At 37.4% G+C, this 118,430-nt stretch overlaps 7 protein-coding genes across 7 annotated transcripts; 3 read left to right on the top strand and 4 right to left on the bottom strand.

Annotated features, from left to right (window-relative positions):
• The first annotated feature begins 16,629 nt into the window (after positions 1-16,629).
• Positions 16,630-19,354, top strand: LOC115924559 (probable GPI-anchored adhesin-like protein PGA55). Its single transcript, XM_030986980.1, has 2 exons — positions 16,630-16,799; positions 17,931-19,354. The coding sequence occupies exons 1-2, from the start codon at positions 16,709-16,711 to the stop codon at positions 18,917-18,919; spliced, it is 1,080 nt and encodes a 359-aa protein (XP_030842840.1). The 5' UTR covers positions 16,630-16,708; the 3' UTR covers positions 18,920-19,354.
• Positions 19,355-32,368: 13,014 nt separating this feature from the next.
• Positions 32,369-38,723, bottom strand: LOC585022 (beta-1,3-galactosyltransferase 6). The gene is made up of 2 exons (XM_030986979.1): positions 38,670-38,723; positions 32,369-34,140 (listed from the first exon to the last, which is right to left on the bottom strand). Exon 2 carries the CDS (start codon positions 34,105-34,107, stop codon positions 33,121-33,123), a length of 987 nt encoding a protein of 328 aa, XP_030842839.1. The 5' UTR covers positions 34,108-34,140; positions 38,670-38,723; the 3' UTR covers positions 32,369-33,120.
• A 6,016-nt stretch (positions 38,724-44,739) lies between these two features.
• Positions 44,740-46,714, bottom strand: LOC115924557 (beta-1,3-galactosyltransferase 6-like). Its single transcript, XM_030986977.1, has 2 exons — positions 46,618-46,714; positions 44,740-45,924 (listed from the first exon to the last, which is right to left on the bottom strand). The coding sequence occupies exon 2, from the start codon at positions 45,913-45,915 to the stop codon at positions 44,908-44,910; it is 1,008 nt and encodes a 335-aa protein (XP_030842837.1). The 5' UTR covers positions 45,916-45,924; positions 46,618-46,714; the 3' UTR covers positions 44,740-44,907.
• A 109-nt stretch (positions 46,715-46,823) lies between these two features.
• Positions 46,824-57,013, top strand: LOC115924558 (ubiquitin-conjugating enzyme E2 J2-like). The gene is made up of 6 exons (XM_030986978.1): positions 46,824-46,919; positions 47,682-48,264; positions 49,749-49,892; positions 50,513-50,651; positions 53,704-53,784; positions 55,780-57,013. The coding sequence occupies exons 2-6, from the start codon at positions 48,146-48,148 to the stop codon at positions 56,017-56,019; spliced, it is 723 nt and encodes a 240-aa protein (XP_030842838.1). The 5' UTR covers positions 46,824-46,919; positions 47,682-48,145; the 3' UTR covers positions 56,020-57,013.
• Positions 57,014-63,142: 6,129 nt separating this feature from the next.
• LOC115924556 (39S ribosomal protein L20, mitochondrial-like) lies at positions 63,143-67,368 on the bottom strand. Its single transcript, XM_030986976.1, has 5 exons — positions 67,210-67,368; positions 66,754-66,864; positions 64,903-64,980; positions 64,345-64,410; positions 63,143-63,612 (listed from the first exon to the last, which is right to left on the bottom strand). Exons 1-5 carry the CDS (start codon positions 67,294-67,296, stop codon positions 63,451-63,453), a joined length of 504 nt encoding a protein of 167 aa, XP_030842836.1. The 5' UTR covers positions 67,297-67,368; the 3' UTR covers positions 63,143-63,450.
• Positions 67,369-71,324: 3,956 nt separating this feature from the next.
• On the bottom strand, positions 71,325-75,889 carry LOC593151 (zinc finger protein 729). The gene has a single exon (XM_011668744.2). The coding sequence runs from the start codon at positions 75,589-75,591 to the stop codon at positions 71,896-71,898; it is 3,696 nt and encodes a 1,231-aa protein (XP_011667046.2). The 5' UTR covers positions 75,592-75,889; the 3' UTR covers positions 71,325-71,895.
• An 8,237-nt stretch (positions 75,890-84,126) lies between these two features.
• On the top strand, positions 84,127-118,214 carry LOC583402 (forkhead-associated domain-containing protein 1). The gene is given in 27 exon segments (XM_030987443.1): positions 84,127-84,285; positions 85,035-85,238; positions 85,816-86,185; positions 87,102-87,223; positions 88,056-88,304; positions 89,532-89,882; positions 93,845-93,949; positions 94,607-94,714; positions 95,618-95,863; positions 96,762-96,960; positions 98,148-98,336; positions 99,264-99,391; positions 100,213-100,302; positions 104,901-105,142; positions 106,137-106,259; positions 106,937-107,043; positions 107,729-107,888; positions 108,199-108,331; positions 109,173-109,311; positions 110,342-110,580; positions 111,142-111,220; positions 111,223-111,413; positions 112,274-112,387; positions 113,508-113,591; positions 115,554-115,625; positions 116,147-116,212; positions 116,997-118,214. Coding segments are annotated over 27 exon segments (4,218 nt in total). The 5' UTR covers positions 84,127-84,189; the 3' UTR covers positions 117,009-118,214.
• Positions 118,215-118,430: the final 216 nt, after the last annotated feature.

Here is a 118,430-nt window from a genome sequence, read left to right as displayed (position 1 = left end):
TATTTTATTTGACTTCATGCGGATAGGGTGAATACAAAACAAACATTTGACTATCGATTGAAACAGAATGAAAAACATGGTATTAACTATTATGTAAACAAAGAAAATGTATATAATTTGATATGTGGTGTGTGTTTCGTAGAGCAATAGATATTCACCTGTGGTCAATATTGATTTGCAGACATGATACAGTAAATACCAAACAAAATATACTGGTAGAAAAAGTGAACCCTCTTCCCCCTAAATCCAAGTTCATAGCTAATTTGATTTTTACACATCATAATTTGATTACTAGTCTGTTTTGAGGCAATTTTTCTTTTCCTCAGATGTCTCATTGATCTTATTATTATATTATGAAGAACAGGGATGATTAATAAGTAATAATAAATCGCCTTTAAAGGGAAATCCAACCTTGATGGCAAACTTGTCTAGAATAAAGCCGAAAAATCAGAGAAGCTTACTGATGAAAGTTTTAATGAAATCGGACAAAAAATTAGAAAGTTACGAATTCTTGAAAGATGCAATTACTATAGGTATAGGCTCTTCAAATTGGCTGAATTGATAATGTCTATGTGATGTAGTGGCATAACACTTTCCCATTTGCTCCAATACACAAAAAGACTAAAATTTCAACTTTTCATAAATGTATGACTCGCGATGGTCTTTTCTTTTTATAGGACCAGTAATAGTGTACTATCCATGATATATCTTGAGCAGTGCCCCGAGGGTGAAGGCACTTGGAAGAAAAACAGAAATAAGTGATATTTTGTACGCGACAAATGGGAGAGCAATCCGTCCCTACGTCACAATCCACTGACAAAATTGCCAATTTGAGATTCGCACAACTGTAGTGATCTCATATTTCAAACACTCATAACTTTCTTAATATTTGTCCGATTTATTTCAAACGGTCACCATTCTGTTTCTCTGATTGTTACGCTTTCATTCAAATGAACTTATTAGAAGGGTTGGGTTGCCCTTTAAGGCTGGCAATGACAAAAGACACACAATTTGGTCTGGACATAGTTTGAGTAGCCTTTCCTGTAACTTCTTTGCCTGAAGTGAGGTATTCTGCATATTTTTGAAATGTCAGTTCTCCTTGAAGTAGGGCTAGGTGTTCTAGTTCCGAGGAAGGTGGGGGATCTGATAAGGGTGTCCACGCCTGCCAGCTGATTTCTAGCTTTCTGATCCAGTCATAACTTTGATTTACCTGATGAGAACTGATACCTATCATACCATAGGACTCTTGCGTGTTCCTCATTTATCTGTCTGCTTTCTCTCTTTCTCTCTGCTTCTCTCTTCCTTTTGCTTTGTCTCTCTCTCTTTCTTTGTCTCTCTCTCTCTCTCTCTTTCTTTCTCTTTCTCTCTCTCTCTTTTTCTTTCTCTCTGTTTTTGTCATTCTTTTACTCTTTGTCTCCCTGGTTCTCTCTTTCTCTCTCTCTCTCTCTCTCTACTTCTCTCTTCCCTTCTCTTTGTCCCTCTCTCTTGTTCTCTCTTCCCTTCTTTTTTTTTTCTCTCTCTCTCTCTCTCTCTGGTTCTATCTTTGCTTGTCGAGATCTGTCTCTCTGGTTCTCTCTTTCCTTTTCTTTCTTTTTCTCTCTCTCTCTGGTTCTCTCTTCCCTTTTCTTTCTTTTTTCTCTCTCTCTCTGGTTCTCTCTTTCTTTCTTTTTGTCTGTCTCTCTGGTTCTCTCTTCCCTCTTTCTCTTTGTCCCACTGTTTTCCTCTGTCTCTCTTTCTTTGTGTCTGTCTCTCTCTATAATACCTCTCATGTTCAGTTCCATAGGACTTGTGCCTGATTTATCTGTCTGCTTTTCTGTTCCCCTCTCTTACTTTCCTCATCCCTCTCTTTTTTTATGCCTCCGCCACCGAAGGTGGTGCCGGAGGCATCATGTTTTCGGGTTGTCCGTCCGTACGTCCGTACGTCCGTACGTCCGTCCGTACGTCCGTACGTCCGTCCCGTTTGACCGTTATCACAATATCTCAAGAACCATTTAAGATTTAAACTTAAGACTTGGGAATAGTATTTATCACCATAGGAAGACGATCTGATTAGATTTTGGAGTACGTAGGTCAAAGGTCACAGGTCACAGAGGTCAACTTATGAAATTCCTTGTATTGAGTTTGTTAGCGCGATATCTCAAGAACCACTGGAGATTTAAACTTCAAACTTAGTGATAGTGTGTATCACTATAGGAAAACAATCTGATTACATTTTGGAGCACGTAGGTCAAAGGTCAAGGGTCATAGAGGTCAACTTATGAAATTCCATACATTGAGATTGTTATCATGATATCTCAAGAACCACTGGAGATGTAAAAACTTCAAACTTAAGGATAGTATGTATCACCATAGGAAGACGATCTGATCAGATTTTGGAGCACGTAGGTCAAAGGTCAAGGGTCACAGAGGTCAACTTATGAAATTCCATACATTGAGATTGTTATCATAATATCTCAAGAACCACTGGAGATTTAAACTTCAAACTTAATGATAGTGTGTATCACCATAGGAAGACAATCTGATTAGATTTTGGAGCACGTAGGTCAAAGGTCAAGGGTCACAGAGGTCAACTTATGAAATTCCATACATTGAGATCGTTATCGCGATATCTCAAGAACCACTGGAGAATTTTCACTTCAAACTTAATGATAGTATGTATCACCATATCATAATATCTCAAGAACCACTGGAGATTTAAACTCCAAACTTGTTTAAATTGCTCTATGGCGGAGGCATCATTTTCGACTGCGCGCAGTCAAAATTCCATCTAGTTTGTCCATGATATCCCTTCATATTCTTTAACACATGAGATGTTTCTCCAATATTCTGCTGTGGTTTTGGAGGAGTTTTACCATATCGGGTGTGGATGAGGCACTGAAGGTATTTGATTTTGTACATGACAGAGATTTGTCTGTTTGATCTCGTAATGTGACCCTTCAGACACAACAATCAACAAATGTTCTGTAGAGATACAGTATTTGGAAACATGAGTGTATCTCTGCAACAGTCCCGTTTCTGTTTGCCTTTCCTTTGCAAACAGGCGGTATTTCTGTCGAATATTTGACATTGTTTGAAGAAAACGATAAGTGATGAAGATTCATGAGATGATCTCAGGTCTAGACGGTTGCCAGACTGACATGTGTACACACTGCAGCTTCTTGGGAACATTAATAATGACATGGTTCTGGCAGTTTATAATTTCTGTGGCCATGAAATTCAACCAGAACTGTTGTGACTCACTTTTGAGTGTTAGATAGAAATACAAACAAACATTTCATAGCATCAGTAGTAATGTTCTGAATCTATAAAGTAAACCTCATACTACATCTGCATTGCCTTTATGGATTTTACCTATGTTATTTCCCAAGTCAATGGATTGAGAAGAGATTTTCAATTCACAAAAGACACAAGTTTGCACATGTTTTGTAGATAATTGTCACATTTGAATTTCCTCTTCCATCAATTGTATCAAAAAGGAAAATCATATGAACATTTAGAGCATAGATAACTAGAAGCCTAACACTAGCATTCTTATTTTTCTCACATTCCGGCGTTTCATCAGAAGTTGCCAAGCAACAAATGGTAAACACACAAAAAAAAAAATCAAAGCCCCACCTCTCGAGTAAGGTTCTTTTAAACCCCAGGCTAAAACTTCATAGATTTTTGCAGTATAAATGCTCGCTTGCAAAACATCCATGAATTTTTCCAATCTTTGGTCACTTGACTCTATGTGCTGCAGCAACTAGTCGCACACGCATGTAACTAGTGCTGTAGCCGAACCGCCGAACCGAACTGAAGTTCGCCGAACATGGCACTTCCGAACCGAACCGAACCGAACCGAACGCAAAGGCCTGGTTCGGATGTTCAGCAGAAAATTTTTCGTAAGCTAATAAACTTGTCATTTTGTACCTAATTTTCATGACATGATTGCTTATTTTATATTTACTTTTTTCCCAAATTCTGACCACGGAACGTCGCGATTGCAAGCAATAAACAAGAATATATGTGCGTGATCAAAACAATTTCAGCTCAAACCCATTTAACAAAAAAAAATCAATGTTTAAATTGTAACAATATCGGACAAATTTTACAATATAAATAATGAAATAAATATATATTATAGTATGGTATTTATTCATTCAGGAAAATAAGGGATTTTATATTTTTCCTATTAAAAATAAAAACTTATAAAAAACAGTTATTGTAGTAATGTAGTACTTTTCTTCACAAATAATTACGTTTAGAGCAGTTTTTTGATGTGAAATTTGTGCTGGTCGGAAGCACTGTTTTTCAGCAGGAGTGGGCAGAAGTCCTTCGTGCAGGTCGGGCCAGGCTGGCCGGCCCGCCCAGCGGCGACTGCCATGGCTATAACGAACCCGAACCCCGAACCGAACCAAGTTCGGGTGAAAAATTGCCGAACTCTGCCGAACCGAACCGAACACGAACATAGCGTCTGACTTACAGCACTACATGTAACTCACACAACAACAAAAAAATTCAAACATCAACGGTTTCTCATAGGTTTTCTAGTAGTGTAAATAGCAGTCCAAAAACCAATGCTTTTTCAAAAAATGTTTTTGGGGTTGTGTAAATGGGGTTAATATCATGTTATATACAGGCATGCACAACTTTTCAGGTTCCAATATTTGTTGTGTTTACCCACAGACCTGGTACTATGGTTTGCCCCCAGTGCTTTTGGGTCACAAAACTATCAAAGAGGTTAAAAAGTAGTGAATTCATTTATACCATGTGCAGTCAATTCTACACAATTGATTTGTTTGCATTTGAGCGATCACAAATCTATATTTGGTGGGTGAAGTGTCCTGATATCGAAAGTAGGTGCTAAATATTGCCTTGTTCTGGCTTTCGTTTTCATGAGTACTGTAAGTACTATACCCTTTTCTAACACAGAAGCACAGGTCTAGGAGGATCTGTAAACATTATTCCTGGTATACTGGAAGTCAAAATAAATGCTGCCCATTATATTGATAGGAGTACTCTCACAGTTTTTAAGAAGAAATATAACAAGTTGTGCTGTATTATAGCAGTGTGAAATTAGCACCCATGTTTGTTGTTGTGGGTTGTTATTGTTGTTGTTCTTTTTTTTTGGGGGGGGGGGAGTGGTGGGTGCAGCCAAATATTGTCCCCAATGTAGAACCATCTAGATGCATTATATAATCCTAGACTAGGATTCCTAGTGCACTTAGTAGTAGTCATAGGAGCATAGATAGAGTCATTAAAAGTAGGTGTGTGAACAGAATCGGCATGAATTATCATGCACATCTCATGGCTGTTATGATGGGCGCATACATGTAGCTGCGCCATAGCAGTATCAGGTGCATGACCACTCAAGACTCTCACTAGGCCTGTTCTCATCAGCTTGAGTTTGCCAAATAACCTTCTATTTTAACTGTCCTGATCGCAAATTTACCAGTTAATTAGCGTCTTCATCAGCCCGCAGTTGCAATTAGTGAGATATTTGGTAGAGAAAATATCCCAAGATATCTTGGGCTAGTTTGCAAAATATCCCGCCATTTGTCTGATGCGTCTTCACCACCCCGAAGACTTGCACTGAGCAAAATATCTTTTGCTAATTTCTCAAGTTCGAGTTTCAAGTTCGAGGTCGAGTCTCGAGCTAATGAAGACGGGATTTGTAACTTCAGGATTATTTCCCAAATCAGAAATAGCGGTCAAAGGTCACATGATTTGAAAGTTTCCGAAATGGTTGTCATGAAGAAGCATTTGGAGCCCTGCAAACATCATGTCAATCTATGGGTAGGCAGTTCAGTTTAGACCTTCGCGATGGGGACAACTTCTTATTCACGTACGCAAGTGCGCATTTCAGCTCCCTATACGAATCCACATACATCAGGGTGAGCGCGCTTTCGGCCACACTTTCGTGAGCTTTCGTGGTTCTGCCGAAAAAAAACACTCGGTTTATTTCGGATTTCCCCGCCTTCTGATTGGTTAAAACAATAAAATATGACGTCATTTCTCTTCGACAATTATCGATGCACATCGGAAGTGAGTTGTACGTTGAATAGCCATCGTAGTAGATGGTTTTGCTCAAATCTGCCGACAATGTGATGAAATTCAGATGGAAGGAGTTTTTCAACTAACTTACAACTCCGTAATTAACAAAATTAAACATCTTACCTTCTTTCCTGAAAATTTCATATAATGATGATGAGTAGATCTTATGGTAGATATGATAATATGATTGCAGTTTTTGAAAATTGCACGAACTGATTTTGACGATGCGACGCGTGATGCGTGTACATAGTGTGTACGTGAATGAAACAGCTGTGTGAGTGACGGCGAGACCATTTCGTAGTCTTAGAATTCAGACCCGTTTGTGACTTGATTGACTTGTTCTTTCAATTTTTGTTCATTGTATGTCGTATTTTATTGATAATTGTGATATTTATTTTAATATTTGGAATAAATATTGTAATAGTCTAACATGAATTGGTTATATTTTGGGGTAAAGTAACAATATTTTTTCGAAAAAAACTGTTCATTTACTGCAAGATTGCTGCAAGTATAGACTACATAGACGATTTGTCACCTCATCCTTTTGTGTGTGTGTGTGTGTGTGTGTGCGTGCGTGTGTGAGAGAGAGAGAGAGAGAGAGAGAGACTAGGAGAGAAAGACCGAGAGAGAAAGACCGAGAAAGAAAGAAAGAAATAGAGAGAGAAAGAGAGAAAAAAAAGAAACAGAGAAAAAAAGAAACAGAGAAAAAAAGAAACAGAGAGAGAGAGAGAGAGGGAGAAAGTGTGCGTGTGTGTGTGTGTGTGAGAGAGAGAGAGAGAGAGAGAAAGAAAGAAATAAATAAATAGACAAGATCATTTGGTAAAAGTTTAGATTCAAAGGGTTTTTATTTACCTTTTATAACAATATGATGACAAAAACATGGAAATTTGCATAAATTTGCATAAATTTGCATATTTTATTACGGTTCTGTTTAAAGATATTAAATTTCATATTTGCCAAACATCACTGAATATATTTGCCAAATTTCAGCGAGTTTGGTCATCGCATTGAAGAGATATGACTATTATGAGGCTTAACAGATCACAAACTTCTGAAAACAATGGTGCCACTGCTTAAACACAGGTTTAATTGACTTCAATACAATTATAATAGGTTAGACCTTTTGATCTTTTGTCCTCATCAATATGGTTCTGAAAATTATTTTAAAAATCCGTATCTCTGGAACCGTTGGTCCAAATTGAACAAATCAAAGTGCATTGTGTAAATAAAAATGTGATCTTTAAAATGATATTGAAATCACCCCCTATCTCCTACAAAAAAAAAATCACCTGAACTGCCTACTATGGGCATGTGCAGTAACAGTTAATCTCTCTCCCCTACTTTCTGAAATCTGAATGGCTGCTTATAAAAATACATTCTCCTTCTGCAGAGTTTGTCAACGCATTTTTTGTGTTTAACTTTATGTACTATTTTAGTGAGCATAATCGTAGATCAGAATCTGGCCGATCTTATGGTAACAAATTCTCCAATCACCTGATCTCCCCTACGTAAACTGCACATCTACGGCTTGCAGAAGGCAGAAGAAGAGATCACTTCATTGCAAGCTCGTCAGCGTGCTCGCCGATGGGTTAGACGAGTTAGCTGACGAGCTCGCCAGTGAACTCGTTCGTTCCAAATATGCAAATTAGCTGCGAGCATGCCCGCGAGCTCGCCAATTTGGGGAGAAACAAGCTTGAGGCGAGCTTTTTCGGCAAACTCGTCACTGGCTGATAAGCTCATTGGCGAGCTCGGCAAGCTCGTTTGCTCCAAATATGCGTATTATTATTATTATTATTACAAAATCGGCTGGATTGTGGCCGGGCATATATGGAAGCATTGGATTATAGTAAATGAAAGTGTTATGAGATTCTCTCTCTCTCTCTTTATATCCTTTTCCCCATGTGCCAAGAACTTGAAGCAGGAAAGGGACATGAAATTAATTTTTGAGTAGGAGATGATATTTCCTGCTCTCTATTTCTCCATCTTTCAATCTTCTGCAATGACGTCTTTAATGACCCCATTCACACGTTACTCGGTGAAACGCTGTGCACAGAATTATAAAAATAATTTTACACATCGACGAATGGCACTTTAGAGGGGGGAGGAGGAGGTTTTTAAAAAGAAATCAGTACTGAGTAGGTTATAATGGCCACTAGTTGTACTCACTTATGTATACAAATATTTGATCATATTGAAAAGGTATACGGTAATGTTAATAATATATGTTACATGCGTAGAATACAGAATTGTGAGACACACGGTGCCTGTAAGTTTTGGTTCAATATCAGGGTATCAAAGATACAGCTCACGATCTGGATTAGACTGAGATCAAGATCAAGATTAAGAAAAAAGAGCTCAAGATCAAGATAGAAAATGTTCAAAATCAAGATCAAGGTCAGGTCTGTACATGTTTTTTAAAAATCGTATGGTATCCCTGAAAATGTATACTCGTACAATTATGTTTTTTCGATAAAGTGGAAACAAATAAAATAGAAATTTAAAACTTGAAACATTATCCATAGTCCATGTTTCTACTAAATGATAGTAAATGGTGTATATTGCTGACCTTGAGTAAAAGTATTGAGAACAATAGTCCTCGGATCAAGATTAAGATCAAATCATGAGCTTCAAGACTGCACTTCGCTGATTTCAAGACAGATCTTGACGAGGTGATTGATCCGGAGATACTCAACACGATACTTAAGTCATTTTCTTGTGCCACAATTCTTTTTTAAGGCAGAAGAGTGCATGATATGTGAACTGAACCTAAACAGGTTGTTGAAAATTCCTTCAGGATAGCATCGGGAAGTCTCCGTTTTATGATACTATCAGTGATGATGCACTCCCGCACACGTGCACATATTATCTATTAGGTTTGGCTTGAAACAGAATATGTCATGACAGAAGTGTTTAGTTGATAAAAGGATGTCCCCAATTGGTTGTTGTTTTGAAAGTTTGTTGTAATGATCATCAAGCAAGTATAATTATTTACATGTGGGAAAGTGATAAACATTTGGAAAAGAGTTCTATATACAGTGGTGTAATATTTATCCTAAAGAAATTGTATCCGCCTTGAAGGGCTGGTAGTGTATAATGGCTCGACCATGATGGAATCATATTTTGAAGGGGGAAAAATGGTTTTGCAATAGTTGTTGATAACAAATTGTGCAGTATATACAGTATATGAATGTATTGGGTTGCTAACACCAGCAAAGTGTGGAAAAACTTGATGGACCTTGCTAGAAATGTCATTCACTGAAAAGCAGCAGTACACATAACAAGATTGCAATTACCGTATTTGCCGGCGTAAAGGCCGCAGTATTTTTGGAAGAGAAAATATCAAAAAGTCGGGGTGCTGCCTTTGCGGTGAAAGAGTAAAAAAAAATTAAAAACCTGAGTCAAAACCAGCACAGATTGCACATATTGGACTACGAACGGTACAATAACTATACCACTATGATACAGGACATTTCCACACATCTTACCAACAATTTTATCTTGCATTGTTGACATGAAGACGAAAATAACTTCCTAAAATAACATTTGCCGATATATCTTGATCTAAGTTCGTGCCAATGCATTGCAAAAGAAAAGGAAGGGACCGTTTAACGGAGCTGCCGCGAAGCATCCATCCAAAGTCGCCATTTTGTTTATCCATTTCATGTAATTTCGCATTACACCGTACATTGTGGTAGGGGTATATCGGACACCAAATCTGCATGCGATCAATTGTGTTTTACGAGAAAATTATGATTATTTTGTTTTGCCGTTTTTTTTCCCCTTTTTTTTCCTCTTTGAAATGTCAAAGTTGGGGTGCGGCCTATGCGGCAAATACGGTACTTTAAAAAAATAGACCCAAGGCCAAATAACAAAAATAAAGTGTTTCTGCTAATTACTTAGCAATTAATTTTCGATACAAAGTATTTTAGTCGATGTTCTTAACATATTAAAGAAATTTTGATTGAGTTAGTTTGAGTTAGTGACAATCTTTAATTTATGTCAATACCTCAAGTTCTGAACTCTATCTTTGACTGAATATGTTTTGCCAAACCTAGGATGCGTTTATTGACCAAATTTTTGCCCAGAATCAGGTTTCTCAAACGTCTTTCAGGCAAATTTTGAAGGTGATAAACGCAAAGCCTTTTTTAAACGTCTTTAGATATGGGCATATCTAAAGACGCAAAAAGGTGTGTTTTGAATGTGACATACAGCCAGAATCACGTTTCTGAGAGACGATAAACGCAAAGCTATTTTGAACCCCACATACAAATCGGACCTTCCCAGGTTAATTTCCGTTCGGAGGCTAGTGCGCTCCATGTGCTGTGTACAAGCAAGTGTGTGTAGTTGACCTCCGAGAAACTGTCTGCTTACCGGGTCAAACGGCTCAAAGCAGCTGCGCAGAGACAAGGCCTTTATTTTTAATCGTGAAGAGACGATAAACGCGACATCCCGCAAATTACTTTCGTATAGTGGGGTTCGATATGATAGACCCGATAAACGCACCCCGATAAACGCACCCCTAGTATCACAATTATCAGTTTTGGGCTTGCCCTTGTAATAAATTCTTATTTAAACATGAACTGCTTGCAAATTGCCTGGATTTATCTCCTGCAAAATCAATTTTTAATCCCTTGCTCATCCAAAATACATTTGGCATGTTGCTATTGGTTCCTAGTCTAGAAGCGCAGACTCTTGTCATTCTGAAAAATACATGGTTACCTGAGTCATCCTGTTCGACAATGTTTAAGTGGACTGCACTACTTGTAGCTACTTGCGCCTATATAGCAAACAATGCTAAATGGTACCTGTTGGTCCCCCTTCATCTCCTTTTTCTTATGTTAATTGAGAGCTGATTTGATGGATAACCACTTGTCAGTGACTATGCAGGGAGGTTTAATCCCTGCTGGCCAAACTAGTGCAGACAGTCTTTAATTGGTTTTCCATTATACAGCTTAGGTTAAAAGAGGGCTTACTTTGAATCATCGGGTCAACGTGTCCGGTCGGGTGGTCGCGTTACACAACTAGTGCTGTAGTCAAACGTTTAACCGTCCGGTATCCGACCGCCCATGGCGGATTCCGTTTTCAATTGGACGGTTTCGTTATCCCGTTTTTTTTTTTTTTTTTTTTATTAATTTTTTTTTTTTTTATATATTTTTTTTTTTTTTTTTTTTTTTTTTTTTAAAGTTTCGATTTATGCCCCTCCGCCTGGCACTATGCCTGGCAATGTCTGGCAATGTCTCCCAGCTCAGTAATCGGTGTGATGACTTACCACTTGGAAACTAGAACAACACTCCAATTTGTCTGTCATCTTGGTTTGAAAGTAATCTTTGTAATAGATCTCAATATATATTCATCCAAGTTAAACACATGGTGTACCACAAGGTTCTATCCTAGGTCCTCTACTCTTTTTAATTTACTTTAATGATCTTACACATTATTCTAAAACGACATTGTTACTATTATTTCTATTATTTGTGACAAGTTCACAAGCACAAATCGGCACCTTCAGTTAAATCACCTTCCTGCTTTTTCACACGGCCAAAAAAAAAAAAAAAAATGATTTTTTTTTTTTTTTTTTTTTTTTTTTTTTTTTTTAAATAAATCGTTTAACCGAAAACCGTCCGGTTTTGACAGGCGGTTAAACGGAATTGGAGATATCCGTGATGTTACAGCACTATACACAACCTTTCGGATGGCGGACGATGATGCCACCTTTGGATGATTTGCCGAAGGTTTTTTTTACAAACATTACCCTCGAAATTTCATGGATAAAGGGGCACGTTTTCTTAATAGGTTGGGTAATGCCACCCGACCCGTTGGATGACCAGGGGGGTGTTTCACAAAGATCCCAAGTTGAACTTATCTCTAAGTTGGACTTAAAATTTATGGGAAGCCATTAGCATCCTTGAAAATATTTTGTAATTTTTTTTTAGAAGGCATAAAATGTTGATTCAAATCATTCATATTTTCTATTATCATGGGAGATTTCATGTTCTTGATGTGGAATTGATGAAAAGTCTAAAATACTCCAATTTTTGCTTTTGAATATATTTCATTTTAAGGCTCCAATGGCTGTCCATACTTTTTAAGTCCAACTTAGTGTTAAGTTCTACTTAGGATCTTTGTGAAACACTCCCCTGATGATTTGAAGTAAGCCACTAAAAGGGGAGATCACTTTATCATTGTATGTTGTGTCCTAGCAGTAATAATAATAATAATAATGGTATGTTCTTTTATAGCGCATTTCAGGACTGCAGGCCCTCTCAAAGCGCTTTACAGATAAACATGTATATTATTAACCGGTACCCCGGTCATCGGATTCAGGCTTAACTGTACACAATGTATGCACATTCTCCACTCCCTGGCGAGCATTCCAGCCAGGCGTCATTTTTACAAGCGCCCACTTGCTCATAATACCGGGTACCCATTTAATACCTGGGCGGAGAGTGGCATTTCGTAGATCAATGTCTTGCCAAAGGACATTAGTGCCGCGGGGGACTTGAACCGTGGACCCTGTGATCCACAGTCCGGTGACACATCTACTCGACCATGACACCTCTACCTTACACTAGTTTCAATGACACTTTTTTGGGGCTGAATTCCATCAAATATACAGGGTTAGGGTATCACTTGAGTTTTACAAAAGTTTTAGGGTTTGGATTTGGTATTTGTGTTTGATCCATAGTTGACGCTAGGTGTTTGCCAAGGGTAGGATATTGATCGCACAGTAATTTGGGTCATGTGTCATAGAACCTTCCTGTCTTGTCAAGGTCTTTGTCGTTGCTATGGTAACAACTCATTCGTTTGTGAGCCATAAAAATGCATTTGTGTACTTAAAGCCCCACTGCACTGCTTATAGCTACTTGCGCCCTCTATGTAGCATACAATGACTAATCGGTGACCATTGGTCCCCCATGATCGTCTTTTTCTTATGTTAATTGAGAGCTGATTTGATGAGATAACTACCTGTCAGAGACCATGCAGGGAGGTCTAATCCCTCCTGGCCAAACTAGTGCAGTGGGGCTTTAAAACACAGAGTTAATGCCCCTACAGATGAACTGTAGTTACTTTTAGAAGGAATTAATTTATTGGAAATGAAATAACAGAACTCGGTTCTGTGGGAGGAAAGGATTATTTTATGGTTACCACCATTGAAGGTTTTATATGAAGGTTTGATTTGTGACTGACCATTGTTTGTTATTTACAGTGTTTGTTTGTAGCTGTAAGTGGGGCTTGACACTAGCAAGTGCCGGGACACATGGGTGCCAAAAATCTTGGTCCAAAGTCCAAACCTCCCAAATTTCAATTTTGTTTACGGTATATATTTTTTTTTTACACAGAGCTCATACATGTACATACAGATTCTAAAAATCTGAAATCATACTCTTCTCCAAAATAAGTTAGTATTGAGACCTGTTGTAAGCAACTTGTTTCCCTAGCTTACTGTAATATCCTTGCTAAATCTCAATTTGGTGTGGAGTATCACGTACAAGGCACCATAACTTATGAATGGGACTACTGGAACAGTTGGAATTTCCCTCTGGGGGTAAATTAGTGGAAACTGGTGCTTAGTGGTTAGGCTTGATAGATAATGAGCTAAATGGAGATGACGTGCAGATGGACATTGACAGATAATTTTAGTCACCATCTTCAGCTAGCTTGAAGAAATATAAAGTATAAAGGGTTTATATGCTTGCAACCATCACACCTTTTGGTTTATTGTTAAGTTGGTGTGAAGATACACACATATAAAACACCATAACTGATGGATGTGATTGTGCAGATGAGGGAACTCCCTAAGTTAGGGGGAGATGGGGGAATCAGTTCTCTTGGCAGTCAAGCATGAAGAGAAGGAGCTACCGGTATTAAAAATAATCGCATATAAAACACTGTAATTTGTGGATAGTAATGTGCAGAAAGGGGAACTCCCTTTTGGGAAAGGTGGTGAAAATCAGTGCTTTTGTAGGTCGAGCATAAAACAAATCAACAACGACAGAGTATTGTAGTCACCATATTAGTTAGAACTTAGAAGCATAAAAAGAGTTTATGCCTGCAAAAAACAATTTGCTTGAATTTGTTGTCCTCAAGTTGGTGTGTACAAAACACCACCGTAGCTAAATGAATGGGACTAATTGCTGAGGGGGAGAAAGTAGTCCCTCGTGGGGTATAAAAATGGATGTAAAAAGCAGTGCTTTGTTGGCAGCATTCAGTTTCAGTTTCAGTTTCAGTTTCAGTTTCAGCATTAAACGGTAAGGAACTGTAAATACTTGATGAATCAACAACAATATTCATTTGCAATTGCCAACTGGGGACAGCTTTAGCTTGAAGCATTCTGACAAGAAAAGTATTCCCCATAATGCCTTTGGGGTTTATCGTTTGCACTAAAGTCTAAACATAGATAGGCCTACAAGTGGTGTGAAGATCATTACATACTAGACACCATGATGTATGAATGGGACTACAGCAAAGAGAAGGACTCCCTCTTGGGGTTAGGTTGTGGAAGTCGGTCATTTGTGGACGACTTTGATGAATAGAAGGGAGTTTTGCCTGCAGTCAAAGTATGAGGGGGGGGGAATTTCAAATAGCATTTTTGGGGGCCTGCTTTGTTGATTTTTTTCTTCTTCATGCTTTTACAAATTTGAGAATCAAACATTTCTCCTGTCCAAATAATGTTTTGGACTATTTTTAGGGTGACAATTGATGACAACTGTGAAATGTTCAATTGTTTGGATAACTATGTGTTTTGTATTTTGATCTCAGTCCTCAGCAGGAAATCAAATATTTCCTGTTCAGGATGCATAGAAATAACACCTGACCGTCAGCTGGGTATTTATTTAATGTGCATCATATGTCTGAAAAAACACAATATTTTACAAATGTATTTGCATGAGTGACTAATGACATTGAAAAAAATGAGCTCTTTGGTAGAGCTTATGTTTACTGGCAAAATGGCTGATGTGAATGTGCCTTGGGAGTAAATTACAGTGAATGAAATTTTTCTTTGAAGTATGAAATTGTAGGTACCTGTACGTCCATTGTGTTGCAAATTATAATGCCAAGTTTTGTATCATTGGCAAAGGCACATCTGCAAACGAACAAACCAATAAGCATAAAACAAACAAGCACCAAACAGAACAAACAAAAGCAGAAACAAATTTAGACAAATTATTAATTACATTGTGCATCTACACTGTACCTCTAAAATATTATTCAATGAAACTTGTCCTGACCTATTTCCAACTAGTCTATAAACAGATATAGAAAAAATTATAATCAATTTCTAAAATTAGCTGCAATTACAAGCAGAAATTGTTGATTTTTCTCACATTCCAGTGTTTCGTTGGTAGTTGCTAAACAGTTGCTAAGCAACTATCGAGACAAAAAACCAAAGTAAAAAAAATTCACCTCTGGAGTGTGTTTATTTCAAACGCCTGCTGAAATTTCTCAGATTTTTTCCAGTGTAAATGAGAACTTCCGTATGATGCCAGTATTTTGTCGCACAACTCTCTCGCTTCTGCGCGATTGCACGCAGAGTAGCGACAAGTTGGTTTGCGCATTTCTCACAAAAAAATTGTTATGAGCAAACACCATCAGGGGCTTGTCAGAAGTGTAAATGGCAGTCCCCCAAAATCATGATTTTTCAAAATGATGTTGGGCTGAGAAAATTGGCCAATGGTGAATGTAGATTTTGCCGTACATTGGTAATGGATTAAGCTTCTGTAACCCTAAGGTTGTTGGCTTTCACTCTGGTCTTTGGCCTCTTCTAGTACCAGTGAAAGTTTCACCTAGATCGACGATGACAGGGTGAACTTTGGGTGTTTTTGTTGACCATGTCGCTACTACGAACAATCACTTTCTATTTTAGTTCCTCTCCTACAGTTCCTGTTTCTATTTATAGCACAGTGGCACAGTTTCATTATTTTTTGTCCATTTAAAGTTTTTTACAATGCCATGTCATGACAGGGTAACTGTTGATAGTGAAGTTCTTGTGACTACACATTGAACTTTTCAAGGAACAAGATACATTACATTTACATTCAAACCTGTCTTTAATGACCACCTCTCTATAATTTAGGCCATCTGTCTAATGTCTATAATGGCCATGTGTTTTATCTCCAGAGAGAGAGAGAGAGAGAGAAATATGTATTGTAGAACCTGTCTAGAAAGGCCAACTGTCTACAGTGGCCCTTTTTAACATTTTCCTTGGATGATCTTAATAGACAGGTTTGAAGTAAAGAAGAAGAAAAAAAATAGATAAAAAAATCCTTGAAAATATGATAAAATGCTTCTTTTTTTGAAGTAAAGAAAAAAAAATTGACCTTCTGTACGTAATTATGTGGAATAAGTGCAAGTGTATTGTTATTGGAGGCAAAAATAATTAATCTTACTTGTGAAATATTAATTTGTGCCCCCCCCCAAAAAAAAAAAAAAACTAAGAAAAAAAGACTGAACGAATGAATGAATGAAAATGGAAATGAAATAAAATAATAATAAAATAAATAAACAAATCATAATAATCATACAAAGGCTCAATTTTTGTGCTGAGATAACACACACGTATGTTTGCATGTCAACATTTAAGACTGTAACCAAACATTTCTCAATATATTTTCTTGCATTCTTTCTTTCATTTCTGCAGGAGAAGACGTATCATAACTACAACGAGATTCGCTTCATGCCCAATCGGTTCAAAGAATACCTGCTGTCTCAAGAGATCGGCTTTGCAAGCTGTGAAGTCATCGGTACTCCCATCAACAAGTCTAAAGGTTTGGAGTAGAATACAATAGCCAGTTTGAAGTGACTCTGTAACATTGCCTCAGATTCTGAAACTAAAGCCTGGATTTAGCTCATGCTGCAATCATAATTATAAACCTTTAGGTCAGTCAGGAACCCCATGAGTTTTACAACCCAATCTGATTATTAAGATATTTATGACTGGAAATCAAAATTAATTTGATTTTTTCTCACGGTTTTTATTACACTACAGTCTATTGGGGGAAAGGAGTATGGTAAAACCGGTCACTCAAGGATTTTTTTACTTGTTTGAGATACTTCATGATCATTATGAAGCGCAATTTTGTTAGGGCTTCAATATTACACCATATCACAGACACTGATAACAAGTAGGGCCATGCATCTCAGATTTAACATTGTTAAACGATGCCTTTAACATCTTTTATGCCATTTATTTTTATGTTTTAGGTATTTATACAGGGAAATACATTTTCACAAGTAATGGTCCTTCTGTAATTGGCAATCATTTTATGATTCACAAAATTCATCAAAGATTTTATCACTTTATTTTCAAGGATTTCAATCTGAGTTTTGAGATTCCACTTTGACAAACATTGACCGAAATCCGTCAGAACTTTACTCTGAATCTTGCCTAGGTACAGTGCAGTAGATGCATGTCTTCGTGTCTTGAATCTGTGAGAACCTACGAAATACAATCAAGATCACACAAGTTTCGTGAGTACTACTCATGGTGAAAAGCGTTAGCGTCAATATGTACGTCGCGTATTGGACAACATAATGTGCTGTTGTTGCCAAAAGACCTTGCGTTGATTCATCTTTTATTCCCTTTGAATTATGAATTCACCTTAAAGTTGCTCAAGCGTGGATATGTAGAGGGCAGCACATGGCCGTACGCACGGGAGCGTAATACCCATTGGCTCAGTGTTATGAAGTGATCGTTGTTGCCTACTTCACGAATGACTATATACCCAGGCATGAACATTTTTAATATATTTTACATCAAGTTCATGTGGCTAATCTCATTTATCTACAGTCTTTAAGATCCCATCTCAAATGTGTTCTGATCTGTGATAATTTAGTTTCTTAAGATTCCCAGAACTCAATGTTAACTTTATCACTTGTCCTCTTCCATTGTCCTGCAGGTTTTAGACGACCCATGATGATGTTCACCAAGCTCCAGAGCAGCAGTCGTCCAGTCAGCAGAAGACCTTCCACAGAGAGACCGCCTGCAACCGTGACCTCGTCCATTCCTGTGGCTAGTCCCCAACCCCTGATGCAACCAGCTGCAAGCTCTTCTACCACCGCGACACCCAGTGTTGGAGATCAGGCGAGGTCGAAAGTAAAGGACAAACTCCTTGCAGACACCATTCCTACGGCCGCTTCTCAACCCTTGATGAAGCCAGAGGTTAGCTCTTCTGCTGCGGAGACTTCAGGGTTTGGTAAGAAGGTGAGGTCGAAAGTAAAGGAAGAACCCCCTGTAGGAACCATTCCAACAGTCACCACTCAACCCTTGATGAAGTCAGAGGTAAGCTCTTCAGGTATTGGAAAGAAGGCGAAGTCAAATGTAAAGGAAGAACCCTCTGTTCCTGCAGCCGCTCCTCGACCCTTGATGAAGCCGGAGGTAAGCTCTTCTTCTTCTGCAGCAGAGACTTCAGGTATTGTAAAGAAGGTGACGTCGAAAGTGAAGGAAGAACCCTCTGTAGAAACCATTCCTTCAGCAGCTCCTCAATCCTTGATCAAGCCAGTGGTTACCTCTTCTGCTGCTGCAGAGACTCCAGGTATGGGAAAAGAGGTGAGTTCCAGAGTGATGCGGGAGCCAAAAGCGGAACCCATGGCAGATAAGGAGGAGAAGGAGGGGGTAGCTGTTGAGGTGATGGACGCTGCAGAGATCCCGGAGGAAGCAGAAAAGGAAGGTGTTGCCATGACAATCAAGCATGAGGATAACAAGGTTACTGATGACACTACGAGTGATGCAGTTGCTATGGCAACTGTTAAGATTGAAGCAGAGAAGATGGAGGAGAAAGGATCATCATCATCAACCACAACATCATCATCTAGGAAAGACGTGGAAACAAAGAAAGATGACGAGGAGGGCCATAGAAATAAAAAGGATTCTGGGGGTACCACTTAAAAAGTTTTCCAGAAAGAATTTCACAAGACAATCACTCTGAAAGCGGATAGTACAAAAATGACATATCTTACTGTACCTGCACTTTTCTGCATTAAAAAAAAGTTTGCAATTAACAACGGAAATGGATTTGTTTATGATTGAGCGTTCACAATTTTTCCCCCTCTCAAACACCAACTCGTAATAGAAAGTGAGATGAAGCAATTTCTAGCTTGAATTGTCAAATCTTTAAAAAGGTTGTATTTGTTTGTCTTGCCTGTTAAGTGTGAAGAAATTTATCATGGGTTCACATATTCTCAAGGAACTGTTTATGAAATATAGAGAAAAAGAATAAAAACATTTACAGGGGGGGCAGTTTGAGTTGGAAATATCTCTTTTGGCGGTGTGATGACAGAAGTAGTGAAATAGTTTACAAAAAGTCATGCGTCTAGGCTCATATACATGTATCATGTAAGATAAGTACTCACAGAGGTATTAAAGTAAAAATAGAAACAAACATTTTCTGGCTAGATGTGGTCACTTCTGTTTTTAATACATGTAGTTTGGACGTTGATTTCTCATGATCCCCAAACAAAACAATGCCAGGAGGAAAACAACATTTGTCATTGATCTAAGATTGGCACTTTTGCGTCAAACATTTGGAACAATTACAAGAAAGAGGAATCACTCTAATGTTATCTTTCCAGACTCCTTTTTGGTAGCTCGTAGATAGGAAAAATGGAGGAAACAAATCTAACCAATGGACTATATTGTCCTTCCCTTTGCATCTAATTAGATCAAGACTTTAGTTTTAACGCTAGACGTCACGGCACATCCTTGAAGCTTTTCTGCTAGTGTTGATGTGACCACGGTCGTAGTCTTTGCTTTCAGACCTTTTATCACCAGGGCCCCATATCACAAAACTTGTCATCAGTGACAAATGACAGTTTTTTGTTATAAGCTAGTGAAATCCTTGCTTCTGATTGGTTATCAGCAGATTTGTCTCTGATTTTTGTCATTTGTCATTGAAAAAAGGCTTTGTGAAACGTGTCCCAGAAGCAACAGTGGATCAGGTTTATGCAAAGACTGAATTCATTCCTCTAAGGGTAATGTAGCACTTTCATGCATCAAGGTTACTCTTGTTATCTAAAAGAGGAAAAAGAATTTCAATAACATCTTGATTACTTCTGGATTTGCATATTTAAAGCCTGTCTGTACTAGTTTGAACAGGAGGGGTTAGACCACCCAGGGTGGTCACTGACAGGTGGTTATCTCGTCAACTCGGCTCTCAATGAACATAAGAAAAAGGGGACCATGGGGGATCAACAGGTACTGCTAAGGCATTGCAAGTAGCTAGAAGTAGTGCAGTCCTGCTTTAAAGGCTGGTACATTTTATTTTCATCCTGCAGACTTTAATGAGATAAATAGCTCGGCATGATTTACAGGTTGAATGAAACATGACATGAATTGACTTCTTGCAGGAGTTTTTTGTCACAGAGCTAAGGCTGCAGTATTTTGTTTGGTTTTGGCAAATCACTGGATTGAGGGGGGGGGGGGGGGGTTCTTATTAAGTCCATAGTAAATGTTGGATCGCCATAAAGAATTGATATACAAACCCCAGCCGAGATTGTTACAGGTGGTTTATTTTTTCACTCTTTTGATAGGATAGCATTTAGAATTTTTCGAGGCTTGAATCTCAGACTAGCAGAGTAAGAGAGATCATTTGTCAGACAACTTAATGATTGGCCAATTGGGAGATGTAATGATGAGAATAATTGACTCTCACTCCCTCCATGTGCAAGGTGTGGTTACGGACCAGTGTGCTGTTTCTACATAGTCCTGTAATCATCAGCTAGAGTTTGCCAAATAACCCGCTATTTTAACTATCCCGATCGCAAATTAGCCAGTTAATTTGCGTCCTCATCAGCCTGCAGTTGCAATTAGCGGGATATTTGGTCAAGAAAATATCCAGAGGATTCTTGGTCTTTTTTCCAAAATATCCTGCTATTTGGGAAATAGCGGGCTAATTTGTGCCCGTCTAAACTAGCTTGTGATGAGCGTATTGGTCTGGTGAAGACGCAATTTTGAGCTTCGGGATAATATCCCGAGTCTGAAATTAGCGGGTTATTTGTCAAACTCGAGCTGATGAAAACAGGCCTATTGTGGACTTGTTTGATTACAGCATTGTTGCATTTTTATGTGTTCAGACAACCAGTGTGTCTGTACTAGTGGAGGTCTGGACATCAGACTAGCAACATGAATGTTACTGCATGATCCCGTGATATCATTTCACTTTTTTCACAATTTCTCCCCCCCCCCCCCCCCCCCCACTTTTGTTTAAAACAAAAACTTCTTGTTCAATATTAAGTGATAAAGATCTGATCCATGTGACTTTACTCGATCAGGAAGATTAAGTCATCGTCAATCGTTGACTTGAAATCAGATGGCAAATTAGCAAAAGGATTACAATGCCTGACTGTGCACACCATGCAATGCTCAATGGAAGGTCTGAGATACAGACTTGTAAAACATGTTGACTGCTCAGACCAATAATGATCTTGATTTTTACATGAGATTAAGTTTGTCACATATTAATAAAAATCCCTTGTTTTACCAGGGACCTGCCACAACCACTGATTGATAAATACTTCAAAGACTTATCTCCACCTTAGCTGGTTTAGATCTAATTTCTCTCCGTCATTTTTCGTACATTTTGTCTGCTCCTTCGTTGTCTGCACCAAGATGCAGATTGGCGATATGCTAGTCTGCACTCTCAGACTCTAATTTGGTACTTAACGTGAATGACCACATGTCTACAAAGACCACATTTTGTGTTTCCCTTCAAAATGTTTCTCATTGAAACATGTACGAAAGGCACCTGTACTTAAAGACCACCTGCCTATAAAGACCAGTTTTCGTGTCTCCCTTGGGTGGTCTTTATAGACAGCTTTCACTGTACATAGTCTGGAGCCAAGCCTAACTTCTGTCAGTCTCTGGTTCCTTGTCGGGAGCAGCAACAGTACAAGGACTATAGACTACAGCCTCTCTATAGTCTCCAAGCTCAGACCCTCTGTTATGCATTACAACTGACACAGGTTTGTCCCTTAAAGCCTGTCTGCACTAGTTTGGCCAGAAGGGATTAGACCTCCCTGTATGGTCACTGGACAGGTGGTTATCTCATCAAATCAGCTCTCAAAAACATAAGAATAAGGGGATCATGGTGGACCAATGGGTACCGCTTAGGCATTATTTGCTATATACCGTAAATCTCCGTGTATAAGGCGCACTTTTTTGCCGCCGAAAAAATTTGAAAGTCGGGGGTGCGCCTTATACACAGGTACAGAAAAAAAAAGTTTTTTTTTTTTTTTTTTTTTTTTTTTTTTTTTTTTTTTTTTTTTTTTTTTTTTTTTTTTTTTTTTTTTAGTTTCGATTTATGGCGCTATGCCTGGCAATGTCTCCCAGCTCAGTAATCAGTGTGTTGACTCACCACTCGGAAAGTACAACAACACTCAAATTTGTCTATCATCTTGGTTTGAAAGTAATCTTTCTAATAGATCTCAATATGTAGTTTATAATAATAATTCCTCAAATATTTTTTTGTATAGCAAATGGTGTTCCACAAGGTGCACCATTGGTACCATATGTACTCTTTTGTTTTTAATTTACATTAATGATCTTACACACTCTTCTAAAAACGACATTGTTACTATTATTTGTGACAAGTTCACAAGCACAAATCAGCGCCTTCAACTGCACCTCGATGTAAAATGAAGGTCCTTCCCCCCGTGGGTTTTCGGCAACAAAACAACAACCAAAAAAAAAAAAAACTATTTTTTTTTTTTTTTTTTTTTTTTTTTTTTTTTCCTTCCCCAAAATAGGGGTGCGCCTTATACACAGGTGCGCCTTATACACGGAGATTTACGGTAGAGGGCGCAAGTAGTGCAGACAGGCTTTAAAACTAGCAGTCTACAGTTCTCTTAGAGACAACGATCAGGATACTTATGCGGCGTCAAGATTAGGAACTAGACTAGCGCGGCCGGCGGAGTTCATTGTCTGACAATGCTTTGGGTTTTAGTGTGCCACCTCTTAGTTTCCTGTCTGGACCCATGGGAGCTGTGAGCAATAGAGTGTAATGCCCTATTCACATGTGCAGTAGGAGCCAACATCTTTGTGTATGTATGGGACAAGAGTAAATTTTCTGGTTGATAAATGAAAGATCATTGTCTTTATGCTCATGGGAGTTGTTACTAAGCAATAGGCTGGGTAATGAAAACAAGAGTGTAATGCCCTGTTCACATGTACTGTAGGAGCCAGCATCTTTGTTTATGTATGGGACTAGTAAAGCTTGCTGGTTTTTGATAATAAAGCATGTATGTACCAGAGGAATCTTGCCCAATTCAATCCGTCTAAATTTTTGAGGTGCAAAACATTTGTAAGATTCTGTGAACAAGTACACTGCCTCCTCATAAACACAATTGTTTTGACCTGTCTTAATGCCAACAAAACAAAGATCCCTTTTCCCCATGTGCTTTGCCAACAAAGGAAATACAGTCAATCAGTGGGGGAAAGACCTTGAACCCAGAAAGGAGAATGGTGCCAAAAGGTTTGCTTTGACATTTGGACATATAACAATATCTGTACAGGAGATATATGTGTAAAAACTGATTAAGAGATAGAGAGAGAGATAATGGATTTGTTATTTGCTAATTTTTTTGCTGTTATTAATATGAGGAAGCAGTATGGGCCATCTCTCACAGTTAGCAGGAATTCTATTTTCAAAAAGTCCAGGTACTCTTAGACAGTAAACATACAGCGCATTACTGCAGGAGATCTGGAAAATGATTGGTATGGTGTCCCCAAAAATGCACCCAGAAAACAAATGCTGATGGAATTTAACCAATCTGTTTCCCTAGAGGCGCAGAAGCGGAGTTTAGCGGATTTTAGCAGGTTTGTCAAATGTCTGAAAATTGGGCAATGCGTGCAGCAATGCATCATGTCACGTGACCTATTAAACGCTGAAGTACGGATCCGTATCTACAAAATTAGAAGGAGAGCGTATTCAATGAAATTCACCTCTGGAGACAGGTACCCATACCCTATTCTGTAACGTACCGTTATCATCCGATTATCTTTAGCCGCTCCTGACACTGCCAGAGACTGAAAAGTCTAGGCTCTGCTCAAGGTTTTAGGAAATGTGGTAAAGTGTCAAATTAGACTACTTGCTCACAGAGTAGTAGGGGCAGGGGCTTCAGGGGCAGGGGTGACTCCACCACCTTGACAGTCATCACGATCGTTGCAATACAAGTCAGAACCAGGAATTGATAATGCACTTGATGGAGCTCGAAGAGATGTGGAAATGGTATGAAAAAGTCTCCTTATCCCAAACTTTTAATTTCTTTCCTTATTTCCCAAGACTTTTCTAAGAATTCTGTAATATAAGCCCTTAAGATGTATTCTCGAGGTTGAGAGTGCAAAAGTGTTCTAGTATGTGCCATGTTGTCATAGAGTGAGAGCCAGAAAGGCGCTAAGCTGCTAACTCTTAAGAAGTGCCATTAATTATAAGTTTGGTAATGGAAACCTACTGATGTATTGTCGCGGTTGAGAGTGCCAAAGAGTTCTAGAATGTGTCATGTTGTCATTGAGTGAGAGCCAGGAAGGCGTTAACTCTATGAAGTGCCATTACTTCAACCCTTCTGCCACTCAACACAAAGATATGGTCAGAGGGAGTATAGTACTTATTGGATGTCAGTAATGCAGCTTCCTATTTCAAGACCCTGTTTCACAACAGTTTCTATAGTAACATGTTAGTGATGAAAAGTTGTATGAAACAGGGCCTGGGAGTTTAAACCTTGTTATCCATGTTTCCATTTTCCTTGAATTTCAGGTTCCCTACTTATTTTTCTATTTTTAAATATTTTTTTTAGGATACTATATTTAGAAGTGACCATCTTCTTTTAAGACCAGAAAATGTTTGTTTTCCGTGATAGCTACTAGCTAGATTTGGGATGTTTCAGGAATAAGTTAAAGTTAAAGTAGATACGGTATATATTATTGTTAAACCAGAAACTGCAGCAACATGAAACTGTCACGGACAAGCAACTTCTAAGATCCTATCTGCACATGGGCAGATATTAAGGTCATTTGTACAAAACAGTAAAACCCACCAAAACGACTGCTGGATACGTGTTCCTGAAAATTGTGTAACCATCATTCATATATGCACCGGAGGTGAATTCTCTGATACACAGGTGGAAGTATTCTCTTTCAGGAAGGCACACTAAAGGTATTCATAAAGCACCTCCATCACTTTGGCAGGGATTATTCTGAAGTGCACAAAGTGGAACATCTCCATGTTTAACAGATCCGTGGATATCTGGGGGTCAATTGTACAAGTGCTAGCTCTGAAGTGGCTTATTGTAAAGATGTCCATTTTTCCACAGCGTGAAACTATTGCTTTTGGTGTCATTCAATTAACTCACGGCATTAAAACTATTTTGAATTTTGAATCTGAACCACTCGTGAAATTTGCAAACATTTTATGCACACGCTAGTTTCGGGTTGTACTGTAGATGAGAAGAATCAATTTCATTGGTTGAGGTTGCTGAGTTTATAGGTTTATATCGAAGTAAGATTTTTTTAAATAGTTTTATTCAACAAAGGATTAATTCATTACTTAATCACTTTATCATTTGTGAAAAGAATAATTAAATCAATAGGATTTACAGTGAGACTCTCGACTAAACTTTTATGCCCAAAACAGTATGCTGCGAAACTCAAACTCACATTAAATCATGTCTAATTTGACATGAATGAGTTCACATATTAATATGTTGTCTACCTCTCTTCTAGAGTTGTACTAAAGGCTTGTTCAGACTTCAGATACAGTGAGGTAAACCACGGCAAAAAAAATACTGCCAGATATTTTAACATGTAGAATGACTGGTAACTGTGCGCAACAAAGGAAGTGCTTGCATTCACTGAGATCTTTGTTGTTAGATTAAGAAATTTGAAGTGTTTTACACTTTACTTCATCTTAAACGCTGCGGTTTTGAACGAGCCTTTGATCTGTGATGTGTTTCTTTGTGAAAAAAAGGGTTTACTCACTTTACTGCTATTGGTATGTCATCAAGAAAACTACAGAGGGCAGGCTTTAATATTCAGCCTTGGGTCATGTTAGGCTTCAACATTACTGAAGATGCCAGACATAATTCTGTTTGATTTAATCTTGTGTTACAATAAGCCTTTTATCTGTGATCTGTTCATTTGTGAAATGTGCCGCACGTGGGTATAGAAGAGTTGACTCACTTGAATCAGGAAGCTGTAATGAATGGAGATACCGTCTCGAAAGAATTTTCTGAGGGAAAATTATTCAAGATTAACCTGGCTTAACAAAAAGAAATGTAACCCTCTCCAGCCATCATTTCCATCAACAGCTGTCCATATCAATGCACAGTCCCTCTCTGGCATTCCAAATAGTACGAAATGTTACGCAACGCCATCTGTTTCCCTAAGTTCTCTATTCACTCGTTTGCAAAAATATGCAAGCATCGGGCTTTGAAGCCATGCGTGGCACCGACAAATTAAGTCATGTTCATGGAAGATGTATTTAGCTATAACATATAAAATGCAGAATTCACAACATTATGACCAATGCAACTTTCTATTAGTCATCAAATGCGTCTTCCGTTCTCGGATAGCTCTACTGAAGACATGGCCATTTTAACCAGCGAAATCGACCAAGGAAATCATGAGTTAGAGCGAATGAAAGATTTTCATAATCATGATTTTCTCATCTAATTATTGACATTTTCCGAAAATTTCCGAAATTTGTACATAGCTAGGAAGGTAGTCCAAAGGTTTATCTTCCTAAAGAACTAAATGAAATTGTGTTGTATGTTTGCGCATTTATTGATTTAGGGCTAGAAGTTGTCAAGTTAGCACCACTATTCACCCAAAGTACGGGCCGGCAAAGCAAAAGCCGCCGTGCTCGCTGGGCTGGGCTGTGTGTGGAAAGGGAGGACTTAGTGCTACTAGGGAGCTGTAAGGTTTTGGAGGGGGATTAAGGGGATTACGGTAGGGGAAACAAAAGACGCGCGGTGCCACGGATGACTTCAAAGGGGCCTCTTGGACGGGATCTCCATTCATTACAGCTTCCTGCTTGAATGCTATTGGCATGCCATCAAGAAAACTACAGAGGGCAGGCTTCATTATTCAGACTTGGGTCACGTCAGGCTTCAACATAACTGAAGATGCCAGACATAATTCTGTTGGGTTTAATCTTGTGTTAGAATAAGCAGTGTTATTGCTGCTGGAAAAGAAGTATCACATCCTTGTTTTAGTTGTATTGAAAAAAATTAAACACTGAGGGGTATGAAATAAATTTTGTCACCTGGGGTTCAAAATATAATTACTGATTTGAATTGAGAAAGGAGATGGGCCATTTTTTTTCTTAAACTGTAGTAGTAGTACTACATGAATACAAAATATGTGATATTTTGATAAATTTTCTTTCAGTACATGTAAATTGTTCCATTTGTGAGAAGAAAAGAAGCGCTCAGATCAAACGCCCTGTTTAAACCAAGCGTTGTAGTTATCTAAATCCAGTGTAAAGAAAAGTGGCATGACCCTCCGATGCTGGTGACGCCATGTGACTTGTGACAGCAACTCGTAAAATGATTTAGTTTGAAAAACATTGATAGTCAGTTAAGATTGTAGAATGTAAGTAGAAGGAGTCGTAGTAGTTGACTTCATTTGAATTGTATAAGCTATCAAACCATTGCTGGCTAAGCTTTCACAACTGTATTGATGGGGCTATGCTGGTGTCTTGCACTATGTGAACATGGGAATTTTACCCTCTCTTTTATTTCACTTCAGTTTTTATTAGAACGACTACAGGCCCAAGTTATCTCACGCACAGATCTTGAAAGGTTAATGTGCATAGAGGTTGGCTCTGTCATCCATGGGACTTGCATTTAAATGTCCTATCCGTGGGACGATGAACTTTGGAGAGGAAAAGGCAAGACATTTGAATGGTTCCAATTTATCAAAAGAATACAATTTTGAAATTTGAATTTAAGATAATCAAGCCAATATATTTATTTGATTGCAGGAGCAGATAAATTATATATAAATATTCTTTGCAGATGAAATTGATTCAATGATTTGTTGACATATAATGTTGATGGACATCAACTTTGCTGGAGCATACAGTTTTAATCACAATCACTTTGAAAAAATTATCATGAATTTAAACATATTTTGTTGAAAAAGAAACAAAGCCTGTTTAATAATCACATCTAAGTGAAAGGAATTGCTCATTCATTTCTCTTAAAAGTCTCTGTGTACGTTATTCATTATTTCATAAAGGTGTTTTTGTTTCCCCATTAGATTTACAGGTTGATATCATTCAAAGTATATAATAATGTGTTGTTACTAAATGTTCAGAAATATTTCCATCACACGCAGGCTCATGGACCGAACAAAGACAAAAACAAAGTAAAAATGAACAAATATCTAGAAAGTAAATATTTACCTATATTTTTACTCCTAAAGATTAGGATTTGAAACCAATTGTGCTTTATTTCTTGTTACTGTACTATCGAGGACCATTTTTTATAGTGGAGAAAAAAAATTATCAGCAATAATGCTGTTATGAAAATATTGAGCTTTCATATGTTTAAACTATTTCATATGAAGAGATTTTTGCTGGAAAATTTATGATTGTCGTTGTACTATGAGCTGCCAAATACGTGACCAAAATAAAGTTTATGCAACTATTCACGTTGAAAGTATGGAAATATTTCTGAGAAATATGAGTATATCTTTTGTTGTTTGTACAGTATGAAAAGTAAAAAGAATGTGACATTTTCTGAAGCCAAATTTCAAAGTGAAAGAGTACTTGATACTTTTGAAATGCACAAACTGAAAGTATGAAATATTTGTGGTCGAGTCATCCATGGTATTTTTTTTCTTTTGCAAAAGAAGTATTATCAGCATTTTCATCATTCCACCCCAAAAGTATGTGTATTTTGAAAAGAACAAAAGGATGTTTGTTTTTAAAGAGTTTTTAAGTTTCATTAAGCAAGGCGATTGATGATTTTGAGAGAAGGATAACAACCCTACAACGGTGTCAATGAATAAATTAATTATAAAGAAAAGAAGAGAAAAATATGAAGTATCAAGCACTTGCTTTATTTGGCGATCACAATTCTTGTCCAATTGTGAAATTAATGATGTGTACTAAATTACAATCCTGGTTATTATGATTGTTTTGCTAAGATGTAACAACAAATTATTGACAGCTTTTTTTCCTTTTTTTGCATCACAGGCAAATGACATAAAAAAGGTGCTAAGTATTTAATGTGCAGACTTTTCAGTCACTAGTATGCCCATTTGTCTACACAAATAAATGTTTGTCTACCTCCCTCTATTGTCGTTAACCAAATTTCTTTGAGAGATCAGACTGATATCAAGAAAGAAACCCCACTGAAATTTCGGAAAGAAAATTAATCTTGACTTTGTAATACTGCGATACCGTGATATTTGGTCAGTCATTAATTTTGATACATGTATCTAATAAAACTATAAAGTACTCTGTCATTGTGTAATTCTATCTGAAACCAAAAGACTGGTATCACTTTTATATAATTCTAGTATAATTTTGATATTGGGCTATTCTGTTTGAGGAATTTGATTCAAGATTCAGTATTTTGGCCAGTTTGATAAATGATGATTATGTGAATTTGTTTGATATTTTTCTTCACTTTTTACTGAAATTGAATTCCTAATTGAATGGTGGATATGGTGTAACTGTAAGTGCTTTTGTTGTCCCCACTCCTTCTTTGGCATTGAGAAGTTATTTTGCAATAAAAAACACCAGGACTCTACACCGTTGTATTTGTTTAATTTGATTTCTGTGAAATTGATATTCATCACTCATTCTGTGTGGACAATGAAAGTGTTTGATGATTGTTTTACCCGGCAGTGAACGAAGCATGTGCATGCTTGGAAGTACGGTAAGCAACCAGGGAACCAATGGCTTTAAAGAAAAGGTTGAGTTCTGGGGAGAGGTAATAAATGATTTGTGAGCGTTATCATTGTTATTTTGATATGCAAGTGTGGTAGAACAGCAGAGAAGAAATGTTCCCTGAAAAGCTTGGCTCTTCAAATATCTTAATATTATAAATATGGCATGTAACAGTATACAAATCAGGACAGATTTTTATGCCACATGTTTGTGTAGTCCCATATACATCTGTCTGCATGAAGTGCTTGATACTTTTACCAAGACTGGGCCAAATTTCCTATCATTTTGATGACTCCAGAACCTTGCACTACACACCAATACTTATATGCTAGATGATCAACTCTTTCTGATCAATTCCACAACGTGTCTTTCACAATGCAATCAGAACTCAATTTTATCTTTAACTCTTCTCCTAGGAACTTGATAATGAGGATTAATGCCTTACCACATGGCACAAGCATATCAACTGGGTTTTGAACCTGAGACCTCCCAGTTAAGAGATCACTGCTCTACCACTGAGCCATCCCTCCCCGTAGAAATGTTTTAAAATATTAACACGACTTTCAAGGGCATCGGGTTACATTCTAGAGAATAGCAGTTCTGCTTTTTAGGACAATAATACTTCAGAAAAATGATCTTACTGACAAAAATAGATTTGCAAACATGATTATACACTGATTGGTCATAATTTTATTCACAAATTCTACATCTTACAAAAATATTGATTTGTTAGTTGATAAATTTATGTACATTAAAACAAAATCATATACTCAAGAAAGATACAACTAAATAGGAACACACATCAAAGTTAATTAAATTCAGGATTATGTATTAAGCTTTTCAGGTATTTTACAATTGGGCTGTTGTAAGAATACAATTCATATTTTTGCACCCCCCCCCACCCCCCCCCCCCCCCTGCCAGATAATATTGGATACGCCAGTCATGCCCCTGCTCTAAAATTGCCCCTGTAGGCTCTGATGAAGTGCCCTCGTTCATCAGTGTCAAAAAGATGAGGGTGCCTGCATTGGTCAAGAATAGGATTGTGGATAATATTTATTTGAATAAATCTGTTCAGCTCAGAGCCTTAAATCTCATAGCTTTTAAAGCCCTTCTGTACTAGTTTGGTTAGGAGGGATTAGACCGCCCAGGTGGTGACTGATAGGTGGCTATCTCATCAACTCGGCTCTCAATTAACATAAGAAAAATAGGATCATGGGGGACCAATGGTCACCGATTGGGCATTGTTTCGATATAGAGGGAGCAAGTAGCTACAAGTAGTACAGTGGGGCTTTTAAAGCTGAAACATTGCATTTAAATGTACATGTATAATTGTATATACAGGAATTCAGCTGTACAACTAGTAAAATCATCTGACTTTATACGTCTACGTGTACCAATATGACACACACACACTCATCAGTTATATTTCATTATCATAAAAACAAAGTATACTGATTAAAGATGCTATCATTTTTCAATATACATTTCTTAGACTACATGTCATTACACGAATCAGTTCACACAGCAAAGTAGCATAATGACCAAAACAAAGTAATTTTTGTTTAAATATCTCAAAATATGAAATCTGGTTACGAAAACACTATCAACTTTCTAAGATTTGCTAAACAAAGTTTTCTATTGATAATTTGGCATTGATTGGCATTGATTGACATTCAAAATCAAGGTCTTTATAAACATGTGCGATTTACATTTTTACACACTAGGTACTTCGAAAAGGATTACAGTTTAAAAAAAGATATGATGCATGTTTAGATGCTCATTTAAGCCTATGAAACATAAATCATAGGTCGCCAAGTTAGTTTAAGAAATTCATTTTCTGTCTTAATATAGCGTTTATGAAATTATGTTCACAACAGACAAGCACAACATTATTTCAACATTTTAACGGACAAGAATTGGCTGGACAAGATAGAATTGCACCTTTTTTGGGCAAGATGACTAAATTTCTTAAATACATAACATCGTCTCATTCAGCTGCCACTCCAAGAGAGAGAACTACTACCTAGCTAAGTCACTGAATTTCATCAAATTCATCCAAATTTGCTCTAGATGTTCATAATTAACTGAAGTGGTTATGATTATGAAATAAACTATGCAGTGAAATTGATATAGAGTTGTTGCATAATAATAAGGCAAGACATCAATTTAATTTTACTTATTAATGATTTAATTCATCCATGTTTTATTTTACCTTGTTTTATTTTTGTTATGCATTTTATATTGTAAACTGACTTGTTTAGTCTTCGGACTTTTTAATCAGTACTTGAATAAAACCAAATATCTATCTATCTATCTATCTATCCATAATTATGTATTTCATTAACATAAAAACACAAAACTGAATAGCATACAAACATATTTGTATTTCGTTATTCTTTAAACATTCATTGCAGTTCTGCTTTTGTTTATTGTAAAGTTTTTTTTTATTATTAAAGATCTGTAAAACATGACAATTCATCCATCAGGCTGTGAACATCAACATATGTTTTTGATAAACCTTGAAATGAAATTACAAAATAAAAAAATCTTTGGATTTCATCATAAAAAAAGTACATGTAACAATATTGTAGTACTTGATTGCATTAGTTATTACATTTGTTAGGCAAGAATCTAATAAGCAAGTTTTGTGTTGCTAATGTTATATTCCTCATTGTAGGAAGATTATTATTATGTAAATCTGAGTACCCTGGGAAGAGAATATTTCTGGAGCGCCTATCACAGTAGCTCGGCTTAATGGCGGGGTAACAATAGTACAGTGCTTAGAAACATTAGTATAAACTGTAAAGCGATATAGAAACGATTCTCTTCACATCATCATTAGTAAAACTATTGACAAATTGTGCATATATTGACTTTTGTTGAATGGCAATGAACGGATACAGAATGAAGGATCTAATTTCACAATAATATAAAATACCCTGGTTCATGCGAGGTCAGTCTAATAAAATATTCTTCCTTGCACATGTTTTATTTCTTGTCAATTTCATTTGCTGCACACCTTTTTACTCTAATGTGAATTATTAAATGTTGAATTTGGAAGCTCAGTTTTGTTTAACTGATGATAGATGAAGTGCCTAATTTCACAATAGTCACTCCCATACACCCTGTTTCATGCAAGTTCGGTCAATGTGAAATACATGTACATCCTTGAAGTAATTCTATCATTTGAAATGTCAATCAAGGAACACCCTGTACCCTTTCACAGCACTCCGTGGGCGGTTTGTTCCAGTTGTAAACGTAAGATTGCCGAAGCTGCTCTTCCTTTTGGCACATTTTACCGGTCTTCTGCAAGTGGCTCCATTTCTCCTTGAGCTCCTGGCTTGTCTGTTTGTGCGAGATGAGGTACACGTTGCGACAGCCTCGCGACTTGTACTCCGTATCAAAGCGAGGATCATGCTCCCTGTCGACATCGACTGCAGCTAGCCACGAACCCAGCGATATGTCTTCTGCATTGTACTTTTTGAGCATCTTGGCGTTGATGGCAACATAGTGGATCAAATCGCTGGATAAGATGTAGCCACCACCGATGGCAAATGGGAGATAGTGGTCACAGAGGAGCCAGTCGTTCTCGGCGTACTTTCCACGGGTATGTGCGTGCTGGCGTCCATCAAAGAATCCCCAGTAAAGCCTCTCATGGTTTTTGCTGCGAAGCTCCCGGGACAGAGCATCCAACCTTACCAGGGAGTCGTCGTCGACCTTCAGCACAAAGTTGGTGTCCACGTGCCTGTCGACCCAGACGAAGGAATCTATAAGCTTCTGGGTGTTTGACAGTAGGTTCTCCTGGAGGGATGTCAGGAGAAGGAGATCATGGTGCTGAGCACTCTCCTTCTCCAACTGCTTCTTCTCCTCTCCGGATAGTCCGTGCGTCCCGATCACGAACTTGATGATGATGTCTTTCGTCCTCTTCGTCATCCACGTCTCACGGATGGTGTACCGTCTCGCGTCCAGTTGAGGTCCAGACATGATAAGGACAACGAGGAATGCGGTGTGGTCACGCTTGACCGACTTGAGCCCCTCGTTGGTGATGCGGCTGTTGTCCGGCTGAGGACACTCCGGTGCAGGACCGGGAGTACACTTGGACATGTAGAACATGACTCCAGCAAAAGACAGGAGAGGGACGACGAGCAGAAGCGTCAGAGCTTGAGACTTTGCCTTCCGTGCCATGGTCGGGTAGATTCTGACAAAAGGGTCCTTGCTCTGTGAGAATATGCAAAGAGGAAAAAGCTTTTAGTTTAATGACATTGAAATTTTTGCTCCTGCCATTGAACCATTAGTAACAAACATACAATGAAAGTATGTTAAAGACAAAGACCAGTTATGGTCATGCGATTGCATTGTGAAAGAAACGTTGTGGAATTGATCAGAAAATGTTGATCATCTAGCATATAAGTACTGTATAGGTGTGTACTGCAAGGTTCTAGAATCATCAAAATGATAAGAAATTTGGCACAGTCTTGGTAAAGTTACAAGCACTGTACACAGAAAGACTACATGACACGTGCACGATATCTATTAGGTCCAAATAGATATAATAATTTACCAAATATATCAATTAGTAGGCGGTTTCTCAGCAAAATTTGTATCACATATCGTCCTTGTTTTCACGAAGTGACGGTAGTGAGGAAAATCGTAACGCAAAGTGAATGCAATTTTTTTCACTACCGCCACTTCGTGAAAACAGCGACGATATTATTAAAAAACATATTCTTTCACATGATTGGTAATAAAAGCTTCCATTTCATTTTTTGAGAGGCAGGCATTTCTACAACTGATCTTTACCTTTAAGGCAAAATGAAGGCTTTCCTAAATGGGCTTCACCAAAGGAAAGAAATCAAACCAAGAAAATATGAGAGTGATGATGAGAGTGATAGTGAGAGTGATGAGAGTGATGATGAGAATAATTAAAGAGAGAGGATGAGAGTGAGATGAGAGTGAGGATGGGATGAGAGTGAGATGAGAGTGAGAATGATATTGATGATGAGAGTGATGATATTGATGATGAGAGTGAGATGAGTTTGAGGATGAGAGTGGGATGAGCGTGAGGATGAGAGTGAGATGAGAGTGATGATGAGAGTGAGATGAGAGTGAGGATGAGAGTAAGATAAAGTGAGGATGTGAGTGAAGATGAGAGTGAGGATGTGAGTGAAGATGAGAGTGAGGATGAGAGTGAGATGATAGTGAGGATGAGAGTGAGATGATAGTGAGGATGTGAGTGAAGATGAGAGTGAGATGAGAGTGAGGATGTGAGGATGAGAGTGATGATGAGAGTGAGATGAGAGTGAGATGAGAGTGAGGATGAGAGTGAGGATGTGAGGATGAGAGTGATGATGAGAGTGAGATGAGAGTGAGATGAGAGTGAGGATGAGAGTGAGGATGAGAGTGAGGATGAGAGTGAAGATGAGAGTGAGGATGTGAGTGAAGATGAGAGTGAGGATGAGAGTGAGATGAGAGTGAGGATGTGAGTGAAGATGAGAGTGAGGATGAGAGTGAGGATGAGAGTGAGGATGAGAGTGAGATGAGTTTGATGATGAGAGTAAGATGAGAGTGAGGATGAGAGTGAGGATGTGAGTGAAGATGAGAGTGAGATGAGAGTGAGGATGTGAGTGAGGATGAGAGTGATGGTGAGAGTGAGATGAGTTTGATGATGAGAGTGAGGTGAGAGTGAGGATAAGAGTGAGACAAGTTTGATGATGAGAGTGAGATGAGAGTGAGGATGAGAGTGAGATGAGAGTGAGATGAGAGTGAGGATGAGAGTGAGGATGAGAGTGAGGATGAGAGTGATGGTGAGAGTGAGATGAGTTTGATGATGAGAGTGAGGTGAGAGTGAGGATAAGAGTGAGACAAGTTTGATGATGAGAGTGATGATGAGAGTGATCTTTACCTTTAAGGCAAAATGAAGGCTTTCCTAAATGGGCTTCACCAAAGGAAAGAAATCAAACCAAGAAAATATGAGAGTGATGATGAGAGTGATAGTGAGAGTGATGAGAGTGATGATGAGAATAATTAAAGAGAGAGGATGAGAGTGAGATGAGAGTGAGGATGGGATGAGAGTGAGATGAGAGTGAGAATGATATTGATGATGAGAGTGATGATATTGATGATGAGAGTGAGATGAGTTTGAGGATGAGAGTGGGATGAGCGTGAGGATGAGAGTGAGATGAGAGTGATGATGAGAGTGAGATGAGAGTGAGGATGAGAGTAAGATAAAGTGAGGATGTGAGTGAAGATGAGAGTGAGGATGTGAGTGAAGATGAGAGTGAGGATGAGAGTGAGATGATAGTGAGGATGAGAGTGAGATGATAGTGAGGATGTGAGTGAAGATGAGAGTGAGATGAGAGTGAGGATGTGAGGATGAGAGTGATGATGAGAGTGAGATGAGAGTGAGATGAGAGTGAGGATGAGAGTGAGGATGTGAGGATGAGAGTGATGATGAGAGTGAGATGAGAGTGAGATGAGAGTGAGGATGAGAGTGAGGATGAGAGTGAGGATGAGAGTGAAGATGAGCGTGAGGATGTGAGTGAAGATGAGAGTGAGGATGAGAGTGAGATGAGAGTGAGGATGTGAGTGAAGATGAGAGTGAGGATGAGAGTGAGGATGAGAGTGAGGATGAGAGTGAGATGAGTTTGATGATGAGAGTAAGATGAGAGTGAGGATGAGAGTGAGGATGTGAGTGAAGATGAGAGTGAGATGAGAGTGAGGATGTGAGTGAGGATGAGAGTGATGGTGAGAGTGAGATGAGTTTGATGATGAGAGTGAGGTGAGAGTGAGGATAAGAGTGAGACAAGTTTGATGATGAGAGTGAGATGAGAGTGAGGATGAGAGTGAGATGAGAGTGAGATGAGAGTGAGGATGAGAGTGAGGATGAGAGTGAGGATGAGAGTGATGGTGAGAGTGAGATGAGTTTGATGATGAGAGTGAGGTGAGAGTGAGGATAAGAGTGAGACAAGTTTGATGATGAGAGTGATGATGAGAGTGAGGATGAGAGTGAGATGAGAGTGAGATGAGAGTGAGGATGAGAGTGAGGATGAGAGTGAGGATGAGAGTGAGGATGAGAGTGAGATGATAGTGAGGATGAGAGTGAGGATAAGAGTGAGACAAGTTTGATGATGAGAGTGAGGATGAGAGTGAGGATGAGAGTGAGGATGAGAGTGAGATGAGAGTGAGGATGAGAGTGAGGATGTGAGTGAAGATGAAAGTGAGGATGAGAGTGAGATGATAGTGAGGATGAGAGTGAGATGATAGTGAGGATGTGAGTGAAGATGAGAGTGAGATGAGAGTGAGGATGTGAGGATGAGAATGATGATGAGAGTGAGATGAGAGTGAGATGAGAGTGAGGATGAGAGTGAGGATGAGAGTGAGGATGAGAGTGAAGATGAGAGTGAGGATGTGAGTGAAGATGAGAGTGAGGATGAGAGTGAGATGAAAGTGAGGATGTGAGTGAAGATGAGAGTGAGGATGAGAGTGAGGATGAGAGTGAGGATGAGAGTGAGATGAGTTTGATGATGAGAGTAAGATGAGAGTGAGGATGAGAGTGAGGATGAGAGTGAGATGAGAGTGAGATGAGAGTGAGGATGAGAGTGAGATGAGAGTGAGATGAGAGTGAGGATGAGAGTGAGGATGAGAGTGAGGATGAGAGTGAGGATGAGAGTGAGGATGAGAGTGAGGATGTGAGTGAAGATGAGAGTGATGATGAGAGTGATGATGAGAGTGATGATGAGAGTGAGGATAACAGTGAGATGAGTTTGATGATGAGAGTGAAGATGAGAGTGATGGTGAGAATGATGAGTATGAGGATGAGAGTGATGAGAATAATCATGAGTGTCAATAGTTTTATACATGTATTACATTCAAGAAAATGTTAGTGCTCTCAAGAATAAAAATGACACTTTTCCGTAACATCTTTTGTAATCATATATATATATATACTAACATAAACAATAACAATATCCAACATAATGAATTGGAAGATACAGAAAAAATGATGTATTGTCAATATTTGTGTCGCCTTTCGTGATCAAGAAAACTTCTGAAGCTACAATGGCCATTGTTTGCATCAGGATTCTCGGGCTGGTGGAATGGGGGCTGGGGCACTAGCCAAAATTTCTAACAAGCAAGACAAATTTATATATAAAAGAAGAAAAAAACAAGGCAAAAGGCAAAGGAGAAAAGAAAGGTTATCAACAAAATGTATTGGAGCCAGCTTTATGTTGACTAAAACTGGGGGATCAACTATTGTTGATAATATAAAGTACCGGTATGCTAGATTGTGATTTTCATGATTTGGGGGGGGGGGGGGGGGTGGGGCTGAGTCCCCAGGCCCATGCAGGCCCCTGGCTCCACTACTGATCATTGATTGTATATTGTTAGTGATTTTAAACCATATCATTCAACCAGCACATGCACCATTTCAATTCTTACAAGAGAATGCACCAATGCCATATGTTCACTCTGTAATAAGAACTATCTGCCAATCGGAATGGATGACAGCTATGCATGCTTGACTGAACTATTTCAGTCAGGAGCAAAATTTATAAAGACTTTCATGCCAATATTATCAAGCTGCAATATTTACCCAGCTCACTGCACACGTGCTGGTTTGATCTCCAACATAAACGTCCCCGATCATCCTAAATTCACTAGATTACATTTTGCCGACCATCTTTCAGTTGTAGTATATACCACCATCTCTCTCTCTCTACCAATACACACACAAATCTCCTGCTTACGTGGCACGGCTGTGCAGATTGTCCGGAGGGGATGCAAAAGTCAAAACCGAACTTCTGAACTTCACAAATCCATCGGAAGTTTATCAGACAAAGATGTCATACTTTCAAACATTACGAGGTTAAATACTCAATGTACAGTCTTTCAATCCCATGCTACTTTCAGCTGGGAAAGAGTTATTAATGTGTTAGTTCAAAGTGATGAAAGAAGAGAAAAGTATCTAACCTTAGCGATCCTGCGACTTCGCGACTCCAGCGTATACAAGTTCTACCACGACACGTACGTAAAAATAAGTACCAGGGCCAGAGTCTCCCTCCTTTAGTGATGCGGCGTGTTGAGAGAAAGTTTGTAACGTCTTTGATGAGGATGCCAGAAACTAGCTCTAGTTATTGCTATTTAATTTCGAGGAAAATTATGTATTACGATTGGTATCCTGAGTATGTAAACGAGTTTGTTTGACGGCTCAATATCCAAAGCTAACAACACCACTGCACTGGTCGCAGTTAGCTGATCATTCAAATCGGATGTAGGGACAGTCAACTACAAGTATTGAAACTTACCGACCAAGCGATTTCCTCTCGTCACCAAATTGAGACTACGCAAGGTCAGCGGGCAAAGAGCTCATGTTTGGAACGATTTCCAGGTTCTAGCTCAGAGGTCAATAAAAAGCCACTGGAAGGTGATGAGGCAGAGTCAGGATTTTAGGGAAAAGGGGTGGGGGTATAATGGTGAATGTGGAAAGTGATGACTGGTAACCATGGCTACAAAAAGGCACGCAGTGAGGGAATTACGAGAGGGTGCATGTGCCCTATTTCACATTACACATGACGGAATTATAAATCGGAGCTCTTATTCCAAACATATTGTGGCGCGCCTTTTACTTTTCTTATTTTATGGTCGTCTTTTAACAAAAAACTTAATGAATAGATTCCCAAATTTAGAGCAGAATTATATGGCACCATATATTTCTGTTTAAATGATCCCACTGATTGTATGCCTCTTTATAGCTTGGTTACTTTGATGAGGGCATGAGCGGTCAGTTCTTTCACTTGTATTTGTAGAATACCACGACTGAAACTTTTTGGTCGACATATTCCCCAAGCCAAACTTCTTTAAAAAGGTTTTATCTTTCAATATTTCCGAAGCATATTTTCTAGAATTGAAATTATTAACATGGTCACCTTGAAAATCTTATTCGTCCACAATATAGTTATTGTTTACGGGTAGGCATGTAGGGGTGAAATTTTAACACAAACATAAAGAATTAAGAATCTGCTTATAGAGAATCAGGAGAACCCCAATCGACATTTCCTCTCGATGCATGCTGGCTTTCAACAAATGGAATGTTGCTGAGGGGAGGGGTGCAATGAGGGAGGAAAGGATGGAGGAATGGAGGGAGGGAGAGTGTGTGTGAGACAGAGAGAGAGAGAGACAGAGACAGAGCGCAAGAGAGAACACAAGGAGGGGGGAGGGGGGGGGGGCAATGAAGACCAAAATAAAAGTGAAAAGTATTTAAAACATAAATTGTATATGTTCTAAATATATATTTGTTCTTAATATACTCGTGATACAAAAATGACTTTTGCCACTCAGTGCAAATTGGACTGAAGACTGGAAGAATATATAAAACAAACAAAAACAAAGCAACAAAAGAAAGATACGAAGATTGTTAAAGTTTTATCAGGTGTTGAAAGAAACGAGAGGAAAGAAGGGGATGTCTTGGTCTTATGCTCATGATAATTACGTTTCTCATTTCACGATTGCTTCATTCTTCACCCAATGAATACCTCTCCCATTCTGTCTCCATCTCCCTTTCTCTATTACTCTCGAGGTGTGTCCACTGTCCAGGATTTTAGTAAAGAAAAAGTAAAGGGTGGGGGTCCAATTTCCTTACTGACAAAAAAAGATAATAGATTTACAGGTGTTCAAAACTAATCGAAAAAAGAAAAGAAAAGAAAAGAAGGGAAAAAAGGAATCTTTCCTTAAGATCCCATCTCTCTTCTCTCTCTCTCTCTCTTCTCTCTCTCTCTCTCTCTCTCTCTCTCTCTCTCCTCTCTCTGTCAATTTTTCCATATAACGTCAACTTTTAAAGTCTTTATTTTTCCCCACTTTTTGTGCTGTTTTACTTTGGATTTCAAATGGACAAATAAAAGTGTGGTTTTAGAATAATCTCTTTGGTGCTAATAATCATTGTAGCTGCTTCGGAATGGTTTTTCAATATTTGCCTCAAAGGGAGACAGTAAGTGCTTTTGAATATTATTCCAATAAAAAAACGAAGTTACTATATAGTCACTTTGCTGCTTTTCAATTCAAAATCAAGTTCATTCATTATTTATCAATTGACTTTGGCAATTTCTTTGGAATCAGCGATTGCACATTAATTTTCTGATTGCATTAGATTACTACCAATACAAAACATATTTTGGTTTGCTCTTTATTGTATTGTCTTTACATCTCAGACTCTCTCTCTCTCTCTCTCTCTCTTTCTCTGAATATATTCATTTCTATTGCCTAAAAACAGTTGAACACAAGTTCAGATTGAGAAAAAGAGTTGCAAAATATGAATTATGTTTATTAAAGCAGCATTTTGAAATTAATGTAAAATCCATCAAGTTTAATACCTTCATAGTATTCTTTTATTTTGTATCTTAAACTGCACAAAGATAGAAATACAATTTATTAAGTACTAGTACATCAAGTATAGTCTGTTTGTAACCAGAAGGGCTTTAACTTTTGAATTGAATTAGATTGATTTAATCATGGTAAAACTCACATCCCCCTAAAAAGACTGCTTTTCAGCAAGTCCGTGTAAAAAGCATAAAACAGATCATATCGACACCAAATTGAATGTAAATACAGTGTGTACATCGGGAAACCTTTAGATGACATACATACATGTATATAAAACAAAATTAAATCAAAAAGCTGGTGCACCAAATAAAAATAACAAGCATTAAAGATATATGATATTAAATGTTTCATATGAATAAATTACGACAAACACAATTGAAGTAAAAAGCTCGCATATTAAATGAAAACAACAGACATAGAAATATGATATAATTAATATACTATTTGTTAGGTGTAGGTGTATATGAGTTAATGCCCTTCAGGCTCCAAACAGATGGTATGATGATGACACTGACTGGGCAAGTAGAATGATGACTAACAAGCAAAACCACAATAATGTATGAAATAAGGTTCATAAGGTTCATATTTATTGTCCATTTAACAATGGAAATCTGTGGTGTTACATGGTATTGCGATACACATAATGTATATAACATATATATTCATACAAAAGTCAGTAAAATAATCTTTGAGTTGACAGAAGCAGATTGCAGCCATATAAAAAATGTATTTGAGTGTGGTCTTTGAAGGCTTGCATCAATCAAATACATGAATTTATGTCTGGATGACATGTTCATTTGTAAAAATTTGGTTTGGGATCACAAGGCTCACAAATACCAAATTTATTCAGTCCACACTGGTATGATTAAAGGGCAATCCAACCCTTTAACTAAGTTTATTTGTATGACAGCAGAAATATAAGATTAAACCGTATGGCAAAAGTTTGAAATAAATCAGATCAATAATAAGAATTTATGAATGTTCAAAATATGAGATCAATAATGTCCATGCAAATTTCAAACTGGCAGTTTGGTCAGTGGATTGTGACATAGTTGCAGATAACTCTCCTGTTCCTCATGTACACAGTTATTACTCATTTATGTTTGTTTCTCTCTAAAGTGCCTTCTCCCTTGGGGCACTACTCAAAATATGTTATGGATAAGATATTTATGAGCATTGGTCCTCTAAAGAGAAAATAATCCTCAGTCATGAATTTTAGAAGAAAAACAACATTTTTGTTTTTTTTGTTTTGTTAGTGGTGGTCATTTTGTGTGTTGGAAAAAATGAGAAAGTGGTTCCCCACTACATAACTTTCTCATTTTTTGTCTGATTATATTCAAACTTTCACCAGTCTACTGTGATTTTTCTGCTTTCCTCACAATACTGATGCATTATACATAGGTGAACATTAACAGTATAAATAATAATGATTGATAACAGAAAATACTGTAACTCTGAATTTTAACATGTACCATTTGCAAGACATGACTCTGGATCACTGTTTCACTGATAGGCAGGATGGGAGAGCATTATTCACATGAATCCGGGCGTACTCGGACTCGGCCCGCTGCAAATATGGGCCAAGTTATCCCCGCATACCCTAACTTTAACCCTAACCCTAATGCTAAACCCTAACCGTAACCCTAAAACTGAACCCTAAAACCAAACCCTAAACCCTAACCCTAAACCCTAACCCTAAAAGATTTCAAAAAAATTAAATCATGCCGGGACAACTCGGGCCACGTATTTGCAACGGGTCCAATCACATTACAGTTGAAAGATTTACAAGTTGTTGCTGTTGATCTTACACAGGAATAATACAATGTCCCGCCATGGCACTAATATCCTTTGGCAAGACATTAATCTACATTTGCCATACTCCACCCAAGTGAGGTAAATGGGTACCCGGAAGAAATTCCTTGAATGCTTGAGCTTCTTTTCAAAGTACATGTAGCTCCACTAGCTCCGCTAAAGCCGGGGTAATGATAAGATTGCAGGGCCCTCAGGGAGAACAGTATGTATGCTGATGAGGCTACCCTGGGTAAACAAGACGTATTATTATTATTATTATTATTATTATTAATATTAATACAACAACATAAAGAGACAAATTTTTTATTATATTTCTTTACCCATCTGATATCATATTTTAAGAAGATAGAAACAATTTTAAAATAGCAAGAAAGCCCAATGTTAATAACAGAAAAAGCAGCAAAGCTACACATAAATGCACATTTACAAATATACCCCTGGCCTGCAATACTACAAATTGCATCAGAGAATAGATTCAACATTAAATGAATTAGTTTTAAACCCTGTTTAGGCTCTAGGATGTCCAAAATGGGCAAACACATAGTGACTGTTGAACTATTCATCAAATGACGGTAACCAACATTGTTGGTCCACTGGCACTGACGATGAATAGGAAAAGTAATATAATCATTAAACTAGATGGAATTTCGACTGCGCGCAGTCGAAAATGATGCCTCCGTCATAGAGCAATTTTACAAACCAAAACAGAAGAAATTTTTTAAATTCAAGTTCAATTGTAGTCCATTAACAGGTTCTCAGAATATCGTGATTACAAGCAATTTCTCATATACATATATGACCCTTTGATCTTTGACCTCATGACCCTAAAATCTACTCAGTTCATTGGCTCTGCAAGATGTCCTGAGTTAAATAGTAATCCATATGTCAGTTCTGATGAGAATGCGTTCACAAGCTATTTTTGCATACATAATGAGCCCATGACCTTTGACCTTTGACCTTATGAACCAAGAATCTACTCAGTTTATTAGCTCTGTAAGATACATAAATGAAGTTTGGCAGGAATCCATCAATCTGTTCTAATGATTATATGATCACAAGCTATTTTTTGCATACATAATGTGCCCTGTGACCTTTGACCTCGTGACCCCAAAATCTAATCAGTTCATCAGCTCTGCAAGTAACATACATGACCAAAGTTTGGCAGGAATCCATCAATCGGTTCTTGAGATAACGCGATCACGAGCTGTTTTTGCATACATAATGAGCCCTGTGACCTTTGACCTTTGACCTTGTGACCCCAAAATCTAATCAGTTCATCGGCTCTGCAAGATAAATACATGACCAAAGTTTGGCAGGAATCCATCAATCGGTTCTTCAGATAACGCGATCACGAGCCGTTTTTGCATACATAATGAGCCCTGTGACCTTTGACCTTTGACCTTGTGACCACAAAATCTAATCAGTTCATTGGCTCTGCAAGATACATACATGACCAAAGTTTGGCAGGAATCCATCAATCGGTTCTTCAGATAACGCGATCACGAGAACGGGACGTACGTACGTACAGACGTACGTACGGACGGACAACCCGAAAACATAATGCCTCCGGCTACTTCGTAACGGAGGCATAAAAACAAATCCTTGGAATTTGTAGGTTACATCGAGAAATTATTATTAATTTGGACTAAGTTATGGCATGCATAGGATCAGTAAATGCTTAATGTACAATGTATAAACTGCACAAAAAGAGAAGAATAAAAAGTGATATACTGGTAGCACCAAATTTTGGAAGAAGTCAAACTAGATGTAGAATTTGTTAAGATCCTTGAAAATTTATCATGGTATACCATTTTTTCTTATGCAACATTCTGTTGGTGGCTTTTGCCAATCATAAATATAAGAAGGTCTCGTCTGAAGTTCCTGAGAGCACAGATGCCCTGTGTCTTTATAATGCTTCCATTTCTGTCTCATATCGTCTGGCGTCTGTTTATGCGTGATCAGGTAGGTGTTTGAACAGCCCCTCGACAGATATTCGGTGTCAAAGCGTGTGTCGTGTTGACGATTAACTTCCACTGCCGCCAGCCAAGATCCGAGCGATACGTCCTCGCCGTTGTATTTCTTGAGGTACTTTGCGTTCAAGCTGACGAAGTGCACTAGATCTGCGGAGAGGACGTAGCCACCGCCTTTAGCGTAGGGAAGGTAGCGGTCGCACAACACCCAGTCTGCCTCTGCATACTTGCCAGTCTTGTGTACCCGGGCACGTCCATCAAAGAACCCCCAGAAGAGTTTCTCTTGGCTCTTCTGCGGCAGCTCCTTCGTCAAGGCGTCAAGTCTAACAAAGGAATCATCGTCTACTTTCAGCACAAACTTATAACTCACATTGTGATCCAGCCATACAAACATATCAATCAACTTTTGAGTTAAAGCGAGGAAACTGTCTTCAAGGTCTGGCAAGAATAGGAGATCATTATACTCTTTCTGTTCTCTCTCTAAGGCTTCCAGATGCTCCGCTGGCAAGTTGGCAGTGCCAATTGCAAACTTTACGATCATGTCGCTTGTTCGTAATGTCAGCCACGTGTCGCGTAAAACTTGACGTCCTGCTAAGAGTTTCGGTCCGGACATGACCAGTATGACTAAAAATGCTGAAAGTGGTTTTTCGCCCCCACTGTCGTCCAACGTCCTTAATTGATTTTGGTTCGAGCTCTCCCGCGGGCAGGGTTTTCTGGGGGAGTCTTCAGTTACATTGCATGATGAAAGGAGTAGAACAAATCCGCAGAAAGAGAATATTGGGATGCATAAGAGAAAGCGGGTGAGAAACCACTGGAATGTACGTGACATCCTCATCTTGAGCACCTGAAAATAAAACGTGACATTAGGACAGCACGTTGGTACAGAATGAATAATGATGGAAATGTTATTTCCAGTGGTGGTTGAATAACTTAATCTAGACCCTAGATCTAAAGACATGAAGAAAAAACTTGTAGATCTAAATTTAATTGTTAAAACAGAAAACCCAAACACAAGCACGACAAGCAGGGTGGGGCGACACGGAAGTGTTGTTGTTATGTTTCATGAGAATAAAGCCAAATCAATGACTTAAAGACACATCATTGTTTTATATGGAATTGAATTAATTGGCCACTTTGAGATAAAGGTCGTGAACAATTTAACAATGCAATGTTTCTGCATAGCTACACAGGTCCTCTTTTCGTACATGTGACATGGATGAATAACGGATTTGATAATGAGAATTATTACTAAAGAGTATGAGTACAAGAAGATAGACCTGGAAGCTCGACTGCTGTCTCAGCATTCTTCCAGTATTTGCGGTAAAGGTAAAGGTATATGGATGGATGCAGTGATCAAATTCATTAGCATCCACTCTGGCACTGTCTGTACTGCTGCACTGTCCACTGTGGAAAAATGGAAGTCGGAGACTGAATTCGGGCTTCAAAATTACATCTAGACCTACTAAGTACTTTAATTTGTAGGGTTCATTGGTCTGAATTTCGGCCATCAGCCAGGCATTGATCTACACATACTTACTTTGTTAACATTCTGCTATTTCGAAGATAAAAAGTCATCCGTGGAGTCGAGATGCATCAGCTAGCAGCTGTAATGTTGGGTTGTGTTGGTTGAATGGGCCAGTCTCTCTACAGCCGTTCTCATATTTTAAAACTAGCAACAATACACTAATTGCACGGAGAAAAGGCCACTGCATAGATGGAACGGCTGGTAGGTACCTTATATAGCCATTAACGTTACGTTGGAGCTTTAAAGTCTAAACGTACGCTGCGCCTACTAGTACTACGAACGCCTATTGAGTGAGAGATCGACAAAGTAAAAAGGTATTTTCCAGCATTAGATACATATTCAGTCATTAATTATTATAAGGTTATAATGAGTTTATATGGAGTTTACGATATTGATAATTGTGGTATGAAAATTTTCGCAGTTGGTGTGAGTTTTCAGTGTCAATTTTTGCGGGCTGTTCCGCAAGCTGCATGCTGTGACTTTTGTGTGCATCCAGATATCTGATAGGCCTATCGCAATTTGCATTGACATGTCTCTTGCGACATGAACAGTTGTGTTGCTGTGATGTTAAGTGTTGACTTTCAACATGTTTAATAGAGAATCTGCATGAATTGTAGCCATGTGATGTAGGATATACTGGTAAGAGCTAACTATGTTGTTGTTGTTAGGTTTTATGGCGTTTTCCACCGTTGTTGGATGATTTTCGCCAGGAAATGTGAGACTGAGAGTGAGAGGGCGTAGTTTCTGGTCTTCTCTTCATATTTTTGCTCTGTTGGCATGTAGAAATTTACGTATTGAGCGCTGTACATTTAGAATTTGCGCTCCCATTGGCCGATCTGCTTGAGTGGCTTCAAATTTAAGTGAGAGGGGGCCTACTTTTTAGTGTGTGTGTGTGTATTAGATTAGAATATATTGTAGGCTAAAGTCAAGGATGAAGTAAAATGTTGTAGATGGTCATGGTCTAGACTAATTGTGTTAAAAGTCATTGAAAGGGAGACAGAATATCTGACCCTTAAAAAAACAACATATAAATCGACATTGTTGTATAACTGTCCTTTTTTTGTTTTTTTCATCAGATCAAGTGATGTAAAACACGAGAGAGAGTGAGAGGTAGGGCTAGCTAGGACGACTCCATCCATGTTGGAAGCTTGGAACTGTTTGAGTTTGTGAAAGAAGATCTGTTCACACCAGTGATCCACCAACACACATACACTCTGATCTGACTGATGCAGAATGCCCAGCTCGAGATACTGTCCTGACCTTATGAACACAAAGCTTTTCCTGTATTTCAGTGGACCCAAGAAGTAATAAGTGTTCGGACCTGTGTCAAGACACTCCAATAACTTATCTTCGAAACTCTTTGAAGCCCCTGGAAACAGAAACTGGACTGAAAACAAAAAGAGCTTTCAGTACATGTACATGTAGCCAATTGATTGAATATTGGAAGTGGAAGAAGTAAGCTACACTTTACAAATCAGCAGTTCGATTGCCAATTTGACTGGACCTTACTGATCAAGAGACTCACACTTTGGAACACAAGATGAGCAAAAGAGTGAACACGACGGCTTCGGCAAGGCTAAAGCAGGACTACATGAGACTCAAGAAAGATCCGGTTCCTTACGTTACAGCTGAGCCTTTGCCATCAAATATCCTGGAATGGTAAAATTAAATATTCTCTTCTTTCTTCTCTGTCGTCTCTTTTCCTTTTCTTTTTTCATTAGCTTGTGATTCTGTTCAAGCTTCTTTCTCTTTGTTCCTCTCTTTGAAAGTCTGTAGATTTGTAGTACTAAATGAAGTTTACACTTTTGTCTCTTTTTCTAATTGTCCTATTTCTAATTGAAATATGATTTGTAATCTACACATGTACATTACGTACAAACTCTTGAACGGATAATTTCAGGGCAAGTACCTGGATGGTTCATACTTTATTGTCATATTCTTTTCAAATAGGGAGAGGGAGAGATTGCAGAACATCACATTTTGTGTATGAATCTATGTGTCTTGTTATGGTGAAACTTTTTTCCTTAAAGGGGAAGTCCACCCTGAAATTAAGTTAGTTTTAATAGGAGTAGAAAAATGAGAGAAACAAGTCAGTGAAAGTTTGAGCAAATTCTGATTAAAAATAAGGAAGTTAGGATTTTTGAAGTTGTGATCAATCAAACACAAATTGGCAACTCTATGACGTATCATGCGAGCTCAACTTCCATTTGCTCAGTACTAAAAAAATCTAAAATTTTCATTTTCCCTCAAGAAAAATTTCAACCATACATGCACCCTAAATATAATAATTGCAAATATGTTTCTATACTCCCCCTGCAAGGAACAAATATATATTCCGTCATCAATAACGAAGAAAACATGATTTTATGGAATATTATGCACAAAGCAAATGAAGGAGAGCTCATATAATACGTCACAGAGTTGCCAATTTGTATTTGATTGATCACAACTTCAATAATTCATAACTTTCTTATTTTCATTCAGAATTTGCTCAAACTTTCACTCACCTGATTTTCTTATTATTCTGCCTCTATCGAAACAAACTTATTTTGGGGGTGGACTTTCCCTTTAATACCAAAAGAGGAACTGAAATAGGATATTTATCACACATTATAATTACACTAATTCCACAAGAATGCTGATTTGATTCTAAAGAAAATCTCATTCTTAGAGTTATACTGAAAGTGCTACATGTATTACCAGTGTGGTACAAAAAAAGGTATTAAAGTTGTAACAGCGACTGGGTCAAATTTTTGTTGTACACATTTGAAAAGTAACTACAGGTATATCTCCATTCTCAACTAATATCATTTATGGAATATTAGTCATCAAATTGGTGTGACGATGCCTAAAAATATGGGTCAGATTGTACCAGAGTGCATCTAAGATCCTTAGAGCCCTTCATCAAGCCCAGGAAGGCTTTCACAAAGCCTTTTTTCAATGACAAGTGACAAAATTCAGTGACAAATCTGCTGATAACCAATCAGAAGCAAGGATTTCAGTAGCTTATAACAAAATATGTCATTTGTCACTGATGACAAGTTTTGTGAAACGCCCCCCTGTTCATACTCCTTCCATTATCTAATTTTACATGATTGAATATTTGTTTGTAAATCACTCTTGCTATTACTTTTAATTTACAGGCATTATGTTGTACGAGGCCCCAAGGAAACTCCTTACGAGGGAGGACTATACCATGGAAAGCTGGTGTTTCCCAGGGAATTCCCCTTCAAACCTCCTAGCATTTACATGACCACACCCAATGGAAGGTTCAAGACAAATACAAGGTAATTCCAATTAAAGATAATCTTGAATTCTTGTAAAACATAAAATAATTTTTAACTCGATGATCTAACAAAACTTATTCATTTATAAAGACAAATAGTAATAGGCTCTCATGGGAAATTTAACACCATTTAATTGTTCACCCAATAACAGATGGTGTCAATCATTATGATTAGCCTTCAGTTTTATGACCAATAGGCCTTCTCGGCATTTTCTACCCATCCTCTCATACGGTAAAGTCATCATCTTACATTTTCCTCACCTGAAGACTCTCAGAGACTATATAGGATAATTCTTGACAGAATAACGGTTTTACTGCGTGCGAGAATTGTACGCCCATTAATGGTATTTCCACCAAGACCTTCTGCACATGAAAACTGAAAACAAAATTGGCTTTAGTGCTTATGTAAATTAAATTGATTCTTAATAATCAATGAGGCCAGCTGTGAGAAACTAGTATAATAAAAGACCAAATAGGTTTATCACATAATTACTATAGATGATAAATGTGTATTAGAAATGGGTATCAGTGCCTATGTAAAATTGTAAATTAAATGGACCTTACTGTATATACCGGTAATGCAATTATAACACTCTATTTTCTACATTTTTCTTTTTCCAGGTTATGTCTGTCTATTAGTGATTTTCATCCTGACACTTGGAATCCAGCCTGGTCTGTATCCACCATCCTAACCGGTTTACTCAGCTTCATGGTCGAGAAGAACCCGACATGGGGCAGCATAGAAACAACAGACTTTGTTGTAAGTCAAATAAACTGCCTCATATAATTTTTCTAACAAGATTGTGGATGAAAAAGAAGGAACAAATGTTGTCCATAATAATTTATTTTTTTTAAATAATTAAAAAAAAGTTTTTGTTGTTGTTTGTTTTGTTTTTCAACCGAGAGAAGCCTCATCTGCACCAATGCTGTTTTTCCTGAAGGCCCTGCAATTACTATTAACCCAGTAATTGCTGGGACCCATTTAACACCTGGGTGGAGAGTGGCAAATGTGGATTAATGTCTTGCCAAACGATGTTGGGCTGGGATTCGAACCCTCATCCCTTGGATTGAGAGTCAATTGAATGATCCGCTATACCCCATAAAATTGTTTGTTCAAGATAATCAAATGCAAATTTACTTCATCATTGTGTTTTGTGACTGGAAAGCCATACAAGTGAGAATTCCTACAAAAAGCTTTTTTCTTCTTCATATAATGTTGATGTATAGTGTATTTATTGACCATTTCACCCTGAAAGCTCAGGCACAGCATCTACATGCACTGAACTGAACGATGATAATGTTCAGTGTACATGTGTAAGTTTAATCTATCTAGCTAGTAAGGTATCCTCTTCCAGCTCAGAGGTAGATTGCAACAATTTGTCCACACATCGAGTTCTCTGATATTCTAGTATACTCTTGCAGTGTCATTCCACTCCATGTCTTAATATTCTCCAGGGCCCCCGTCTTTCGAAGAGTCGATATCAATAACAACTATGTACATAAGAGATAGGAGACTTTAAACTTGCGATTGATTTGGATCAATCGCAATTCTTTGTATTAAGACAGGGCCCAGATCTCCATCTTTGTCTAATCGGGTTCACTGTATTTCAAAGGGTGCAAATATTGTCTTTTAGGCTATGTACCGTAACTCTAAAGCTAGAGTTAATTAATTTACGAAGAAAAGAAATTTGCATGTCTGCCATCCATCCATCAGTATTTTTTTTCCTTCAATTTCACTTTAGTTCATGTAACTATTGAATATAGACTCTGTAAGGAAAATTACTGCTGAAGGGCTTGCAACTGACTCTAATAATTTCATTTGTCACAGGACCCTATATAAGGCTAACATAATGTATCAACCTAAAGCAGACAATAGTAAACATAACATATTCTGTAATGCTATTATCATGTCAATGTTTTTTATATGGATTAAGTACCTTCAAGGTCAATTGATTATCCTTGATACAGATAGAGTCTATCAAGCAATTAACTGCTTATATGAGGCCGGTTTACTTTACTTGTGTGGCCTTTAGATGTATACTCTTCAACACTTAAAGCATATTGATTGCAAGAAGTCATCACTTCCTGTAACTTTTTGAATCACCCTAAATCTCCTTGATATACTAATACAGACTGTACATTTTTTATGTTAATTGTAAGATAGCAGTACAACATAAGTGAGTCTTGCATTAATCTTCAGGGATTTCATGGTAATAAGAAAATAGTTTGTCAATGTGAAAAAGTCGTAACAGATCTCTCTAAATCACATAATTTATTGTTCTCTCATCGCCAAAATAAAATGTGACAATGCATTAAATCTGGTAATTTATTGTAAATATCCACAAAATTCTTTTACAATTATTTTGTCTACATCAGAGACTCTGCACCCTTGTCATATAATCAGTTGCGATAGATTCAGATCGTTCATAACTTGATATCAATCGCAGCTCTGTACTAAAGAGATACATGTAGGAGTTTCTTAGTTAAAGATAAACTTGAGTTCTGGTAAAAAAAAGAAAATGAATTCTCACAGAATCTAACGAAACTTACACTGAATGTTCAAGATTACAAATAAATGTCATGTGCCAAAAAAATTTGGAAGAAAATGTATACTGGCTGAGTAATGAGCATAGAAAGATAAGGAAATCAGGGTAGTACTAGCCCCGACACCATGTGTGTTGTCCCATATACATCTTTCTGTGTAAGTGATTGTTACTTTACCAAGACTCTGCCAAATTTATGATGATTTTAATGACTCCAGAACCTTGCATTACACACCATTACTTACATGCTATATGATCAACTTTTCTGATCCATTCCACACCTTTTCTTTCACAATGCAATCGCATTACCAGAACTCAAGTTTATCTTTAAGTTTGATTGATTGGAGGACTTGCAATCAACATGGATCAATCACAGCTTTTTGTAAGACAGGGCCCTGGATTATGCTTCCATACCTGCCAACTGTTCCATTTTCATCAGAATATTCTGATTCTCTGAATTTTTAGGACCTAAATTTTTATGCCTCCGTTACGAAGTAGCCGGAGGCATTATGTTTTCGGGTTGTCCGTCCGTCCGTCTGTATTCCTGCCAAAATTAGGTCATGTATGTTACTTGCAGAGCCAATGAACTGAGTAGATTCTTGGTTCATAAGGTCAAAGGTCAAAGATCATGGGCTCATTATGTATGCAAAAATAGCTTGTGAACGCATTCTCATTAGAACTGACAGATGGATTACTATTTAACTCAGGACATCTTGCAGAGCCAATGAACTGAGTAGATTTTAGGGTCATGAGGTCAAAGATCAAAGGGTCATATATGTATATGAGAAATTGCTTGTAATCACGATATTCTGAGAACCTGTCAATGGATTACTATTGAACTTGAATTCGAAAAATTTCTTCTGTTTTGGTTTGTAAAATTGCTCTATGACGGAGGCATCATTTTCGACTGCACGCAGTCGAATTCCATCTAGTTGTTCTTAAAGTGAAATTTGGCTTGTTTTACCATGAGCTGCGATTTGAGAGTTTGCGTATTGCGTGGGTTGAATGGCTGCACAATCGCTGTTTTGTACAGATTTACCCCATATTGCCAGTTACACATCCGCTGGATACATGGCCATGGTAAGGCCGTGCGATCGCCTGTTAAGGGTACAGATTTCTTGTTTTCAATTGTTGGCAGGTATGTGCTTCTGCTGTAACAGCCTTCTAATTGGCCTGACATTCCTGGACTGAAAGTATGTAGGTACTATATGAAGATTATTTTCTCGTCCCCATATTCATAATTTGTTCATTTTTCTTTGTCATTCACAGAAAAGGCAATTTGCACATGATAGCGGAGCCTTCAATATAAAAAATTCAACATTTTTAGAGCTCTTCCCAGACACTGCAAAAGTAAGTACAAATAATATCCTCTCTCCTAATGTAACCCCTTCTCAAAATGTATTCAATATAAATACAAGTTATATTGCAAAGGGCATTTATACCCTATTTTTAAGGAAAAGACTTCTTACTGATAAAGAAACAATATTAATTAGAATTGTTTCAAGGAATCTCTTTCACTATAACATTTGTTTGTGGAAATGTAATCGTTATTAAGAATAGGCTCATTGATTTGCTATTACCTTGAATTTGTATCATGTATTCATGTTAATTACTCTTTAAATTCCATTACCAAATTTTGTATATACCCTGTATAGCATGATTTGTTTTAAAGGCTATCTGCACTAGTTTGGCCAGGAGGGATTAGACCTCCCTGCCTGGTCACTGGCAGGTGGTTATCTCATCATATAAGCTCTTAATTAACACAAGAATGAGGGGACCATGGGGATCAACGGGTACTGCTTAGGCATTGTTGGCTGTATACACAAATACACTTTGGGCGACCTTCCACGCAAGCCGCCGTAAGTGGCGCTACAGTTGGGGGGCAGCTGGGGGGCTTCTGGATAGCACCTGAATGGGAAAGTTGAATGAGCGAGAGCTCGTTCGTACTTAGGCCCGCATCTACTGGCGGTGTGGTGAGAGTGCCTCCGTACCGTAAGATCGAACTCACAACTCTGCTCCAGCTAGCTAAAATTCCTTGAATTATTTATATTCTAACTCTAAATCATTCCGTCTCTCACTCTCTTCAATTCAATAAAATCATCTGCATGTTAACATACACGATAATGAATATGTGGGGCACCGTTACAACGGCGTCTCCCAAACTTATTGCCGAAAACGCACGCAAAACTCGCCAATGACGGACATCATCTACCCATTCATCCATCGTAAATGAAATAAATTTAGACAAAATGAAGTTGAAATGTCCGAAAGCGGCAAGGAATAATAAGTGGTTTGTCTGTGAGAAAGCAATGATCGTTGCATGCAAGATGAAAGCGCAAGCTGATAGAAGCCCCCCAGCGTGTAATGATAAACGTAGAGGGCTCACATCCATGAAAATTCGCCCGTATCGGTGTATAGAGGGTGCAAGTAACTAGAAGTAGTGCAGTCCCGCTTTAAACAGAGGGTTAAAGTCATTCATGGTATTCAGCAGGTTGGGGTCTATGATGAAGAATCAATAAAATATATAGGGACAGAAAATTGTAAGCCTAGCAACTTTTTTATGAGCATGAGCCAACTGAACCTCCAAAATAAAGAGAAAAAAAAATAAGAAAGCAAGTTTGTCTTTAGGTACCCTAAATGAAAATCATCTTGCCTGAGACATTCTAATATGTTTTTAAAGTATTCTTAGAGAGGTTTTATGTACAATCCAACCATTTTACTAGAAAATGTTGATATAACCGTGAAATCCAAAATTGGTCTATAAAACTTGATATCTATTCTCAACTTTTGCTGGAGATCCAGTTTAGATGTCATAAACTATTCTGCATTTTTAGTTAGATTTTTCTGCCCAATTATGTACCGGTATATTGTCGTTTTCAGGTGAGTGTTAAATAAACTAGTTTATTACCATGAAAGTAGTATGAATTTTAAACTTAAAGAGAAGGTTGAGTTCTGGGAAGAGGTGAAAAATAATTTGTGAGCGTTATAATTGTATTATGCAAGTGTGGAAGAACATCAGATAAAAAATGTTCCCTGAAAAATATGGCTCTTCAAATGCCTTAATATTCTATATCTGGCATGTAACATCATAACAATCAGGACAGATTTTTCTTGTAGTCCCATATACATCTTTCTGTGTACGGTGCTTGTTACTTTACCAAGACTGGGCCAAATTTCTTATAATTTTGAAGATTCCAGCACCTTGCAGTACACACAAATACTTATATGCTATGATCAACCTTTTCTGATCGATTCCACAATGTTAATTTCACAATGCAATCGCATAACCGGAATACAACTTCTTTATCAACTCAACTTTATCAACAAATCTATCCTTCTTTGCAGGAAATAAGGCAGAGAATAAAGAAAGAAGAAGAGGATCTCAAACAGCGTTCCGAATCCAACGCCAACAGGTCCCCGGACCACAGTCAGATGAGGACAAGGACGAATAACTTTAACGCCCCTGCGGAACGACCCGCTGGGATCGTCGGTAGCACCATGGCCAACGTGCTTGTCATCGTGGGCTTTGCGGCGTTTGCGTGGACAGTCAAATATGTACTGCGTAGCATAGCCAATACAGACTGATAGGGAGCATGGACTTTGGCAACAGACATTTAATTTGTAAGCGTCGGCGGCAAAGCTGGTGGAATTTTGAGAGGGGGTATTTGTAATGAGGGTAGCATTTCACAAACCTGTCCTAGGTACAAGGTCCCTGACATCCCACTGAAATGTGTGTATTAAAATTAGGACACGTTTCAATGGGATATCTGTGAACTTGTACGAGTGACGGTCTCATGAAGAAAAGGTTGAGGTAATGGTTAACGTCCTGTAGCAAGACATCAGTCTACATTTGCCACACTTGACCCAGGTGAATTAAAAGGGTACCAGTAGGAGGTAATTCCTTGAATGTTACAGCCAGGAAAAGTAATCTACAGGTCATTAGAAGCCGAGAGACATTGATGAATATGTGTGAAATGTGAAGATAATTACAAGAAGTGAACATAATTACTATGAATCATTATTTTCATGGTAAGTATTCCCGGTATTTGGTGTAATAGATCATACTTGCTACAGACAGTCATGGTTGTTGTGGTAACCGTGGAGGAGTCGTCTCGTAATTGGGAGGTCATTGGTGCGCTCATGCCCTTTGGTAAGGCATTAATCTGTATTACTGAGTCCCTCAGAGAGGACCTAAAGCCATCGGTCCATTTGTTACTTACATACAAGCATACACATACTTTCTTAGCAGTTAGGTAGAATAAACCATCAAAGCATCATAGACCTACTTGGATTCATAAAAATTAAAAGGGAATCTGAATGATGTTAGGCTAGTATTTAATATGAAGTGAATCCTCTTCCAGAAAGTGCCATGCAGATGATCTGACACTTGCATTTTTTCCATCTTTTCTTACTTCATTTGGTCTGGCAACATTTGCTGAGCTGACAGTTGGTCTGGGCTTTATTTCTTCTTTTATTTTGGGTTAGGGTTAGGTTTCAGGTTAGGTGTAGTGTTTGGTGCGGGTTAAAGTTGGTGTAAGGAATAGTTAGCCGAGCAATGATAGCCAGAGCATGTGTCGTAGAATAGTCGTGCAAAGGCCTACAGTAAACAACTAAATTATTCATACCCTTACCAATTTTTTGTTTTTAAGTATGTGGAAAATTGATTTGTTCCGATTTATATTTCTTGAGAATATGACATATTGAAGCTAACATCTACATGTATTCACCAAAGGCCCCAATTAAACCAGTCTGCCTTTTATTCTTGAGTTTAAAAAAAAGAAAAAGTTGAAAAATATCAAATTACAAGGGGTGTGAATAATTTAGTTGTTAATTGTACATGTAGTGAGGTACTGTCCTCAAATCACATTTTACAAAGCCTCATATTTTTTACAGCGAAAAATTAAATCTCTGAGGGGTGCAGTAAAGTGTGTGAAGTGGAGCTATTTACTTGTTAAAAGAGGAACGGAGTGGCTTTTACCATTTGGGTTCTTTTTAAGGTACATTCCTCTGCTTGTATAACGAGTCGATCATGTAATATCACCTCTATCTGTAAAACTATGTCACATGTGTCGGTTTACCAACATCTAGCCTTTGTTATGCCATGTTCACGCTCTCTCGCCCGTGGTGCATTGCATTCCTAGTGCATTCATGTCTTGTAATAATGATACCCGTTTCTTTAATATAAAACGCTTTACCAGGAAGTGGCCGAAGCGCTTACAGTATTATTATTATTACCCAGGGCCCTGTCTTACAAAGATTTGCGATTGATCCGAATCAGTCGCAAGTTTGCACTCTCCTCTTATGTACCGGTACAGTTGCGATTGATATCAATCGCAAATAACTTGCAACTCTTTATAAGAGCATGTATGTACCCTCACATACAGTGCATCACAATGTTGGTGTCGTCTCTCAATCTCTATGCCATTACGGTGTTCACCAATGTACCTGTTGTATTTTCGTTGTCTCCTCCAGTATGTCATGCATGACTGATTCTACTGCAGTGTAGTGTTTGTAGTGTGGCCACCACCGTGCTAGTCTTCGTGTGTTACGTATCGAGGGTTCAGTGACACAAAGACGTAACTCCATATTTCCCCAAATGAGTATTTGATATCATAATGTTCAGAAAAATGTGGGCTTTCCAGGAAACACAAAGACTTAAATCCACCCAACACCCCATTGAAGTCAATGGCTGGTGAAACATAAACGTAACTCCTTAATAAGGCCCAAGTGCTCAGTGACACATACTTTTTCTCAAAATGGCCAAAATAGAGTTACGTCTTTGTGTCACTGACCCTTCGATATAGGCTAATTTGGAGACATCTCATTTTTCTCATTTATGTCACTGGCACCTGGCATCCTCGTCAATGGACACTTTACGGATGATTACCATCGTAACCAAAATTGCCTGTATTGTCAAATTTGCCGAGTGAGTGAACTTTCATGCTGAACAATAATTACCAACCTCCATCCAATACAGGTAAACTGTAAAAATGAAATCCTCCAAAATTTCATCAGCTTTGATATTTGTACTGTAAATAGATAAAAAGATTATATATATGTAGTAATTATAGTTATGTTAAATGATTAATGAGACAATTATTTATACAAGTCATTGCCATTTCTTTATACTAAACACTTATAAAGGATGTTCTGTTCCCATGTCTCCTGTGTATATCACAATAGGGATCCTCTCCCCCAAATGTGGTTTTCAGGTATGTGGTATATGCAGTAATTCATTTATTGATTTGCTGCTGCTATGTCGGGTAATAATATGATTGCAGGGCCCTCAGGGAGAACGGTATTGATACCAATGAGGCTACCCTGGGTAAAAATTATAATTATTATTTTTAATGCTGTGGGGCTTTTTTTTAATGCACACCAGCATCTATGAAGCCAGTCGCACACAATGACCATAAGGTATGTTTTGTTAACATCGTCTTGATATTACTGGATCGTGTCATCTGTTGTTAGCCAAAAGGGCTTAACCCTTTATTGAATAATACAAGTTAAATAGTCGATGCCTTTCTGCCTTTGAACGGACGATGTAACAAGTGATTGAAATATTCAGTTTATGGTACAGCCCATACTTCTGCTGCTAATTAAACTGACCGTGAGTAAAATGGATTTTTACACACAGACCAACCAGTCAACGTGCATAGAAGGGAGATGAGCCTCATGGAAGAAATAAACAGTTTTGACTCGTACCTACACTATATTATTGTCTATCCTTTAGTTCACTGTACTGTTACATCCTTGCACCAAATTGGGTTATAAAATGGGTTTTACAGATAAAGTGCCTTTGGAAATTTGCGATAAAAAAATAAATAGACTTTGCTAGCAGGTAGACTAGACTTCAGAGTTTCAATTTAGATTTAAACTTGTGAACTTGCACTAATAAGTAGTTAATAAATGTCTCTACTCAATTTTTTAAAGTCTTTAAGTAAACTGCATTAATTTCTCACATCAGCACTAATATTGTCATATTTTGCTACTTGTTTGGGATGCCATATAATTGAAGTAGAATCTAATTTAAAGCTCATATTTTGTATTCTGTAAACTAGACACTGAAGGAAGGTTTACTTTTATATGTTAAAGATTAATGTAGTATCTGTATTTTGTATTGATGACATTCAATCTTAAATCTGAACATTGTTTAATTGGTGATATATTTTATTCAGACCGTAATTGTAGTTTGAAACCTTTATGATTGAAACCAGAGCTTTGTTAACATCCAGTGGCAGATCTGGGGGGGGGGGGGCCGCCCTTCCCCCCCCCCCTCCCCCCCCCCCCTGGAATTTTTTTTTGTAAAAACTTGTAAATTTAATCTTTTTTGGGAATTGGCCCCCCCCCCCCTGGCACTCAAGGGGGGGGGTGCAAATTTTTGAGGGCCAAAAAATACACAAATTTGCTCACTACCACCCCCCCCCCCCCCCCCCCCCCCCCCCCCTACACTGAGGACATTTTCGGCCGGCGTGATTTTTAAATTTTCGGGAGCAAAAAAAAAAAAAAAATTGGGCCCCCACCCCTAAGATTTCCTGGATCCTCGCCTGTTAACATCCACTGGTGTTTACCAGAAGCACAATGCACCATAATATGAAGGGAAAAAAATGATTACCGGTAATGGAAATTTTGAATATTAAATAATTTGTGTGTATCAACAGTCTGAAATCAATATATTTTAGATATAGATAGGGGTAATAATATGTTTGCAGAATAGTATTAACACTGACAAGGCTACCCCGGGAAGAAAAAAACAAACATATTAAACAATTATTAGTAAATAGTAATATTGTACGGTACTTGTAATTTCTTGGAAGCTAAAGTTGCAAATTTGTGATGAAAATTTACAGGAATTAGAAATTGTGAAAATCTTGAAACATTCCTGAGAATATAAGAAATCATTTCATGAGACTCTGAATCCGGTTTAAAATAATACTTTATGCTATCAGCAGCGGAAATATTGATTTATTGAACTTTGGAAAAAAAATAATCTGCCAACCTGATGTTTTTTTGTAGACATTGGGATGTTCAGAGACTCGATTTCCTCCACAATTAATAATGTACAATTCATTCATTGTGGAAATGAAACTGGTCTACCGTAACCCTTTTATCACAATAGGTGAACAGATAGAGGCCGTCATAATATCCCTTCATGTATGTTTAAAAAAGAAGCTTATTTGATTACACTTTTTGCTAACAATCTTTTCAAATAATCTCCAGTATATGACTTTAAAAATGATTTATGTTTTACCTAAATTTGTTAAGCTTAAGTATTAGTGCTATGTCACATTAAGGGTCAGTGGCACAGCCCCCGGGCAGACACAGGGAGGGACACTTGCATTGTGATGACTTTTCCTTCCACTTTGGAGGGGGGGGGGGGGGGGTGCCCTCGCCCACCCCCCCCCCCCCCTCGCCCCCATTCCTGAGTATTTTTACTATCTCTTAAGACCATTGCCACCCCCTATGATTTTACCTATGTTATCCCACTGATATTGCTGCTAATTCACTTATAATTAAGACTATGTTTCAGTTTATAAATCATGCTTATCTAGTATACAATCACTACGACACATATTTTTGCTTTACCAGTATTTTATTCTAATTCTCTTTTTAAAAAAACACCATTTATCAATAGTTTGCATGCTTGCCTTCTAATAATCATTAATTATTTTTTTCACTTCAAATTTGATGATGTACATGTATTCCCATAAAATATGAACAATTTTATACCTATGTATGTGGAGTATTAATATTTCATCTGTTCAGAGCCCTAGAAGGGCTTAAACATTCTTCTGGTTTTCTACAGTTTTGTAGTCTACATGTAGTCCCACTGTACTGATTTTCATGTCGGCAGTAGATGCATGCGATGTTGCATGTGCACTCCATATTTGCCGAAAGTACTCGACCGTGAAAAGCGGGCTCTTGTCCGCGTATATCAATCACTTTATAGAATATGTGTAAATAAAAGGTAATGATATAAGTGATCCTTTTTATAGTGTTTGATGTGTTCTGTTTTATTTCTAGCAATCGTACAAGATGTCTTGTATTTTATTTTTAAAGAAAGACGTACTTCTATAAACACTTGCCTACAATCTTTCACTTTCTATCCAGTCGTACTTGGATCTTTTTCATCGCTCCCAAACTTCCTACATGTGCATATTCTGTAAATCTTGTTTTGTACCTCCCCTTTTTTCCCCTTTCCTGTCGATTACCGTAACTGTTTCATACCTTGGTTACACTGGCCAACTCCCATGTCTCTATCCCCTCTTCCTTGCATTCCTTTCCTTCTCTCTTTCTCCATTTCCCTATCCTGCCTTTTTAGCTGTCTCCCAATGTCTGTCTTTCTTCCTCTCCTACATTCTCCTTCTTTCATCTCTTTCTCTCTCTCTCTCTCTTTCCATTTACCTCTCCCTCTCTCTGTCTTTCTCAGAAATCCTGATGATAGTTTAGGTCTCTTCATCTTGGACGTATGTATCTCTTTGAAACATATTTCAATTAAAGACACCCACTCAAAATTCATGTAACATTACCATGTTATTCATATATTGTCCTGTAAAGTCAAGAGATTGAAATGAAAAATAAAATGCAATAAAATTCAAATCATAAACAGAATACACTGTTACACCAAGTATACACAGTTATAATATGAATTTACTGATACACGTAGCTTTACATGATGCACCTTTCAAAGAGAAAATTTACATCGAAGGATAATATTCTATGTCCAAAACATTAGAATAGGATTGAAAGTTTGAAACCACATCCTTGATATAATAGTATAGTATTAATGACTGCTTTGAGAGAAATAGTTGTTTTATTACGCTCAAGGGAAGGTTAGAATTGTGCTATTACCCGAGGCGTGCCGAGGGGAATAGCCCAATTCTAACCTTCCCGAGAGCGTATAAAAACAACTATTTCTCGAATATTAAAGCAGTCATTAATACTTTTATATGCCGAAAAAAAATAGACTAAAAAATAAAAAATAAAAAATACTTTTTTTTTTTTGTCGAAGATGAGATTCGAACTCTTGCGTACAAAAGGTGATGTATCTAAAGTCAGCGCCTCAGACCTCTCGGCCATCGCGCGATGTTTACATGCTTGGCAGCTTTATACAATATATACATTAGATGGATTGAAACCGGCTTCGCGTGTGATGAATGCTTCGCAAAAGCTCCATATACGGACTCTTCTTTTACTTTTGCAATGCATATTGGCACGAACTTAGATCAAGATCTATCGGCAGATGTTGTTTTTTTGTTTTTGGAAGTTTATTTTCGTCTTCATGTCAACAATGCAAGATAAAATTGTCGGTAAGATCGATCGAGATTCAATTGTATTGAAATTACCGACCAATCCTTCGCACACATACGGTATCCTCCATCGCTCAAACCATTTTTTAACATGTAAACCTATGGGGTAACCATGGAGGCTGACCAACTATTTTTAATAACCATGGTTATTAAAAATATTGAAATGTTTTAAGCATGGTTACCGAGAATTTTACAGGAACAGTTGAAGTTTATGAATGCAATTCGACCAATCAGATGGCTGGATTTCTTAAGTGAGGTATATAATACATGTTAGCTCATCTCTACAAAGTTCACGTGATTGGTAAATGCATATTTTGCAATACAATTCATCGTGCATGCACACAATTGGAGGGTTAGTGCCATTGTGTTATATATAGCACTGCTATGCATGGTTCCAGATTTTCTTTGGAATCACAGAACATGCAAGTTGATAATGATGGATCCTTAATTCATTTTAATCTTTAATTTGAAATGCATGTTCTGACCAAGAACGTTGAATTTGTGAGACATTGTAGTGCAAGAGCCGCGACAAGAGGCCATCATTATCATCATTTCTCAACGGCATATGATATAAAAAGTTGTTTGATTCATTTTGTTGACCATCTGCAAAAAAATCCAACAGTTTTTCTCAGTCTTTCCCATCAGCTACAGTACACACTGAATTGGGTTATTGTTCAAAGTCTTTTGCGATCACATGACCATTAGGTCACGACGAGGCAGACGGGTTGGAGCTCAGTCGTAGTTTGCGGACGCTCTCGGCCAAAAGGTCGTCTTGCGTGACGGGGCCTGATAGGAAGCCCTCTGGGTTCTTTGCGAGCGTTGCTAAGAGTCCTTCCTTGTGCTTCTGGCTGGCTAGCTCAGCTAAACACTGGATGGATGGGAAAGAACAGATGAGATCATTGACATTGGCACAAAAAAATTTGGAAAATAATTAACACACATAGATACCCATGTATCGCAGTATGTAAGCACACATGAACAAACGGTCTCCAGAGAGCTGGGGAGATCCTAAGTCGAACTTAACTCTAAGAGTCATTTGTGAACTTAAAATAACATATATTCAAAAACAAAAATTCAAGTATTTAGACTTATGAAATCATGTGAAATCTCCCTGATAATAGAAATGTGAATGATTTGAATCAACATTTTATGCCATTTAAAATAACTTTTACAAAATATTTCTAAAGATGCTAACGGCTTTTCATAATTGTTAAGTCCAACTTGGGATCTTTGTGAAACACTCCCCAGAAAGGGTATTAATTCATACATTCACCATAGAGTCAACGCCTTTCTGGCTCTAAACAGATGATTTAAGGAATTGTTTTGGGTATATGATCCTTTTTATTTTTTCTCACTTTTTAGATTATGAATCAGAAGAAAATGAAAGACGAGGCAAAAAAATAATTTCAAAAACAAACATTGATTTCGAAGAGGTGAAAGAAATCCAGATTAACGGGTTTACTATTTACTAATGACCAAATCTAGATATAAAGTAAGTAACATAATGAATCGTATACCATATGACGATTACATTTACACATATATACTTTTTTAAATACAGGCAAGCCACTCGGTAGTATCTTTGAAATTCAGAATTTACCTTAAATGTCTTTGGTTCATAGATGGCTATATGAGAAAGGACCTTCCTGTCAAGCCGAATATTGTGCTGTTAACAAAAATAGGAAGAAGAAAAATCACATTAAAATAATTTCAGCAGAAATACATAAATTTAACTTGGCTATGCATGGTTAATTATGGATTAAATATAAGCAATTTTTCATAATGTGTTTTAAATTTTGAAACACATTTTTGGATTTTGATGTTTTATTGAAATTGGGTCAATTCTATGTAATTTCTAAATGAAAGATAAACATTGATAATCATGATACATGTATCAAATTTGATCTTAAAATGGAATTAAAGGAACTTAGATATATTTGTTGATCATAGCTGATTAAATGAAAAATCCACTGTTTATGGTTAAGACCAAGCTAAGATTTCTAGAAAGCTAAACATTTCATGCGACTACAAAAATCAAAACATTGCATACACATACACCTGATCATCTCAATTCTTACATAGGTTTACATTGCTTGAATTGAAATAACAAGCCTGTTTTAATTTCTACAGAATTCACTGATTAGCAATGTAATCTTACCTTCAAAAGATTTCCAATGAATGGTCCATACGTTAACCCATGCTCCTGGACAGCGGCACTGATTCTCAGGTTCCAGAGCTAGAGGAAAAATGACAAAAAAGGAGAAAAGATGGATCTTAGACAAATGCAATTTTACATGGCTTGATTTTGTCTATGGTGAGTCCAAGCTATGTCTCATATCTTAAAGCCCCACTGCACTACTTTTATCTACTTGCGCCCTATATATAGCAAACAATGCCTAATCGGTGCCTGTTGGTCCCCCATGATCCTCTTTTTCTTATGTTAATTGAGAGCTGAGTAGATGAGATAACCACCTGTCAACTTGACCAGCAAGGTGGTCTAATCCCTCCTGGCCAAACTAGTGCAGACGGTCTTTAGAATAGACAAATACAATATATATGGCTTGATTTTCTCTATTGTGAGTCCAAGCTATGAAGTCTAATACCTTCAACAACCACATCTAAGATTTTAGTTTATCTGGAGGACCTGTTTCATACAAATTGTCACCAACAACGAATGTCACATTTCTGTGACAAATTTGTAAATGGCAATCAAATGCCAATGCCAAAATATTACTGGTATCAGTGGTATGATGCTTTTTTTTGCATCTGGACGCTTTACAGAACTCAAGAAACCACTTTTGCCTATGGATTTAACAATATGTGTGCATCACATAGCACTATAACCACCATAAATATTTATCCTTTATAATATTGTCCCACATGAGTCTTGATAGATTTATGAAATATTGCGTGTGAAGTTGTGAACTTCTTCAAATTACTGTTTTAAAGGGAGTGTGGCCCGACGAAGGACCAATTGGGTATTATACGACTACAGACGAGGCGACCACAGCTATCGCAAAACTGAAGCCTGAAGAGGATTTCGGTCTGTTTCGCAAATGCTAACCATGTAAAGATTCAGTCGCTGACTACCATTTATCTAGTCCATTCGTTTACGACCATGCAGTCGTCTAAAAGAAGACGTAGATAGCGTTAACCAGTATTTGCAAAGCTACACTCCCTTTAAATTGACTTTCCGGATACACAACCTGTCCGGACTAGCCTTAAGGGCTCTCTCGAAATGTTTTTTTAATGATATTATTCGAGAGAGCCTTAAACGGCTCCCATACCCCTGCACGGAGAGGCATGTAAACAAAACTCAAAAGTGGTCCAAAATCACACTTTCGCGCACCCGACCAATATTGGACAGTGGCTTTGATAAATTTTGTCGTAGTTTTGGTCTTAATTAGCGCTTTAATTTCAAAATCGGATCTAAAAATAACAAAATAAGAGCAATTTTCTTACCAGACCGATACAGCTCAGCTCCCTTTTCACGTGTACCGTGTGAATTCACGATGTCTACACAATGGTGATGACCTCTGACTAGCACTTCGTAAATGTGCTGCTTCCGTATAATGCGCTGAATAACACTCATACAGCGCATTATACGGAAGCAGCACAATTTACCCACAATTACGGAAGTGCCAGTCAGAGGTCATCACCATTGTGTAGACATCGTGAATTCACACGGTACACGTGAAAAGGGAGCTGAGCTGTATCGGTCTGGTAAGAAAATTGCTCTTATTTTGTTATTTTTAGATCCGATTTTGAAATTAAAGCGCTAATTAAGACCAAAACTACGACAAAATTTATCAAAGCCACTGTCCAATATTGGTCGGGTGCGCGAAAGTGTGATTTTGGACCACTTTTGAGTTTTGTTTACATGCCTCTCCGTGCAGGGGTATGGGAGCCGTTTAAGGCTCTCTCGAATAATATCATTAAAAAAAACATTTCGAGAGAGCCCTTAAGGCTAGTCCGGACACACAACGTCTGGGTATAGTAACATTCTTACCCTCCTCATCTGTCCCTTTTTCTTCTTGCGGCCGGCGGTTGAATTCTGCCACGCCCTCCTCACAGCTCTGACAGCCACTGAAAAGCAGTTCCTCCTACGGCCAAAGTATTGCTAGAAAAGAATCAAAATGCAGAGCACACATCGATACTTGCAAACAATCAAAATGAAACAAATGCAAACTGAAATTGAAAAAGGAGCAAAGAAGTGAATTAGAGTCTACCAACACTATTATTAATGCTAGAGTCTAGATCTTTACGGTATTCCCAGCACTAGCAATACATTCTGCCCCCTTTAAATTGTTGCGATCTACTAAGTTACCACAATGACATTGTTGGTCAAGCATAAAATAGATTTTTAAGTTCTGTCTCTCGGCTAAACATGCTCACACACGAAAAGAAACACGTGGGACTGGCCACAAATGTCATGTTCACAAATGATCAATTTTCGTGCTCTTACCGTTGACTGGTCAAGGTAGAATCTCTTCCTCCAATATCTGTCCGGTCCCCTTGACCTGATCATTCTCACAAGAGATAAGTGGACCATTTTTATATCAATTTAGATCTCGTACAAATATATTTTTAGTCTCGAACTCGGCTCAGCTCAGCAGCAACATGCAACAAATCCGGCCGATATCCGATCCGATGTTTCATTCAATCCCTAATCCGGATAACGTGCGACGTGTTTACATAGTCTAAATAAAACATAGTAAAAGGAAAAAGTGAACAACAATCATTGTCCACATCTGCTCTCTCTACTTTCTTTCATCTAACATGGATAAACTGTTATTCAGTTAACAACTATATGATTTCAGGCCATTTCCTATTACCACGTACTAGCTCCTAACTACCCTTTACCCCTTTTTGTAGACCGTCCCTTCCCTAGCTGTTTGATCTGTCTGCCCCTTTATCACTCTCTTTCTGAAAGAACTGTTTCTTCCTCCTTTAGACCCCCCCCCCCCTCTCTCTCTCTCTCCGTTATTTTTTTTCCTCTCTCTCTATTTATATATATATTATACACATCACTTTCTCTCTCTCTCTCTCTCTCTCCATCTACACCCATTACTCAAGTCTTTCTCTCTCTCCATCTATACCCATCACTTTCTCTCTCTCCATCTATACTTATCACTTTCTCTCTCTCTCTCTCTCTCCCTCCATCTATACCCATCACTTTTTCTCTCTCTATCCATATATACCCATCACTTTCTCTCTCTCTCCCTCTTCATCTATACCCATCACTTTCTCTCTCTCTCCATCTATATACCTATCCTTTCTCTCTCTCTCTCCATCTATACCCATCACTTTTTTTCTTTCTCTCTCTCTCTCTCTCTCTCTATATATATATACCCATCACTTTCTCTCTCTCTCTATCTTCCTCTGTACCCATTACTCTCTCTCTCTCTCTCTCTCTCTCTCTCTCTACATGTATACCCATCACTTTCTATCTCTCTCTCTCATCCTATTCTGTAGTCATCATCCTGAGTTCATGAATCACAAAGAATGGGCAAACAATATTCTAACATTTACAATATGACCCTCAAATTCCTAAGATTATCATTTTAGAGACATGTCTAGATATTTCTTGGAAACATAATTTCTTTAAAAGTGATCCCTAACATAAAACTCCATGTTAAAACCAGCAAAAATGTAATAACCAATATCAAGACACATAATTTACAATCAGGATCATATAGTTTTTGTGTAAAAGTATGTAAATGTAATCATAATTATAATTGCAAAGTGGATTTATCGTTCAAATCCCGGTAAATGTTAGATTCTCCAAGTCATTTCATTTCAAAGTCAAATTCTATGTGAATCAATTCTAAACTCTGGAAGCATTAGATATACTTTGAGGGAGGGAATAAAGAGAAGGAGAAGAATGTGTATATGCAACTGGTACATTTTGATAAGATTTATTATTAAATGTATATATCTTCAATTATTTCAGCTCAGACCCAACTTTTGGCTATTTATAGATACATAAAATATACAAAACTGCACTTACATGTGTAAAAAATACATGGTGAAATATAGTAAATAATAAAATAATTTAATAATAAACACATTTTTACTTTACTATCAAACGAGTGATTGTAAGACAGGGTTTGCTTGTCAATCATTGGTAAAAAGTTCAGCTGCTTCATACTATCAAATTCGACTGCGTGTTCGTATATGGCATTTTAACTGTTTCTTCTACTAATAATAAAAGTGGGTCTTGTATAGCGCCCATGTCTGTCAGACTTGACACTCCTGGCACTTGAGTCCAAAATTATTACCCCGCTTAAGCATGGCTGCCATTATAGAAAATTAGCATTTGAAGGAAATAATTCTTGCCAGGTACTATTTTACTTAGTCTTGCCAAAGGACATTATTATACCACCGAAGGAGAAGGTGTGGTTCAGATGGAAAATCTAATCGGAAAAAAAATCATGCTAGGATTGTGACCAATGAGTATATGAAGTACAATGCAAGGGTGACACAAGTAAGATATACCATCATACCAGGGGGGTGTTTCACAAAGATCCGAAGTAGAACGTAACTCAGTTGGACTTAAAAATTAAGGAGAGCCATTTGTAGCCTCAAAATGAAATATATAAAAAAGCAGAAATTCAAGTATTTTAGACTTTTCATAAATTCCACATAAGAGCAATCTCCTTGATAACAGAAAATATGAATGATTTGAATCAACATTTTATGCCTTTTAAAATAACTTTTACAAAATATTTTCGAAGATGTTACCAGCTTTTCATAATTGTTAAGCCCAACTAAGAGATAAGTTCAACTAATAGGATCTTTGTGAAACACTCCCCTCACTAACAATTTAATCAAATTCCTAAACAAAAACAGCATTATTTAAGTGTCTATTGAGTTGCTTAATAAAAGAATTCATACAAGGTGCTGATACCACCTCCTCTGGCAAACTGTTCCAGGTACCAATTACAAAATTTGAAAAGAAGAATTTTCTCACATCAGGCCTTGTATAGTGTACAGAAGCTGTGACGTCATAAAAATCTATTTTTAGAATTTCTCAATTTTTTCTTCATTTTCCGAAAGAGCATAAAAAATAATGTCCAAATGTCGAAAACCAATTGAATATGTTAAGTATTGGCTGAGATATGACCATCTGAATAAATATATGTCCTATGAGAACTCAGTGTTATATGCTCTGGCTCCTAGTGGTTAGGAGCCAGAGCATATAACACTGAGCTCCTATGGGGAGTATATTTAATCAGATGGTCCTATCTAAGACAATACTTAACATATTCAATTGGTTTTCGACATTTGGACACTATTTTTTATGCTCTTTCGGAAATGAAGAAAAAATTGAGAAATTCTAAAATTAGATTTTTGATGATGTCACACTTCACCACTCTATATACTGCTTACTAAATTCCAGTCAACAACCTCTTGTTTCCCTTCCTTACTGCGTTCAAACATATCAATAAAAAAGATACTCTGAAAAATTGATCAAACTAGGTTCGATTAGGAGGGAAAGGAACATTCCAAATTTCCAGTAACATAAGTTTTCCTTAGCTTTAAAGTGCTAATGGGAAAAATGTTAACAACCAAAATGAACAAATAATTTCAATAGCATGATATAATGTGCATTTAACATAGAAGCGATCCAGAGAGTTGAATATATAATTTGATAATCTTTGATCCAACACCAAAATATGAGTCCATTTCTGTTGCTGAAAATTGAGTTGTTCATGATTAGGAGTGATTTGATAAAACAATAGTCACTGAAGTGTCTATAATCTATATAGAGGAAATACACAATGAAATCACTTTCCGTGATCAAATTGGCAATTCCATGTCGATTTTCTAATATACATGGTTATTTCTTAAACTAAGAAAGGGTGTAACATACAAGTATTGCTACCAATTTGAGCAAGAAAGGCAGATTCATTGAGACCTTATCTCAGAACTACTATGGAGCATGTATCTCTAACCCTTATATAGACACACAAACACAAATGATATATTTTCTAGCATAACAAAATCTTTATCCTTACTTACAGTGGTGGTTATTTTACCTGACTGCTAAGAAAGCATACAGTCTTTTTTTATACAGGGGTACATGATGGACATGGCCCTTAATATCAACTCTAGACCCCCCCCCCAAAAAAAAAGGGGGGGGGGGTACACAAAAGAGCCTTGCATACAGACCCTCAAAATATTGAACTCCAGGGGGCCCATTTCTTGAAACCATCTAACTTGAGAAGTCTAACTTCTTGGACATCTCATTGACATATGTGTTATAGAATTAACCCACGATTCTATGGGATGTCCAGGAGCTGCCTGGGAAAAGACTGCACCAGGGTGGTCCATGAGGGGTATCAACATTAACAGTGACAGGTTTGAATTTTGAAATTACAGGTTTTAAAATAAGAGACCAGTTAAACTTTTTTTCCAACCAAAAAAATTCCTGTAATATTAGTCACGAAATTAATTGAAAATGCTCCAAAATATAGCTCAGATTGCACCAGAGGGCAAATAAGGATCCTAGAGCCCTGGGACCTGTTTCACAAAGCCTTTTTTCAATGACAAATGACAAAAATCAGTCACAAATCTGCTGATCAACCAATCAGAAGCAAGGATTTCAGTAGCTTATAACAAAAACTGTCATTTGTCACCTGTGACAAGTTTTGTGAAAAGCACCCCAGTACCCTGGGCAGAAGAGACTTTGCGCTTCATACACATCTGTTCATACTCCTTCCACATTTCAATTTTAAATGTTTGAATTTTTTGTGGGCCATCCTGCTGCATATATATTTGAATTTTGTGAGTATGCCTACCCTGGTAAACTGTATATGGGTAAATCCAGAGGATGAAAAATGATGGTTGGTTGTTGATTGGGCAGATGCCCTTCTTAAAAATGAAAATTATAGGAAAGACATGCCAAAGGTACTGCCAACACTTCTTACAAATCATACTCTGTATCTTTAAAGCCCCACTGTACTACTTGCTCCCTCTATCTAGAAAACAATGCATAGGTGACCATGTTCCCCATGATCCTTTTTTTCTTATGTTAATTGAGAGCTGATTTGATGAGATAGACACTTGTCAGTGACCTTGCAGGGAGGTCTAATCCCCCCTGGCCAAACTAGTACAGACGGGCTTTAAAGTTCATGGATTGACTGAACTATACATCAGTAAGAGCATCTTTCCGTGCATGTGATCTTCTGTGTGAATCCAGCGAGCTTCTCCACTTGAATTTCTTGTTGCATCTCTCACACTCATACGGCACCTCACCCGTGTGTAGTGGCATGTGACGCCGATAGTGGTTCGAACTGCCGAATGATTTCCCACAGATCTCGCACACATAGTTCTTGCTCGTCTGCTTCTGCATTGTACCTCTTTCCAAGGTAGTACTACCACTAGTACCAGACTTCTCTGTAGACCTGATCCCTCTACTCTCTGGCTCATGTACCTGGTGAGGTGGAACATTGGCTGTAGGACGTTGGGTTGTTTGCATCACGGGTCTATCAATTTTCTCAGGGTCAGTCCCATCCATACGCTTTTGTGTCTGGACTCTCTGGAGATAGGCCTCATCTCCGTGTATATACATGTGAATCTGCAGCTCCAAGTCAGAGACATAATCCATTCCACATTGGGGACAAACAAACGGTTTCAGAGAAGTGCTTGCGGACTTCTCATCTTGACTACACCCAGGGATCGGTTCGGAGTGCTCTTGGGTCAGCTCGTTAGCGATGAGAGACACATAGTCAGAGCTGGAAGTAGGTCCTTTCTTTTTGTTGTGAGACTTGATATGTGAATCTAATGAGCTTCCCCACTTGAATGCCTTTTCACACTGGTCACACTGAAATGGCTTCTCTTCTGTATGCAAAAGCTGGTGCCGATGATAATTGTTTTTTATACGGAACACTTTGCTACAGACTTCACATTCAAAGTTTTTAATTATTTTCTTTTGCTTATGCAATTTATCTGTTTCTAAAGGGTTACCAATCCTTCCTGTGTGGGGCTTTTCATTCCCCTTGTACTTCTCAGGATTGTTCTGTTGTGGTGCTTCTTTCGCTCTACCAGAAAGTTGTGCCACATCTGTATCAGTTCTTGGCACAGATATCGGATCATACTTTGTGTCTTCATGGGTGGAGTTGTGACTTTGTAGTTGCATTTCCGTGTCAAAATCCATTCCACATACCAAGCAAATGAACATTTCGTCTCCAACAGTCCCCTCATTTTCTTCAAGGGTTCCATCTGGTTGCTCTTGCATGAGTTCACCAGACTGCTCAGCATCAATGAAGGGAAGAGAGTCATCACTAGAAGTTCCTCCTTTCTTTTTGTCGTGAGACTTCTTGTGTGAGTCCAGCGAGCTTCTCCACTTAAATTTCACGTGACATAGACTACATTGGTATGCCATCTCACCTGTATGGATAGGCAAGTGTCGCACGTACCGGCTGCGATGGTTAAACACCTTGTTGCAATACTCACAAACAAACTGCCTCCTGTTCCGCTTTATCGAAAGCACACCTGTCTCTGACATAGTGCCTTCAGGCTTCCTCGTGTGGCTCTTCTCCTTATGCTTTGGTTCAACTTTGCTTTTTGGGGTTACATCCTTAGCCCTGTAAGAAACTTGAGCTAAACCTGTATCAGTCCTTGGCGCTGATCGTGAGAAGTACTTGTGGACTTCATGTACAGAAGCGTGACATCGCAGCTTGTGTTCCGAGGTGAAACTCTTTCCGCACTGCCCGCAAATGAAAGCTTTGTCCAAACCTCTTTCCTCTTTAACTTCAGGAATCCAGCCTGATTGCTCTAGTGTTGCCTCATCAGATTGCTCAGAATCAATTACGGAGATAACATCATGATTTGTAGCATATACATGTAAATCCCTTTTTTCATGTGTTTTCTTATGTGAAGCCAGTGAGCTCGCCCACATGAATCTCCTGTTGCACTTAACGCATTCAAAAGGCTTCTCTCCTGTATGTAAACGCTTGTGCCGCAGATATTTATTTTTACAGAGGAAAACTTTGTAACAAAACTCGCATGCAAACACCTTGTTCCTCTCCTTTACTGCACTTGGATGTGAGGTAACAGCAGTGTTTGCACTCGGAGTGGAAACTCTTGGCTGCCTGGTCTTCCAAGATATCCCCCACTTTCTTGATCCCTGAAGCTGCTTCTGTTGCACTACGCCAACAGCAGGATCAGATGTTTGGTTAGTTCCTGCACCAGTCATTGGCAAGATGGACTGGCTATTCTCTGTAGGCATCGTGCTGGACACCACCACACTTCTCTTCGCGGGATCAACCCTATCACTCTGCCACTGCATTTGAATTTCAGACGTTGGAGGATCAGACTTACGCCCATCAAGGACACACGTGTGACTCTGCAGCAGGATCTCCGTGGCACAATTCCCTCCACACAGACTACAGACGAATCCATCGTTGGCATTTTGAGTCACTTCGCCATGTCCATTGACCTCAGGAACACATTCTCCACTATGTCCCTGTTGGTGATCATTCAGATGCTCTGCAGAATGCACAAGAGAAATATCGCTGGTGGAGGGTTTATCTTTTCCACGATACTTCAGACACGCATGTGTCACCAGTGAGCTCCTCCACCTGAACTTCCTGCTACAAACCCCACATTTGAATGGCATCTCTCCTGTATGTATCCGCCTGTGTCGCTGACAATGAGATTTAAATTTAAACACTTTGTTGCAGATATCACACGGAAAGGACTTCCTTCTTTTGCCTTTCATCTTTGCAAGAGGCGGACTTTGGTCTCCTCCTTCACCAAACATGGGCAAAGAGTTTTCCCTGAGTTGTTTTGGATGGAGCTGTTCATTTTGTAAAGCTGTCCGGGACAGCAAGTCCTCCTCACACAGAGGATTTATTTTAGTGAAATCATCTTTACCTGCTTGAGATGCCCAAAAGATACTTTCACTGTCTTCACTGTTACATGTCTGAAGCAAGTCAAAAAAGTTTGCTCCATCACTGTCCAAGTGTTGGTTAACCTTTTTGTCAATCAGAGCACTTGCATCGCTCTCTTCATGAGAAATAAACACACCAGTCTGCTTCACTTCTTGCTTGCTACTTGCCTCTTGGAGTTGATCACGATTGTCCATCTTTGGTACACCATGAATTTTGAAATGCTTCATCAGCAACTCCTTCTGTCTGTATCCCGTTCCACATTGTGAGCACACAAAGGGCCTCGCTGAGCTGTGTACCTCCATGTGATGTTGCAAGAGGAATGGACCGGCAAACCTGCTATTGCAAATGTCACACTCGTACAAGTTCCTCTGGAAATGTCCATCCAGGTGCTGCCGAAACTGTCCCTCCCGATTAAAAGTCTGTCCACAAACATTACAAAAGAATGTCTCTAACCTTGTACTTCCAGTGATATCCACCGCATCATTACTTGGTATCACTCTCAACGGATCCTGCGAGCCTGACTTCACTTCCTCGTGCTCCTGAAGGTGACATTCCAAAGACAGCTTTGATTCGAACCTCTTTGAGCATTTCGGACACATATATATGTATTTATTGGTATGATTGTGCATTTCTAAGTGTCTTTGAAGATCGTGGACCATGTCAAAATTGCAGTTGCATAGTTTGCATTGGAACTTCTCCACTCCACGAAGGTGTCCCTGCTCATGTTCTTGCAGCTCTGTATCTGTAGCATGCGTCTTTGCACAGAAGTTGCCTTTGTCAGATCCTGTGCAGGGATGTCTTGCAAGTAAATCCTTGCTTTCAAAGTGCTCACCACAACCTCTGCAGGTCACGACTGTTTCCTCTTGGTGCGTTCTCTCATGCTTCTCCAGTTGAAGACTATTGTTGCAGGCCTTGTGACAATATCTACATCTGAATAATGTCTCCATCCTGGTGAGATAAAGGTTTTTTGTAGAGCAGACATGTAGGAATGTTACTCATGAAGACGATAGCAAAGTCTCCTCCTATGTCATATTGTGATCTGCAAGGGTTAGAGAAGTCAATGAAATGTTCATCTTATGTAAGTGAATGATATTACCAAATATATAACAGTGACTTGTGAACAAAATACTGAATGAAATCTCTGAAGGATCATACAAACAATAAGCCTACTTTGATTTCAGATGACATACTTTCAAAAGTCAAGATGAAAACAGAAATCAAGAACTGAGAATAAAAACTACCAGAACGACAAAACTCATGTTTACCGGTATGGCAGTAATAACCATGCATGTTGTTGAGCCTTATCAGCTAAAATAACTTGTAAATAGTTCCATTCAACAGACTCATGATCATCAATTCTTTTTGAGTGACTCTCCGAACAAATACCCATAACCTATGAAGCACTGACTAAACCATGGAGTTGATTCACATCATTGATGGACACCTTTTGAATTTATAGTTTGATTGTTACAAAAGTAGGTTCCACAATAAAGGTCAACAGCACTGCCGCCCATGCTATCAAGAAAGGACTGCTACCACACTTCGGCATTTGTTGTTATTCTATGCTGACCTTCTGTGAGACACCAAGATGTAGTAGTCCCAGATACTGAAGTCTATATAGGTTCATTGAAGTATTAGTCCCTGATATTGCAGTTCAGGTAGGTTTCATTGAGGTAACACATGTAGCCCCAGATATTGAAGTTTAGGTAGGGTTCCTTGAAGTGATAGTCCCAGATATTGAAGTTTGGGTTGGGTTCAATGAAGAAATAGTCCCAGAAATTAAAGTTTAGGTCGGGTTCAATGAAGTGATAGTCCCAGATATTTAAGGTCAGGTAGGGTTCCTTGAAGTAATAGTCCCATATATTCAACCTACATCTGGTCTCGTCAGGTGTGGTGAAACAGTCATCCTCCTGAACACAGAAATGACAAAACAAAGAGAAAAACTCATTACCATTAATCAGGAGAGTAAACAATTTATAGGTTGGACTGGAGTTTGGCAGAGATACAAAATGTAATAAAGTGATACAGCTGACTGCTGAAGGGAGACAACATATAAAGTCTTCATGACCAAGTGGTCTGTCTGTACAGGTTGCTTTAGTACAGGGTTCCACAATCTGGTCTTTCTATATACAAGTGGTTACCTCGTTTCACTCTACACGTATAATAAAGAATAATAACAGTAGCTTCTTTATAGCGCTAAAGAGAAGGTTGAGTTCTGGGGAACTAGATGATCAACTTTTTATGATTGATTCCACAACGTTTCTTTCTCAATGCAATCGCATGACCAAAACTCAACTTTATCTTTAAGCCAAATCAAGATAGTACATGTCTTTACCAGCTCAATATCCTAACAATGTCCTTCTATACTTCTTCTGTGTGACAAAATTATAATTTGCAACCAATTGGGCAATAAATTTGCACATATTTCTGTGCAAGTAATCCAGTCAAGCCTTTTATTAAGTCAAAGCAGACCGGGAGCCAAATATCTGAAAAAGCGGCTCCCGGTCCGTATTTTTTTTAGAGAACCGGGAGCCGTTTTCCAGGACCAGGAGCCGTTTCCAAAATTGATGAAAATATGTACCGTTTTCTTTTAAATTATTTGTTAAACGTTACCTTTTATTTATACATACGGTAGTTTAATTTCTAGTTTAAATTTTGAGCACTCTAATATTAAATCACTCATACCTTAGATAAATCTGTCATTTGTAGTTGTAGTTTATGTTTAATACTATTTTCATGCCGTTAAATGTCAAAAATTTAAAAATGTTGGGAAGGGGGGAATTAAATTATTTCTATAAAAAAATATTTAAGAAAAACCAGATCTATAATGACAATGCAGAGCTTCCAACCTGTCGCTTTCAAAAAAACATATTATTCAGCTTGAAAAAACATATTTTAGGTGAAAAAAAAAGATTATGCCTGTTTTACGTTTTTGTTATTTTCCCTATAAAATGCTATTGCATTCATGTTTCTTTGAATAAAAACGCATTTAATCATTGAGAACGACCGACCTGTCACTTAAAAAAAAAAAAATAATAATAATAATAATAATAATAATGTAATAATAATTAGAAAATTAAAAAAAAAAGATCTATTTTATCAGAAAAGTCCATTATTCAAAACATCACAGAATTTTAGTCAATGAGTACGAGGGCCGCTGAATCAAGGCAAGTCTGGAGTTGCAATCAACTTTGTACATAAAGTCAATGCATCAGCAGATCCGGTGTTTTGATTTTCATTTGCTTTTTTGAAGATACCATTACATTCGAAGGGCATGCGATAGGCAAAAAAACTGGTAACAAAATCGCTGATTTCTTGATTTTTAGCGCTATTTTGATGAAACTGTTTCTTAAAACTGAGCTTAACCCCCGTGAGCTTTGGAAATATGGCTCCGATTCCGCATTTTTGACAGCAAAATTTGGCTTTTCGGATGGATTTTTGGAAGTTACATTGAGACTTTCTTGTACTGACACTGTGTGTGTACTGCAGTACAGCACTGATGTCATTTGTGTGTGTATGCATGGCCTGGGCTGGGGAAATGCGCTCGTCTTTGAGTGGTGTACATCCCCTGTATTGTGTGCTCCGTTCTCCGCTAGGAGTAGGAAATAGCGGCCGCTCGTATTCGTGCTGCAATTGTTTCTGGGCGATTTTAATTAGGATTCTCATTATAATGATTTGTTAGGGTTCATTCAGTCCACGTTTAACTTGTATCAAGTAAGTTTTTGTCACATTTGTGAACATTTAGTGCTAGACATGTGGAAGTTTATGAAACAGAAAATGTTAATTCTCCCAGACCGGGCGCCAGAAATAAAAAATGACCGGCGCCCGGTACTCATTTTCCCTGTCTTACCGGGCGCCAAAAGTCAGGGACCGTAGGGTAAAAATCGCCCGGCGCCCGGTTAATAAAAGGCTTGAATCCAGTATAATTCCCTCATGTACCTTATTTCCCTGACTTTTGCTGAGTTTTCCTAGTATGGCGCTCTCGCCTTCAAGGAATTTCTTCCTGGCAGGTTCCATTTACATCTCTTGGTAGGTGTATAACTACATTGCCTTGAAACAGAACAAGAATGAGAATACAATATCATAAATATATCTTACTTAGTTCTTACCCATTTTTTATGTGAGATTAATCTGTTCTGCAGATGATATCAGTAGGAAATTTGAAAAATCTCATCACAGCATCTGAATGAACAAGGGGGAAAAGGGAAATAAAAGTGGATTCCCAATATATCAACAACAACAAAAACAAACACCTTAAACAAAAACAAAAACAAAACTGCAACAACTCAACAACACAAACATGATCACAACAAAACAAAGCACAAAAGAGTCAGAAAAAGATCGACTTAATACCCAATTTTCAGAATAATAAACTAATCGCTATAATCGTAAAGTAAGTATCAAATTGGCAATACGAAAAGTTATTTTCGTTTCCATGTATAATAGCATTTTTCATTAGATCTAGTATCCTTTGAAACTTGTTTGTGTGTAGGAAAAGAATTTACTACCAGCACAAAACATAACGGACGGGACCAAGCAAGTTAATTTTGCCCGAATTTGATCGTCATCCAATTAGATCTAACTGTTAGAATGTATTTTATGTGGCCGTACCGGTACTTTAACTGTGGCATTGATAATTTACCTGTCTCTTCTTTCTCAAATTGCTCAATAATACCAGATATTTCGCGATCTTCTGTTGCTTGTTTGACCGCAATCTCGTCCTGTTCCTTCAGAGAGCATTGACTAGCAAAGATTAGTTACTCACAAAACTAAGCACGCAAGCTCATTGTAGTACATGTAAATCGTACAAACCATAATCTTTTTTTATGATACAAGTTCAAGAATTTTTTTTTCGAATTCTCCATCCTCGTTCTCGTGCAAAAAGCCGACTAGACTATGAAAAGATGGAATATAAAAAAGGAGAAAGAACTTTTTGACCCGGGCTTTTTGATAACCTCAGCCTCAGGCTCTTCTTCACATAGACCGAAAGCTTCAGTCTCTATAATCGTCGGTTGTTCCACTGAGACTACGTCTGGCTCCACTAGACCTCCGGTTATAGAGACAGAACGACTGCCTATGCCAGCCTGTGTTGAACTTATTCCGCTAGATTTTAGCCGCTAGGCCCCTCCCACAAACTTGCCACGGCCGTATTTTTATGCCCCCAAAATCCCCCAAAATGTCATTTTACCTCGTTCATTTCCAATTTTAAATTAGGCCTAGGCTATAATACATCGGTTCCACTTACTAACTTGATTGATATAATCCGTTTAATGGTCCCTTTTAAGGAAATTATCGGTCAAAATCGACATCCATGTTGAAAATCTTGCAAGCCGTTCGCTGCCGTCAATCTCATCCCTTCTAGTCTATGCCGAAGGCAAAATTATTATGAAGGAAATACTGTGCGCCATCTACACGTTCGTAATGGCGTTATCACAGTTTTTCCTTCATAATCATTTCGCCTTCGGCGTAGACTAGAAGGGATGAGATTGACGGCAGCGAACGGCTTGCAAGATTTTCAACATGGATGTCGATTTTGACCGATAATTTCCTTAAAAGGGACCATTAAACGGATTATATCAATCAAGTTAGTAAGTGGAACCGATGTATTATAGCCTAGGCCTAATTTAAAATTGGAAATGAACGAGGTAAAATGACATTTTGGGGGATTTTGGGGGCATAACAATACGGCCGTGGCAAGTTTGTGGGAGGGGCCTAGCGGCTAAAATCTAGCGGAATAAGTTCAACACAGGCTGGCATAGGCAGTCGTTCAGTCTCTATAACCGGAGGTCTAGTGGAGCCAGACGTAGTCTCAGTGGAACAACCGACGATTAGAGAGACTGAAGCTTTCGGTCTATTCTTCACACAGCAATCTCGGCCTACCTAGGGTACTACAAAAGTAAGTCAGAGTAAATTGTCCTGACACTAAATGGTCTTTGGTGTAGTATAATTTGAGGATAGTCTGCAAAGCACAGACTCTTATTTGACACTTGAACTGCAGTTCGAGCCTATAAGGGCAGAGCCTATATATTTCAATTTCTTAATTGCTTATTATAGTCTCACATCCCCACAGGGCCCACACCCCTACCCCCTTTAAGTTTGGAGACACCTACTTGATTTCAACGCATTGGATTTATGTCACCTTTTCTATAGGCCTATTATAGCATGGGCTCAGTAATGGGGGGGGGGGGGGGCACCAGTCTTTGGTCTAATGACTAGATGGTCAACATTTGAGGGAGCAGATTGTCTAAGCCGGGAGGGAATATGATTTTGCATTTTAAAATGAAACGGGCACATACACATATACTCTATCTCTGTCTCTTTTCCATTATGTCTTCTATATTTCACTCCTACAAAAAATGTATCTGCTCATTTTGTTTCCCTTCTCTGCTGTAAGGTACATCAAGGACGCAAATCGGATCATAATAATAATTCTACATCATACTGAGTTAGTTTCTGTTTACAGGTTTAATACTCAACATTAAATCAAATCATTATTTTTTTCTTTATCAGAGGTGCATTCTCATAAAAGTATAATCTTTGAAGAGCATCTTCAAGCATTCTGTCTCTTTATATTATTTCACGTTCCTTTTCCTTTCTCTTGGGAGGGGGTCAGAACCACTTCCCAGAGTAGGAAGCATTTGCAATTCATTAGAACCACGCATTTTCTGGCACTTCCTGGAATGAATATGACGTAAAATTGCTTTCTCCTACCTCCTCCAAGAGTAGGGATCTTTTGCAATTTTAGAACTAAACCACATTTGGCGCAAGTCCACCGGCACTTCCTGGAAAAAAACGAGGCGTTCTGATTGTTAAGAAGTTAGAAAAACGTCGCGAGACGTTGTTGCTTCGTTGCTGCACAATGCAAAAAGACGGTGGTCTGGTACTTCACCAGTAGTATATATACTTGCAAAAATTATTTCGAGTTTATAAACTAAACTGTGTTGTTATCCCATTATTTTTTTTTAAAGAAATGCAATTCCTCATGCTCTCGCACCTTTCCTATATCGTTGTTTAATCTTTCATTTTTTCCTTTCTCCTTTAACTCACACATATTCTCTTTCTCCCCCCCCCCCCTTCCATCTTAATTTGTTGTTCTTCTTGTTTTGTTTTGTTTTGTTTTGTTTTGTTTTGTTTTTGTTTTTGTTTTTGTTTTTGGGGGGGGGGGGGGGGCTACACGCCTGGCAAGAGGGACCCCATATTTTGTGTGTCGTAATTCTCAAATGAAAGTTAATTTTGAGTTTGCTTCTCGCTTAGTTTGAACGAAAATAAAATGGCCTCTTCTCAAATTGGCCCAAAACATCTTTATTTTCTTGTAAATAACGATTTTTAATTATTTTTTTTTATAAAGACAACGGGTCCTTCTATATAGGGTAGAACGACAAAGAAGTTGGATTTCTTGTTAACATCATTTGCATGAATAGAAATAGATGCTTTGTGTCAATGAGATGGAAAATCTTTTCAAAATATTATTCTCAATTACAGCACATATAGACTTTGCTCAAGTATGTTTTCATTTCAGAGTTATGGTGTGACACAGTTTGGGATCTGATATATCTCAATTTCCTTCCATACATTTTCATCAATTTACACTCTGAGGGGGAAATGTTTGGTCAGAGGTCTACCAACATATTAATATGATTGCAGCTGAAATCCACTTCTTCCCGAACATATTTCCGTAACTTCCAGCCAGCATGTATCATTCATCCCTAATGTGCCAGCATTTAGAAAGTGGGTAAATGAACTGAAACCAAAGGATGTAAACAGAAATTAAATATGAAAGATGAACAAAAATAATGATTATTTATTATGCTTTTTACTTTGCAAAAACACCAGGTTCCACAAAGTGAATGTATCACAACAAACATAGATATGTCCCACATGACATCATGTTTGTTGCATAAGGATGTGAATAGTGTGAGAGTTTGCACGAGTAGAAATCCGCCCCCCTAAAATTAAATCCTGGCTACGCGCTTGGGAGGGGTGCAACTTGCCACACGCTTCTACCACTTTGGTTGCTTTGATCCATTGCCGAAAATATTTTGGCACCTATCATCCCCCCCCCAACCACGGATACAAATCGACACCCTTGAATATGCAAAGGATTATATGCCCAAGAGATCCACAACTGTGAACAAATCACAGGAAAAGATGCTCTGTCCATGAAAATTTCATGAAATTTGAAATCCAAACACAATTTCTTTATATCATTTTCACTAAAAAGATAAAGAATGAAATAAAGATATCAATATTTAGCATGTACCACGTATTATGCACACCGCAAAACTGCGTGCCTCCCTCCCTGCCCCTTTCCTGGTAAAAAAAAAAGTAATCTTCTAATAATATCATCACGCCCTTTCTTTCTTTTCCCTTCTCATATTCTCCTTTTCTCCCTTTTTCTCTCCTCCGTCTTTCCTCCTTTTCCGCCTTTTCTCTCCTCTCTCTCTTCCCCTTTCTTTCTTTCCCCTCCTTTTTCTTCCCTGTTTTCTTTCTTTCTTTTTCCCCTCCGTTTTTCTTTCCCCCTCCTTTTTCTCCTTTCCTCCCTTTCCTTTTCCCCCTTCCCCATGCTGAATACCTGGCATATAATGTAGAACGCAGAGGGCGACATAGCACTATCAATCAATTATGATAATTATTCTTCTTCTCTCTATCTCTCTCTCCCCCTAGAAACGCACATACACAAGCTGTACAATCAAATCGCGTTGTTATGTTCCCATCAATCGATAGATCTAATATTAATGGAACAAGTGAAGTGAACGAAAAAGAAACCTCAGAGGGTTGGTTTTACTGGAATATACACATTGGAAATCATAATTCGTTCATTTTACGTGAGTATTTTGCTTATATTTTGTGAATAATATCAGTGAATTGATTGCAATCAAGCGCAAGCAGGAAAGTAAAGATCCACCTGCCGCATAGTTTGGCTATCCGTTAGACCGCAATGGCAGGGTCAACCGCCCGAAGTCATCGGCGTAGCTGCAGCAGCTGGACGTGGTCACATGCAAATGCCAATGATGATTGGTGTTGTGCATTAATTGTGCCTGTGCTGTGTAAATGAATTATGCTTACTTGCCAACGTGTACATGAAGCTGTATAGAATGAAATAGACACTCAAATTTAGCTTGAAATGCAATGTAAACTGTATCTGTAATGTTTGGAATTAGAAACTCAAACTGTACCCTCTCATTTCAACGTTTTCCAATTCCATGTTCTAATTCTGATGATAATGAATGAAATTATATCTGATGCCGGGTGTGTCTGCATGGATGCTTATCCTAATTAAAGTCTACTAGAAAATAGTTATTTAGTCTACCGGTATGTGATATATTCATTATCATGACATTGTGCACAGTCTGTATGTTTGGCATGAAGACGAGACATGGGCAGTAACATTAAGAAGGAGATATTATTTTTTTTAACATCCCTGAAAAATATTACCTTCATTCATTTTCCAGGTCAACTAGACAGACCCATTTTCCTGATGATTCTGACTGAGTCTGTTGTCTTCTAGACCTCTACTATCATCATCTGCAACAAAACGCCAAGATATGGTGAAAGGCTTCCTGCGGAGTCCCGAGGGGCTCTTCCAGTTGTCACCGAGCGTCACATTAGTCGGACGAGAGAATTGTGACTTAAACATCCAGGTACGATAAATTTATCTTTATCTAATCTAATCTAAGGGGGTTCCATGGAGTGTGTCCTGCATGGCATGCTTGACTTTTTCATTTAAATCATCTGGACATTTGAAATCTCTTGATACGTCCATTGAATAAAATTATTAATACTGGAAAGATGTGACGTTAGCAGGTTTTCAAGGCTAAATCGCCCCGAGCCCCGTGTATTTTTTTCCCTGGACATTAGAAAGATGCATTTAATAGTCAGTGATATTATCAAAAGAATTTTCCTTGTGGATAAAATAGATGGATAAAAGTCACATGTTGTAAGAGACACAAAGCACACTTTGTCATCTATATTTTCCTTCAAAGCAGAAATCACTCATGAAGATACTGTTAATGGATAAGGTTCTGGTATTGTCAAAAGTGGGAGGTTGGGGGCAGGTTGACTACCGGTATGTAATTGTTAAACAAATTATTGCCACTTTAAAGAGTGTCAGATACAAGTGGTAGATTGAGTTAATGTACAAATGTACGAATAGGATTTTGTCCCCTCTTGCAATTATATGTAATATGGTTATTTTCCCATAATTATGTCCAACTTTTTTGGGCTGAGGAAAAAATAGTACTTTCCAACATTGAAATATATCAGAGCCTTTCTTTAGCTTCTTCTCATTAAAATGTGCTTTATCTTCTTAGATCTTGTGCTTATTAGCAAGAATATCTACTCTAATGTTTTCTCTTTCACCCCTCCCCCCCCCCCCCCATCTTCATTGCAGCTATCGTCAATAGAATTACAGCACGCTGTTATCGAGTACAGCGATGCCGAAAGCTGTTTCGTGATCCAGGACCTGAACACTGCGCATGGAACGTACGTCAACGACTGCCGCGTTCAGAATGCTGCCGTGAGGCTGGCTCCGGGAGACAGTATCAGGTTTGGGTACACGGGATTCCCGCATGAATTGGAGGTGGAAGATGACCAGGTAATTTATGTTGTTTTGTGGATAACATCAAATCCATTTAGATTTAGCTTTTCGATGTTACTGCAATGTGTAGTATATTAAGAATCAAGTTGTATCAAAGAAGTTAGTCATTTGGGATTAAGTAAGCTCAGTGTTATATGAGACCTGGGGGTGTTTCACAAAGACTAAGATTGACTTTCAGTTGGATCTAACTATGGCAGGCCATTCATGCTACTGGTTGCTCTCATCATTGGTCTCTCAATGCAGGGCTCTCAGTGAGAACAATGAGGCTAGACCTGAGTAAAGAAGACACTACTATTATCATTATTATTATTACCCATTTTCTGAATCGTTAGCAGCTGTTGTCTATTCTGTTTTATAGTATTTTGCTTGTACATTTGTTATTCCAATTGTTTATGTAATGTTAAATAGATTTGCATGTTCTTATCCTTGTAAATATGTGTTTTATAGATCAAATGAATTGAACCAAACTGAACCCTTTTCACTGTCTACAAAGGAGCACACTGGAATTTATATTTCATGTTGCAGTGTCATTTTCATTTCAGAATTAACATGTATATTTTATTTGGTTTGTTAGGTATCTTATCCGCCTGTTGGTGGTAATAGGGGTGGAGCCAGGATGATGCAAGAGAGTGTACCCCTCACCGACTACTCCCAGTCCCAGCTCCCATACCTCAACAACCATGCAGGGGGTGACGCCCCTTACGGCCAACCCCAGCAGTCCACCCTCCCTTCCCTGGGAGGGGGCTCATCAGCTGCCCCACCCCCAGCAGTATGGGGGACCCCACCCACAGGCGTTAGTGGGGGTGGGGTGATACCGAGACCCCCCAGAGCCAGACCGACGAGTGCGGGTAACAGGAGGGGGAGCGGAAGTGGACCGGGGACTGGGGGAGGGGTGCATATTGCAAGTCAGAGCCCTACAAACAGCCCTCTCCCACCAAGACGAGGTAAGTCATGCTTTAGATTAACGTGGACTGTTTCCCTATTGAAGTTAAAATATGGATCTTGTAATATCTCTAGGTAGGAGACATAGCTCAATATTCACTCAATTTATTGTATTTCTAACCAGAGGAAATCAAAAGATTTTTTTTTCTCTTTGCCTCTGATGAGGTGTTTATTCAATATTCAAACAATATCATAATTTCGCAATCAGTTAAGCAAAACAATGGAACGTCAATAATACAAATATTTTTGTAAATATAATTATTAATATTTTGTACTTTCAAATGTTCATATATTTTTAGTCTGTGAGTCATTTCTCTCTTAAATAAATCCAATTCAAATCTCTATTATCATACGCATACTCATTACAAATAATAATAATTTTATAAATAGAACAAAAAGCAATCATCATATTAAAAAGATACTCAAAGTGCATATACGCCTGCTCCTGACTGGAGCACTGTGTGTGTAATTGACAGTAATGCCTGTGAGTTTAAGATAGTGATCTTCATAACGATTGTAGGAAACAATCTTATGGCCTTCCTTAGCTTTTAAACACAGAAAATACTTCATGAACAATACCATGACCCTCATGTGAAAGAGACCTAAAGATGCCAGCAAATCTTGTTTGCTCTTAGATGCAAGCAAAATTTAAAATTAAACAATAAACATGTATGACCAACAAAAAAGAGCAAAAATGAATGTAAATTTCTAATGGAATGGGTAGATATCTTACTGAAGAATGATATTTTTCCCGCAATGATAAATATTGTTATGTACTTTATTGTACTGTAATTATGTAGATAAATGCCTAAAGAATTGAATTCCTAAAGGATCCTAAAGGATCATATAGCCTATCAAACATTAAACTTTTGGATGTACCTTTAAGTGATATACTGTGTTTTCATTTAATCTTTGCAGCCGTAACAGGAGGATGGGTTGGTTCAAGTGGAGCTCGAGGTGTAACGTCCACTCAGCAGGTCAATGGCAGTCCTAACACAAGAGCGTCACCGGTCAATGACATGTTAGCTGCTCATGAAAAGGTCAGTCAAGAATCATTTTTATACAAAAGTTTTGGATACAAGTCATTGTAGTCTTCTGGCCTACTCACATGTTGCATCCATTCAACTTGCAATGTCTTGAAGTAATATTCAAAGCTGCTATTCTTTTGGTATAGGATACCAGCATGTAAACACACTGAGAGAAACAAAAATAGTCGACATTACAGTGTACATGATTTTGACATCTATCCCAAAATAATGCCGGGAACACTATGTGGTCATTATTTGGGTTAAATTGCAATGTAGGTTTTGCTGAAGTGTTAATATAAAGAGTTGGTGTAAATGATTAAGATGATTTTGACATGATCCATCACAAGATCTGCTCATGCTTGAAGACCTTCATCACAACACCTGATTCTTTACCATTACCGTCAAGACCTGTCTCGTATGGATTTGATGTCTAAATTTTTTACTGTAGAATTTATGCTTCGTGAATATTATGAAATATATGAATAGATAGGGCTGTCAAGTCCAGGGGGGTGTTTCACAAAGATGCTAAGTTGAACTTAACAATTATGGAAAGCCGTTAGCATCTATGAAAATATTTTGTAAAAGTTATTTTAAAAGGCATACAATGTTGATTCTAATCATTCATATTTCTTATTATCAAGGAGATTTCATGTTCTTGATGTGGAATTTATAAAAAGTCTAAAATACTTGACTTTTCACCTTTGAATATATTTTATTTTGAGGCTACAAATGGCTCTCCATAATTTTAAGTCCAAATTAGGATCTTTGTGAAACACCCCCCAGAGGACGTATCGCATTTTTCACTATGTCCTCATGCTTTTCCCAATCCTCCTTTACTCCACAGGATCAGAGGCTGCTCAGAATGGGTGACGAAATCAACCGACTGGCTGTTTTCGAGGCTGAATCCCAGCGGAAGGACGGGGTCATCGGTCAGCTGCGGTCGGACATGGAATCCTTGGCCATGCAGTCACACCAGGCCCAACAGCAGCAGAAACCTCCTCCGGTAGCCGATACCACGGTCCAGAAGAGACTCAAGGAACTGGAGAAGGATGTCAATCTGAAGCAGCTCGAGGTCAATGCACTGAAGGAAAAGGTCAGTAGGTCACCTATAATGAACTGGTCGCATATCACTTATAAACCTAATGAGAATGAGAACTGTTTTATCGCTCAATGTTGTGCAGGTATTGTTCCTGTGAAATTCTCATTGCTATAAAGTCTGTCAGCTACACCAATTAATATTTTTTCTATATATTCATTTATCTGTAGTTTAAATAACTGTAAAGGTTGTAGAAATATTGAAGACTCAAGAAAACATGTCAAGATAAGATTTTTGTTAAAGGGGAGGGGCGTCATGACCTTGCAGTATAAACTGTGGCAATATGCCAAGATAATCAGAGCAAAAAAATACCACCAGGGGCTTGTAATATAAAAGTTTACCGATAATCAGTAGCAAAAATCAATTGTATCTCCATTCTTGCTACAATTTATTGTATATTACATTGAATTGTATCTTCCTGTAACATCATATTGACAGTACAGTACTACTGATTGTACAGATATGATTGATTGAAAGAGGTAGAACTACTTTTTATGAGGTACAATCAATTGTAACTCGTAAATGAAACAGTGCTCTCATCCTTCAACATTACCTCAAAATTTCCCTGCTTTGCCTTTGACCTTACTTTTCAGAGGAAAAGAAAACTATGTAAACCTAGGGTTTCTCATTATTTTTCTGACGAGAAGGAAGTCTGTGAATGATTGAGCACCTTGTCATTGTAGCATAGATAAAGCCAGAGTGATGATATGATTGGGAGAACAGTGTTGATATTGATGAGGCTGCCTTGGGTACACAAGATATAATTTCTTCTTTGTTTCTTTGTTTCTTCTTCTTCTTCCTATCCTTCTCCTTCCTCTCTTCTTCTTATCATCATTATCATTATCATAATTATTATTGTTATCACAATAATCATCATTATCATCATCATGATCATCATCATCATCATCATCATCATCATCATCATCATCATCATCATCTTCGTCATCATCGTCATCACCATCATCATCATCGTCATCATCATCTTCGTCATCATCATCATCACCATCATCATCATCATCACCACCATCATCATCGTCATCACCAGCATCATCATCATTATCATCATCATCATCATCATCATCATCATCATCATCAGCATCATCTTCGTCATCATCATAATCACCATCATCATCATCACCACCATCATCATCGTCATCATCACCAACATCATCATCATAATCATTATAATTTTTGTCATTATTATTATCATTGTTGTTACAACAGATGTCCAAGATGAGGATGGAGAGCACCGATCCCATGGAGAACATCGCCCACCTGCGCTCCCTGCTCCACCAGCGGGAGCGGGAGCTGGTCTCCCTGCGCCAGGAGGTGGACAAGCTCCGCAAGGAGAAGGGCACCAGCTCCGCCCTGATGACCAAGCTCCAGCGCGACCTCACCACCAAGGAGGGCAGCATCTCCAGGATGAGGGGCGAGGTGGAGCTCCTCAAGAAGGAGCTGAGGGAGAAGGAGGTGGCCATCTCGGCGCTGGCCGCCAAGTTCTCCCGCATGAGGGAGACCAAGAAGCACGAGGAGGAGCTGGCGGCAAGGAACAAGGAGGTGGTCACACTCAAACATGTAAGGACACTCTTTAACCCTCCCAAGTTATTAATCTAATTCACAACATCCTCATTTTGTCCAATAATCATTGAAAGTTCTGAATGAGAATGTGTAAGCTGTCACACTTAAACATGTGGGGACACTTTTAACCCTTTTATTTTATTCATCTAATTAAAAACTCAAAAGTACATCCTCATGGAGTTAAGAGTGGTGAATGAGAATGTGTGAGCTGTCTAACTTAAACATGGAAGGACACTTTCATTCTTATTCCTTTCTGTGAATTTACCAAGTACAACCTTCTACGAAGTTCCAAGTATACTGTACATTCACATTTGCATTAACTTTTTACCCTTGCAAAATTATGTTGAATATCTGTGTGGTATTGATGCTGAAATGTCTGCTTACATGATTACATTATCACATAAAATTGGAAATGCACACATGTACCTTTATAAATTTGAGTTTTGTTATCAAACTCATTGGAATTAGATGATACTAAGCTACAGTAGCATTTGAAATCGACTAAATTTCAATCGTCTCCAAATAAAGATGTGTTGTAATAGAGGAAGGGTCTACAGACATTTAGTTATATTCATACTAATTTTTATCCATTTGATTGTTTTCTCTGCTATATTTGTTTTAATCATTACTTCTCTCTTCATTATTCATCTTGTGTTCCTTCTATCTGTCTATCATTGCTTGAATGGAGTGTAGTCTCAGCTCGAGACTGCCTTAGAATCGTATCAGAAAACACTGTTTGCGCGAGACACTGAATACTTCAGCTTAAAGACTGTAAGTTAATAAACATGTCCCGAAGCATCATGTCAAAGATCCCAAACAGTCACACACTAGTTGCATCATCAGTGATTTCAAGTATGGTATTATTCCCAGGGAATCTATTCAGGGCCTCTAGTCCATATCTTTACGGGCCTGGTCCTAGCCCATGTTCCAGGGTCCTTGTCCTTACATTAAAGAAGACAGCAACTAACCGGTCTTTGAAAACAAATGACCTGTTGGAAGTCCAGTTTTGTTAAAAAGGGTGTTTACATAAAAAAAACATGTATCAGCTCGTATTTGCATTTCATTACCCGAGTCTCAAATCTTCATAATACCGGTAGTCTTGATTTTCAGATTTTGAGTAGAAGACTCCTATTTATATACCACTCAAAGTGAAGAACTTGTTGAGCTTTAAAACAAAAAATTGTACCAAATTTACAAAAGTAGCACACATATTTCTAGAGTTGTTACCACTTTTATTATTTTTGGGGTAGTGAATATTTTTACCTTGGAATTGTCCAGATGAGTCTTATTAAAAAATTATTCTCGATATCTGGGGTTTTGCTCAGGGTATTAAAATGTATGGTACACACCCCAAATCTAAAGGAAATTTCTCGAGGTGTTTGATACGTGATAGCAATGTCACAACTATCCTATTCCTACACAATTACAGTATTCCATACCATACTTGAAAGCATTGAATGATTAATGTTAGTTCACCAAAGCTGCATGCTGCATATATATTGTTCAATCCATGTCATAGCATAGTCAAAATTACCTGTAGTATGTATTCTTTTCAAAGCTGATTTATATATTTACTTTCTTCATAGCCTTCATAGATTCCCATTTAAAATGCAACTGTTTCTGCAACATATTCCAGAAATATGATTTACAATCACATACATGTTAAATATCACATCTCAAAATAGTTCCCTTGTAATTTTTGTTTTGATATTCAAAAAGATATGCAACATTATGATTGCCATAGTAGAAATCACAGTTCATTCACATAAAATCCAATGAAACTTTGCATGAAGATATTGTCCGTAACAAACCAAACTTTATTGCTTTTCAAATGCAGCAATAAGTGTTGTGTAAGGCCCACACTAGGGAAAATATGAAAGGCCATTTGTCCATGGTCACTGCAAAAGTATTGTTAAATTTTAGTCTAGTAAATTGTGATTAAACTTTGAACTGGTAGAGTTTTAAAAAACTTCTATAAGTTGTTAGAATGATATACTTTAATTCTAGTACTCTACCATAGCTATTCTATCATATGGCAAAAGCAGGAATCATTTTGATTTTAAACAGATTGATGAATTTTCTCATTTTATGCTTCAAACTAAATTCCTTTGCCTGAAACTCTCTGTTATCTTCTAATTTAAATAATCATGAAAATACATTTATGCATGATTGAACCATAAAAGGAGACTTCCAACAGGTTTAAACGCTTTCTTGAATCTAGCGTCTCATCCAGTAGCGACAAACAGTTAGGTTGTTAAGGAATTAGCTCTAAGTCTTGTCTTTGTTTGAGAATCGGCTGGGTAAATACGAGACAATAGAGGGCTGGTAAACAAACCCATCTTGTAGTCTGTAGACATAAAGCACTTGTGAATTTTATAAGGCATGACTTTTGAATGTCTACTTGGTGTTTTGTTTGAATTAAGAGCATCGAATGGGGGGGGGGGGGGGTGAAAGGAAATCAAAAGTCTTTTTTTGTGCATGTTTAGCAGGTCTGTGATGTATTAGAGTGTACAGTGGCATTTGTTTGTAGAAGAATACTCTCACTAAGAAATTTTTACTGTATAACCAGCATATACAATTCAAAATCTTCATTGTTTTAGTATTTATAGCAATTTAAAAATTCCCTTTCTATTTCCTTTCATTTGATTATCTAAATACAAATGTGTTTATTGTTAACTCATCATTTCCATACTCTGGTAAAATCACGTTTATTTTATAAGGTTTGCAAAAAATATTTTGAAGAACAAAAAAAAAACTTGTTTTATTTGATTGAATTAAGTTTTGTTATCTCAAGAAAAATTGTCAATTAAGATACAGGCTGTACTCAATTTAAATTTATTTCATTGTGTAAGTGATATTGTAATCCTGTATGGTAATAAGTGTTTAATGTGCATGTAAAAGTTAGAGAGTTTGGTATGCTTGGTGAAAGTCGTATTGTTGCTTCACTTGCTCTGCAAGTATATGCATCAAAATAGATGGAATAGAGGATGTACATGTAATGTTAAAGTCATATTTCATTGTGTAGTCTATTTTTTCTTTGCTATACTGTTCGTCTGAATGGTGCATTTGTGTTGTTCTCATTGCCTTGTTTTTGTTAGCTCTTAAGAGTATGTCTGATGTATTATCTTTTGTCACGTCATATGTGTTCATGAAATGTGGTGATATTTAAGAAATAAAAAAACATAACGCATGTATGTGGAGTAGTTTAGTAAATAAGAATTACTTTTTTTATAGAAAAATATGTCACGCCATTATTTTTTTCTTTCCTCAGGTGTCATTGCTTCTTTATTTTTCATTTTAAAAATACATGATTTTGTGATAATCTTCAACATCTAAAAAACATGGCCTGCATTTTTGTACATGAATAGTACCATATTTCATATCTTGCTTATTTGTTGAAAGAAATTTCTGGCTTGCTTCTTACACTTAGTAGATGTTTCTAGACAAAGCCTGTACTGTTTTGAAGATTATTTTAGTGTTATAGTAGAAATAGAATATATTTCTGGCTTCAGTCATTCATTCTTCGTATAGTTTCATTAAAATGATTGCAGATTCATTTTGTATGATTCAACACTTTCCATTTCATTGTGTATTCATACCTACATGTGTCTTTTTATATCATGCAAAAATTTTGTATATTGAAATTAATGAGATCGACTTATTAAATAGAAATGATACTAGTGCTAATTGTGTAATTTTCATCCAAATTCTGAAACGTTTACACCCTTTCAGTAGTAACACTATTAGACGGGACAGATAAAAAAGACATTATCCGTTAATGGCAAGATTAAACCATTATTAGGTGTCAAAGATGGGATATTATACTCTAGAGACAATGGTTGACAAAGTCAATTTGTTGAGAGTGATTGACACCATGATAAGAACACACTTCATAATGTTTCGATGTATGAACTTTGATGAACTTTGTATTTTTAATTGATTTATTGATATTTTTATAGAAATTGAAAGGTGCCGAGAGCAAGGTCGAGGCACTCACGAAACAGACCGCTGAACAGAAAGAGGAGATTGATAAGTTAACAGCTCAAGTTGAAGATGAATCAAAGGTCAGTATAATGATAATGTAAATATTGATGGAGTTATGAATGACTGTAGGAATACATTTGGATTAAGGGTGGGAGGGTGGGGGAGGGGGGGGGGGTTAGCATTGGAAATAAATTCTTATGTAAAATACTTATTAAAAAACAATAATTTTTTTTTTTTAAATCAGTGAAGAATAATAATTGATATAAATGTTCATTTTCATAGATTGAACAAAAATTGCAAACCCTAGTCGGGAGTGCGGATGGGACACTCTTTTAAAGTTCCAATTTTAATGTTCATTATTGTATTAAATAAAATTACAACTACACTAAATATTGAGATTATACCCTGCCTTTTAGAAAAAAAATCAAGAAATTCCTTCTGTTACTTAATGAGAGGGTGTAAAACACTGATAGAATGCCATAGAAAATTTAAACAAAGAAGAGTAAAAGAAGCGTATTTAAAAGTGCTTGTTTTTTCATTACAATTATTATGATTTTTATGGATATTGTATTTTTAACTTTTGTGCATGACCAATATCTTTTAAAACAACATTTGAATTGACTTTGAATGGAACTGAATTCTAGTATTATTATACATTTAAGTTTTTTACATGTCATTCATGTGATATTCATTTCCCTTTTCTCTCTCTCTCTCTCTCATACTTCCCACAATGATAGACAAAACAGAGGTTTAAAGATGAGAAGGAAGACATGAAGAAGAAATTCCTGGAGTCTCAGAGATTAGAGAAGCAAGCCAGAGTAGACATCGACCAAGCTAAGAAACAGGTAAGTCTCTTAAGACATTGTTCAAAGTTGTATATCTAATATCTAATTGGTACTTTAATGTAGAGGTGTCGTGATTGAGTGGATATGTCACCGGACTGTGGATCACAGGGTCCGCGGTTCAAGTCCCGCCGCTGCACTAATGTCCTTTGGCAAGACATTAATCTACATTTGCCACACACTCGACCCAGGTGAGGTTAATGGGTACCTGGTAGGATAACTCCTTGAAATGCACTTTGCGCTGATAATGGCTGCCGAAGCTATAGCTAGGGTAATAATTTCCAAAGCTCTTTGGAAGCTCATAGGGAAGTTATAATGTAAAATGCGCTATACAAGAACAGACTATTATTATAATTATTATTATTCAAGAACAGGGTAAAGCTGTCCCCTGATTAGAATGTAAAGATTTATTTACAGAAGTGTTATTAAAACAATACTTGTCAATAGCACTCTATCTGCAAATGCTGTGGTGCTCAAGGAGTCTAGCAAGGAGTCTAGTAGTCCCCCTTTTTCTTCTGAGCTAAATCTCAGTTCTCAAAGCATATGAGGGATTTCTGCCTACCAGGTTCCCAGTTATGACACCCGGGTCAAGAGTGGCAACTGTTGATTAATGTCTTTACCAGAGGTTATAGATACACTGGAACGATCCAATGATTTAAAGCCCCACTGCACTACTTGTAGCTACTTGCGCCCTATATACAACAAACAATGCATAATCGGTGCCATTGGTCCCCCATGATCCTCTTTTTCTAATGTTAATTGATTTGATGAAATAACCACCTGCCAGTGACCATGCAGGGAGGTCTAATCCCTCCTGTTCACTAGTATTGATGGTCTTAAAGGTTTGTGGATAGTGAGTGTTCAGATTTCAAATATAATTCGTTCTAAATTGCTGTCTTAATTTAGCTGGAGCGCTTTAGACAAAGGGTCATGCAGACGACTTTCTCGGCTCCGGGATTCCGTGTGCCTGACGACGAATCGACCGTCACGGACGACAGCCTCTTGGAGACGATGACCAAGCTCATCACGGAACGCAACGAGGCGAAGAACAAGTTGCGAGAACTCAAAGACACCATGAAGGGTCTGGAGACATCGAGCAAGGAGACTAAGTCTAGCCACAAGACACTCAAGCAACATCTGATAGCTGCGGAGGTGAGTTGCATTCTCATTTTAAAGATTTATTACAAGGTCTTTCTAGGTTTGAGAGTTTAACATAGTCATATTTTATATAAACCATGAGTTGCTTTGATGCTTAATTTCACCTTTTCTATGCAGCACGACAAACAAAATACGTTAGGTACAAATCAACAAAAACTCAAAACAAAACAAACAAAGTTTAAAAAAAAAAATGGCTGATGGAAATTTTCATACTTGCATCTGAAATGAAGAAGAGGGAGTAGAGTCGAAAGGTGAACTCCATTTCGATGATGATAATATTAACATGTTTTAGGGATTTTTTTATGAACTTGATTAAGTACCAAATTTGCGGCAAAACCACTTTGAACAGAGGTTTATAATGAATTATTAAAGGGAGATGGTCGTCAGTTTCCATATGCAGTAGGTCATAATTAGCCAACACCAGACTTGGTGGAAATACCATTAAAGGTAAAGACCAGTATTGGAAACGCCCCAGTTTTAAAAAATGAAATGGAAGCTCTCATTACCAATCATGTGAAAGAATATGTTTTGAATAATACATGATGATAAAAAATTTGCCGGGAAACCGCCTGCTAATTCATATATTGGTAAATTTGTTTCTCTCATGGTCTGTGAGAGATATAGGGTAGTCCCATATATATCTTTCTGTGTATAGTGCTTGTAACTTTACGAAGAATGGGCCAAATTTCTTATCATTTTGATGATTCCAGAACCTTGCAGATGCTAGATGCTAGATGATCAACCTTTTCTGATCGATTCCACGTTTCTTTCACAATGCAATCGCATGACCATAACTGGTCTTTACCTTTAATGGGTGTACGAGTCTTACACACAACAAACCAGTGGTCCCGTTTAATGTTATTAACATTTTGTTATTTTTACGATTTTTCAGAAACGTCTTGAAGAAGGAGGCAGAACATGTTCCCACATTCGTAACGAGATCAAGCTCCTCCAGTCGGTCACCGTGGATGAATCCTTACAGAACGTCAAAGACACCATCGCTATGATGCTCCAGAATGAGTTGGCATGGCAACAGTCGTTTGAGACCACCCTGGAGAAGTGTGGCTTTGACATCAAGACTGGTGGCAAAGGTAATAAAGATTGCTTTAAGCATTGTTGAAATAACTTTACTTTTCTTTACATTTAATGACAATTTAATGAATTGGAATACTATTTTATTATTCCTCATTTCTTAGGTATTATATCCATAAGAGCATATATTTAAATACCTTAAAGCTTTGAAATAAAGTTAAAGCTAAAATTGCAATTGCATAGTGAAAGAAACGTTGTGAAATCGATCAGAAAAGGTTGGTCATCTAGCATAGATGTACTGCAAGGTTCTGGAATCATCAAAATTATAAGAAATTTGGCCAAGTATTCATAAAGTTAGAAGCACTGTACACAGAAAGATGTATATGGGACTACACACACGTGCGCGGCACATGCATTTGTATCTCTCAACAGTATATAGATATACTAATTTACCAAATATATCAATTAGTAGGCGGTTTCCCGTCAAAATTTTTATCGTCATGTAATATTCAAATGATTTTCCATGATTGGTATTAAGAGCTTCCATTTCATTTTTTGAAATTGGGGCGCTTCCAATACTGGTCTTTACCTTTAAAGATGCGCTAAATCTATGTATGAATTCAATACAACTTTACAGAGGGCTGAAGAATAAATAAACACTGCAATTTTTGTTTGTTGATGGTCCCTGTATTTATTTCACTGGATAATGTGAAACTAATGTAAAATTTTAAGAACAGATTGTAGGAAGATATCTTTGTGTTAGAATTTGGTGACACTTTTTGACCAGAATACAAGATCCAAGAGTTAAGGAAAAAGTCAGGGCTGACGTGTTCGAAGCAACGTGAGAAATTCATGTTAACTTTGTGGTTAAAATTTTATTATGGTTTAATTTAATTTATTACTCTATAGACTCAAGCCAGTTAATTCAGGCTTCTTCCTCTTCTTCTTCCAGTATAGTACAGTCCGCCATTGGCGTATTATCGTACCTTGTGCTTGTCAAGTGCCGAGTGTACAGTGCAAGTAAAAAGGCTCTACAAGAATTCTATGTACAGTTAAAGTCTAATTTATTAGTCACTGAAGATCATCTGTGTATAAAAGATTTTTGAAATAAATTGTAGGCCTTGGTACATTCTAGTATGGGAATAATAATTCCTCAGAGAAACTTGAATAATTGTAAAACAGCATATTAAGAATGAAAAGGAAATGCACAATATTTACAAATTAATTTGTTTGGGCCATATTGCAGATCTTCAAGCCCACATCGATAAACTGAGAGACCAGGCTAACAAGGAGAAGAAACTGAAGGAGGAGATTCAGATGAGCGTCGACACCATGTCATCGGGGGTCAGATCGGAGATGGAGAGGAAGCTGGAGAGACAGAAGATGGAGCATGAAGAGACGATGAAGTTCACCATGGAAAGAGTCAAATTAGAAAGTAAGACCATTGGATGATTTGGAATGATAAGTGTGATAACGATGGTAGTAGCAGTAATAGCAGTCGTGTTGAATATAGAGAGAAAGTTTATAACAATGGATATCATAATAATAATAATGTTAATAATATTCAGTTCTTGTATAGCGCATAATATGTTATGAAATAACATATTATGCGCTTTCAAAGAGCTTTGCAAATTATTACCCTAGCTTTGCTGACAATGTGGGATTAAGATTATGACTTTGATAATGATAATGATGATGATGATATCAATAGTGATTATATGATAAAGTAGAGAAATGGAAAATGGATAGAATGATCATATATATGATGAGAGTATTGTTGATAGTAATGGTGATGATGATAATTGTATTAGTGTTGATGATTACAACTAAGAATTCAATATGGACAGACTTGAAATAGAAAGTAAGACCAATAGATAATTTATTATTTAAATAATAATTATGATGACAATGAGGATGATGATGGTGAGGATAATGATGATAAGGTTTATTATTATCATTGTGATTAATGATGATGATGATGATGAAGATAATGATATTAATGGTGGTGATGACAATGGTGATAATGATATTGATGATTATGGTGATGATGATGATAATAATAATGCTATTAGTGATGATGATTACAATGATGGATATGATGGTAATGATGATAAGTATTATTATTATTATGATTGATGATGATGATCATTACTAAAAAGGGTAAGCTATTGATAGTTGCACTTATGAAAATGATTGTCATAATAACAACAATAAGGCCAGTAATGCTGTTGGTGAAAATGATGGTAATGATAACATAACAATAATTGTTCTAACATGAACATTATGACAACAACATGACTGCAACTTTTGCAGTTATCTAAATCATATTAATTTATCAACTAACTATACAATCCTTAATCAGGTGTCAAAGAAATGCAAACAGCCGTTGAAGAAGCAAGACAATCTGAGAAGACGAGATTGGAGGAGACTTTGCAGTCAGAGAGACAGAAGGTACAACATCAAGAGCAGAGCCTGGAGCAGCTCAGACAGGTATGAATGAAAAGTAGATTTGGAGATAAGAAGATGAATGGATGGATGGATAGATAGATAGATGGATGGATGAATGGATTGATAGGTGGATGGATGGATGCATGGATGGAGGGAGGGAGGGAGGGAGGGAGGGAGGGAGGGAGGGAGGGAGGGATGGATGGATGGATGGATTGGTGGATGAATGGATGAATGGATGGAGGGAGGGAGGGAGGGAGGGAGGGAGGGATGGGTGGATGGATGGATGGATGGATGGATAGAGGGATGGATGGATGGATGGATGGATGGATGGATGGATGGATGGATGGATAGAGGGATGGATGGATGGATGGATGGATGGATGAATGAATGGATGAAAGATGGGTAGATGGATGAATGAATGGATAGATGGATGGATAGGTGGAAAGACTGTTGATTGGATGGATGGATGGATGGATAAATGAATGAGTGACTGAATAGATGAATGAAAGTCAGAAGTACAAGCACAGTTAAGAATATATATTGTATAGAATAGTAGAACATTATGACAAACAGGAGAAACTGTAACGATTGTTAAATATTTATATCTAACAAGTTTGCTAAACAAAATCATAAGAACTCAAAACAAGACAATTTGTGCTGATATAGGGATAATGCTGCTTATGATAATTAAAACTAATGTTATGGATGGATGTTAAAATGAAATTAATTATGTTGGGTTGAAGGGCTATAATATGTTTAAGATACCATGCAGATATATATATATATATATATATCTCTTTTAATTTACTTGGTGATAATCACTAGTTTAAATAAGTTAACATCTGTTTTGTTTTGTTTTGTAGGCTCTGACAGAAAGAGGTACAGATGATGAGAAATATGTCACCATGGAGAAGAGTCTGAAATCACAAATCGAAGAACTCCAGAAAGAAGAGGTAAGAATTCTTCTCAGATCCAAGTGTTTTCATTTCGGAAGTCAACATGCACATCAAATATTACATTGGAAATCTATGTTTGTGTTTACATATAGTAATAGTTGATTATAGTATAAATTATTAGACATGGACTATGTAGTAGGAGAGCATGATAGAAAATAGGTGGATATAATGATAAAATGGAAGATAAAAGTAATACTAGGAGGAAAAAGATGAAGAGAAGGAAAATAGTAGATATAGAGAAATAGAAGCAAGACAGAGAGAGAGACAGACATACAGAGGTAGAGAGAGAGAGAGAGAGAGAGAGAGAGAGATAGGGAAATAGGGAGAGAGAAGCGAAAGTAATTTGGAAAAAGAAAAAAAAAGAAGAGATTGATGGAAATTGAAAGAGAACAAGAAAGATCGGAGGGTAAACAAAAGAGGGGGAGAAAGAGAGAAAAGGGAAGAGAGAGAGAGAGAGAGAGAGAAGGAAGGTGAAAGAACGAGAGAAAGAAAGGAGAAAGAGGATGAGAAAGAGAGAGAGAGAGAGAGAGATTTATCATGAATCCTGTAACATCAGCTATATTGATTCAGAAAGACCAGCAACGAATATAAACAATGAAATGCACCTTACCATCACTATCACCCAAATAATAGAACCATATGCGATTTTAATTGAAAGTTGGGGCAATCTATCAATGTCACATAAACATGTCATCGATCTTGGCTCAACTACATATCAACTATGGGTGCGTTTAATCGACACTTTTTCACCCTAGAATCACGGTTTCTAAAGACGTTTAGTTTAAAACGCAATGCGTTCAAGCAATTTTTTTGTCGGTCGTAAAAATAAACGTGTTTGAAAACACAAACATGAAACGCTGAAAAAGATGCGTTTTGTATCATGATTCTGCAGAATCACGGTCGCTAAAATTTGATTGAACGGACGGAGTTCTCAATCATGATTGTATGACGGAGCCTGTTCCGGTTTGGGCAAAAACCGCGCGCCTGCTTTTCATGCAATTTGCGTTTACTATACCATGCTCTTTATCGTGGCCTGTTCCGTTATGTTATACCTTGTTTTCCTTCTATCTTTTTCTCTTTCCGTCTTTCCTTATGTTATTCTTTGTTTCTTCCTTCTATTCTTATGTTATTCTTTGTTTTTTTCCTTCTATCACCTTCTCTTATGTTATTCTTTATTTTTATAATTCTATCACTTTCTCTTTTGTTATTCTTTGTTTCTTCCTTCTATTTTTGATGTTAATCTTTGTTCTTTTCCTTCTCTCAGCCTTTCTTATGTAATTCTTTGTTTTTATAATTCTATCACTTTCTCGTTTGTTATTCTTTGTTTCTTCTTTCTATTCTTATGTTAATCTTTGGTTTTCCCTTCACTCACATTCTCTTATGTTATTCTTTGTTTTAATCAGTCTATCACTTTCTGTCTTTCCTTATGTTATTCTTTGTTTCTTCCTTTTATTCTTATGTTATTCTTTGTTTTTTCCTTCTATCACCTTGTCTTATGTTATTCTTTGTTGTTATAATTCTATCAATTTCTCTTATGTTATTCTTTGTTTCAATTATTCTATCACTTTCTCTTTCTGTCTTTCCTTATGTAATTCTTTGTTTTAAGCATTCTATCACTTTCTCTTTCTGCCTTTCCTTATGTCATTCTTGTTGCTTCCTTATATCACATTCTCTTACGTTATTCTTTGTTTTAATAACTCTATCACTTTCTCTTTCTGTCTTTCCTTATGTTATTTTTTGTTTCTTCCTTCCATCACCTTCTCATTCTTTGTTTTATTATTGCGATCTATGCTCAAAACAGCAGTCGACAGTCGGCCGTAAACAATTCCAAAAAGCGCGCGCCAAAGTTGACCTATACTTCCTGGGTCAAACTGCGAGTGTGACGCGAAGTGGCTGGGCTCGAAATGAGCTAGAATCAGCGTTGATAAAAAATCGCTTGAACGCTAACCACAGTGACCTTGTTTTTTGTAATGGCGTTTTGATTTGTGATTCATGTTTGTGATTCTAGCTTCGAAAATTCGATTGAACGCACCCTATATTGATCTGAATAGACAGAAATAGAACATAATAAATGTAGTACAGCTGCAACGACAAGGTCACCTGAATTATAGATAATGGAACCATTCATAAAGTGAAATGAAGTTGACATTTCTATGGCTGTCACATATACATGTTTTCTTAACATTCTAAATGATATCCGTGGTTTGTGACACCACTTTCTGTAGAACACCTGCCATGATTGATTAGGAATGGAGCCATACATTTTAATGAAAAGACCAGTTCACATATATGTCTGCAATTGTATAACTTTAATTCTTTCTTAAAGCCCCACTGCACTACTTGTAGCTACTTGCGCCCTCTATATAGCAAACAATGCCTAATCAGTGCCTGTTCGTCCCCCATGATCCCCTTTTTCTTATGTTAATTGAAAGCTGATTTGATGAGATAACCACCTGCCAGTGACCTTGCAGGGAGGTATTTCCCCCCTGGCCAAACTAGTACAGACGAGCTTTAACATTTATTGTGATTCTTGCCAAAGTTTAATTTGCATAAAGTTGATGTTGCTTTCAAGGTAAACCTCAAGAAAGCTATGTGTTATTAAAGTTAAAGACCAGTTATGGTCATGCGATTGCATTGTGAAAGAAAACGTTGTGGAATCGATCAGAAAAGGTCATCTAGCATAATTGGTGTATAGCCTACTGCAAGGTCATGGAATCATCAAAATGATAAGAAATTTGGCCCAGTCTTGATAAAGTTACAAGCACTGTACACAGAAAGATGTATATGGGACTACCCCCACACATGCGTGATATGTGCGTTATATCTATCAGGTCCAAATAGATATAATAATTTACCAAGTATATCAATTAGTAGGCAGTTTCTTGGCAAAATTTGTATGATAACGTATTGGTCAAAACATATTCTTTCACATTATTGGTAATAAGAGCTTTCATTTAATTTTTGAGAGGGGGGAGTTTCCAAAACTGGTCTCTACCTTTAACACTGACCTTTGATAAGTTATTATAGGATTGAAATGTACACTGAAGATCACAAATGTGAACTGGTCTTTTCCAAGGACACACCTCTAAACTACAAATGCCCTAGCTGGCCATTAACGCCAGTATGCTAATTAATTGTACAAGTCCAACCCTGAATATTAATGAGCATCATCCATCAATGATAGGGCATCGGTGGTAATTGGATGGGAGTATGGTTGCCATGGTAACAGGCTTCTGTATCCATTTGCCATTCTGCATCACTTGCCGATGGTGAATGGGAGTGTGGAAGTGTGGCTTTGACAATAGAATATGCTTCAGTTATTCTCTCGCTGGAAAGAAGTAGTTTTTTTGTGAACTTTGACAATAGGATATGTTTTAGTTATTCTTTTGCTGGAAAGATCTTGTTTTGATGTGAACTTTTGATCAGTGTGGAATAATCTTGTAAGTAATGTGTATGTGAGGAATATATTGTTATGAATGGGTCGCTTCATTTAAAGGTAGAGACGGTGACTTTAGAGAAGACATTTTTAAAGGATTTGAAGTTGGTCGAAAATTACAGAAATTCTTGTAAGCAGTGCACACGTTTGTACGAAAGAAATCATTACTATTTTCACATAAGTTGTCTTCTATTGTTTGATTTATTTCTTATATATTACCTTCTTTTTCATCTCGATTACAAAAATATTCCTTTTAGCTATCTTGATTCAGATATACCATATCCGTAACTGCTTCTAAAGCATCATGAAGACTATCTATTTACATTTGTTTATTATTTTTAATTATTTCTTAGTGATTACAAAGGGAACTTGTATTTTACAAAACAGTCTTCAGTTACACAATTTCTTGTTTTTGTTAAAGATATGTATTTAATCTATCTTCTAGTTTGTATTTAAGTGTATGGTTATTCCTATTAGTGATTTTGTTTTGTTTTGTGTGTGAAATGAACTATGAAATGTAGACTCCTCCACTATGTTTCACCACTGTGCCAATCTTAAATGATTTATTTGAATAATTGTATAATCATTTATTGTATATTTGGTTAAAGGTAAAGACCAGTTATGGTCATGCGATTGCATTATGTAAGAAACGTTGTGGAATCGATCAGAAAAGGTTGATCATCTAGCATCTAGCATCTGCAAGGTTCTGGAATCATCAAAATGATAAGAAATTTGGCCCATTCTTTGTAAAGTTACAAGCACTATACACAGAAAGATGTATATGGGACTACCCTATATCTCTCACAGACCATGAGAGAAACAAATTTACCAAATATATGAATTAGTAGGCGGTTTCCCGGCAAATTTTGTATCATCATGTATTAGTCAAAACATATTCTTTCACATGATTGGTAATGAGAGCTTCCATTTCATTTTTTGAAATTGGGGCGTTTCCAATACTGGTCTTTACCTTTAAAACATTATCTTATAGAATTTGTATACAGTATATTGCATATTCATTTGATTATGTTATATTATGTGGAAAAAATAAAGGAATTTTTAAACTGAACCGACCTGAACTGGAAAAAAAGTGAGAAAAAACCCCCAAAACAAATATTTTCACTGCAATAATCTCCCCTTCAATCTTGTTACCTAACAGAGCAGGCTGAGGGAGGAACTCAGTCTCCACCAGGAGCAGCACAAGAGCTCCGCCTTGAAGGTCGAAGGTCAGGTGACGGAGATGCTGGAGTCCCACGAGAAGCAGGCAGCCGGGTTCAAGGAGCAGATCCGCCAGCACGCCCTGACCATCGTCTCCTTGGAGGAGAAGGCTAAGAAGACACAGAAGGAGCATCAGGCCTCCAGGAAGGAGGCCAAGGAGCTGGAGAAGAAACTTGAAGGTGAGTCCAGGAGGAATTGTTTCACAAAGATCTTAAGTTGAACTTATCTCTAAGTTCCAATTATGAAAAGCTACAAGTTGTTTGTCAACGATCATGAGTAAGAACATGTCTTTTCAAATCTGACTCATTTAAAAACTATTTGTCTTGTTGGCTTCGTGTATTATGTAATAATTTATTTCCAGTGTAACTCTTTGCAGTGTAGATGTTAATTTCAGATAACATCTCAGATTTTGTCTACTTCAAATTTGTATTGCTATTGATATAATGTTGAATCAGCTGTCAGCAACTTGAGATTGATTGAATTCTGTTTACTCAAACTGATGATATGAGGGGGGTGTTTCACAAAGATCCTCAGTTGAACCTATCTTTAAGTTGGATTTAACAATTATGGAAAGCCGTTAGCATCTATGAAAATATTTTCTAAAAGTTATTTTAAAAGGCATCAAATGTTGATTCAAATCATTCATATTTTCTATTATCAAGGAGATTTCATGTTCTTGATGTGGAATTTATGAAAAGTATGAAATACTAGAATTTTTGCTTTTGAATATATTTTATTCTAAGGCTACAAATGGCTCTCCATAATTTTTAAGTCCAATTTAAGAGTTAAGTTCGACTCCCATTAACACGAGTATCCTAGCAACAGTTACCAGTCTTATCTATATACTCTTCCTATCATTGATATTTCTTGTATAATTATCATTATCATATAAGCACTTCCCAGCTTTGTCAAATCCCTTATCTCTAAGTTTTGTTTGTTCAGTCATTAGCCTCCTATACTAAGGTCAGTGATATGATCTATATCTACAGTCTAAAGTGTGAAATATCAAGGAGTAGTTTGAAGCATTTGTTTATTGGTAACCATGCAGTATTTTTTAATTGGAAATGGTAACGGTTTGTTTAAAAGATTTTTATGATGGATGATTTGAAACCTTCAAGACGTACATTGCCTCCCATTGAAGCAACTTTAAAAAAAAATGAATTCACGATTTCTGCAGTTCAAACCAAGCAAGTGGAGGAGGAATTGAAGAGAATCAAGGCTTCTTCCCGGCCAAGCCTGTCATCGTAACTCAACCATCTGCAGAGGTACCGGCCCTTCAACACGCCATCAACCTGATCAAGTAAGACATTGAAAAATGTATAATATGGGTCATTCCATGGGGTTGGGGTAATTTTTGTGACATACCAGAAGTGAGAAACCATGTCTCCTCAACTGTAATAATGTTTGATCGAATTGAATTTAGTATAAAAAGTATGGCCAACTTTGTTAAGAAGTATTCAAGCATCTCGCCAATGACGTTTATCAATATCATGGACCTAAAGTTTATGTTATAGCTGTTATATGAATATGATGTCCATGTAACGCTGGTTAAAAGAGAAATGTGTATTAAGCACATATTTTGAAGAGAAGCAAATGAACTAAGAATGATTTTGGCGCTGCATTACCATATATATTCATTGCATAAAAACCTTCAAGGATGGTGTCATCTTTCATGTGTAGTAGAAGATCTCATACCAACGTTACAAGGACATTGTAATATTTTCTGCCCAAACCTCATGGAATGGCCCATAATTAAATGATATTGACTGGCTTAAAATAATACCTAATATGTTTTATTTTACCTGGGGTAGCCTCATCAGTTGACCTAATCTTTATGTACCTTTTAACCATGTGAAAAAAAGAATTTTCATTTATGTGGTCAATAAAACAAATCAAATTAAATCAAATCAAATTATATGACATAGAGATCTATGTAAAATGGAAATGTTAATATTCTGATCTTTTGCTTGTTTGTAGGAGGGAGAACGGTCAGCTGAAGAAGGAGATGCAGGACCAGCAGGACGTTGTCTTGGGTCTCAGGAGAGACTTGGCTGGAGCCTCGGCCAGACTCTCAGACATGACAGGTAAATCAGCATTTTGAGAGACAACTTGGGTTTAAATCTAGGATAGGAGAAAGTTTCAGCAAACATTTTGATGCAATTAACAGTATTTGAAATTAAAAAAAAAAAAAAACATATATCTCTGAAGAGCCAGAAGCTCTAACCTGTTTTTGTTTCCTTCTTTTTTTCTTGTTTTCTTCATAATTTCTGATGTTTAAAATACTAAGTGTGATTGTTATTAAGCATTATTTACACATATTTATTCTTGTTATTTTAATTTGTATTAGGAATTATTTTTGTTTTTTGTCTTGTGTATATTGTGTTGAATGTTTTGAACGGACTTCCTGAAAAACAGCCTTATGGCCGATTGCAAGTGTTTTAACCATGGTTAAATAAAACAACGACAGCAGTACAGGGTAAATGCCATTCTGACTTGCATTTGATGATATATTGTCTGCTGTGTGCAAAAAAGTTTGCCCATGCATACTAATTCAAATTATGTGCTTTAATGCACTTCTGCTTCTGATTCAATGATATAATGCTTCATGCCTGTGGTATTCATTACAAGAAATTGTATATGTGAAATTAAATATTTTAAAAGAAAAAGAAATCCTGGCTCATGAGTGAGTCTGTGTATATAAAACAAGGAGAAGTTTACATATGTCCAACAATTAATTTCCCTACCTCTGATCACTTTATGTGCATCCAGGAGAGCTGAGTGACCGTCAGAAGGAGGAGATGGAGAACCAGAAGGCTCTCATCAAGGACCAAGAGGCCGAACTGACCACTCAGAGACAGCAGCTGGTCAAGCTGTCCGAGCTGGTGGACAGGAAGGGGATCGAGACGGAGAACATGGTCAAGGAGATTGCGTAAGTTTCAAGATAAGCTTGAGTTCTGGAAACGATAGAAAATAAATTATCACAGAATCCAAAAAAATTCACCCTGAAATGTTCAAGATTACAAATAAATGACATGTGCTAAATGATTTTTGGTAGAAAATGTAGTAATGAGCAATTAACTGAAACCATTGACCTTTTAAGTACAGGACAAAAAAGATGTTATAAGTATCATCAATCTTGTTTTTGAGACAGACATACCTGAACAAAATAAGCAATATATAGTTATCCATGCCTGAACATTTTTATGCATACAGCCATATGTTGTGTTTTTCATCTCCAGTGCACAGAAAGAACTGTTGCTGAGACAAAAGAAGGACACCGCAATCAAGGACTCTGAGCTGAACAGATTGGAGCAGAACCTCAAGCAGGAGCAAGTTCAATCCCAGAAGGCCAAGCAGGAAGTAGAACAGGAGGTAGGAAGCCAATTTAAGTTACTAAGTAAACTAAAGATATTAGTAATTTAATTTTCTGATGTGTATACCATTTTTTTCAAAGAATCCTCTATTGAACTGTTGTACCATCTCTTATTTTGCTGTACTTGAACAGAACCTAATCGGAATGATGTCCCAATGGCTGGTATGAAAGTTATGCTTCTTGCAAAATTTTCACCAAGTTTTGATGTCAGTGAAGTATGACCTTTAGCACAAAATAACTCTTGATTGAGTCATGGTGAGGCATGATGCACCATAGCTAGTGGAGACAGATAGTTGCGACATCCGCATGTGCACTCATTCATAGGTAAAATTCAGGGAGCTATAAGTAGTTCCTGCCGTAGAGATAGTACATGAGAGGAAACTTGGGGGGGGGCCCCTGAATTCACCTTTGATTACCCTCATGTGCGAGTGTTACAGCTGCCTTAGGGGGGTGTTTCACAGAGACTAAGATTGAATTTAAGTTGGACTTAACTATGGCAGGCCATTCCTGCCACTGGTTGCTCTCACCATTATGATCTGTAGAAAATAATTTTCCCTTCAATAATGAATTATCAAAAAATGTAGATTTGTGACCATGATTTGTACGTCCTTTGAGAGACCAATGCCAGTAAATGGTGAGAGCAAACAGTGGCATGAACAGCCTGCCATAGTTAAGTCCAACTTAAAGTCAATCTTAGTCTTTGTGAAACACTCCCTTGGTCTGCTAGCTGGGGATGAATCCTACTCACATACATACAACCCATGTTTATTTAATAAAACAGATTTCATTCCTAATTAAAGTCATGTTTCATCTATCATATTACTTTTTTTTCTTCAAAAGGGTTTGATCACGAGCGAGTTGTCAACCACAGGAGCACAGTGCAGAGGAGAGAGACACGCAGAGGTCATCTCTAGGCAACGAGAAGCTCTCGGAGAGCTGAGAGGCAGAATAAAAGGCATGGAGCAGAACAGACCCCCATGTAAGTGAAGCAAATGTGCTAGGTTGAATATATTGGACCGCTTTACCATTGAAACAAATCAGATATAATTCATCATTCATAGAATCTGATTACCAGGGTAAATATATTTTTGAAGCGTTAAGTGACCTGTGTATCAAGCACTATGTAAATCCAGACTCATATTATATGTCAACCTGTCTATCTTCGTAAGACAGATGGTCTTTGTAGACAGGTTCCTTCGGTACATTTTACACCGAGAAACCATTTTCAAGGGAAACAAAAAATGTGGTCTTTGTAGACAGATGGTCCCTAAAGCAGTTTTGACTGTATATAGGAAAGGCAGTGCATATGAAATTTCCATTGAAACTCACCATATGTAATTCAGTTTCCATAGAATCGGATGACTGCAGAATTTTATTTGTGAAATGTTGGAACTCATTTGTTTCAAGTGCTATGTAAATCTAGATTTTTATTGTTAATATTTACAGTGTAGTTTTCATTAAAGTTTATTTCAGCATTCACAGTTATTAAGATTAAAGTTCATATAGGGTTGCCTTTTTCAGGGATATGTGATACAAACAAGAGGGAATTCAAAAGTAACACTGAAATATAAATGTATACAAAAGAAAAATACAGAACAAGTACAAGCACTGTTGTTACAACAGCAAGAAAACAGAACTGATATTTCAGATTCATGTATGCAGAGATTAAGTATGGTCTTTGGAAGTAGTTATTTACATCATAGAAGTAATGTGAAATTAAGAATTATTGGTATGGGGAGTGGAAAGCTATTTCTTTATGTTAATGTCTGTTCGTATTTAAACAAAATTCATGAAACATACCTGGGCTCCGTTGCATAGAACTTACCATTGATAGTAAATTTACCATCAATGGCAACTACCATGGAAACAGGGCTCAACAGCCAATCAAAATCAGGGTTTCCATTGATGGCAAAGTTACCACCAATGGTAAGTTTTCTGTGACGGGGCCCTGAAAATGAGTAATCCCTTATTTACCATGTTCTCATTTTGATCCGCATTCTCTGCTTCAGTACCCACTCAAGACCAGGCCTTACAGCAGGTCATCCTCCTCAAGAAAGAGCTAGCCGAGATGAGGGCCAAGCAAGCCCAGATCTCGGCCATGTCAGGTCAGTCCTCCTCCCCCGATGTCCTGCTGGAACGTGAGGTCGCCAAGGCCAGAGGTCAAATCTCGACCTCCGTCTCGGACGCAGCCATAGAGAGGAGCGCCAGGGTGGAGATCCAACAATCCATGGATAAGAGCGAAACAGCTGTAAGAAATATTTTGAACATTATTTGTTCTTTGTTTATGTTTTTAACCTGCAATCCAAATTGCCTTTTTGACTACGTACACCCTCTTTCAATATTACTAATCAAAACCTCTTTGAACATCTGTGTAAGAAAGATTGTCTGTTTATTAAGTCAAATTTTATATTTTCACTTTACACAGTTTTTATTTATGTACAATGTTTACAGTGATTTACATTTGTCATTCAAATTTCCAAAGTATTAGTAATAACTCAAAATCTATTAGTAAGATTTCCTTCATTTTTTTAATGATCCTGATACAATTTGTTGGAAGCAACCTCTGTGAAATTCATTTTTTAAAGAGTGGATTTGTAAAGGTGTTTACAGCAGCTTATGATAACAATAAATGAATAATAATAACAGTGGGTTTTTGTATAGCGCCATGTCTGTCAGACTTGACACTCCAGGCGCTCCACATGATTATCATTGAAATCAAATTAAAATTTGGGATAGAACGTGAACTTATGTACACATCCAAATCGATGTACCTTCAGATTTTAATCATCTTTCTTTCTTTGATAACCAGTACATGGAGCTGTCCGGGACGGTCGCCCGACTGCTGGGGCTGGGTGAGATCCCCGGCCAGGAATCGCTGGCCCACTTGCCCCGGACGAGAAGGAGCGCATCATCAAGGAGAGGGGCAGCAGCCACGAACTCATCTTGAGTCGGCTGAAGACGCTCAACCAGCGTCTGGAACGCAAGGACGCCCTCCTGCAGGGCTACGAGAAGGACCTTGAGAAGCTGCGATTGGCCGAGAGGGTAGCCAATGAGAAGGCAGGCCAGGTGGAGAGTTTGGCGGTAAGTTTTGGAGGAAAAAAAAACATTGATTCACTTTTAAAATGTATCTCTTGTCAGTACTTCTTTTAGAAGCAGTAATAATATTTTGGAATACGTGTGGGCTGCTATATCCTCCCCCCTTCCTTTCATTATTTACTCTGGGAAAGGAACAGGAAAATTTATTTTAATTTATGAAATATTGAATAAAATTTACGTGTTTTAATTTTGAACTGACTTGTCATGCTAATTTCAGTTCATCAAAGATATAGGTGTTGGGATTTGGGTTGGGACTGGCCTTCAGATTAGGGTTGTGGTTAACCATATGGTTATTTATAGTTGTTGTCGTTGAACCATGTGTCATTCAGTTTAGACTCTTTATGTTACATGTTGACAGAGTCTCATGATATGAAATCTTTTTTTTAAATATTTCATATCATTGCTAATATATATTTGTTATTGTATGTAACATGGTCTGTAAACAAAAAACAAAAACAAATAATACATGATATGGTATGTATGTATTTAAACTTTTTTCATTTTCCTCTGTATTTATAACATATAATTCGTGCAGGGCCTCTCAGGATAACAGTTTCAATACTGATAGATTACCTTGTTTGAATAAAACAATTAAATGAATAAAATAAAAACGATTACAATCTGATAATAATAATAATAATGATAGTGTAAACTTATAGAGCGCACACACTGTCCAGGGATGCTCATGGTGCTAGTCCAGCAACAGTTCTCTTTAATACAGGTAAAGTAAATGTTTATTTGATAATAGACTAGTTATACCATCATAAACTCAAATACATTCTCATATTCCATGTCGAATGATCCCCCTCATCTGATCAATATTATTTGGTGTCCCATGTCTGCAGGGTGATGTTAGGAGTCGCCAGGAGGAGTCACACTACCTGAGAGAGACCCTGAGGAGAACGAGAGAAGAACTAGATAAGGAGAGGAGACTCAATAGTGCAATCAAGAGTAAAAAGGTGAGCTTCATGTCTTACTATCTATCTATCTTCTCCCGGTTCGGAGGCTGATTGCAACATCTTCTGCCATTCTGGTGCACTCTTGCAGTTTTAGTCCACTCCAGTTCTTGACATTCTCTTCCAAGTTGATTCTGGGTCTCCCTCTTGGTCTAGTTCCTTCCACTCTTCCTTCCAATACATCCTTTAAGAGGCTTTGGTGCCTTCTAACATGGCCAAAGTCTTACTACTCTTCGGAATAGAATAGCTTGAAATGTTTAGTGGGAAAAAAAGAGAATTGTCTTTGATATAGTACTGATTTTACTGGAGATTCATGTAAAGAGGTGTCGTGGTTTAGTGGATAGGTCACCGAACTGTGGATCACAGGGTTCACGGTTCGAGTCCTGCCGAGGCACTATTGTCTTTGGGCAAGACATTAATGTACATTTGCCACTCTCCACCTAGGTAAAGTAAATAGGTATATCCAGTTGGAAGAAATTCCTTGAATGCTTTAGCACGTTATAATGGTGGCTCAGTTACAGCCGCGGTGCTTTGTATTAAGTGCAGTAGATTATGGTAGCTGTACTATTTAAATAGAACTATCATTATTTTTATTATTATTATGTTCAAATTGTATCACATTTCATTGTAAGCATCACAATTGTTATCTTGGTTTCAGCCAGGTTGCCAAGTAAGGCACTCACATTATTCAAGGAATTAATTCTCAACGGGTACCTTTTAGTCTAAACCCGGGTCAAGAAAGGCAACTGCACATGAAATACTCTGTCTCAAGCATAGTTACTCATGGGTTGGGATTTGAACTTTGAAGTTTCGAACCTCGTGGTTCGTCCTATCCGAATTACTTCATCACAATGTCTATACATAATGTAAAATTATTTCATGTTTGCAATATTGGCATTGATTCAGTATGAAAGTCAATGAGTAACATAACATTGTGTTTCCATCGATGACGGAGAAGAAAATGAACATTAAGTAGTAAATTTTCATATCATATGTTTGTAGATTAATTTAAGTTTAAAGAAAGATCTCAAATGTTGAAAAAAAGCGCTCCTTTAAATGGTCGACGTTTTTGTTTTATATATCAAAGCATAATTTTCTTGTGATTTAATTGACTCCCTTGAAGACATTCCATCTTGAAAACGATGAGAAGAACAAGCAAGTGTGGCCCAAACACAAGTGCTATGAAGATGATGCCAAGACGAATAAGGTAAGTAAACAACGCTGAATGAATATACATTGAAACCTATGTATAAAGACCACCCAAGGGAGACAAGAAAAGTGGTCTTTATAGGCAGGTGGTCTTTATGTACAGGTTCCTTTTAAGTACAATGATTTTTCAATGAGAAACCATTTTCAAGGGACACAAAAAAATGTGGTCTTTGTAGACAGGTGGTCACTAAAGCAGGTTTGACTGTATCTCCTCCTTTGGTGCATGTCAACACATACAAGAACAACCCTGTTAGCCCAGTCTGCATCTCTCTCTGTCCCGAGCCTTCATTTTCATTGTCTCATATGTTTTGTCACCTATCAACTTAAAGGTAAAGACCAGTATTGGAAACGCCCCAATTTCAAAAAATGAAATGGAAGCTCTTATTACCAATCATGTGAAAGAATATGTTTTGACTAATACATGATGATAAAAAATTTGCCGGGAAACCGCCTACTAATTCATATATTTGATAAATTTGTTTCTCTCATGGTCTGTGAGAGATATAGGGTAGTCCCATATACATCTTTCTGTGTATAGTGCTTGTAACTTTACGAAGAATGGGCCAAATTTCTTATCATTTTGATGATTCCAGAACCTTGCAGATGCTAGATGCTAGATGATCAACCTTTTCTGATCGATTCCACAACGTTTCTTTCACAATGCAATCGCATGACCATAACTGGTCTTTACCTTTAAGACACCATCCAAATTGTAGTCTCTCTTTTCCTCTTTTGCTATCCCTCTTCCTTCCAGTAATGTGTTCAAGTATTCTCATGCCAGGGCCCTGTTTCATTTGTTATCAATAACAAGTTCTAATTATAAGCTACTGAAATCCATGCATTTGATGGACTGTGAGCAGATTTTTGATAGATCTGTGGCAGTTGTTATTGAAAACAAGTTTTTTAAGAAACAGGGGCCCGTTCCTAGAAACCGTTATAAGTCTAACTTCTTGACTATCCCATTGAAACGCGTGTTAATTCTATAACACATGTTTCAATGCGATAGTCAAGAAGTTAGACTTGTGACGGTTTCTAGGAACGGGCCCCAGGGCCCAGTGATGTTGCAACACTATCCTTAATAATTATTAAAAATATAAAATGATGAAATTCATAATTTCCTCATTGCAATCATAACTCACAAAAATGAAACATAAGAAGGTACTTGATACTCCTTAAATGAGAATCTTAACATTATTTTGATGGGTAAAAACTAAAAATAGATTCTAATGGAGTACTTCCTCATGAAAAGGCCTATCATATTACTGTTGGCAGTATTGTTTAGTGTACAGCATGCTTGATATCAAAACAAATATAAATCTTTTGGAGACATGGAATAATGATGTTTAAAGCTAATCATCTTTATGTGTTTTAGCTGTAAACATCTCTCAGAAGACAATAGATTTTAATATAGAAAAGTTCTTTTTATGTCTCTTTACTTTTCCTTTTGTATTAATAAATCAACCAGAATGAAAAGGAAATCAAAACCTTGTGTTATAACTCCTCAAATTAGTTGTTGTAAAACATTACTGTAGTTTAAATGGCGTCTATCTGGTGTAATTCTCCATCTTTATTTTTCATTTTACATTATTCGTTTGATATTTGCATTTTCTTTTGTATCAATGTTTTATTTATTAATTTTTGTTTCACTTACTGTGTTTGATAAGAAGAGGTAGCCAGCCTTAATTTGTTCTCTTTATTGATTTAAAGCCCCACTACTTATTGCTACTTGTGCCCTCTATATAGCAAACAATGCCTAAGCGGTATCTGTTGTTCCCCCATGATCCCCCTTTTTCTTATGTTAATTGAGAACTGATCTGATGGGATAACCTCCTGTCAGTGACTGTGCAGGGAGGTCTAATCCCTCCTGGCCAAACTAGTGGAGACATAAATATATGTATATATATATCAATATGAATAATGTTATATGAAATCCATGTCTGTCTTTTTGTCCACAAAACAGAAGGAGGGCAAGAAGAAGCTGCAACAGGAGAAGTTTATACGCAAGGAATACGAGATAGAAACACTGAAAGCGGTAAGAATTCACTGATTAATTTGTACAATTTAAGTTTAAGTTTTAATGCTGTTCTTTCATTTTGGAAATAGAACTGCATAATATTAATAATAATGATAATCTGAATTTGTAAAGCATTTGATTCAAAATACCGTCTCTAAGCACTTTACAGATATTATTACCCCGGTGATCAGATTCGTTCACGCACAATGTGCACCATCTCCACTCCCTGGGAGGTACTCCTACCATATGGTATTGATGTTTTTTAGACAATTATTTCAAAAATGAAGAAAACAAAAAGAAAGGAGAGCACAATCAACATTTAAATAATTTAACTTCTATTATCTATTATCTGTTTCACATACTTTAGTTTTTGTTTTGAATTCAAGAAAAGGCAAAGTAGGCTGTTGTGATATTCAGCTCATCAAGTATGACATTGTAATAGTTGAGTGTTTATAGTTTCTATATGTGTGAATGAAAATCCCTTCCTAGACATGGGAACCTCTTATCATGTTTTTGGTTTTGGTTTTATCCTTTCACAGGAACTAGAAGCCAAGGATCAAAAGCTATGTGAGACCACAGCTAGACTCATCAACATGGAAAATGCTGTAAGTTAATCCTGATAGAGAGGATCTATACACTTCCACACCTCCTTTTTGGTAGCAACTTTCTGGATTCCCGATTAACATTACAGGCCTATGTTTTCTATGCAAATCAGATTTTCATCTACTTTTTTGAAAAATCATTAGGAAACTAGTGTTACACATGGGTATACCACCATTTTAATACCAATCCTGTCTTTAAAGGGGAAGTCCACCCTGATATTAACTTGGTTTTAATAAAAGCAGAAAATGAGAGAAACAAATAAGTGAAAGTTTGAGCAATATCCGATTAAAAAATAGGAAAGTGTAATGAATTTTTGAAATTTTCATCAGTGTAACACAAGTTGGCAACACCATGATGTATCTTGCAAGCTCCTTTCCAATTTGGTTCTGCACAGAAAATTTCACAAACACTTACATTTTGGTAGTTATTGATGATGGAATAGATTTGTTTCATACAGGGATCGTATATTTACAGTAATTATATTGAGGGTGAATGTATGGTTGAAAATTTTCTTATGTGAAAATACAAATTTTGAACTTTTTTAGTAGGGATAGAGGGAACATTATACAAACTTGCTCCACCCCTAAAATGTGTGTGTGTGTGTGTGTGTGGGGGGGGGGGGGGGGGTGTATATTATCACATACTTGGGGTCATATGGTTGATAACCATATCTGAGGACTCTTTATATGTATTTGTGTGTATTATATTCAGATTCATAAAAAATCCCATAATAGCAATTTCTCATTCTAGTTAATTTTCTTCTCTTTTCTTCCTCTGTTCTTACAGGCTATGTCATGATTCCTTTGCTCCAAAACATCTACGTCTGGTTAGCTATCCTCCAGGTCAACGTCCCTTCCACCTTTCTTTCACATGGGAACAGAGTAATCGCATCAAAAAGGTCAAAGGTCAAAGTTCAGATATCACCAAAGGGAAGAAAGGATGTGTCATCCTGCGTATGATGTTACATTAATGATGATAGTAATGATAAATCTGGATTTATATAGTGTTTAGTACCGAAGAGCGTCTCTAAGCGCTTTAAAGATAATATTATTACCCCAATCTTAATAGAATGTGTTTAAAAACAAGAAAGCAAAAGAGATTTGTTAAATGCCAGATGGCAGCGTACTCAATTTTGTATTCATTTAAGAGCGTGTACTGCTAGTTTGTAAATCACTACATCACCTTGATCTAGATGTAAATGAAATGTAAAAGTTGAGCAACATTTGACTTTGACTTGTACTATTTAATAATAGATGTGTAGTTCATATTCATTATTCTTGTCCTGAATCAGGCCATGATTTCTTTTCTTCTCAAATTTAGCCTAAAGGTAATTTTGCAGTTCTTGTATTAAAAATGAATGTCTTTTATATTCTAACGATGGAAACTGCTAAATGAAGCCGTCTTGAATAAAAATGTAAAACTGAAGGTATGGACAAAACGCAATTGGGAAGGTAGTAAAAGATATAAGGAATAATTCAAAACACTTGAAAATCAAGTCTTGAAATATCTCGATAGTACATACCAAACTAGGAGAGCCCATAGCATTTAAGTCTTAAGAATAATCTATTTTGTTGCTTAAATTTAGCAACAAAAGTAAAAGAAATAAGAAATAATTTAAAACACTTGAAAATGAAGATTTGAAATATTTTGATAGTACATACCAAACTAGGAGGGCACAAGGCATTTGAGAATGATCGATTTTATTGCTAAAATTCAATTAATTGTAAAAATAAGTTTAGGATGTAATGCATACTCATTTAAGATATTGTACAGTTAATGCGGAAGCATCTATTTTCGGGCATTATCTAAATAGCATACAAGGTCTTGGTAGCTGTGTGATGTGTCAGTTGTTTCAAAATTTCTTCACAGTTTGTCTCAATTGTAATGAAACAGGTATAGTTTTGAATTTTGTTCTGATGAATTACAATGATTGATTTGAAAGTTGTAGAATACTAAATGTTTTTGCCTTTTTAAAGAGATTTATTTCCAATCTTGAAATCAAAATGACTAATCTCGTGGTCGGATTTTTCGTGTCAGCAGAAATGTTAATATTGGTTAATATCTTTGAATACATGTTCAATGTTGGAAAAGGGTAGCGTTTACATTTTTAGGTATATCCTAGTTCATTCTAGGCTATTGGAAGTGTTTAATAGAAGGTGTCTAAATGGAACTGAGGCTTTGTGTGAAATCTGAATCACATTTTGTATATGACTGTAAAAG

This window comes from Strongylocentrotus purpuratus, unplaced genomic scaffold, assembly GCF_000002235.5.
Source record: "Strongylocentrotus purpuratus isolate Spur 01 unplaced genomic scaffold, Spur_5.0 spur5_scaffold_16, whole genome shotgun sequence".
NCBI lineage: Eukaryota > Metazoa > Echinodermata > Echinoidea > Camarodonta > Strongylocentrotidae > Strongylocentrotus > Strongylocentrotus purpuratus.
This window is presented reverse-complemented; position numbering and strand designations above follow the sequence as displayed.

Coding starts and splice junctions, on each gene's coding strand:
- LOC115924558 (XM_030986978.1), top strand. CDS start 48,146: ATGAGCAAAAGAGTGAACACGACGGCTTCGGCAAGGCTAAAGCAGGAC. Junction 50,652..53,703: donor TAGAAACAACAGACTTTGTT/GTAAGTCAAATA, acceptor TGTCATTCACAG/AAAAGGCAATTTGCACATGA. Junction 53,785..55,779: donor TCTTCCCAGACACTGCAAAA/GTAAGTACAAAT, acceptor CCTTCTTTGCAG/GAAATAAGGCAGAGAATAAA.
- LOC593151 (XM_011668744.2), bottom strand. CDS start 75,591: ATGGAGACATTATTCAGATGTAGATATTGTCACAAGGCCTGCAACAAT.
- LOC585022 (XM_030986979.1), bottom strand. CDS start 34,107: ATGGCACGGAAGGCAAAGTCTCAAGCTCTGACGCTTCTGCTCGTCGTC.
- LOC115924559 (XM_030986980.1), top strand. CDS start 16,709: ATGCCCAATCGGTTCAAAGAATACCTGCTGTCTCAAGAGATCGGCTTT. Junction 16,800..17,930: donor TCCCATCAACAAGTCTAAAG/GTTTGGAGTAGA, acceptor ATTGTCCTGCAG/GTTTTAGACGACCCATGATG.
- LOC115924557 (XM_030986977.1), bottom strand. CDS start 45,915: ATGAGGATGTCACGTACATTCCAGTGGTTTCTCACCCGCTTTCTCTTA.
- LOC115924556 (XM_030986976.1), bottom strand. CDS start 67,296: ATGGTCCACTTATCTCTTGTGAGAATGATCAGGTCAAGGGGACCGGAC. Junction 64,981..66,753: donor AAAAGGGACAGATGAGGAGG/GTAAGAATGTTA, acceptor TTTTTCCTCTAG/CTCTGGAACCTGAGAATCAG. Junction 63,613..64,344: donor ATGAACCAAAGACATTTAAG/GTAAATTCTGAA, acceptor CCATCCATCCAG/TGTTTAGCTGAGCTAGCCAG.